The sequence below is a fragment of the Papaver somniferum genome, unplaced genomic scaffold (genome assembly GCF_003573695.1).
Source record: "Papaver somniferum cultivar HN1 unplaced genomic scaffold, ASM357369v1 unplaced-scaffold_118, whole genome shotgun sequence".
Taxonomy (NCBI): Eukaryota; Viridiplantae; Streptophyta; class Magnoliopsida; order Ranunculales; family Papaveraceae; genus Papaver; species Papaver somniferum.
Genome location: NW_020620825.1, coordinates 13317325 through 13461503, shown reverse-complemented (window position 1 = coordinate 13461503; position 144179 = coordinate 13317325). Strand labels below are relative to the sequence as shown.

The 144179-nt window shown below is 37.6% G+C and overlaps 4 protein-coding genes, 1 long non-coding RNA gene and 1 pseudogene across 13 annotated transcripts; 2 read left to right on the top strand and 4 right to left on the bottom strand.

Annotated features, from left to right (window-relative positions):
- Positions 1-54598: 54598 nt before the first annotated feature.
- LOC113330674 lies at positions 54599-57744 on the top strand. 9 transcript variants are annotated; one of them, XR_003350431.1, is made up of 9 exons: positions 54599-54810; positions 55008-55202; positions 55328-55385; positions 55784-55883; positions 55993-56800; positions 56990-57068; positions 57172-57229; positions 57333-57413; positions 57628-57744. It is a non-coding gene; the product is annotated as an uncharacterized LOC113330674 (long non-coding RNA). The 9 variants fall into 9 exon arrangements; XR_003350429.1 differs by having other exon boundaries at positions 55328-55883; XR_003350427.1 differs by having other exon boundaries at positions 55008-55385.
- A 3320-nt stretch (positions 57745-61064) lies between these two features.
- On the bottom strand, positions 61065-62694 carry LOC113330539 (peroxidase 12-like). Its single transcript, XM_026577341.1, has 3 exons — positions 62387-62694; positions 61963-62157; positions 61065-61876 (listed from the first exon to the last, which is right to left on the bottom strand). The coding sequence occupies exons 1-3, from the start codon at positions 62648-62650 to the stop codon at positions 61232-61234; spliced, it is 1104 nt and encodes a 367-aa protein (XP_026433126.1). The 5' UTR covers positions 62651-62694; the 3' UTR covers positions 61065-61231.
- A 1413-nt stretch (positions 62695-64107) lies between these two features.
- On the top strand, positions 64108-65725 carry LOC113330540 (annotated as a pseudogene).
- Positions 65726-69801: 4076 nt separating this feature from the next.
- LOC113330699 (peroxidase 12-like) lies at positions 69802-71234 on the bottom strand. The gene is made up of 3 exons (XM_026577529.1): positions 70968-71234; positions 70642-70836; positions 69802-70545 (listed from the first exon to the last, which is right to left on the bottom strand). Exons 1-3 carry the CDS (start codon positions 71220-71222, stop codon positions 69898-69900), a joined length of 1098 nt encoding a protein of 365 aa, XP_026433314.1. The 5' UTR covers positions 71223-71234; the 3' UTR covers positions 69802-69897.
- A 6948-nt stretch (positions 71235-78182) lies between these two features.
- On the bottom strand, positions 78183-79757 carry LOC113330431 (peroxidase 12-like). Its single transcript, XM_026577245.1, has 3 exons — positions 79388-79757; positions 79075-79273; positions 78183-78965 (listed from the first exon to the last, which is right to left on the bottom strand). Exons 1-3 carry the CDS (start codon positions 79655-79657, stop codon positions 78334-78336), a joined length of 1101 nt encoding a protein of 366 aa, XP_026433030.1. The 5' UTR covers positions 79658-79757; the 3' UTR covers positions 78183-78333.
- A 1316-nt stretch (positions 79758-81073) lies between these two features.
- Positions 81074-81901, bottom strand: LOC113330504. The gene has a single exon (XM_026577307.1). The coding sequence runs from the start codon at positions 81899-81901 to the stop codon at positions 81074-81076; it is 828 nt and encodes a 275-aa protein (XP_026433092.1).
- Positions 81902-144179: the final 62278 nt, after the last annotated feature.

The following is a 144179-nucleotide window of genomic DNA, read 5'->3' as shown; positions in this document are numbered from 1 at the left end:
TCAAGACATTTCAAGTCAGCAAAGTAAGGTATGATGAAAATATGGCTGACTTATTAACTAAGTCCACATGTGAAAAGTACATGACTAAGGAAATTTCCCGAACTCTGTTGATTGGGCATGACTAAAGAAATTATACGAGCCCCGTGAATGCATAAGACTAAAGAAATTATCTGGCATCAAGGGGAGCATCTAACGGTATGTTGAACTCTTTTTTCCTCACCAAGATTACTTTTTCCCATATGGTTTTGTTACTCGGAAAGATTTTTAATGAGACAACAATAAACACCTGGAATATGATTTTCCAAGGTTATTCTTTTTCCCAGGAGGTTTTTCTAAGTTGTGAAGCAACAAGAGAAATGAACTTCAACGAAGTAACTTTACGTGGACTTATCGCGTTGTACTCTTTTCCCTTTGTCAAGGTTTTGTCACACTGGGTTTTCCTTGTGAAGGTTTTAACGAGGAAACATATGCGAGTCCAATTCTGCTCCAAGTCTTTCAATAATGTACTCTTTTTTCTTAGCTCAGGTTCTGTCCCACTGTATTTTCCTGACAAGGTTTTAACGAGGCAATTAACTTAGACTTAGTGGTATTTGAAGATCGCACTACATGTGATGAACTATATGTAAAGCAAAAAACATGAAACACCACACGTGAATAACTACAACAAGGTTTTGTTCCTCTGGGTTTTACTAGCAAAGTTCTAATTGGAGCAATTGACTGAAACACAATAGTCATCAATGATAGAACTACATTTGAAGACCTACATTCGAAGCACTTCTGTTGGACTGCACAAGGGGGGGTGTTGTAGGGCCTACGTCCCATGGATGTGCGGCCCAACTAGATACCTAGGGTTTTCTCTTTACATGTATATAAAGGATATCCATGTAACCTGATCATTCCATTCAATAGAAATTCTCCTCCTTCTCCGCCTCTTTGTCTTCTTCTCTATATTATTGCAATAATTTCATTATTTATTTTTTATTTTTATTTTTTTTAAACAAATTAAACAGAGCTTTTGGTTGGTATCCTAGCAACAAGATGGGCTCCAACATCTTTTTGAATAGAAATGCCTAATCTATGAAAAATAAAACTACCAAAGCCACTACCAAGGTCGTTACTAACTAAACAGATCTTCAGACGCTTAAAAAAGCACAAAGTATCCTCACCAAGTTCTCCTAAAGTGGAATAAGATAAAACACCAAAGCCATGACCATGTGAAACACACTTCTCCAAATATTTAGTATGTTTACGTGAGACCGCATTAGATTTAGCATTTCCGGGGATGAAAGAGCGGACTCCATCACCAGTGAAGGGAGAGACACCTGTGACATCCATACAAACATCTTTGTTGTTTCCCCAGTTGAGCATAAGAATGTCAGCAGGTTTCAATTCTTTGTCATCATCCGTCAGGAAACCCTAAATAATTTTTAAATTAATTTTTCCCGTTTATATAATTTTTAAATTAATTTTCACTTTTAAATTCTTAAATCAAAATACTAGTAAATTAGTAAAAATAATATTAGAATTCAATTTAGGTACTTTGAATAAAAATAGTATTCTAAATTTAAAATTTATGAAATCTATAATCAAGTATGTGGTAAAGATATCTCTCCACTTTGCATTGACGACATTACCCCACTCTATGAGTTCTTTGGCGATTAAATACTTTGATGCAGTGAAGAAAGAGTTACTCAATCGGTTTAACATGTCTGAGCGTGATATTGCTATTTGGAAATGCATCAAAACCAAGCATGCACAGGATTATTTGCTGGCTATCCCTATTGAAGAGCTTCATCAGAAAATTGGGCCCATGCAGTTTTGTGCGGTGCTTCGATACAGGATTGGGATTTTACTTTTCGAAGAAGAGGGATATGATCCAGCTGTGATAGGGAAATGGATATTTATGGCGACTATGCTCGCATTGTGCCTGTTAGAGCACTGCTCGGTCGAACTCGCAAGCGTTGTTATCTCAAGCTTGTTTGTCAAGTTTAGTTTCCAAAACTATAAGTCTTGATTCTAGTCTACTTATAGCTAAGTATCCGAATAGGATCGAAAGTGTATTTGAGTTCTAGACTCCATGGCGTTCATCATGCAAAGACGAAGAACTACTCAAGGAACTGGTGGATCTTCATCGACTAAAAGGTATGTGGAGACTTGAACTTATCTAACACTCAAAAGTCTATCTACTCTATCTCCTATCTTGAGGAAAAAGTCGTATTACTATATAGACTTCGATTATACACATTTGTTATTTCGAGTCGAGTTCATCTCGCTTATCTATTTCTCGAAATATGTGTTAGTAAGCTTTCGCTTTGGCCAAGTTCATCTTTACAAGTTACGAAAGTCATGTTGATTATTTAAATATCTTGAAAATTTCTTTGATGAAAAATAGTGTGTGAATAACCTCTATTTAATATCCTCTAAGAATGGTTCAATGATTGAAATGAGAGTTTAGAATATATAAAATTGAATGGATATAAACATTGTATGTGAACTCATACTTGTGTAAGTCCAAAATCTTTGAACTAAAGTATGCGTACTTTACTGGTTCAGGATGTCCGGAAGCTAAGTCCGCGTACCCGTACGCGTACTGCCGAAAGTTCACATCCGGTGAATTTCTGCTGGAGTTTGTGAACTTAAAACAAACTCAATCCGGGTACTTAAGTATGTGTACCGTTATGCATACTTGAGTGGGTTATTTTCTAAAAACGGTTTATTCGTGAACTAAGACATATATAAACGAATAAATGCATATTTGCAAACCGTGGCTATGATGTTCATGAATCGATTCGAGTGAATCAAAATCATTTTTGCTTCGATTGTGTCTTATATACTTCTATGAGATCTAAGCAATTGAACAACTCTCTAACTAGTTCTTTTGAGTCATTTGAACTAGTTATGGTGAAGATAAATAAGGTTGATATGAAAGTGCTTATATGGCTAACCATTGGTTAACTACTGTTGAACCAACGACTTCTACACGTTTAGGTACGGTTACACAAACCTAAATGAACGTGCATTTCATTTGTGTATAACAAGCTAAGTTCGATCTAACGGTTGAAAGATATTAGCTTGAATATAACCAGGTTTTCATCTAACGATGAATTTTTTACCAAGGTAGCTTAGATTGCAAACCCTGATTTGGAGACTATATAAATGAGAACTATAGCAACTGGGAAACCTAATCCCCATACCTCCTGTGTGATACTAGTTGTATAAGCTAGAGTCGATTTTCCTTTAACCTTAGGTTTCTATCGAGACCCTGTAGGTTAACGAATTGAAGACTTCATTGGGATTATGAAGCTAGACCCAACTATTTTCTCTATAGTTGCGTGAACTGATCTTGTTGTTTCTATTGTATTTGAGTACAATCGTAAGATTAGCTTGAGATTAATTTCTCCAATAGGAAAGATAGAAAAATAGTCACAAAAACCTTCGTCTCATCGTTTGTGATTCCACAATATCTTGTTTCGCTAGTCGATTAAGATTATTGTGAGGTGATTGATATTTCTAGGCTGTTCTTCAAGAATATAAGTCCGATACATCAATTAGTTCATGTTCACCTTGATTTATCAAAAGACAAAACAAAACTCGTAGGTATTTATGTGGGAGACAGATTTATCTATTCTTGTAAACTTTTCTGTGTGAGACAGATTTGTTTATTAAAGTCTTCTACTTTGGGTCGTAGCAACTCTTAGTTGTGGATGAGATCAGCTAAGGGAATCAAGTGCGTAGTATCCTGCTGGGATCGGAGACGTAAGGAGCGCAAATGTACCTTGGATCTGTGTGATATTGATTGGGGTTCAACTACAGTCCAGAACGAAGTTAGTTTGGAAATGACGAAGATTTCGAGTAACATTGAAGATTAGGCACGTGGAATAGGGGCTACAAAAGTTTATTTATTTGTTTTTGTATTCCATGTGTATTGATAGTTTTGTCACTAAAATTAACAAAGGGGGAGATTATTAGAGCACTGCTCGGTCGAACTCGCATGCGTTTCTATCTCAAGCATGTTTGTCAATGTTAGTGATCACAACAATAAGTCTTGATTTCTAGTCTACTATAGCTAAGTCTCGAACTAGGATAGAAAGTGTAGTTGAGCTCAAGAACTCCATGGAGATCATCATACAAGATGAAGAACTACTCAAGGAACTGGTGGAACTTCATCGACTAAAAGGTATGTGGATACTTGAACTTATCTATCACTCAAAAGTCTATCTACTCTATCTCCTATCTTGAGACAAAAGTCGTTTTGCTAAATATAGACTTTGATTATACACATTTACTATTTCCAACCGAGTTTATCTCGCTTATCTATTTCTCGAAATATGTGTTGGTAAGCTTTAGCTTTGTCCAAGTTCATCTTTACCTAGTGAACAAAGTCATGTTATGTTTCAATCACTTTGAAAATGGCTTTAACGCAAAATGGTTTGTGAATAACTACTATATAACATCCTCTAAGAATGTTTCAATGATTGAAATGAGTGTTAGATTATATAACCATGTTTGATATAAGCATTTTGTGGCAAAACATATATGTATAAGTCCTTATTCCTTGAAACAAATTATGCGTACTTTGTTGATCACGAAAACCGGAACAAGAGCTGTGAACTCAGTCCGCAAACTGGCGGAGGTTCTCATCTCGAGAATATCTGCTAGAGTTTGTGAACTTCTTCTGGGAACTTAAGTTCGCGAACTAAGTCTGCGAACTTGAGTTGGTTATATCTAAACACGATTATTTGTGAACTTATATTTATATAAAATAAGGAATGCAAATTGCAAACCGTAGCTAGAAAGCTCATAAATCGATTCGAGTGAATCAAATCGTTTTTGCTTTGATTGTGTCTTGTGTAGTTATATAAGATTTATACAATTGAAAAACTCTCTAACTAGTTCATTTGAGTCATTTGAACTAATTATTGTGAAGAAGAATATGGTTGATATGAAAGTGCTCATATGGCTAACCATTTGGTTAACTACTGTTGAACCAAAAAATGTACATGTTTGGGTACGGTTACACAAACCTAAAAACGTGCATTTCATTTGTGTGTAACAAGCTAAGTTTTCGATCCAACGGTTGAAAGATATTAGCTTGAATCTAATCAGGTTTTCTTCTAAAGGTGAATATTGAATGATTTGTTACTAATCTAACATTGATTGAAAACCCTGATTTGAAAGACTATATAAGGGATAACTCTAGCAACTGGGAAACCTAATCCCCACACCTCTTGTGTGATACTAGTTGTATTCTCTAGAGTTGATTCTCCTTTAACATTAGGTTTCTTCTTGTAAACCAGGTTAATGACTTAACGACTTCATTGGGATTGTGAAGCCAGACCGATACTACTTTCTCGTAGTTGTGTGATCTGATCTTGTATATTCTATCGTGTTGAGTACAATCGTAATGATTGGATTGAGATTAATATCTCTGACAGGAAAGATATAAAAGTAGTCACAAACATCTTTGTCTCATCGTTTGTGATTCCACAATATCTTCTTTCGCCGCGTCGATTAAGATTATTGTGAGGTGATTGATCATACTAGGTTGTTCTTTGGGAATATAATTCCGGGTTATCAATTGGTTCCTGTTCACCTTGATTTATCAAAAGACAGAACAAAAACTTGTCGGTATTTCTCTGGGAGACATATTTATCTATTATCGTAGACTTTTCTGTGTGATACAGATTTGTTTATTAAAGTCTCCGACTTTGGGTCGTAGCAACTCTTAGTTGTGGGTGAGATCATCTAAGAGAATCAAGTTCGTAGTATCTTGTTGGGATCAGAGACGTAAGGAGCGCAACTGTAGGTTGGATCAGTGTGAGATTGATTGGGGTTCAACTAAATTCCAGACCGAAGTTAGTTTGTAGTAGGCAAGTGTTTTTAGCGTCTTAATACAATGTGTGTTCAATCTGGACTAGGTACCGGGGTTTTTCTGCATTTGCGGTTTCCTCGTTAACAAAATTCTGGTGTCTGTGTTATTTCTTTTCCGCATTATATTTTGTTATATAATTGAAATATCACAGGTTGTGCGTTTGAATCGATCAATTGGAAATCCGACATTTGGTTGTTGATTGAAATTGATTGATACTTAAACATTGGTCTTTGGTATCGTTCAAGTGATTTCTCTTGTATTCAGTTAGACTCACAGATTTTTATTTACTTGAGTAAGAATTGAATTGAGAAAGAGAGATATAACTCTTTGATATACTTTATTAAGATTGAGTCTAGTTGATTCTTTTGAAAGTATATTGGAGTTAGTCCATACAGATTGCTAATCGAAATATTGGGTGTGGTTGTTGTACCCCCGCTTTTTGAAGAATAAACTCTTGTTTTTATTCGTAATAGTAAAGTTTTTGTTGTGTGTTCATTTGAAAAAATGAACTATGTTTTCATATATATAGGTTTTATTAGGTGTTCATTTGAAAGAATGAACTCTTGCTTTTATTCATAATAGTGGAGTTTTTGTTGTGTGTTCATTTAAAAGAATGAACTCTGATTTTTTGTTCTTAATAACGAAATTTTTGTAGAATATAATGAAGTTGAATGAAGTTCATAGAATATAATGAAGTGTAGAGTTTTCATGAAACAAAATGAGCTCAAATCTAAAAAAAGCATGATAGTTCATCAAGCAGAATGAACTGCTACAAGAAAATTGTTAGAGATTAGCTTGGTTGAGTCACCAAGTGTGGTTATGTCAAGTTTGGTTGTCATATTTTAGGTTTTTTCATATTTTTGTAAAAACTATTTAAGTTTTTTCATATTTTTGTACTGTGTAAATTTCACAGCTTGTGTTGCTCAAGTAATTGACAAACTCCTTTTTTTATAAAGGTAGGGTGCAACTTCGGACACATAATCCAAGTAAACACGCAATCGAATACTAACGCGTTCAAACACAGTCGAATACTAACGCGTTCATTTTATTGCCCTTCCAAGTTTTTGGGCTGAACATCGATCTAAGTTCACGTGATTCTATTTTTTGATGTAATACCATGTAGGTAGAAGCACTTCTCAATTATCGTCCAAATTAAATTTTGTAATTTTATACCTTAGTATCATTTGTTAGAATCATTCCCGTGTATAATTAGCTATAATTACCATTGAGGAGGTTCAAAACCATATAGTCCGTCCACATAAGAGATCATAATATTTTGTCTAGAAAAATTATATTATTATTCAGTTTGACTAAATAGACTCGGTGGAAGTTGCACTTATTCAAATTTATATACAATCACTAAATGTATAGATGTATAAATTTTTTTTGTGGTGTCAAAGGGGACATGCATACATTTGATTAGAAAATTAATTCAAATACACTATGTATATTTACGGGTCTAAATTACATAAGATTTTAGAACTTACGCGATTAAATACACTTGGTATATAGGGAATTCACGGACGCATATAAAGTTACCCAATGTGCAGTTTGTTCTAGGGTGAGCAATCAGATTGGTATTAGGGATACCACACTAAAATGATTTTAGTGGTAATACAGATGAAGTTAGATGCCGTAGAACCAAACCGATAGACCCAAAACAAGCCGGAGCTAAAGCACTCTTGGAATCTGGAATATGAGCCAGAGATATAGTAGTACAAGCTCTAGATTTAGAGGGACACTGCCAAAATTTTATCAATGCTTTTAGCGGTAGATTAGATGTAACAACATGGACAACAAAATTTTAATTATTCATTATAGTAGTATTTTGAATTCCTTTGTAAATTGAAAATGCATTCATGTGCATAGAGATTTAATACATGTTGCTAAATATATGGTATTGTTAGTATCTCGAATGAGGAATTAATGGTCAAACAATTTCTCTATTTGGGTATCACAAAGTATCCAAAGGGATGATGCAGTGTAATTATTTCTAATTCAATAAATTTTTCTTTCATACCGGAAAAGAAAAAGTATTTTGTATAGCCAGATTGATGTTCGACCATACGTTACAAGTTACAATAACTAAAAATGCTATTATTAACATTATCTTGATATTTGAATCCTAAATTTTTTGTTGTGCCCAAATAAAACACGAGTTCCCCTCAATTCACAATATATTTATTGAATTTATAGGTACGCGTACACTGAGCATGCTATAATAATTCACACGCACACATTAGATACATAATTCGTAACCTTATTCATAATTCACGGGTTTAACATACTGTAGCATTCTGCCAGAAGAAAATAGAACCTGTTTATCAAGAAAAAAAACAACCATGCAAAAAGACAACACGAAAAAATCGGTCAAAAAATAAATGCATAGATATCTTGAACGGGGGTTAGTTTTTTTTTTCATGGTTGTAATTTTTGCACATATAATTGCACATTCTAAGACTTTTTAAACAATTTTATTTTTAGAAATTATTATGACATTATAGTTAAGTTATAAAATTACAGTTCATTTTTATTTTTAGGATAATTGAATTTATGAAAACAATTGCTATAGTATAAGCTATTTATTTTATAAATCATTAGTGGTTCTTTGACAATCTTTCGGTTTGTGATGGAACCGGAACCCATATAAAGTTATATAGATTACAAGTAGTGATATTCTGTGATAAAGATTATTAAATTTGATATCACATTTTATTGGAGAGACAATAATGACATGCGGAGATTCTAGAATCCATTTTTACTGACATCACAGACGGGGATGGTATAGTTTTTACAAAAGTTAGAATACGGACAGTGTGGGATATATATATATATATATATATAAGGCCATTGAACAAAGAAAAGTACATCCAGTGCAACATAATTTTACTTCACAAAACCATTTGAAGAAAACAAACTAATAATAAACAATTAGCAAAGAGAATTAAATTAATAAATACAGTATCTCAAAAAAGTCATTATAAAAATCACAATGAAAATTGAAGGGTAATAGTCATAACAAGCTTCGTGGTTCGATTATTAACGGTAAATATAGGCCTGTCCCAAGAAATTTAAGATTGCACTTTACTGCTCAAAGAAGGTTGGCAATAACATCGAAAATATCCCAATGCATAAATTAAATGTTATTAGGATATTTAAGTGCAATTTGCACGTAATCATAATTATCTCTGTATTTGTCTCTACTTTGTATCTGATTTGATTTTCTCTATGTTATATTAATTCAATTTATTTTGTGGTTGATAATTTTCATATAATTTTTTTTTTTAGGTTTATGTAAAGAGAAAGAAAACCATAAGAAAGTCGTTAAATTGAAGAAATCTCTACTCATATCTATTTTACCATAATAGTTAAAATGCATAATCGAGGAGGGAATCTATAGAAAATTAAACGGACGAATGAGATATTTTTTGAGATTATATGCATCGCGATGTTGATAACGCTGTTGCTGACGAAATACAGGCATTCAATGATTGGACAAGATTATATAAAAAAACAAAAATAACGATGTTCGAAAATTTATAGAATATCAAAATTTGTAGAGAACCGGATGAGGTAACATTTAATCAATTTATAAAGCTGGAACAAGTATCATATAGGCTTCGAAGACGTTGTGATGCTGTCCCATAACTTTTTAATTTCTTTTTTTATTAAATGGCGTTTTTATTAACTTATTATTAAATGTTTTATATTGGCTTTTAGAGTCATCAACATATTGATTTTTTATTAATTATATAATAATAGTTATTGCTTTTTTAATGAGATCAATCTTAACACATGGATCAAATATTTCATAAGAGAAACACTGACCGGGTGAAAAACTAGTCTTTCCAACATTGGGACTTGGAGTCCCACGACCACATTCCCTTTCCTTCGTGGATAAGACCTGGAGGGTGAACTCCAAAGGAAAATATTGTGTAAATATACAAGGGAATTGGGTTTATTCTAAGAGCGAGGGATATGGAGTGAGTGTTCTCATTCAATATGAATGATTATCACTGGATTTGCTCAAATTAGGTGTTACTATGGAGTAAGAACACCCACTCATTCATGAATAATCACTCATACACTCATTGGGGCGAATGAGTGGGCGAAAGGGGAGACTAAGCGGCTAAAAATCAGCCGTTTGGACAAAAAACACATTGAGATGCTGAAAATCTGCCTCTCAAACCTATTTTTAGAGTTTTATTAATTTAAAACTCTTAGATGTGGAACCCACAATTAGGGTTTTATTATCAAAAAAAGAAAAAGTACGAGAGGAGGCAAATGTTAAGCCGCTTGGAGAGAATTTTTCTCTCCAAACGTATAAAGATCAGCCGTTTAGTGTCCCTTTTTAGGCTCCCACGATCAAAAAACACTATTTCACTCAGTCTCTCACTCAATTTGGCAGCGAATGAGTGTTAAAAAACACTCATTCCTTAGAACCCTTGTTGAAGGTTCATTGACTGCTAGTTTTTTAGGGGATAGGTCTGGCTTCGTGCCACGTAGAACAAAGAAAGAAATTACATTTAAACATCATTTTTGTGTTGAGCATATTAAAAAGAAAATAATTTGGATCAACTAAAAAGGTAAAGTAGGTTTCTTTATTTCTTATTTTTATTTTCCAAAATTAAAAAAAAAAAATCTAAAAATAAACTGACTCGCTAAGATTTACTGTGGGGTTTGAGAGGATGTCCAAATGACCTGGACATTATGCTTCACTGCGTAGGAAACAAGATTGTATACTGCAGATTAATTTTCTTTTCACGAAGTTTAAAGTAACTGGATTGATAAGGTGAGAAGCACCCTTGAGTAATTTCGACCATTCTTAGAATTCTCCACGTAATTGACTATAGCTTTCACTGTGGGCAAGCAATCTACCTCGATAACCAAACTCTAAAACTGTAATTGGTAAGCTAATTTGTTGCAAGAAAAAATACGTAAAGCCTTCACCCCAGTGGCCTTGATTGATGGTGAGTTGTAGTTGTTGGAGAAAATGAGTTATTTAATAAATGATTTTTTGGTCTTGGTGTGGTTTGATCTCATGACCTAAGGGTCTAAGGATACTCACTCATTTTTGAGTGAATGAAATGGAACCTTTAATCCCACATTGTGGAAAACTAAAGAGGTGCTCATCTATATTACCATGTTCTCATGGATATGTTGTAAAACAATGTGGGTGGAGCGGGTGAGGCGAAAAATACATGTTTCGACCCATGCCCATGCGCGTGTACCAAGCACCAAGTCCGTTGGGAGGCTATCCTCCCAACGTAAGAACTGTACCCTTAAGGATATGATGAACGCCATGTTGATTAGTTCAGGATTACCTTCGAATTTGTGGGGGGAGGCTATCCTCTCAGCCAATTACATCCTGAACAGAGTACCCTTTAAAGGATCAGATAAAACTCCATATGAGTTATGGAAAGGTAAACAATCATCTTATGATTACTTCAAAGTGTGGGGGTGCTTGGCAAAGGTGGTCATCCCTCCTCCTAAGACAAATAAGATAGGACACAAAACCGTTGATTGTGTTTTTATAGGGTATCCTGAGCATTCTAGTGCTCATAGGTTTATGGTTGTGAGTTCTGAAATTTCTGACATAGGGTTGAATACTATCATGGAGTCTAGGGATGCTGAGTTCTTTGAGAATGTTTTTCCTATGAAACGTGATTCTCGAAAGAGATGTTTAGATGATCCCCTAGAATTTCCATCATCCAGTCAGTCATTACCTTTAGAGAAAAATGAACCAGAAATAGAACCTAGAAGAGGTAAAAGGGTTAAAACTAAGAAAACCTATCCTGGTTGCATTACATACCTAGCCGAGTCTGGTCCTCAGACTTATAAAGAAGCCATGACTTGTCCTGAAGCTCCGTGGTGGAAAAAAGCTTCAATTAGTGAAATGGATTCCGTTCGAGAAAACGGTACTTTTGAACTTGTAGATTTACCTCCAGGGTCTAAGGCCATAGGTTGTAAATGGATTTTCAAGAGAAAACGTAATATAAATGGAACTATTGAAAAAATACAAGGCTAGGTTGGTAGCGAAAGGCTATAAACAGATAGAAGGTATAGACTTCTTTGATACATATTCACCAGTAAGTAGAATTAGCTCCATTAGGATGTTAATTGCTATAGCTTCTGTCCATAACCTACAGATACATCAAATGGATGTAAAGACAGCGTTTTTGAATGGTGAATTAGATGAAGAAATTTATATGGAACAACCCGAAGGCTTTGTAGTTAAAGGTTGTGAGAAGAAGGTTTGTAAACTGAAGAAATCTTTGTATGGATTGAAACAAGCACCTAAACAGTGGCATGAGAAGTTTGATCATGTGATGATTTCTAGTGGTTTTAGAATTAATGAATCTGATAAGTGTGTTTATACTAAACTTGTCAAGGATGCATGTGTGGTTGTATGCTTGTATGTTGATGATATGCTTATACTAGGTACAAACATGGATGTTATTGATACCACTAAGAAAATGTTGAATGAGAACTTTGACATGAAAGACTTAGGCCCCGCTGATGTCATATTAGGGATGAAGATTAGAAAAACTTCTAATAGCTATAGTCTGAGTCTGTCTCATTATGTTGAATCCATACTTAAGAAATATGATCAGTTTGACTGTAAACCTGTTTGCACTCCATATGATTCTTCTTGCAAACTCATGAAGAATAAGGGTGTAGGTGTTAACCAACTTGAATACTCGAGAGTCATAGGAAGTCTGATGTATTTGATGAATTGTACGAGACCAGACATTGCTTATGCTGTGAGTAGGTTAAGCAGGTATACTTGTAATCCAGGGCAGAAACATTGGGATGCACTTAATAGAGTGCTAAAGTACTTGAAGTACACAATGACCTTTTGTTTGAATTACGAAGGGTATCCGGCCGTCCTTCAGGGATTTTGCGATGCGAACTGGATAGCAGACTCAGAGGAGTCTAAGTCTACGAGTGGATATGTATCCACTCTAGCAGGTGCGTCTGTATCTTGGAAGAGTTCCAAACAGACATGTATAGCTCGCTCAACTATGGAGTCAGAGTTTATTGCGTTAGATAAAGCAGGAAAGGAGGCCGAATGGCTAAGAAACTTTTTAGAAGATATTCCTCTCTGGCATAGGCCTGTGCCAGCTATATCTATACATTGTGACAACAATTCTGCAATAGGTAGAGCTAAGAATAGCTTATACAATGGAAAGTCTATACATATGCGTAGAAGACATGATTCTTTGAAATTACTAATCTCCACATGCGTTATTTCCATAGATTGGACAAGGTCCAAGGAGAATATCGTGGACCCTTTGACGAAAGGTTTGCCCAAGAAGATAGTTACTAAAGCATCGAAGGGGATGGGGCTTAGGCTCAAATAATTAAACTTGACATGAAGGATACTCAACCTTGCTGACTGGAGATTCCAATAACAAGGTTTCGAATGAGACAACTAATTTATGGTGGGTAAAGGTAAACACTATCAGAGAATTTCATTCTCTGTCCCTTCCCTATGGTGTTGATGTGATAGTGTGACTGCATGTGGAGGATTACTTTTAATTAAGTCATAATGAGTATTATAGTTTCAATTTAAGATTGAAGTGGGGTGTAGCATTAAACACTCTTGATGGAACTCACCTATCTGAATGAGGAAGTGGGTCTCTTCCAATGAGAATGGAGCCGATTCTCTAAAGCATTTTGAGAAACAGGATATGTCCAGGGCCAAAATGGACAAAACGACACAAACTTAACAACACTTGGAAGATATCATGCATGGATGTTATTAGAATTACACCAAACGCTAGTAGTTCAAGACATAGTTCACTGTCTATCTAGTAGTTCCGGTAACTTCTCTCTAAGCAAGGTTCAAGACCTCATGGACACCTTTGCCTAAATGGTATTTTCCGTACTCTGATTTTTCGTTTTTTACCGAGATTTCATTCATGTGGGGGATTGTTGGAGAAAATGAGTTATTTAATAAATGATTGTTTGGTCTTGGTGTGGTTTGATCTCATGACCTAAGGGTTTAAGGATATTCACTCATTTTTGAGTGAATGAAATGGAACCTTTAGTCCCACATTGTGGAAAACTAAAGAGGTGCTCCACTATATTACCATGTTCTCGTGGATATGTTGTAAAACAATGTGGGTGGAGCGGGTGGGGCAAAAAATACATGTTTCGACCCATGCCCATGCGCGTGTACCAAGTACCAAGTCCGTGTCTACTTGAAATTAGTTTTTGCAAGTTTTTAACTTGATAAATAATTTATTTAAGAGTTTTATTTATGGAAAAAAATATTTTTTGTGTTTAATTGTTTTACAAGAAACAAAACTCGTTTTATAAGAAAAAACCTAAACCTAACTTGATTTGCAAGTTAATTTTCCTATAAATACAACTCGAAAATCTCTTTTCAAAACACACAAGCAGCGACCATCTCTAGGTCTACTTTTCTTCATCTTCTTGCTTTTATTTTCGTGCGGCGTTTTACTTCCATCCCCGTTGCTGAGTTTAAGAGTGGGTAACTTGTATTGTGCTAATACAAGTTATATCGGGCAGTCTTATCCTGCACACATCTTCGCACGTTGAGGTTTAGCATTACTTTAGAGTATACCCGCGAACTAATGTGTTAAGGACAACTTGTTGAACCTGTGATTCTGCCCTCATCAATTTGTTCGTGGTAGAGTTGTTTGATACGGTTCTTTATATTTATTGTTTGATACATCTGACATTTCTTCTATTGTTGCAAGACTCCAACAATCTTAACACATTATTATTCCTTGTAACAATGGGAAAGAACGACGTTGAAATACCACAGAAGTTTAATGGAAAGGATTTCAAGAGATGGCAATCCAAGATGTTGTTTTATCTAAGCCATCATGAACTGGATTATGTACTTGTTCCACATGATGAAGCTTTAACATGAAAAATACATGTTTCGACCCATGCCCATGCGCGTGTACCAAGCACCAAGTCCGTGTCTACTTGAAATTAGTTTTTGCAAGTTTTTAACTTGATAAATAATTTATTTAAGAGTTTTATTTATGGAAAAAATTCCTTTTTTGTGTTTAATTGTCTTACAAGAAACAAAACTCGTTTTATAAGAAAAAACCAAAACCTAACTTGACTTGCAAGTTAATTTTCCTATAAATACAACTCGAAAATATCTTTTCAAAACACACAAGCAGCGACCATCTCTAGGTCTACTTTTCTTCATCTTCTTGCTTTTATTTTCGTGCGGCGTTTTACTTCCATCCCCGTTGCTGAGTTTAAGAGTGGGTAACTTGTATTGTGCTAATACAAGTTATATCGGGCAGTCTTATCCTGGACACATCTTCGCACGTTGAGGTTTAGCATTACTTTAGAGTATACCCGCGAACTAATGTGTTAAGGACAGCTTGTTGAACCTGTGATTCTTCCCTCATCAATTTGTTCGTGGTAGAGTTGTTTGATACGGTTCTTTATATTTAGGATTATATGCAGAAGTAGGCCTCGTCTGGACCCTCACTTTCATTTCTAGGCCACTTTTTTTATTTCTTGCAAAACTAGGCAAGTTAAATGGATTCCATCCACTTTAACCATCTCGGTCAATTTATCGCGTTGACTTGTCAATATCTCTCCAAAATATCATATAGGGAGATCTCATACATGTGGTAAGATTACTGAAATGTCCTTCACACGTGTGTGTCAGTCACACACGTTAAGATGTCCACGTGTTGCTAAAATGGGCTTTTTACAAATCTAAAAAGACCTAAAATGCATTCATTCAGTTCCTCCTTTCCTGTTCTTCTTTCTATCTCTGTTCTTTACCAGCCGCTTCCGAAAATAAGAGAGATTAATGTAGAAAATCTAGGGTTTGAGATGATTAGAGAAAGATAGTGGTAGCTGCAGAAAGGGTGGAGGATGTTGAAGGCGAGCTGAGAAAGGTGTTTCGATTGTGGTTGCGAGCTAAAAAAGCGATGCGTTGCAGTTGATTTTTTTTTTTGTCTTAAAAGTTGCAATTGCAGTTGATTTGAGATATGGTGATGAAATACAAGCAGTTGATGGTGGATTTGATTTGGGTTTGTGTCGAATTTACAATATGACTCTAGTTGGAGATGTTACAATTTTTTTTTTAGGGATTTGTGGTTATCTGCATTTGAGATGAAATTGATAAGGAATTGAAATGATTTTTGGTGATGTGTTTGTTGATTGAGACTTGGTAGAGGATATTTAACAATTTAATTATGATGACAAGATGGAGACAGGAGTGGTTGCTGTTGAATTAATGAAATGATAGATACAAGGTCGTGAAATGGTTGTTGTGGAGGTTGAGATCGATGGGATATGTGCTGCGGAGCTTGAGATTCAGAAGAGGTTGTGTAATTTAAGAACCAAAATTGAGACAGAGATGAAGAAGTGGAAGTTGGGTTTCAATTGAATTGAGAGATCAAAAAGGTGTTGGTTGTTTGACCTTGAAGTTAAGAGAAGGATGTGTTGTAAGAGAGCTGTAATGATGTTGATGTGAAATAGGTGATGGTAGAATTGATTTGAGTCCGTTGTTGTTGTTCCGAGCAGTATCTGAGAGAGGGTTATATTGCTCAGAAATGTGGAGAGCTGATGGTTTGAGAGAGAGAATGGTTGTTACAGAGGAGCTGGAGGCACTTGTGGAACTGCAGAGTGGTTGAGGTACTGTGTTAATTTAATGAGTGTAGTTTATAGTGAATTGGTGGGTAAGTTTGATGGCTGAAGGGATGAGAAGGTGGAGTTGTTGATGCAGTGCTGCAGGAGTTGCTGCTGTGTGCATCACTGATTTCAACTAAAATTGCAGGTATATTGCAGCTGCAGGAATTGATATTAAAAGGCTGGTTGATGTTGGAGTTGTGCTGCAGAGAAGTCACAACTAGTGGTAAATGGGTCTGTGTGTTGCGTCAGAGAATGTCAGATCTAAGAAAATTGAACAAGCAAGAATTGGCTTTTGTTGTTACAGGTAAGTCTGTGGAGAATAGTTGTCTTGTGTTATTGAATTGAGTAGGAAGACAGAGATTATCGTGCTGGGATGGTCGAAAGAACTGAAGCAGTTGAAGTGCTGCAATGTACAAGTAGTAGCAGGTGGTGTTGATAGGTGTAGCTGGGATAACAAATGGTGCTATGAGTCTGAGATGGAATTGCAGGGAGCAGGTGTTAGCAGTGATGTTGCTAGGTGTATCTGGGAGAACAAATGGTGAAGAGATTAATGTGTATTTTATAGGTTTGAATGATTGTAAATGGGAGGTATTGGTGGAATTGAATCATATTGCAGGGAAAGAGATTGAATATGGTCTTAGAAATCAAGAGGGAGTTTATCTCTAAAGCAGCAGCAAAAGGCACACGAGGTGCTTGTTAAAATGCATGAACCGCGCAACTCTTGTTTCAGCCTAAACTGAATTAGCTTTGCCGTCAATTAGATACTGCTTTTGATGGATTATATACACACATAGATGAGTTGAACTGAGAATGATGGGTTCTCTTTGCTTCTGAGAATGATGACAGGGAAATGGTCGTGATTACAGTACATACATTGGTTGAACTGAAACCGTTCCCCGATTTAAATCAGTGACACTGACTCAAATCATCGATTCAAAGGACTTCAAAGGAGGAACTGAGTTAAATCAATGATATAATATTAAATCAGTGATACATCATTAAATCGGTGATACAAAGGACTTTTAGGTCTTTTTAGTTACACCTAACGGTGCTAACTTTCCATCCATCACTTTTGGTCAAAACTTGCCTAGTCTAGCAATAAATAAAAAAGTGGCCTAGAAATGAAAATCACCAAAAAAACGGGCCTATTTTTGTGAAAAGCCCTTATATTTATTGTTTGATACATCTGACGTTTCTTCTATTGTTGCAAGACTCCAACAATCTTAACACATTATTATTCCTTGTAACAATGGGAAATAACGACGTTGAAAGACCACAGAAGTTTAATGGAAAGGATTTCAAGAGATGGCAATCCAAGATGTTGTTTTATCTAAGCCATCATGAACTGGATTATGTACTTGTTCCACATGAAGAATGATGAATCTTTAACATGAAAAATACATGTTTCGACCCATGCCCATGCGCGTGTACCAAGCACCAAGTCCGTGTCTACTTGAAATTAGTTTTTGCAAGTTTTTAACTTGATAAATAATTTATTTAAGAGTTTTATTTATGGAAAAAATTCCTTTTTTGTGTTTAATTGTTTTACAAGAAACAAAACTCGTTTTATAAGAAAAAACCTAAACCTAACTTGATTTGCAAGTTAATTTTCCTATAAATACAACTCGAAAATCTCTTTTCAAAACACACAAGCAGCGACCATCTCTAGGTCTACTTTTCTTCATCTTCTTGCTTTTATTTTCGTGCGGCGTTTTACTTCCATCCCCGTTGCTGAGTTTAATAGTGGGTAACTTGTATTGTGCTAATACAAGTTATATCGGCAGTATTATCCTGGACACATCTTCACACGTTGAGGTTTAGCATTACTTTAGAGTATACCCGCGAACTAATGTGTTAAGGATAGCATGTTGAACCTATGATTCTGCCCTCATCAATTTATTCGTGGTAGAGTTGTTTGATACGGTTCTTTATTTATATTGTTTGATACATCTGAGGTTTCTTCTATTGTTGCAAGACTCCAACAATCTTAACACATTATTATTCCTTGTAACAATGGGAAAGAACGACGTTGAAAGACGATAGAAGTTTAATGGAAAGTATTTCAAGAGATGGCAATCCAAGATGTTGTTTTATCTAAGCCATCATGAACTGGATTATGTACTTGTTCCACATGATGAATTGAAGAATGCTGAAGCTTTAACTGAGGAGGTGATCGAGTATAACAAGCGGTGTAATTTTCTGGCGAAAAATCATATCATGAATGGTTTGGAAGATACGAATTATGATTTTTACAATGCTAAAGAAAATTTCAGTGCTTATGATTTGTGGACTGCGTTAGAAGCAAAGTATCAAGCGGAGACTGCAGGGACCAAGAAATTTCTGGTGGCGAAGTTTATGGACTTCAAGATGACGAATGATAAGCTTGTTGTTGATCAATTCCTCGAATTTCAACAGATTATTAATGAGATTCTTGCTGAAGGTATGGTCATTGATGAGACGTTTCAAGTATCTGCGGTAATTGAGAAGTTACCAACTTCCTGGTCTGAGTACAAGAAAAATCTAAGACATGAAACTTGCGAGATCAACATGGTTGAATTAGGGAAGAAGATTCAAGTGGAAGAGTTGCTGTGCGCCAAAGATAAGAACGTGTCTTCTACAAGGAACAGAGACCTGTTCACCTCCTATCAGAGGGTAGGAGAAGGCGAGAAACTCTATATGGGTAACTCATCTGAATCAGAGGTTGCAGGAAAAGGAAAGGTCGGTCTGAAGATCACATCTGGCAAGACTCTCACATTGAATGAAGTTCTTCATGTTCCAGACATCTGCAAAAATCTTGTTTCTTGTTCTGTTTTAGATGATAAGGGTTTTAAAGTCTCAATTGAGTCTGGAAAACTAATAGTAACTAAGGGCAATGATTATGTGGGTAAGAGTTATAAGACTGGGGGTATTTACAAACTTAATGTAACCTGTCCTGAAGTGAAATTGAATGATTCTTCTGCTTACATGTGTGTGTCATCGAATGTTTGGCATGGTGGACTTGGTCATGTAAATTACAAATCAATGCATAAACTGGCTAGTGTAGGCTGCATACCCAAATTCACTTTAGATAAAAGTCATAAGTGTGAGATTTGCGTAGAATCTAAGCATGCTAAGAAATCTTTCAGGAAGAATGTCCAGAGAAACACTAAACCCTTAGAATTGATTCATTCAGACGTAGTTGACATGAAGTCAGTTCAAACTAGAGCTGGTAAGAAATGGTTTGTCACTTTTATAGATGATTGTACGAGGTACTGTCAGGTTTATTTGCTTAGAGGGAAGGACGATGCCTTAGAATCCTTTAAGATATATAAACGTGAAGTTTAAAACCAATTGAATGCTACCATTAAAACTTTTAGGTATGACCGTGGTGGTGAGTATCTAATTCCTATTGGAGATTTCTGTGAAGAACATGGCATAATACATGAAACTACAACCCCTTATTCACCTCAAGCCAATGGTGTAGCTGAACGTAAGAACCGTACCCTTAAGGATATGATGAATGCCATGTTGATTAGTTCAGGATTACCTTCGAATTTGTGGGGGGAGGCTATCCTCTCATCCAATTACATCCTGAACAGAGTACCCTTTAAAGGATCAGATAAAACTCCATATGAGTTATGGAAAGGTAAACAACCATCTTATGATTACTTCAAAGTGTGGGGGTGCTTGGCAAAGGTGGCCATCCCTCCTCCTAAGACATATAAGATAGGACCCAAAACCGTTGATTGTGTTTTTATAGGGTATCCTGAGCATTCTAGTGCTCATAGGTTTATGGTTGTGAGTTCTGACATAGGGTTGAATACTATCATGGAGTCTAGGGATGCTGAGTTCTTTGAGAATGTTTTTCCTATGAAACGTGATTCTCGAAAGAGATGTTTAGATGATCCCCTAGAATTTCCATCATCCAGTCAGTCATTACCTTTAGAGGAAAATGAACCAGAAATAGAACCTAGAAGAGGTAAAAGGGTTAAAACTAAGAAAACCTATCCTGGTTGCATTACATACCTAGCCGAGTCTGGTCCTCAGAATTATAAAGAAGCCATGACTTGTCCTGAAGCTCCGTGGTGGAAAGAAGCTTCAATTAGTGAAATGGATTCCGTTCGAGAAAACGGTACTTTTGAACTTGTAGATTTACCTCCAGGGTCTAAGGCCATAGGTTGTAAATGGATTTTCAAGAGAAAACGTAATATAAATGGAACTATTGAAAAATACAAGGCTAGGTTGGTAGCGAAAGGCTATAAACAGATAGAAGGTATAGACTTCTTTGATACATATTCACCAGTAAGTAGAATTAGCTCCATTAGGATGTTAATTGCTATAGCTTCTGTCCATAACCTACAGATACATCAAATGGATGTAAAGACAGCGTTTTTGAATGGTGAATTAGATGAAGAAATTTATATGGAACAACCCGAAGGATTTGTAGTTAAAGGTTGTGAGAAGAAGGTTTGTAAACTGAAGAAATCTTGTATGGATTGAAACAAGCACCTAAACAGTGGCATGAGAAATTTGATCATGTGATGATTTCTAGTGGTTTTAGAATTAATGAATCTGATAAGTGTGTTTATACTAAACTTGTCAAGGATGCCTGTGTGATTGTATGCTTGTATGTTGATGATATGCTTATACTAGGTACAAACATGGATGTTATTAATACCACTAAGAAAATGTTGAATGAGAACTTTGACATGAAAGACTTAGGCCCCGCTGATGTCATATTAGGGATGAAGATTAGAAAAACTTCTAATGGCTATAGTCTGAGTCAGTCTCATTATGTTGAATCCATACTTAAGAAATATAATCAGTTTGACTGTAAACCTGTTTGCACTCCATATGATTCTTCTTGCAAACTCATGAAGAATAAGGGTGTAGGTGTTAACCAACTTGAATACTCAGAGTCATAGGAAGTCTGATGTATTTGATGAATTGTACGAGACCAGACATTGCTTATGCTGTGAGTAGGTTAAGCAGGTATACTTGTAATCCAGGGCAGAAACATTGGGATGCACTTAATAGAGTGCTAAAGTACTTGAAGTACACAATGACCTTTTGTTTGAATTACGAAGGGTATCCGGCCGTCCTTGAGGGATTTTGCGATGCGAACTGGATAGCAGACTCAGAGGAGTCTAAGTCTACGAGTGGATATGTATTCACTCTAGCAGGTGCGTCTGTATCTTGGAAGAGTTCCAAACAGACATGTATAGCTCGCTCAACTATGGAGTCGGAGTTTATTGCGTTAGATAAAGCAGGAGAGGAGGCCGAATGGCTAAGAAACTTTTTAGAAGATATTCCTCTCTGGCATAGGCCTGTGCCAGCTATATCTATACATTGTGACAGCAAATCTGCAATAGGTAGAGCTAAAATAGCTTCTACAATGGAAAGTCTATACATATGCGTAGAAGACATGATTCTTTGAAATTACTAATCTCAACAGGCGTTATTTCCATAGATTGGACAAGGTCCAAGGAGAATATCGCGGACCCTTTGACGAAAGGTTTCCAAGGAGATAGTTAGTAAAGCATCGAAGGGGATGGGGCTTAGGCTCAAATAATTAAACTTGCCATGAAGGATACTCAACCTTGCTGACTGGAGATTCCAAGATCAAGGTTTCGAATGAGACAACTAATTTTGGTGGGTAAAGGTAAACACTATCAGATAATTTTATTCTCTGTCCCTTCCCTATGGTGTTGATGTGATAGTGTGACTGCATGTGGAGGATGACTTTTAATTAAGTCTTAATGAGTTCTATAGTTTCAATTTAAGATTGAAGTGGGGTGTAGCAGTAAGCACTCTTGATGGAACTCACCTATCTGAATGAGGAAGTGGGTCGCTTCCTATGAGAATGGAGCCATTCTAAGCATTTGAGAAACAGGATATGTCCAGGGCCAAAATGGACAAAACGGCACGAACTTAGCAACACTTGGAGGATATCATGCGTGGATGTTATTGAAACACCAAACGCTAGCAGTTCAAGACATCGTTCACTGTTAGCTAGTAGTTCCGGTAACTTCTCACTAAGCAAGGTTCAAGACCTCATGGACACCTTTGCCTAAATGGTATTTTCCGTACTCTGATTTTTCGTTTTCCGAGATTTCATTCATGTGGGGGATTGTTGGAGAAAATGAGTTTTAAAAAAGATTTTTGGTCTTGGTATGGTTTGATCTATGACCTAAGGGTCTAAGGATACTCACTCATTTTTGGTGAATGAAGTGGAACCTTTAGTCCCACATTGTGGAAAACTAAAGAGGTGCTCCACTATATTACCACTTCTCATGGATATGTTGTAAAACGTGGGTGGAGCGGGGGGAAAAATACATATTTCGACCCATGCGATGCGCGTGTACCATGCACCAAGTCCCTTCTATTGAAATTTTTTGGAAATTTTTTTTAAATTGATAAATAATTTTTTAAGAGTTTTATTTGGAAATTCCTTTTTTGTGTTTAATTGTTTACAAAAACAAAAAAAAAAACCTAAACCTAACTTGATTTGCAAGTTATTTCCTATAAATAACTCGAAATTCTTTTCAAAACACACAAGCAGCGACTATCTCTAGGTCTACTTTTCTTCTCTTCTTCTTTATTTTGTGCGGCGTTTTACTTCCATCCCTTGCTGAGTTTAAGAGTGGGTAACTTGTTGTGCTAACAAGTTATATCGGGCAGTCTTATCCTGGACACATCTTCGCACGTTGGGGTTTAGCATTACTTCAGAGTATACCCGCGAACTAATGTGTTAAGGACAGCTTGTTGAACCTGTGATTCTGCCCTCATCAATTTGTTCGTGGTAGAGTTGTTTGATACGTTCTTTATATTATTGTTTGATACATCTGACGTTTCTTCATTGTTGCAAGATCCAACAATCTTAACACATTATTATTCCTTGTAACAATGGGAAAGAACGACGTTGAAAGACCACAGAAGTTTAACGGAAAGGATTTCAAGAGATGGCAATCCAAGATGTTTTTATCTAAGCCATCATGAACTGGATTATGTACTTGTTCCACATGATGAATTGATGAATGCTGAAGGTTTAACTGAGGAGGTGATCGAGTATAACAAGCGGTGTAATTTTCTGGCGAAAAATCATATCATGAATGGTTTGGAAGATGCGATGTATGATTTTTACAATGCTAAAGAAAATTTCAGTGCTTATGATTTGTGGACTGCGTTAGAAGCAAAGTATCAAGCGGAGACTGCAGGGAGCAAGAAATTTCTGGTGGCGAAGTTTATGGACTTCAAGATGACGAATGATAAACCTGTTGTTGATCAATTCTCGAATTTCAACAGATCATTAATGAGATTCTTGCTGAAGGTATGGTCATTGATGAGACGTTTCAAGTATCTGCGGTAATTGAGAAGTTACCATCTTCTTGGTCTGAATACAAGAAAAAGCTAAGACATGAAACTGGCGAGATCAACATGGTTGAATTAGGAAAGATTCAAGTGGAAGAGTGTGTGCACCAAATAAGAACGTGTCTTCTGCAAGGGACATGAGTAAAAGCTCATATGACTGAACAGATCTTCCAAAGCTGGAAAAGGTGAGAGTAACAATCGTAACTCTAAGCGTGGTCCTCCCAAGAAAGGTATGTTTCGAAAACCAGAGTCTAGCATTACTAAAATTAAGGGTGCTTGTTATGCGTGTGGAGTTACTGGCATATGGCAGTTCACTGTAGACATCGTAAGGACAAAAGGATAGTGCTAACTTGGTTGAAAAGAACAAGGACGAGTTTTCTGCTGTAGTGTCTGAAGTTAATTTGGTGACCAATGTGATGGACTGGTGGGTAGACTCTGGAGCTACCAAGCATGTTTGTGGGAACAGAGACCTGTTCACCTCCTACCAGAGGGTAGGGGAAGGCGAGAAACTCTATATGGGTAACTCATCTGCATCAGAGGTTGCAGGAAAAGGAAAGGTCGGTCTGAAGCTCACATCTGGCAAGACTCTCACATTGAATGAAGTTCTTCATGTTCCAGACATCTGCAAAAATCTTGTTTCTTGTTCTGTTTTAGATGATAAGGGTTTTAAAGTTTCAATTGAGTCTGGAAAACTTATAGTAACTAAGGGCAATGATTATGTGGGTAAGGGTTATAAGACTGGGGTCTTTACAAACTTAATGTAACCTGTCCTGAAGTGAAATTGAATGATTCTTCTGCTTACATGTGTGTGTCATCGAATGTTTGGCATGGTAGACTTGGTCATGTAAATTACAAATCAATGCATAAACTGGCTAGCGTAGGCTGCATACCCAAATTCACTTTATAAAAGTTATAAGTGTGAGATTTGCGTAGAATCTAAGCATGCTAAGAAATCATTCAGGAAGAATGTCCAGAGAAACACTAAACCCTTAGAATTGATTCATTCAGACGTAGTTGACATGAAGTCAGTTCAAACTAGAGGTGGTAAGAAATGGTTTGTCACTTTTATAGATGATTGTACGAGGTACTGTCAGGTTTATTTGCTTAGAGGGAAGGACATGCCTTAGAAGCCTTTAAGATATATAAACGTGAAGTTGAAAACCAATTGAATGCTACCATTAAAACTTTTAGGTCTGACCGTGGTGGTGAGTATCTAATTCCTATTGGAGATTTCTGTGAAGAACATGGGATAATACATGAAACTACAGCCCCTTATTCACCTCAATCCAATGGTGTAGCTGAACGAAGAACCGTACCCTTAAGGATATGATGAATGCCATGTTGATTAGTTCAGGATTACCTTCGAATTTGTGGGGGGAGGCTATCCTCTCAGCCAATTACATCCTGAACAGAGTACCCTTTAAAGGATCAGATAAAAGTCCATATGAGTTATGGAAAGTAAACAACCATCTTATGATTACTTCAAAGTGTGGGGGTGCTTGGCAAAGGTGGCCATCCCTCCTCCTAAGACAAATAAGATAGGACCCAAAACCGTTGATTGTGTTTTTATAGGGTATCCTGAGCATTCTAGTGCTCATAGGTTTATGGTTGTGAGTTCTGACATAGGGTTGAATACTATCATGGAGTCTAGGGATGCTGAGTTCTTTGAGAATGTTTTTCCTATGAAACGTGATTCTCGAAAGAGATGTTTAGATGATCCCCTAGAATTTCATCATCCAGTCAGTCATTACCTTTAGAGGAAGATGAACCAGAAATAGAACCTAGAAGAGGTAAAAGGGTTAAAACTATGAAAACCTATCCTGGTTGCATTACATACCTAGCCGAGTCTGATCCTCAGACTTACAAAGAAGCCATGACTTGTCCTGAAGCTCCGTGGTGGAAAGAAGCTTCAATTAGTGAAATGGATTCCATTCGAGAAAACGGTACTTTTGAACTTGTAGATTTACCTCCAGGGTCTAAGGCCATAGGTTGTAAATGGATTTTCAAGAGAAAACGTAATATAAATGGAACTATTGAAAAATACAAGGCTAGGTTGGTAGCGAAAGGCTATAAACAGATAGAAGGTATAGACTTCTTTGATACATATTCACCAGTAAGTAGAATTAGCTCCATTAGGATGTTAATTGCTATAGCTTCTGTCCATAACCTACAGATACATCAAATGGATGTAAAGACAGCGTTTTTGAATGGTGAATTAGATGAAGAAATTTATATGGAACAACCCGAAGGATTTGTAGTTAAAGGTTGTGAGAAGAAGGTTTGTAAACTGAAGAAATCTTGTATGGATTGAAACAAGCACCTAAACAGTGGCATGAGAAATTTGATCATGTGATGATTTCTAGTGGTTTTAGAATTAATGAATCTGATAAGTGTGTTTATACTAAACTTGTCAAGGATGCCTGTGTGATTGTATGCTTGTATGTTGATGATATGCTTATACTAGGTACAAACATGGATGTTATTAATACCACTAAGAAAATGTTGAATGAGAACTTTGACATGAAAGACTTAGGCCCCGCTGATGTCATATTAGGGATGAAGATTAGAAAAACTTCTAATGGCTATAGTCTGAGTCAGTCTCATTATGTTGAATCCATACTTAAGAAATATAATCAGTTTGACTGTAAACCTGTTTGCACTCCATATGATTCTTCTTGCAAACTCATGAAGAATAAGGGTGTAGGTGTTAACCAACTTGAATACTCAAGTCATAGGAAGTCTGATGTATTTGATGAATTGTACGAGACCAGACATTGCTTATGCTGTGAGTAGGTTAAGCAGGTATACTTGTAATCCAGGGCAGAAACATTGGGATGCACTTAATAGAGTGCTAAAGTACTTGAAGTACACAATGACCTTTTGTTTGAATTACGAAGGGTATCCGGCCGTCCTTGAGGGATTTTGCGATGCGAACTGGATAGCAGACTCAGAGGAGTCTAAGTCTACGAGTGGATATGTATTCACTCTAGCAGGTGCGTCTGTATCTTGGAAGAGTTCCAAACAGACATGTATAGCTCGCTCAACTATGGAGTCGGAGTTTATTGCGTTAGATAAAGCAGGAGAGGAGGCCGAATGGCTAAGAAACTTTTTAGAAGATATTCCTCTCTGGCATAGGCCTGTGCCAGCTATATCTATACATTGTGACAGCAAATCTGCAATAGGTAGAGCTAAATAGCTTCTACAATGGAAAGTCTATACATATGCGTAGAAGACATGATTCTTTGAAATTACTAATCTCAACAGGCGTTATTTCCATAGATTGGACAAGGTCCAAGGAGAATATCGCGGACCCTTTGACGAAAGGTTTCCAAGGAGATAGTTAGTAAAGCATCGAAGGGGATGGGGCTTAGGCTCAAATAATTAAACTTGCCATGAAGGATACTCAACCTTGCTGACTGGAGATTCCAATAAGGTTTCGAATGAGACAACTAATTTATGGTGGTAAAGGTAAACACTATCAGATAATTTTTCTCTGTCCCTTCCCTATGGTGTTGATGTGATAGTGTGACTGCATGTGGAGGATGACTTTTAATTAAGTCTTAATGAGTTCTATAGTTTCAATTTAAGATTGAAGTGGGGTGTAGCAGTAAACTCTTGATGGAACTCACCTATCTGAATGAGGAAGTGGGTCGCTTCCAATGAGAATGGAGCCGATTCTCTAAAGCATTTTGAGAAACAGGATATGTCCAGGGCCAAAATGGACAAAACGGCACAACTTAGCAACACTTGGAGGATATCATGCATGGATGTTATTAGAATTACACCAAACGCTAGCAGTTCAAGACATAGTTCACTGTCTAGCTAGTAGTTCCGGTAACTTCTCTCTAAGCAAGGTTCAAGACCTCATGGACACCTTTGCCTAAATGGTATTTTCCGTACTCTGATTTTTTTTTCCGAGATTTCATTCATGTGGGGGATTGTTGGAGAAAATGAGTTATTTAATAAATGATTTTTGGTCTTGGTGTGGTTTGATCTCATGACCTAAGGGTCTAAGGATACTCACTCATTTTGAGTGAATGAAATGGAACCTTTAGTCCCACATTGTGGAAAACTAAAGAGGTGCTCCACTATATTACCATGTTCTCATGGATATGTTGTAAAACAATGTGGGTGGAGCGGGTGGGGCGAAAAATACATGTTTCGACCCATGCCCATGCGCGTGTACCAAGCACCAAGTCCGTGTCTACTTGAAATTATTTTTTGCAAGTTTTTAACTTGATAAATAATTTATTTAAGAGTTTTATTTATGGAAAAATTCCTTTTTGTGTTTAATTGTTTACAAGAAACAAAACTCGTTTTATAAGAAAAAACCTAAACCTAACTTGATTTGCAAGTTAATTTTCCTATAAATACAACTCGAAATCTCTTTTCAAAACACACAAGCAGCGACCATCTCTAGGTCTACTTTTCTTCATCTTCTTGCTTTTATTTTCGTGCGGCGTTTTACTTCCATCCCCATTGCTGAGTTTAAGAGTGGATAACTTGTATTGTGCTAATACAAGTTATATCGGGCAGTCTTATCCTAGACACATCTTCACACGTTGGGGTTTAGCATTACTTTAGAGTATACCCGCGAACTAATGTGTTAAGGACAGCTTGTTGAACCTGTGATTCTGCCCTCATCAATTTTTTCGTGTTAGCGTTGTTTGATACGGTTCTTTATATTTATTGTTTGATACATCTGACGTTTCTTCTATTGTTGCAGGACTCCAACAATAGTAGAAGATGCAACAAGCTGACGACACATTACAGTATCTCGTAACTACATCGGCTTCAAATTTTCTAAGATATACATCTACATACATCCATATTTTTCTTAGGATTGCTTCAGGAGGAACATGAAACCAAAAATTAAGCATTGCTTTAACTTACGGGTTCGGTGTATAAGAAATTCATTGCACCTAATAATAATTAAACATAAAACCAAAAAGAAACATTATTGCTGATGGAATGGATATGTGGTTTATGATCCTCAAAGTGGAGTTTGTTTCTAGCCTTCTATAAAGCTATAAAAAGCAATAATCTTGACTTCATGTGTCATGAGCCATTAAAAATTGCATGTTTCATTGTAATGGTTTGATCCCATGATATTATGAAAGTGAGATGAGGTCCAAATAATGTTCTTTTAGTTAATTGATATGGGAAGAAAAACTAAAATGGTGATCTGCATTTTTTTTCTTCTATCCCACATAATTGACGTTTCAACTTCGATTCTCTTTTATTTCTCAAAAAACATTATTTACCTCTCACTCCTTCTTCTTCAACAACAACACCATCAAGAATAACCCTTGTCTGCTCAGATCTAATCCATTTTAGGCTAGATCTGAGCAGATTTCTTCACTATTTCTTGTTTTCTAGGTTAGTTAGTAGTTATAGCTTAATTTTTATTAGATTTTCTACACCATTATGGTGGTTTTATATACTCTTTTGAAGTTTATCTTCGTTTTAATAGCGGTTCTTGGTTATTGGGTTAGGTTTCAAGATCGATAGTGATGCTCTCCAACGACGAAATCTTCATCTTCATCAGTGATTTCTTTGACGACGCAAGCTCCATCACTAGTTTCAAGAGATTTGAGCAAATCACTCCTATTTTGGGAGCATATCTTTTTAAAGAAGAAAAACAAACTAAATGGTTGGATTCTAATTCCGTGCAAAACCATTCTTCCTCCGATTTTATCGGATCTTATTCATACTTATATTTTTCTTACTCCGGACTCTTTCTCTTTCTCTTGTCGGATTTCTCGGTATTGTTCTTGTACGATATGTTCTTGTAACTTTGTATTCTCTTATTTTCGATCTTAAACTCATTGTAATAATGAAAAGGTTCCTTATTTATCAAACTTTTTTTTTTCTAAGAGTGCAAAGTAATATCCATATAATTATCGTGATTTTAAGTGCAAGAAGATTTGACCGACTAGAATTTATGGTAAGAATCAAAAGTCATTTAAGGAAGAAGATTCATCACCATGATCTATTATAGCGTCTGGAAGGAGAGATATATAAATATACCATGATTGGTTGAACTCCAAATGAGCTTTTCCTAAGTAATATAAAGAATTGAGATCGACTGGATTTGGTCTATTATATAATAAAACTAGTCATAAAAATCGAAGGTGACCAAACTTGTGATATAAAAACCCCACTCAAATGTTGAGATCCATTAAAACTCCATCGTAAACAAAATTGATACAAAAACCTCAAATTTTTAAAAATTGGTACAAAAACCCCAAATTTGAATATTGGTTTCATCATAAAATTTGATGAAACCAATATTAAATTTGGGGTTTTTGTGTTACTTTTTTTTTGGGTTTTTGTGTTACTTTTGTTTTTACGGGTTTTTTGTGGATGGATAGTGACATCTTTGGGATTATAACTCGCGGACCGATTATATAACACTCAAAAACTTATTATGCTAAGTTATTAATTATTTAAGTTACCTTGTTCATGAACTATAGGTTCGCCTCATATATTAGTTAACTGCTAGATTAGCATCTTGAGGAAATGAAGGGATATACTCTGTAAATAAGAAATCAAGGGATCATACCAGACTTTAATGTAATTTGATCCTTTTCCTACCGTCCATAAACAACCTCTTTTCATACACTTCTTGTTTTATAACATTGTATACCAAGTGGAAGAACATTTTAAAGTCTTGGTTGATGTATCTTATCTAAAGTGTTTCACCTCTAGTAATCTTCACCACAAAGAGTATAGGGAATGGCGAGGGTACCGACTACACCACAATCTTTTCAATATCAACATATATAAACACATCTTGTATAACCTTACAGAAACAATAACTACAAAAAGATTATTTCAACAAAGTGTAACTTGGCATATATTTCAAGTCTGAGACTGAATTAACTATGAGACCGTACCAAGTTGATTAACATATAAGTACAATTACTGAATTATAACTATACCAATAATTATAAAGTGGAAAGTACAGTAATGGAACGACACAAAAGATTTTGTTAACGAGATAAACTGCCTGGCAGAAAAATCCCAGGACTTGGCCCAGTTTTGAATATTCTCAGAATTAAGCCGCTATAAAAATCGACTACCGCAACTTCGTACAGTGAAAACACTCTTTTGTTACTCAGTTCCTACGGTATCCCTGCGCGTACAAACAATTCAGTCTATGCACTTGAATTCTAAGACAGAGTCCATTATCTTGATTTGTGTGAAGACTCCCGCTCTCAACTTCTTTAAATCGTAATCAAAACATTAAACGAGTAAATCTGTTTTAGTGACAAACTCACTTATCAATCTCAAAAATAAATATTTAAATCAAAGATAAAGTATAGTTTAGGATTTTCCGTCTAATCGAATATTTTAGTGAACAAGCTCTATCCAAGCAACTTAACAAGAATATGAAACTATAAAGTTTGTTCGATCTTTATACAAGTCTTATGTCTATTGTAATAAATTACTTGATAGATCCCAGAGAATTAAGTGTGTAAGAAGTAACACAAAGATCATAAACGAGGGAAGAAAACTCTTCAATATTCAAAGTAACCACTACACAAACAACTTGATTCCACGAGTCTATTAATATTGATTGATCAATAGTTCTATCAACAAATATTGAATTATGATATTATGTAACAGTCAAATCCTCAAACAAATTTGAATGACACTATATCAGAAGAGAAGAACCATTCTGTTAGAGCATTGCTCGGTCGAACTCGCATGCGTTGTTATCTCAAGCATGTTTGTCAATATTAATGCTCAAAACTATATGTCTTGATTTCTAGTTTACTTATGACTAAGTCTCGGTCTAGGATATTTAAGTGTAGTTGAACTTCAGACTCCATGGCGATCATCTTACGAAGACGAAGAACTACTCGAGGAAAAAGTGGAACTTCATCCGACTACAAGGTATGTGGAGACTTGAATTTATCTATCACTCAAAAGTCTATTCTATCTCCTACTCTTCAGACAAAGTCGTATAAGTATGATAGTTTTCATACATACACATTTGCTATTTCGAGCCGAGTTTACTCGCCTATCTTTTTTCTCGAAATACGTGTTGGTAAGATTTTGCTTTAACCATTTTCATCTTTACCCGTGACGGAAGTCATGATGACGTTTCAATCTTGAAAATAGCTTTGATGACGATAGTCGTGAATAACGATTGTTATAACATTATAGAAGAATGTTTCAATGATTGAAATGTAGAGTTGAGATTACCATCTATGGATATAAGCATATATAGTGTGTTCACACATTAATGTATAAATCCATGTGCTGGAAACCAAGTGCGTGCATATGTGTGCATGCGGTATTGGTGTAGGAGACAGGTTGAGTACGCGTACCAGCGGAAGTTTTCATACCTAAAATTTCTGTTGAGTTTGTAGTTTGAAAACTAGTAAACCAGTCACCTTAGGTAGGCATACCCGTACGCGTACCCACGAAGTTTTCATACCCGAAAATTTCTACTGAGTTTGGAAATCAAAGACAACTCAAATCCGGTAGATAAGGTACGCATACCCGTACGCGTACCCAAGCTGGTTATTTGTCAAATCGGTAGTTCATGAACTTAAAACAATAAATTATAAGGAATGCAATCTTTGCAAACCGTGGGTATATTGTTCATGAATTGATTCAAGTGGATCAATCCGATTTTGTTTCAATTGTGTCTATGAATAAAGACCTAAGCAATTGAACAACTCTTCAACTAGTTCTTATGACTCATTTGAACTAGTTATGAGAAAGATGAATACGGTAATATGAAAGTGCTCATATGGCTAACCATTGGTTAACTATTTGTGAACCAACTAAGTGTACACGTTTAGGTACGGTTACTCAAACCTAAATGAATAAATTTCATTTGTGTGTGACAAGCTAAGTTTCGATCTAACAGTAGAAAGATATTAGCTTGGTTGAATCAGGTTTTTCATCTAACGGTGAATATTGAATGCTTTGTCACCAAGGTAACTTATATTGCAAACCATGATTTGAAAACTATATGAAAGAGACATCTAGCAATTGGAAAAACTAATCCCCACACCTCATGTGTGATACTAGTTGGTTTGCTAGAGCCGGTTCTCCTTTAACCTTAGGTTTCTTCTCGAGACCCTGTAGGTTAACGACTGGAAGACTTCATTGGGATTGTGAAGCCATACGAAACTACTTCTCTTGTAGTTGAGTGATCTGATCTTTCCATTTTCTATCGTACGAGTTTAATTGAATAATTGACTTGAGATTTTATCTCCGATAGGGCAAGATAAAAAGAAATCACAGACACTTTCGTCTCATCGTTTGTGATTCCGCAATATGTAGTTTCCCTACCATACGATTTAGATTATTGTGAGGTGATTGATAATACTAGGCTGTTCTTCGGGAATATAAGTCCGGATTATCAATTAGTTCCTGTTCACCTTGATTTATCAAAAGACGGAACAAAAAATCATAGGTGTATCTGTGGGAGACATATTTATCTATTATCATAGACTTTTCTGTGTGATACAAATTCTTTTATTAAAGTCTTCGACTTTGGGTCGTAGCAACTCTTAGTTGTGGGTGAGATCAGCTAAGGGAATCAAGTGCGTAGTATCCTGATGGGATCAGAGACGTAAGGAACACAACTATACCTTGAATCAGTGTGAGATTGATTAGGGTTCAACTACAGTCCAGACCGAAGTTAGTTTGTAGTAGGATAGTGTCTGTAGCGGCTTAATACAATGTGGCGTTCAATCTGGACTAGGTCCCGGGGTTTTTATGCATTTGCGGTTTCCTCGTTAACAAAATTTCTGGTGCCAATGTTATTTCTATTCCGCATTATATTTTGTTATATAATTGAAATATCACAGGTTGTGCGTTAGGATCAATCAATTAGAATATCCAACCTTAGGTTGTTGATTTCAATTGATTGACACTTGGATATTGGTCTTTGGTACCATCCAAGTTATCTCCCTAGTATTTGATAAAGACTCGCAGATTTCTATTTGCTTGAGTATAGATCAAATCGAGAGAACGAGATATTAACTCTTTGATATACTTTTATCTAGATTGAGTCTGACTGTCTAGTTGATTCTCTTAAAAGTATATTAGAGTTAGTACATACAGATTGCTAATCGAAATATTGGGTGAGGTTGTTGTATCCCCGCATTTTCAATTGGTATCAGAGCAGGCAAACACGTTTAAAGACCTTACAAGTCTGTGTTTATAGCGATCTGACTCTATGGACATAGGTGCTATCTCTATTAACGTATCACCAGTCTTCGATGGCTCTAATTACTTATGGTGGAAAATTGCTATGCGGGCTTTTTTTCATGCCCGTGATTTTCAATCACGGGTATAAGTTGTTAATGGCTATGATGCTCCCGTTGTGGCAATAGGTAACGCTAATGTTCCAAACAATATTGGCGAATACGATGCTGTTGAGATACTTGCTGCAAAGCAAAACTCCGACGGTTTGAATGCCATCATACATACCATTACCCCAAATATTCAGCACCATGTGTCAAAATGCACTAGGTCTAAAGATGCGTGGGATATCTTAGAAACCGTATTCGAAGGTAATACCAGTGAAGACGAAGCTAGGCTTCAAAACCTTAATTCCGATTGAGAAAACCTTCATATGGCATATGAAGATTCATTTGATGAGTTTAATCACAAAGTGTCTGAAATTGTTAATGCATCGTTTGCATTGGGTAAGACTATTCCTGAAAAGGACATTGTGATGAAAATTTTCAAATCGATGCCATCTAGATACGACTCTAAGAATCATGCCATCGTTGAGGGAAATAAAATAACCTTGATACACTTTCCAGAAACACTCGGATAGGAAAGTTAAAAATTCTTGATCTTGACACAGACAGAACGTTCGCGCTCAATGCTGTGACCAAAACAGGTGTATCCTCTCACTTGTCTTGGGCCGATGAATGTTGCTCCAATCATGTTTATCTTGATAAATCAATGATAATCAGAAAGGTCAAGGATTTGATAAAGAGGAAAAATAGATGTGATGAATGTCCATGTTCAGTTAATGATTCTGATGATTCAATAGAAGACAAGACTACTCTAGATGTCTCAGATGAGTCTACTATATATTCTCTTTCCTCTTCAACTTTTGATTCAGAACTTGAGTATGACACAGAGTTTCTTGATCTCTTGAATAAATAGATTCTTCAAGAAAACCTTCACTTAAAGGACTCCTTGAAGAGAGTTGAATCATCACTCCAGGCGAAGAATATTGAGATAGAGCATCTTAATGATAAACTCGTCAGAACCATGTCTCTAAAGGAAGAAGAGATTAATACTCTCAAGTATGACCTGCAAAGGTTATCTGGAAGCTCTGAAAAAATTGCAGCAATGTTATTTGGTCAGGGATCCTTTGGAAACACTAATGGTATAGGGTTCAAAAGCAAAACTCAAAGCTCAAAGTTGTCCGATCCAACTAATCAAGGAACGCCAATTGTTGATTGTTGTGTTAAACAGGAAGAGTCACAGAAAGACAAAAAATCCTCATTGATTTGTTCCTTTTGTGGACATTCGAATCATGATCAGAACACTTGTTGGAGATTCAGAAGGAGCAATAAGAGAATCACCAAACTTCAAGAGAACATGCAGAAAATGATTCTAAAAAAAATCCAGATCTAGACGAGGTAAGAAATCTGTTTACACAACAAATAGTGATAAGCCACGGAAAAATAAGAAGTGTGAGCATATGGCTCACTAGGTCACCAACTAATGATGGTGACGTCCGCATCCTCATTTTTAGCTTGGGAAAAATAAGGTTTGCACTAAAAATGGCTCAAGTCTTTGTTTTTGCAAATCTTTTTCTTATATTTGTGATAGACACATTTTTATGTCTAAGTTGTCCTCAATTTTCTGTATTGTTGGTACTCAATTTCGTACTTATTGTGGTATTTTATGTGTTTGTAGGTATTTTTTGGAAATAAACATTTTTGGAAGAATCAGCTCGAAAAACTGCTAAAGGCACCCCCGAAGGATATTTGCTAAACAGACCCCAGATTTGGATAAGGGGCACCTCAGTTGAACACCTTCTATTCTCACCCCAGGACTCAGATAGGGGGGCAACCTTCTTCTTCACGAATTCAAATTTGAAATTGGCAGGAAAATGTGGCAGACTATTATCAAAATTAGGGTTCGTGATTTAGAGTTGTATTAGAGAGATTCAATGGCTGAGATTCTTTGGGATGAGTTGTTTGTGCGTAACAGGCGTGGTATGATTGTCTGTTTTGACTGAATTTGTCTAGATAATCCAAGGGATCAAACCAGGGAAGTTCGTGCACGAGAGAAATATGTTATCACCTGCGTAACTGATGAATCGAGTTTGGGAAGATTTTGTGGGGATTCTTTCATGGTTTTGGACTTGTATGGGCATGTTAAGACGAAACAGGACTAGTAACCCGGTTAGTTTGAAGAAAGAATGAAGTTTCCTCGGTGTTTCAGTCAAACAGGGAAAAAATATATTCTCGGCTTTATTTCTGGGAAGTGTTTGAGGATTGCGCGTGTCTGAAGTGTTGGGATCTTTCGGTTCTTGTTCTGAGCGAAATTGGAGTATATTTGAATGCAACAGAAGCGTGTAGGAGTTAAACAGGGAAAGAAATCTCGGTAATATGCAGAGTGAGTAAAGAGAAGATATTGGCATTAACTAGTGATATTTTGAGGTCCTGTTGAGTATAAAAGAAGTGTTTGGGGGTCGTACAAGGGGTACGGAGAGTTTGGGGAGAGTTTAGAACACCACAGTGCAAAGAAGAATCGAGTTGCAGAGCTACCATTTCTGCTGTTGCATAGCTGAAGAACAAGAAGAACAGACTAACCAAGACAGTCGTTTATCAACAGTGTTAACGACACAGAGGCGTGGGTCTTAGAAGCTACAGTAACAACGACAGTTTCCTTTTATCGTTCTCAGTAACAATATTTTTCAACAATTAAAAACGTTGCAAACACCCGATTTTCATCATTTTCTCTCCATTTCATCTTTGTAAACAATTTTTGAAGCAATGAACAAATATTTTGAGCGTGTTTACACAATGATGAGCTAAACCCATCCTCTGGGGCGAAGGAGGAAGCTATTTCACCAATAAAAAGTGGTAATCTCTAATTTATGCAATTATTATATGATTATTTGTCAAGATAAATAAATTGATAAAATGGTTTTTGTTAAACAATTGTCATTTCAATTGATGGAGCATGCTAGCCTAGGGTTTTGATGTCCCATATTTTCGATGTACAATTGTTATTTCTAAAAAATCAACTATTGCAATATTAAGAATCAATTTGAATGCATGATTTGCATGATTATAATTAGAGATATAAATCACTTTGATATTGGTAAATAGTGGATTCCATAGCCTCAGTCTTCTCCATATTTTTCATATCACTTTTATTTAAGTTTGCTATATTTTTAGTCTTAAAATTAAATATAGAATCTTTTGCTTTCACAAGTCTCAATGAAACTATTACTACTACAACATCATTGAAAAATACCATAAATTTTTGACGCCGCCGACGCGGACTTGTCTTTAGGCTAGAGTTTTTAGATTTTGTTTTTTTTAGGTTTTTATTTGTTCTTCTTTACGTTTTTGGGTTTTTGTCTTTTCCTTTCAGATTTTGGAATTTGGAGCGAAGGAAAAATTTGCCAAAGCTTTTGGTGAATACTTAAAGATTTGGAGTAAAAGCAAAGCGAAAGGAGCGAAAGAAAAGAAGAAGAAGAAAAATTAATTAAAAAAAAAGAGAGACATTTTATTTTGTTTTTATTCTTTAGAGTTTTTTTATTTTTTTAGACTTTCCTTTTCTTTTGCACTATATTTTTGGACTGTGGACTTTGGGACTTTTTTAAAAAAAAAAAAAACTCTACGGAAGGGTAGTTTAAATATAAACTGTTTGCAGAGAAGGACGGCGATTACGATATCGCCTCGGCCCCTCGGGTTCGTACATGACATAGGAGTCGTGGCCCGAGTCGACTTCAGCGGTTCATCCCCCGTCTGGAACGGGAGGTAAGTTTATCTAAACACCCGCGAATCCCCTGTTAGCGGGTTTACTGTATTTCTTCGTTTGCATATATGCTGAGGAATTGAAAACGACTGCTTTAATTTCCTAGTAAAGGGAAAGGACTGGCCATACAAGATAAGGGTTCGGATTTCATCACCGTTATCTTCTTACCCTCCTTAGGAAAACGAAACCAAACGCGAACCTAAGCCTAAATTTTTTGACTAGAACGAGACCTATAGGGTAACGAGCTTAATAGGAAAGTCGTTCGAAAAATATTGTTACTCTTTTGAGCATACTTTGAAGTTCATGATGGTTTCTGTGAGTTGAATACGCTGTCTTGTAATGCCGGTGAGGCCTTGGGTATCAAAGCTCCACTGAGCTTCCCTCGTCTCTATTCAACTTACTTTAACTCAGACTGATTCCAGAGGGGTTTGCTTAAATTGTAACGAATTCCCTTTCGAAGGATTAGAAGCTGGTCTAGAAACAGTCTAAGTGGAGCCATCATGCTTCTTGTTTGCTAGAAATTAGTAGGTTTGCTGTGGTGGAGTCAGCCTTGTTTGTGTTTGCATAAAAATTCCCTTCCTTTTAGGACTTTTCTTTTTTGTTTTTTCTAGTGTATGCCCGAGGTTTTTAAACGGGCTTGGAAAAGAAACACTCTAGGTCGTTTGATTAGTGACAAACCTAGTAGTTCTTCTTGTGAAGGCGGGGAGCTCGAAGACTCTTCTTTTGAGAGCCCGTTTTGGAAACTTCAGTTTTGAACTGACTTAGTGAGAAAGTACTCCTAGTCCTTTGGTAGTGCCAGAAATGGCAACTTTGAAAGCTTATTAAACCCAACTAGGACCTCTCGTCCGTCTTGTATCAAGTTAGCTGAAACCGAGGCAAATTATGAACTCAAACCTGGGACTTTACAGATGCTCCCAATCTTTTTAGGAAGAGAATGAGAACCCCTATTTTCATGTTAGGGAATTTGAGGAAGTTTGTAGTACTCTGAAAATTAAAAACCTAGTGATGATGCGTTGAAACTTAGGTTATTCCCCTTTTCCTTAAAAGATAAAGCCAAATCTTGGCTGTATAGTTTGGATTCTGAGTCAATTGAAACCTATGACCAACTTACATCTGCCTTTATACATAAGTTTTTCCCAAGGCAAAACATCGTCTATTAGGACACAAATCTGTACTTTTGCTCAACAAGAGGGAGAATTTTTATATAGGTATTTAGAAAGGTTCAATGACTTAATATCTCAATGTCCTCATCATGGTTTAGAGAAGGTTAGGTTAGTCCAGATCCTCTACGAGGGTTTAGATTATTCAACAACAACCATGGTTGAGTCCTTATGCACAGGTGGGTTTGAGAATAAAACTGTTGATGAGACGATGACATTTTTGAATGAAATCTACGATGAGACCCAACAATGGGAAAATATTAGGGAACCCCAGAAAACAATTCTTCTAAGTAGAGGAAATGTTAATAGGGTAGAAGGATCTTATGAGTCAGATGCTAAAATAGAATCCATAACCAAAAGGTTAGAAGCCTTAGAATTAGGTCATTCTAGTGGTAATAGTGGTAGAATAGAGCCTTTTTGGGAAGGCCATACTATTGAGGAGCAAGCCAATGCTCTTTATAACAACACTAGATTCGATAACCGTCAGAAGCTTGACCCATATTCAGAAACCTATAACCCTGGCTGGAGAAACCATCCCAAACTTTCTTGGTCTAAGGGACATCATCAAGGTCAGTCTAGTAACTCTCAGGTTCCCTCAGTTTCTGGTTATACTAAGAATCCTTCAGCTCCGGCACAGTTTCAGAACCCTTCGGATAAGAAGATTATGAGTTTAGAAGAGTCTCTTGCTTTGTTAACTCGTAACGCTCTGCAGTTTCAGCAATCTGTTGCTCAAGGTTTAGAAGAAAATAAGAGAATAGGTCAGTCTAACTCTCAGGCTATTTCCCAGTTGAAAACCCAGGTTAGTCAGATAAATGAGTCTTTAAGAGAAAGAGGTAAGTTTCTTAGTCAAACTCAACCCAACCCTAGAGGAATTAATAAATAGGTAAAAGACCATCCGATCATATAAATGCTATTAAAACCCTTAGGAGTAGTAGGGTGATAGACAACAAGGTTTCCATGCTTGATAGTGAACATGTTGTAGTTCACCCTTCTGAACCAGAAACTGAGGAGACTGATAGAGTCTCTAAAGAGACCAATGAGGGTCATATTGATCCCGGATTTGTTCCTAGATCCCCATTCCCACAGCTCCTAGTTCCAACTAAGAGGGAGTCCACCTTTAATGATATATTAGAGGTTTTTAAGCAGGTTACTATCAACCTCCCACTGTTAGATGCGATTAAGCAGATTCCCGCTTATGCCAAGTTTCTTAAGGATATGTATACTCGAAAGCGAAAACTTAGTGTCTAGAAGAAAGCCTTTCTAGCTAGTCATGTGAGTTCCATTATTCAGAATACCACTACTCCTAAGTATAAAGACACAGGATCCCTACCATTTCTTGCACAATAGGTAAATATCGTGTTGAGAAAGCTTTGCTTGACTTAGGAGCTAGTGTGAACTTACTTCCATACCATGTGTACATTAAGTTAGGACTTGGTGAGATGAAACCTACCCAGATAACACTTCAGTTAGCTGATAGGTCCGTTAAAATTCCTCGTGGTGTAATCGAGGATGTTCTTATAGAGGTCGACAAGTTTATATATATCCAGTGGATTTTGTTATCCTAGATACCCAACTTGTCCCCGACCCAGAGAACCAAATACCAGTGATTTTAGGTCGCCCATTTTTAGCTACATTCAATGCGATCATTAACTGTCGAAATGGTACTATGAATTTGTCTTTTGGTAATATGACTATTGAGCTAAACATTTTTAGTATTAGTAAGCTACCCTCTGAACTAGATGACTCGAACATAGAAGAGGTGAACATGATAGGAACATTAGTCGAGGAGTCATTATCAAACACTTTGTTAGAAGATCCATTAGAGAAATGCCTAGCTCACTTTGGGATTGATTTTGATGATGATAATGTGATTAATGAGGTGAATGCTTTGTTAGACTCAACCCATTTGTTAGATACTAATAATGGATGGAAACCTAAGTTCGAACTACTACCAGTTTCTAAGTCTACCCTAGTTCCTTCGTTATAAGAGCCTCCTAAGTTGGACCTAAAACCATTGCCAGATACCCTGAAATATGTGTTTTTAGGCCCGTCTGAGACTTTGCCTGTGATTGTAGCATCCGACTTGGATAGTGATCAGGAAATTAGGCTAGTAATCGCCATTCAAAACAACAAGGAAGCTTTAGGATGGACCATAACAGACATTAAGGGTATAAGTCCTACTGTTTGTATGCATCAGATCTATTTAGAGAGTGACACCAAACCTTCTAGGGAGATGCAACGTCGACTGAACCCTAATATGAAATAAGTAGTTCGAACCGAGGTTCTTAAGCTGTTAGATGCAGGCATTAGACAGTAAGTGGGTCAGCCCCGTTCAGGTTGTTCCCAAGAAATCCGGTATTACTGTAGTACAGAATGATAACAATGAGTTAATCCTAACCCGGGTGACCACGGGTTGGCGTGTCTGTATTGATTATAGGAAATTGAACAAGGTCACTAGGAAGGAACACTTTCCCCTTACCTTCATCGACCAAATGCTAGAGATATTAGCTGGACGTAGCCATTATTGCTTTTTAGATGGATACTGCGGTTATAATCAGGTTGTCATATCCCCAGAAGACCAAGAGAAAACCACTTTTACCTGTCCCTTTAGTGCCTTGCGTATAGACGCATTCCTTTCGGGCTATGTAATTCCCCCGCGACCTTTCAGCGTTGTATGTTAAGCATATTTTCTGACATGGTAAAACGGTTCTTAGAGGTCTTTATGGATGATTTTTCAGTGTTTGGTTCGTCTTTAGATGAGTTATTGCATCAATTGTCATTAGTTTTGACTAGGTGTAAGGAAAATAATTTAGTGCTTAATTGGGAGAAATGTCACTTCATGGTTCGTTCATGAATTGTTCTAGGGCATATCGTATCTTCGAAGGGTATAGAGGTAGATAGAGCCAAAGTTAACCTTATTAAAACTTTACATGTCTCAAAAACCGTAAGAGATATTAGGTCATTCTTAGGGCATGCAGGTTTTTATCGTCGATTCATAAGGATTTTATCTTGATTTCTAGACCTCTTTGCAATTTTCTTGCAAAAGACGTTAAGTTTGTCTTTGATGATGCTTGTTTAGAGGATTTTGAGAAGCTTAAGACTTTACTCACTACCGCCCCCATAGTCCAGGATCCCAACTGGAACCTACCCTTTGAGATCATGTGTGATGCTTCAGATTATGCTATTGGTGTTGTGCTAGGTCAGCGAGAAAACAAATTACTTCATGTGATTTACTGTGATAGCAAAACTCTGAATGATGCCCAGTTGAACTATACCACTACCGAGAAGGAACTGTTAGCCATTGTGTTTGCCTTAGACAAGTTTAGACCCTATCTCTTAGGTTCTAAGATCGTAATATATACTGATCATGCTGCTTTGAAATATCTTCTTTCTAAAAAGGATACGAAACCTAGATTTTGATTAGGTGGATCCTTTTGTTGCAAGAGTTTTCTCCAGACATTAGAGACAAAAAGGGTGCCGAAAATGTAGTAGGAGACCACTTGTCTAGGCTAGTTGTTTATTCCCTTGATGATTCCCTTCCTATAAGGGATGGCTTTCCTGATGAACACCTGTTCTTTGTTACCCAATAACCTTGGTATGCAAATATAGTGAACTATCTTGTTACTGGTCGAATGCCCTAACATTGGGGTAAACAAGATCGTTCTAGGTTTTTAGCCGAGGCGAAGCACTTCTTTTAGGATGATCCTTATCTGTTTAAGTATTGTCCAGACCAGATTATTAGGAGATGTATACCTGAGAGTGACCAGTCCAGTATTATTTCCTTTTATCATGATCATGCTTGTAGGGGTCACTTTAGTGCTAAGAAGACTGCTGCTAAGATATTGCAGTGTGGATTCTATTGGCCTTCGTTGTTTAAAGACTCCCATAGTCAATGTGTTACTTGTGAGCATTGCCAGAAATTAGGAACCATTTCTCGTAAAAACATGATGCTCTTGAACCCGATTCTAATTGTTGAGGTCTTTGATGTGTGGGGTATTGACTTTATAGGTCCGTTTCCTAATTATTTTGGTAACCTATACATCCTTGTCACTGTAGACTATGTCTCTAAGTGTATTGAGGCGGTTGCGTGTAAAACCAATGACCATAGGGTTGTGGTTGAGTTATTGAAAGATAATATACTTACACGTTTTGGTACACCGCGTGCTATAATTAGTGATGGAGGGTCGCACTTTTGTAATGGACCTTTTAGGCTTTTGATGAATAAATATGGCATTACACATAAGGTAGCTACCTCGTATCATCCACAAACTAGTGGTCAAGTAGAGGTTTCCAATAGGGAGATAAAACGTATATTAGAGAAAGTAGTTAATCATAATCGGAAAGACTGGTCGTCTAGGCTTACTGATGCCTTATGGGCTTACCGTACTGTGTTTAAGACCCCCATTGGCATGTCACCTTATCGACTTGTGTATGGAAAGGAATGTCACTTACCTGTTGAGTTAGAACATAGAGCATATTGGGCTGTTAAGCAGCTAAATTTTTCACTCGACAAGGCAGGAGCCCAAAGGAAACTCCAGCTCAATGAGTTGGAGGAGATTCGTAGAGATGCATACGATAGTGCTAAGGAGTATAAGAACAAAATGAAACTTGTGCATGATAAGAATATTTTAAGAAAGTCATTTTCTCCAGGTCAAAAAGTTCTTCTGTATGATACCTGCTTGCATCTTTTCCATGGGAAGTTACGTTCTCGGTGGACGGGTCCTTTTATTGTTCACACTGTCTTTCCTCATGGAGCTGTTGAGATCGAGACACCGGATGGTAGTAGTTATTCGAAGGTTAGCGGTCAGAGATTGAAACCTTTTTTAGAGCCATTTCCTACAGGTGATGTTGAGGAGGTCCCTCTGGAGGACCCTGTTTACCCTTGATTGACCATCGAGGCGATTGTATGTTGTATATTAGTTTTTGATTTCTATCTTCACCCAAGTGCTATCTTTCCGACTTCTCTCTTTACTGATTCCTCATGTTACTTTACTTTTTGGTATTTCTCTTTCATTAGAAACATTGAGGACAATGTTAGATTTAAGTTTGGGGGTGGGGAAGAAACTTTTTATTAGCTTTTAGTTGCAATAAATAAACTCCAGAGCCTAGAAATTTATGCTTATTAAGGTTGGCACTAACCAATCTAAGTGGATGGGAACATCTTGGTTGTAGGAGTTGAGGAACCAATCTGATTAGATGGAAACATCTAAAGAGTCTATTCATAAAAGCACAGAGCTCAGGTGTTAGAATTAAAAAAAAAAACATGGTAGTTTCGCCATATCTCGTTGAATCCTAATCCCTTATATTTTTATTTCTTACATGATTTGGTGGGGCACACGATTCAAGTTGTTACCATTGCTAGGTGAAATAGAGTGATTGAGATACAAAAAAAAAAGAAGAAGAAAGAAATTGAGACCAGACCATCAGACCAACCAGAATAAATTCAATAAAGTCGACCACTGGTGCCCTTGTATATGCCAGTTGTGTTGACCTAGAGTTAGGTTTATCGACCACTGGTGCCCTTGTATATGCCCGTTGTGTTGATATTAGTCAGACCGGTATCTCAGTCCATTAGGATAGGTTCATCTTGGCAGAGGCCTTCAGACAGATATGGGAAACACCGTTCACTTTAAACCATCGATTTTTTCTCTTTATCCATCTTCTTAATCTTTCCATGTGATTGGTTGACTCCGGTTATGATGTCCAGAAGAGTAGAGCTCTGTCACTTATATATGAGTTTTAGTATGCTGAGTGCAAACTCGTGTACAACAATTGGAATTTCGCATCAGAGTACTTCCTCCTGTAGTCAATGAGAGTATGCAAACCAAGGAGATTCTTTAGTGCCTTCCAAGGTTCTGCGTAGATAGCTAGGGTCTGGAGTAAAGGTTTTGTGTATACACCACTGGTAAACCCTCTGGAGACAACACTCCGCCGCTAGGGCCACCTAGCGGTTTAACTGCTTGTTGCACGTGCTAAGTGTAGTCATTTTATTTTCTAGATTAGTTTTGCTCGAGGACTTGCAAATAATAAGTTTGGGGGTATTTGATAGACACATTTTTGTGTCTAAGTTGTCCTCAATTTTCTGTATTGTTGGTACTCAGTTTCGTACTTATTGTGGTGTTTTATGTGTTTGTAGGTATTCTTTGGAAACAAACATTTTTGGAAGAATCAGCTCGAAAAACTGCTAAAGGCACCCCCGAAGGACATTTGCTAAACGGACCCCAGATTTGGATAAGGGGCACCTAAGTTGAACACCTGTTATTCTCACCCCATGACTCAGATAGGGGGCAACCTTCTTCTTCACGAATTCAAATTTGAAATTGGCGGGAAAATGTGGCAGACTATTATCAGAATTAGGGTTCGTGATTTAGAGTTGTTTTAGAGAGACTCAATGGCTGAGATTCTTTGGGATGAGTTATTTGTCCGTAACATGCGCGGTATGATTGTCTGTTTTGACTGAATTTGGCTAGATAATCCAAGGGATCAAACCAGGGCAGTTCGTGCACGAGAGAAATATGTTATCACCTGCGTAACTGCTGAATCGAGTTTGGGAAGATTTTGTGGGGATTCTTTCATAGTTTTGGACTTGTATGGGCCTGTTAAGACGAAACAGGACTAGTAACCCGGTTAGTTTGAAGAAAGAATGAAGTTTCCTCGGTGTTTCAGTCAAACAGGGAATAAATATATTCTCGACTTTATTTCTGGGAAGTGTTTGAGGATTGCGCGTGTATGAAGTGTTGGGATCTTTCTGTTCTTGTTCTGAGCGAAATTGGAGTATGTTTGGATGCAACAGAAGCGTGTAGGAGTTAAACAGGGAAAGAAATCTCGGTAATATGCAGAGTGAGTAAAGAGAAGATATTGGCATTAACTAGTGATATTTTGAGGTCCTGTTGAGTATAAAAGAAGTGTTTGGGGGTCGTGCAAGGGGTACAGAGAGTTTGGGGAGAGTTTAGAACACCACAAAGCAAATAAAAATCGAGTTGCAGAGCTACCATTTCTGCCGCTGCATAGCTGAAGAACAGACTAACCAAGACATTCGTTTATCAACAGTGTTAACGACACAGAGGCGTGGGTCTTAGAAGTTACAGTAACAACGACAGTTTCCTTTTATCGTTCTCAGTAACAGTATTTTGCAACAATTAAAAACGTTGCAAACACCCGATTTTCATCCTTTTCTCTCCATTTCATCTTTGTAAACAATTTTTGAAGCAATGAACAAATATTTTGAGCGTGTTTACACAGTGATGAGCTAAACCCATCCTCTAGGGCGACGGAGGAAGCTATTTCACCAATGAAAAGTGGTAATCTTTAATTTATGCAATTATTATATGATTATTTGCCTAGATAAATAAATTGATAAAATGGTTTTTGTTAAAAAAATGTCATTTCAATTGATGGAGCATGCTAGCCTAGGATTTTGATGTCCCATACTTTCGATGTACAATTTTTATTTCTAAAAAATCAACTATTTCAATATTAAGAATCAATTTGAATGCATGATTTACATGATTATAATTAGAAAATATAAATCACTTTGATATTGGTAAATAGTGGATTCCATAGCCCCAGTCTTCTCCATATTTTTAATATCACTTTTTTTTTTTAAGTTTGCTATATTTTTAGTCTTAAAACTTAAATCTAGAATCTTTTGCTTTCAAAAGTCTCAACGAACCTATTACTACTACAACATCATTGAAAAATACCATAAATTTGTTAAGCAAATATTCGCCTAAGATAATGGAAGGCGGATAACAAATCCTGAAAGACTCATTCAATGTCTTCTAGGGTTTTGGGTTCATAAATCCGTTTATATTTTTGTGTCCTCCCTTTCTCTTTTCTTATCAAAGGATACAGTCTCATAGTTTCTGTAACTAGAGGGATCACAAAAAAGAGATGAAATTGAAGCAGTTAATGTGTATCTTGGTGAAGGAATCTCTTCCTCAAGAGTAAATAAAGTGATCGACAATCAATGGGGAAGGTCCTTCCGCTAACTGTCTCTTATCTGTTTGTCATTTTGATAATGATTTTAGAGGCATGGTGAAAGATTTCATCAAAAAGATAAATGATTTAAAATCTCAAATCGTCTCCTCTTTGGAAAAGATAACTTACTATGAACAAATGTTGTCTCTAACCAATAAGACCTTGTGTGAACTAAAAAGAAAACTTAGTGAGTTAATTGACATTTCTGAAGACCTAGAGGAATTAAATGATCCCATAATCAATAGTCTTTTTAATAATGAGAAGGAATTCTCAGTAGATGCTCTGAGAAAGCTATATAATGTCAAGTAAATCTTCGGATAAGAATTTTTATTCTTGTTTAAGAAGGACAACTAGGGTTTAGAATAACCTTTATTGTGAGTACACATAGCTATATCCAACGTTTTCATCTTCTTGTTTTTATATTTATTTGTTTAAATTCTAAAGTTGGTTTGGAAGATTATTTTTGCAGTATTAATCTTTATGATTTTATATATTGCAATATGTTATGGGATATGTGTGTTTGCGTCAATGAACTATTATTGTCCCATATGATGTCAAAAGGTATCTCGTTTATATGTCGATATGCATGTATCGATACAAGATCGATGAACTTTTGACAAACAAAAGTTAAGTTAAGCCTATTACGTCAATTCATTGATGGAAGATAGGTTAAAGTCTTTTGTTTACAAGGATTATGTCTATTGTATGTTATTGTTCAAATAGTGATGAAAAATAGAAAAAATCCTTGTATATTCTGTAGTATTGATCTTTCCTGATCCATATTTTATGTATATACTGTGCGGCTCCATAAGTCTTCTTATGTGAGCATTTCTAACTAAACTAATCATAGATTCGTTTGTGGTTATTTTGGTTGTGTATTCCGATTAAATTAATCATGGGTTCTCTTGTGGTTAGTTTAATTGAGAATTTTTGGATAACAAAATCATTTTGTGGTTTTTTGGTGTCCAAAGAAATCCTTCTTTTCTCGTAAAAGTAAGGTCGCTCTTGTTGTTCTTTCAGGAATGACATCAAATGGGGGAGAGTTTTTTTGAACTTTCACTTAATTTCCATATCTTTGTGGGGAGTTATCTTGTATCTTTATAAACTCCATGATGAATGCATTTCGCTTCGGCTTTATGATTGCATCTAAACAAAGTTGATATGTACTTTTCTTTGGTCTTGAAGTGTCTCCATGAAAATTTCATTAGGATCCCGTTTTCGTACCTTTGCCAATTTTATTGACAAAAAGGGGGAGAATTAATATGTAGTTCACACTACAAATACATATGGTTCTTGGATTATTATGTAAGGGGGAGTGGTTTTCGTGTTGAGACGAAGTATTGACTAAGGGGGAGTGATACATATCACCATAGTATTGTTGTCGAAGTTGTGATATGAGAACTTTGATGTTGTGTAAAAATACTATGACACTGTATAACAATGAATGAGAGCTTTTGTTTTCTCATTGTTATGGCTACGGATCGTCAACAACTATGATGCTGAATTGGATATCTACGGAACCATGGGAGTACTTGGAAAAGACGAAGTTTTCGAGTAATGTTGAAGCACCAAGGAGATCAAGCATGTGGACGAGAAGCTACAAAGTTTATCTATTTTGTAATCCATATATATTGATATTTTTGTCACTAAAAATTGACAAAGGGGGAGATTGTTAGAGCATTGCTCCGTCGAACTCGCATGCGTTGCTATATCAAGCATGTTTGTCAATATTAGTGATCAAAATTGTATGTCTTGATTTCTAGTTTACTTATGACTAAGTCTCGGTCTAGGATAGTTAAGTGTAGTTGAACTTCAGACTCCATGGCGATCATGTGGAACTTCATCCGACTAAAAGGTATGTGGAGACTTGAACTTATATATCACTCAAAAGTATATTATATCTCCTACTCTTGAGACAAAGTCGTATAAGTATGATAGTTTTCATACATACACATTTGCTATTTCGAGCCGAGTTTACACGCCTATCTTTTTCTCAAAATACGTGTTGGTAAGATTTTGCTTTAACCATTTTCATCTTTACCCGTGAAGAAATTCATGATGACATTTCAATATTGAAAATAGCTTTGATGACGATAGTCATGAATAACGATTGTTATAACATTATAGAAGAATGTTCCAATGATTGAAACGTAGAGTTGAGATTACCATCTATGGATATAAGCATATATATTGTGTTCGCACATTAGTGTATAAATCCATGTGCTGGAAACCAAGTGCGTGCATATGTGTGCATGTGGTATTGGTGAAGGAGACATGTTGAGTACGCGTACCAACGGAAGTTTTCATACCGAAAATTTCCGCTGAGTTTGTAGTTTGCAAACTAGTAAACCAGTCACCTTAGGTACGCATACCCGTACGCATACCCATGGAAGTTTTCATACCCAAAAATTTCTGCTGAGTTTGGAAACCAAAGCCAACTCAAATCCGGTAGCTAAGGTACGCATACCCGTACGTGTACCCAAGCTGGTTATTTCTAAAATCGATAGTTCATGAACTTAAAACAATAAATTATAAGGAATGCAATATTTGCAAACCATGGGTATATTTTTCATGAATTGATTCAAGTGGATCAATCCGATTTTGTTTCAATTGTGTCTATGAATAAATACCTAAGCAATTGAACAACTCTTCAACTATTTCTTATGAGTCATATGAACTAGTTATGAGAAAGATGAATACGGTTAATATGAAAGAGCTCATATGGATAACCACTGGTTAACTATTTGTGAACTAACTAAGTGTACATGTTTAGGTACGGTTACTCAAACCTAAATGAATACATTTGATTTGTGTGTGACAAGCTAAGTTTCGATCTAACAGTTGAAAGATATTAGCTTGGTTGAATCAGGTTTTTCATCTAACGGTGAATATTGAATGCTTTGTTACCAAGGTAAATTAGATTGCAAACCCTAATTTGAAAACTATATAAAGAAGACATCTAGAAAATTGGAAAAACTAATGCCCATACCTCCTGTGTGATACTAGTTGGTTTGCGAGAGTTGGTTCTCTTTTAACCTTAGGTTTCTTCTCGAGACCCTATAGGTTAACGACTGAAAGATTTCATTGGTATTGTGAAGCCAGACGAAACTAATTCTCTTGTAGTTGAGCGATCTGATCTTGCCATTTTCTATCGTAAGAGTTCAATTGAATAATTGACTTGAGATTATATCTCCGATAGGGAAAGATAAAAAGAAATCATAAACATCTTCGTCTCATCGTTTGTGATTCCACAATATCTAGTTTCGCTACCATACGATTTAGATTATTGTGAGGTGATTGATAATACTAGGTTGTTCTTCGGGAATATAAGTATGGTTTATCAATTAGTTCCTATTCACCTTGATTTATCAAAAGACGGAACAAAAGCTCATAGGTTTATTTGTGGGAGACAGATTTATCTATTATCATAGACTTTTATGTGTGATACAGATTTGTTTATTAAAGTCTTCGAGTTTGGATCGTAGCAACTCTTAGTTGTGGGTGAGATCCGCTAAGGGAATCAAGTGCATCGTATCCTGTTGGGATCAGAGACATAAGGAGCGCAACTGTACCTTGAATCAGTGTGAGATTGATTAGGGTTCAACTACATTCCAGACCGAAGTTAGTTTGTAGTAGGCTAGTGTCTGTAGCGTCTTAATACAGTGTGGTGTTCAATCTGTCCCAGGTTTTTTTCTACATTTACGGTTTCCTCGTTAGCAAAATTTTCGGTGTCTGTGTTATTTCTATTCCGCATTATATTTTGTTATATAATTGAAATATCACAGGTTGTGCATTAGGATCAATCAATTATAATATCCAACCTTAGGTTGTTGATTTAAATTGATTGATACTTGGATATTGGTCTTTGGTACCATCCAAGTTATCTCTCTAGTATGTGATAAAGACTCGCATATTTCTATTTGCTTGAGTATAGATCAAATCGAGAGAACAAGATATTAACTCTTTGATATACTTTTATCTAGACTGAGTCTGACTGTCTAGTTGATTCTCTTAAAAGTATATTAGAGTTAATCCATACATATTGCTAATCGAAATATTGGGTGAGGTTGTTGTACCCCCGCATTTTCACATTCAATAAAAAAGTTTGATATATAAAGGTTAATTGTACCGTTAGCTCTTAATCAAATCAATTAATCGAAAAACTAAATTAACAATACTAGTTTTCCACTAACAATACTACTAAAAACTTCTTAATCCTAAAGTAGAATTTAAACGAAGGCAACACAAGAAGTTTCACCTAATTAGATTAATCATATGTCTTAACAAGTTTTCTTTCCACATAATCACTCAAGTTGTATGTCGAGGGATGATTTTGTAAAAATACAAGCTCCATGATTATAGCGTTATGACCAAAGATTGATAGGAAGACATGGTGTTACTAATTTCAAAAATCCTTAAAATATGCAATGAATGTTATTTCCAAGTTTGAAAAATACCAATTATATAGCAATTAATAAACTAATGTCGCCCCTAGTTGACAACTAATATTAGCTAGCACACAACTACACTTCACTAATATAGTAAGTAGAGATATATAAACCTCTGAGATACGGTAAAAATATATTTTCAATACCTAAATAAATATTGAGAAATCTCTTTCAGGATCTTTCCTTGAGTACCAAAGGTATATATGAACAAAACCTAATACAACTGCAAGTAGACCAAGTTAATTAATGATCCTTGAAAATATGTATATAGAGTTTGTATCCTATTGCTTATCAATCAGAAAGTCTAGAAAATGGAGTCTGTGAACCTGATTGTTAAGAAGAGTACTTGGACGATCTCAAAAATCAGTATAGTCTTATGCAAATATTCAGATCCGAATTTTGCCAAGTATTAAACTTGTTATCTATCTTTAAAGATACAAATTCTACAAGAAACAAGTCTCGTAATTGATCGTAATTTAATTGAACGTAATTATACAAACGCATCTACTAGAGTTTAATACGTACTACTTGTGTAAATACCATTATAAACATTAACAACATAATGTGTAAAAATAAAAACACAAGACGCAAGAAGTTTTGTTAACGAGGAAACCACAATAGCAGAAAAACCCACATACCTTGGCCATATTTGAACACCAAACTGTATTAAGCTGCTACAGATACTAGCCTACTATCAGACTTCAGACTGGAATGTAGTTGAGACTGAATCCACCCTCCAAGCAATTCACCTACAGTCATGTTCCTTACGTCTCTTGAACATCGCAAGGATCTATGCAATTGATTCCCTTAGCTGACGTCCTTTACAGCCTAAAAGTTGCTTCATCCTAAGTAAATACTTTTAATACTGATCCGCCTCTAACAGATTAGCCTATTTGATTTCCCTTTAGATCAAAGATCAAGGCTTGGAAATCTATTTTCAATAGACAAATCTAGCAAACCTCATAAATCGGGAACACTTACACTCAGTTACCTGAGAATCCTGGATTCTTAACCACCTCTCAAGAACAATCGTGGACGAATCAATTAAAAATAGTTTTCGGTTATCTATCTTGAGGAATCACAAAATCTGAGACGACGAGAATTTTGATCTAGCGGGAAACATGGAATCTCATACGGTTGATGAAAATAATCTAGATAAGAAGTAATTCTCACTATAAATAAATAAATTATCTACCGTTAATCATCCACCCGTTTATGGATAAACAATACTAAGAAAAAATTGATATAAGAAAAAGTAAAGTCAAACACTTTACTGACATAATAATTCCTCTATAATATAATTTCAAGGACCATTATAAAAATAATTCTCAACAAGAATGGCTAGTTCATGTGAGCAAAAAAATGTCACAGTGATAATAGAGAAACTTAAGCAAAGTACTTGTAAACTAAAAACACTAACAACTCTAGAGTTACGACATTGAAAAACACCATAGAATACAAATCATTTGAATCTTCTTATCGTGAAGGTTAAATGACGTTGTTTCTTCCAAACCAATTAACAAACCTGCAGAAAAACGGAGGAATTACGATAAAAAGTTAATTCATCCATCTCTCAGAGGTGTCGTATGACAAAGAACTAATTTCTTCCACAAACAACAAACCTTTCATTGTCAAGGAGTTGGAAGATACATATTTGAAAGAACTGACTGCTCATAAACTTATTAATACACCTGCAAAACATACGAAAGACAGAACCATATAATAATCTATTTCCAAGTAACAAAGTAACCGACAAGAATCCAAACCAAGAGTACTCATTAGTGATATAGTCTTGCATCTTTTTCTCTTTGAATCAGATGTTTTGTCGGTTGATCTTGGAGTTGAATCTGTAATTATTATTGTTGTTTCTGTGATTTTTTTTGTTGCTACTTCTTTAATAGTTGTTGTTGTTTCTACAGTAGTGATTGTTATTGTAGAAGTTGCCTCTGCTAATTTCAAGACCAGAGAAATTGTTGTTGCTGCCACTATTCTTGTGATTGATGAAGAGGAATACAAAATTAACGATTTTTTTTTTTGTAGATGAATTGTGGATGAATCTTAGAGACATGAGAAACTTTCCATGCAAGCATACCTAACATTTCCATGAATCAAAACCTGCAAACAAAAAAGGGAACAAACAACGCCAAATTTTAAAAGCTTAAACCTAAAAGAAAAGAAAGGAAAAAAAAACATTAACGATGATATATCGACAAAGAGGAAGGAGGGAGAGAAGGGTTTGGGGAGGTTTGCATAGATCTCCTCCCCACGAGGGTCAACCTGAGCAGACGATAATAAGGTTGTTTTAGGTTCTCTTATAGCGGGATAGAGAGGAAGAGAAAACGCTAACTATAATATATGTAGATGGTTGTTTTTCTGATCAATAATTGTATAATTGTCCCACCCTTCTGCTTAATAATAGAGGCGGATTTATTCAAATTTTATCCTTACCCTATCTTACATTTTGGAAGTTATTTTTTGAATAAAATCTAAACGGTCGCGGATTTGAAGCCAATATTTTGGGGAATATGTTCCTCTTACAAAGCTATTTGTACCAATGGAAAATGTGCATTTTCCGAGACGTATAACACACCATCTATTACTTTGAAATCAGTCGTTAAAAATCAACTAATTTTCAATCCTTAAAATTATGATTTGTAATTTAGGATATTTTACCTTTTACAATTTGGTGGACTATATGGAATGAATGCAATTGCGAGTTATACGGTTGGAAAGAAGAGAAACCTTTCCTAACTTATTCTCTCTATCAAATGTACTATGTTTGACTGGTCGATTCATTCTAAGCTTTTTGGGATGCCATTCTGGGTATCTTAATTAATTTGTAATTGTGAAGCTGTTATTGATCACACCTAGGTTTGGTTTTTTCTTTTGTGTACTCATCATTTATCATTCTGATGAGTGTTATTTCGTAATTAAATTTGCCTCCATTTTTTTTTTTTTAATGATCATTCTTACAAAAACAAATGGTATTGGTTTAATCCAATGGTTTTGAATTGCCTTTTCCCAGCAATCCACGGTTCTTATTACTTTCAAAATGTAGGAAAGTGGAGAAGACAAATCGTGGCTGAAAATGCACTCTTCTCCCACGCCCTTATCCAACGTTCCAGATTCAATTTTGAAATTTATTCTCCATTTTCCATCTGTTACGCCTAGGGTTTTAATTTTTCAGACGTTACACCACCATGATCCCCTTTGATTCAATTGTTCAGACGTTACCAAAATAAAAGATACCCATTAATTTCTGCATTCAATCCCTTGAACTGTTCGACTATATAAACCTCTACAAGTTATCTTGTGAGGGTTCCCGGGATTTCAATCTCCTTCTTCTCTATCAAAATTTATTCATGTAAGTTGCTGTAATTTTGTTATTTTTCCAGGGTTTAAAATTACCAGTTGATTTTGTTCTTAATTTTTGGTTTAGTACATAATCGCTAACAAATTGATTTGAAAGTTATAATATCTTGGATGAGTTTTGATTCATGGATTTCGTACTGATAAATAAAGAAAAAGGTCTTAACTAAGTTACAACGTTTTTTTTCTCAGGATCTGTTGAACAAAAAGAAATAATTAAAAAGCGAAGAGTTCGTGCCAATTGAAAGTTGGTTGATTAAACTATTTTAGTTGAACTGGAAATGCTACAATTCCAAAATGGGACCTCATTGAGATTATTAATCTTGGTTCAATTATCTGAAAGGAACTCAATAAGTACACTTTTACTACTTACTGCATTCGTTTTTGGTATCCCATCTTATGACTCAATTTTTTTCCTAATGGTTTTCTTAAAACATATAATGGGCCATATATAAATCAGTTTCATCCATGTCTTTTGGGTACTCATTGACGATTTCTCTCGCTCTCTTAAGATAGAGAAGACGAACTCCATCGTGTTCCAAAGGTATCATTAGGAGGCATATATTGCAGGTATGCTGCATTCTTCGCGTACTTATATTAGGTAAAAGTAGTTCTCATAGTTGTATCACACTATGTTACGCCCGGTACATCAAGTTTTGATAGTATGCGATAGTCATTTCAGTTAGCTTGATAACTATGGTTTCTGTTGTTGGAGTTAGGTCAGTTTGGATATCTAGCGCATTCCTTTTATAGTCCACTATTATATAGTGTTCTTCTTGCACGAGCCACTCATGCTAAAGCATTAATATGGTTGCCATTAATAATTTGTGAACTCCATCAAAAACACTTCATAATCAGTCTCTATTAGGTAAATGATTGTGATTTCTGGGATTTTACCTTCAGAAAGAAAAAACATCTCCTTATATATACCTCATAGCTGGAAAGTGATTGGTTGGTTCTCTATCTAGGCTTATAAGTTCCATGACTCTGCTGATAAGAAGTTATGGAGTTGACACTATTTTTTTTCACTAGAAGAAGGCGATGGATGACTCTACTTTGCGTGCTTGAGTATGTATGCACTTCATTCACTCTCATTCTTGCAAAATTTGATTCCTTTTATTTTTGCCTTCAATATTTTCCGTGGTTTAGTCTAACATTTATGGTTTTGACATTTCAGGTTTAGCACTGTGTGGTTACAATTTTCGCCAAGTATGTTATTGGCTATGTGTTCATATGAACTCTGAGAATCCTAACCTTGCAAGTGAATTTTCAGGGAGTTCAGTTCTTATCTGCGGTTGTGGGTTGACTTTCATTTTTCCGTTGTTAACTTAATGCATTTTATAATTTGCATGACAATATGAAATATGTCCGAGTCTTATAGTTATATATATGTAGAAGTGTTGATTTTTATGTTCAAGATTGTGTAGTTTTAGGATAGACTAGCTATAGACGTACAGGCGACAACCGCTACCTCTGTATGTAACACAATCTAATGAAGAACTGATATGGGATCTGGAAGCGGGAAACCGCCAGTGTAGTTGATTACTCTTGGAATCGAAATTTTAATCTTAGACCGAGATGGACATCATAGTTTGGATCAAATTGATTTTTTTTGTAATGCATACTTCAGATCTATATTATGTTCTCAAAATTATCAATTTTGAAATCATAAAGAACATCACAGTAGCATATAGCATATAACCTTATACTCTGCCATAAAGGTAGCAAAAATGATATTTAGTTACTTTTTTCTTTGTAACTTTTTTTATATAATTTTGTTAGTGTTGCAGTGATTTTTAATGGCATGTCAACACTGATACAAGTCTCCCAAGAGAAACCCAATTAGCAGGTATATGATTACGGCTACCAGAAATTGGCAAAGGATCCAAGTTAGGCTCGCCCATAACTTGTATATAGGATACCAAGTTGACTTCTAGGATACCAAAGCGATTAGCAGTTTGAATTTATTGCTGCTCGATCAGAACGTAAGCTGCCTAAAAAGTGTTTAGGTTTTTTTTCTTTTCTCCCTATTTTTATTTTGTACTACATCTACTCTATATTTGAGCGAAGTGCAGATTAATGAATCACAGTGGTCTTTCCTAAGAACCTAATTTTCAAATCACCCTTTGTCTGTGATGATTTTTTCTTATGCCTTGAGCATTTCACACTGGCAGCCAAAAACCCGGTTTGCATTCTGCGGAAAATGTGCTTTCCAAATGGAACACTGAGATCCAGCATCTTGCTATCTAACCGGTCAGTTGTGTGACTACTTAGGGTACATGTTTGTTTTTCATTTTAAGAGTATATTAGTTTGAGACTAAATATTTCTTGTAAATATTCCGTATGCTTTGAACAGAAAACTCAAAAGCTCCCCAGGCACGTCAGATCCACGAGCTTACTTTGCAGCACATTAGGTGGGTTTGACATTTGATGTATTACATTTAAAGATAATATTTTTTGTTGGGTCATAATTATTCCGAATTTCCGATAATATAAAGCCTCTCTTTGCTGGTGCAGTGGTTGGTGATCTACAGAAGTAGTGGAACAAATTCCAACGGTCATCACAGATGTGGTGATCGTTATGTGAAGGAAAGCTTGGTATGCCACATGGTCAACTTGCTATCATTTTTTCTTGATTTTTGGTGGCAGTCTCAGCTCATTAAACTTGAATATTTTCTTGAATTGTACACAAGTTTTGCATTTCTTTTTTTCAAATTAGCCTCACCAGTTCTGTGTTATACACCAGTTCCTTTTTTGTTAAATTTAGTTACTAATTTGCGAGCTGATATTTTTCTGTGCTTTTATAATGTAGGTGTCACTGATTTACGATGTTGTTGCAGAGTACTAATTCAACATATATTATTCGGTCATTGCCTGTATGAATTTAGAGTGCTCGGAATTATGTAGAATACATTAGCTGAGATACTAGAGTTTTGTTGTTTAGAAAACTTCTTTAATGTTATTATGATATTTCTTTGTTTTTAGTTTTTCTACGACTAATCTTTCCTTACAATGCATAAATTGTCAATATTTCACTTTGAGTCGTACCTTTTCACATGTTATATATGTTTAGCTCTTCTGTTAGTCGTACCATTTCACTTTGAGTCGTACCACCACAAAGTGTACAAGGAAGAGAAACTTTTGGGTTTTGACCAGCGACGGAGCCAAGACGTCTATGTGGAGGGGTCAAATCAAAAGCCTCTTTCAAAAGTCTACCTATTTAACCTTATCTCAGTGGAAAATGCCAACTATGCCATCTCATTAGCCCCCACAAGTTACCAAAATTTCCAAAAAACCGAGGTATTTAGCACTGAGTTGGAAAAACAAGTGCGGTCCCATTTGTCCGTGTGTGCCTCCGTCACTGGTTTTGACCAATATAGTTAATATCGGATATCGGTTCATCTCGGCCGGGACCGATACACTGGTACGATTTTATATCGGGGATATTATCGTTGAAATATCGGTTCTAGATTTAGAGACTATAATTTTATATTAAACATTTCTCCACACATTTTTGGATAAGATATAATAGATAACATCAATTTTATCAAAAAAACAAAAGAGTAACTTTAGTAGACTTGCTTCGAGAGCTACATGCACCTCTACTACCACCTGGAAGACTTTCTTCGCCAAAATTACCTTTAAACTTTATAGAAAACGACCAATACCGTCTCATATCAGGAAATATAGGAAAATTTCGTATCGACCGATACGGCCGATATTTGACCGAAACGGCCGATATTCGACCGATACGGCCGATATTATCGGGCGAATATCGTATCCCCGATATCCTTCTTATCGTATCGTTCTGGGCCGATATCCGAAATATCCCCGATATATCGGCCGATATTGACTACATTGGTTTTGACCGCTGTTTACATCCTTTCAATTATTTAAAAGTTTAGGATGCGATGAAACGCGTTTGGGTAATTTCGATTATTGAGTAGGTGATCCTGTACTAAGGATTAAAAGGAAGTAAAATTAACAGACTACCATTAGATCGTTTGGAGTTTGAAGCGGGCACAATGCCAGCACTGCGGATTGAAAGGCATTAAACTGAATCGAATGCCAGATATAGGTTTGGTGTTTGCAGTGGGCACGATGTCATTCTATGTTAACTGTTTTTATGTACTGTTGTCAAAATCAATACCCACTAACAAATACTAATGATCCATCTAAACTAGCAGTCGCTACAAATAAAAATCTGGGCCGTTACGGCATGAGTCATACACTAGTTTGTAAATAGTGAGGATTGATATTTTGGAAAGTATATATTTTTTTGGTAGGTATATAAGTCTTCGCGAGAATAACATATTCTCAAAATATTATCTTCAAATCTACCACCGTTTAGGTTTTATTCAAAAGAATAACATATTCTCAAAATATTATCTTCAAATCTACCACCGTTTAGGTTTCAAAATATTATCTTCAAATCTACCACCGTTTAGGTTTTATTCAAAAGAATAACATATTCTCAAAATATTATCTTCAAATCTACCACCGTTTAGGTTTTATTTAAAAAATAATAATGCCTAAAATGTGAAATAATACGAGTGAATCCACACTAGTAATAATATACTCCCTTCGTCCCAAATTAATTGAGCTAATTGATTTTAAATTTTGTCCCACAAATAATTGAGCTATCTCACTAATCAATGGAATATTTCTAACTACCCTTTTAATTGATTATTGTTACTACAAGAAATATGTATAATTTGATAGCTATGTTTATATTTGTTAAGTAGGTGTTTAAAATGCGGAAATGCTATTCACCTCCCTATTCTCCACCTCCCTACTCTGCTCCCTCCAATCTACACCACACATATAGGATTTGAATCACATTCAGGTACAAGTGGGGTTCACCATTTCCCAGATGTGGGGTTTAGATTGGAGGGAGCAAAGTAGGGAGGTGGAAAATAGGGAGTTGAATAGCACCACCCTTTAAAATTCTTTTCAACGGTATAAATAGGGAAATAAAATTAAGATTTTACACTTTTAGTTAGTAACCGAGCTACAAGCTGGGCACCAACCTGTTTCTGAATAGCAATACCCAACCTATGAAAAATAAATCTACCTGGACCACTACCAGCATCATTACTAACTAAACAATTCTTCAAACGCTTGAAAAAACAAATCATATCTTCACCAAGCTCCCCTAGAGTAGTGAAAGCTAAAACACCCAACCCAAAACCATGTGAGGTATATTCGTCCCAGTACTTAGTACGTTTACGCGAAACTGCCCTTGAAATGACTTGACCTGGAATAAAGGCACGAACACCCTCACCAGTGAAGGGAGAGACACCTGTAACATCCATACACACGTCTTGGCCATTTTCCCAGTTAAGAACAAGAATGTCCGCCGGTCGTAAATCCTTGTTATCATCAGACAGAAAACCCGGAGCAACTTCTTTGCGCGCATGAACACCAGTCTTGTAGCATATATCAACAATTACATCACGAACCAAATCATGTCGAAACTTAATTCCAACATCTTTAGTACAGTGAAGCGCATGATCCCCAAAAATATCCATAGATTTATTGCAGCACGAGCATAAACCATCCTCAGCAAACAATGGGATACCAAGGCGATAACAAACTACAGCGCTGAACTGTCTGGGCCCAAGGCATTGATCCAACCCGCTGATTGAAACAACTAGTAGGTAATCTTGTGCGTGTTTGACAAAGTTCCATTGCCACAGAATAGAGTCTCTTACAGATAGTAAAAATTGGGTAGGTATTTGCTTCTTAACTGCATCAAAATAAGTGACTACCAGGGTATGCATAGAAGGGGGGCAGTGTTATCGACACAGTAAGTTGAAGGCAAACCACATACCTGAATAAAGTTCTGAAGAGCTGTCTGGTAAGCAGAATCATGGTCTGGCGGAAATAAGTTACCAAGAATAACCTTCCGCATTGGAGCAGTTTGACTCTGGGAAGCAAGATAACAAAGTTTACAAAAAACCAAGATATGATCTATAAGGATATAATTGTAGAAAATACTTAAACATACTTCTCTTTTTTCTGTCTTAATAATTGTGCAAACTACAAATAATTCAATTAATTTGGGACGAAGGGATTAGTAACTTATCTTACATATGATTTCATGTCAATTCTATGGAATTTAAGTACTGTGTATTTTTTTTAATAATGCTCTGCTTATAACATTTTTTCACCTTGTCCCGAATCTTGACGTTTTCTTCTTTGTTTTTGTTTTGAACAATAGATGCAAGTTAAATTTCATGTCAAGACTCAAGAGAATTTGGTTCCTTTATTTCATTGATTATATATGGATAGCAACATAAGCACCAGCTAGGCAGCTAGCTATAGCCACTAGCTGGAGTCTTTTAAGTCTTGATAGAACTAATTCGATTTCTCGTACATCTTGTAATATTAAGAAAATAGCCTAGCAAATAAAATTAGAATGCAGCACTTTCTCCCTCTACTACTTCTTGTTGTTCTTCATCAATGTGAACCACAGATGATAAGTACGATGAGCTGCTGGCAGGGTTTCGGGCGGAGCAGTTGGACCGAATTTCTCCCTGACTACCAGTTAATACGCTTAATTGTCCCATCTTAATCATCGAAAACACAAATCTCTCAAAAAACAAAGACTGGTTAACAGCGTAGCTAGTCACAATGGGTCGGGTTCTGCTATCTGTATACAGATCTTGATCCGAGGTGAACAGACCTTGTCGGTTCATGAGATCCACATAATACCTGTTATCGAACACGTTTGGAGTACGTATGTCTAGTACCGTAGTATTGGTGGTGTTGAGTGCAGGACATGTTCGTTTGAGGTTTCGGGCAAAGGTTTGGTCCATAGTAGTATCTTGGGTCGGGTATAATCGATCTTCGAAAGAGCCGCAACTACCGATACCTATGGTGTGACCCCCAGAGAGTGCAACCAGATCGGTGGCTGTGAGGTTCAAAGTTGCAAGAGCAGAGATGAGTACACTGGCATTTGCTGAAGGAGGAGGCAGATTCTGAAGCGTATCATTCAGAGTTGCAAAGGTCAGTCCATCTCGCCTACCTAGGGGGACTCTGTAATATGGACCTCCGGACTGCAACATTAAAAAAAATTAATCTGTTAATTATCCATAAAATATTCCACTCTTTTTTTTTTGTACATGTAAGAGTGTATACATACCAGGAAGACGGAATCACGGGCCGCGATGGCAACAATGTCTGAGCAGGAGACAATACGGCCACAAGCACTATGAACCCGGGCACGAAGGTCCTCAATGATCCGGAACGCTTCTGCTTTGAGTGAGAGGTTTGGTGGCGCATTCTTCTCACTCGGACCACTAGCAGACCCATCCAACAATACTGATCCATCACAGCCCTACATGTTCACATTTATGATACCATTAATAGTCACTTTTATCACTGAATGTGCACAACACCCGCAATAAACAGATCCAGAATTAATCAGTCTGTGTAGGCATTTATGACACCACAATGCAGCTAGCTAGAAGCATTAAAAGGAGGAAAAAAAAATCGTTCTTACTATTAATCGATATTAAGTATGTATGAATGACAGTAAATATAGTATTATAGTAGTGATTGGTTACCTGAACAAAGCAGTCATGGAAGTGAAGACGGAGCAAGCCAGCAGCTTGTGCAATATCACTGTTGAAGATAGTCCAGAGCCTGTTTCTTATTATAGTTTCCAAGTTGGGACAGTTTGTTTCATGGAAAATCAATGACAGTCCCGGTGCTATTGGTGGTGAAGTTTGTGCGTCGACTACCACTACTCCTGATCTAGTACTAGTTCCAAAAGCAATGATAAACACTAGCAGCATCATCATCATTTGGAGAAATGAAGAAGAAGCCATATCGAATGAATAACTTTTGTAGATAATAACTGGATTTGCTTGTGGTTTCCTTTCTCAGTACAAAAACAGAAACGAAATAAATCTTCTATTTATAGACAAGTTAATAAAAGATGACATCAGATGATTTGTGATTGATTACCTGTTTATGCAAAACCCAAATGGATACACCAAAGTGGGTGGGTATAAAATGAGTTATGTCGACATCAATGGCCTCAATAAGTCATGGTGGCGGATTGCGATTTAGTGAAGAAAAACGTACGTGCTCTAAGGAGATAATACCTCCATTAATTAGGCGATTATAAGACTATTCCCTCCCGACACCTACTAATAAGCATCAAATTTCAAAATGTTTTGACAAAACGAGTTGATTTATCTTCTGAAATGTTTATTTCTTGGGTGACTTATTAGTTTCAATGAAATTTGGCCTTCTCTTTGTCAAGAAAAACAAAAACAAAGAACCAAACCCTTCAATTATTTGACTTCTGTGCGTATTTATGTGCTGTCTTTTGAATGGATCTGATTCTTACCACATGGTCTTATTCAATCAATGCCTCTTTTTCATTAGGAATGGAAATGTCCGCAAAAGATCCCATGGCGTTTTCTTGCAAGTATAACTACTCCCGCAGTGCCTTGGAAAGCAAAAAGTAAGATGTATCAGAAACAATTTTCAAACATAAATGAACGTTACAAAGATGCAGTAAGATATTAGCCAAAAGATAATCCGAAAAGTATCGTTTTTTTTTTGGCGTCAACGATATTTGCTTAGAAGAACATCTTAATTAGTTGTTGTGCTGTCGTTATAATAGTTATTACTTATTAGCATTTTATTTCTGTGGAGTGTGGAGCATATCAATGTTGATTGTACATGAAAAGGAATAGCTCGCAATCTAATATCTTTTGGGAAAAACGTTGATGTAAACATTTTTACCAAAATTAGTCTATTTTCTTGATCGAGAGAAGATGTAATTAGAGTAGAAGAATCTACAATGGGTCTACCAGTGGTAGAAAGAAAGAAAAGAAAATACAATTACAGAAAGATCGCTTCCCATGAATTGAGTACTGAACTTGCGAAGTTCAAGTGCACTTAGCTGCTGCCCGTGACAAAACCCAAGTTCTTGTTTGTAGACAAAGCACTATCTGAGGGGTCAGTCCCTCAATGGTCTACTCATTCTATTATGTGTCAGTTATTTACTGGTCCATGTATGTGTTACATACAACTGTAATGCCAGCCTGTAATGCCAGCTTGTACAAGTCTCTCTCTGTATATAACCAGACTGTCTCCTCTTCTTATGTAAGATTCTTTTGATGAATAACATTTTCTGTGTCTCCCGTTTTTCATCTTTTATCTGAATACAATTATGGTATCAGATACAGAAATCAAAATATTCTTCCGCAAAGCTTATTGATCTTCAATCACCGTAATCATCATCTTTTTCATTTCTTTTCTTTGAATCTGTGTTGTTTACCCTTTCTTATGATTCAAGAATTTCTAGATATAGATTCAAATCTTCCAACAATGTCAGATCAAAACATTACTGATATTCCTATTCATCAACTTACTTCTATGGTTCAATTGAAACTTAAAAATGATAATTTCATTACTTGGAAAGCTTTACTTCAACCAATTATTCGTAAACTGAAGCTCTTAGGCTTTCTTGATGGTACAAATCGTTGTCCTGCTCAATTTACTGTTAGAAACAATCGCAACAATCAAAAAACAGATGTTGAAAATCCAGCTTACACTAAGTGGATTGATGAAGATCAAACAATCATTATGTGGCTCCAATCCACTCTATCTGAGTCTGTTGTTGCGTATTTTGTTGGTGCTCCAACTTCACATATTCTATGGACAAATCTTGAAGAGAAATTCTCCAGAGTATCTGCTACTCACACAATTCAATTACGGACAAAGATCCAATCTACTAAACAAGTTAACCTGTCCATGACTAATTATCTAAACTCATTGGACAAGATCTCTGATTAGCAGCTGCCGGCTCGAAAATTTCTGATGATGAAATGTTAGTGACCACTCTTTCTGGTCTTAACAGTGATTATATTGCCTTTTCTACTTCGATTCGACTCAAATATCCTCCTGTTATTATTCGTGAATTGCATAATTTACTTCTCAGTGAGGAAGTTGTAGTAACTAATAGATCTAAGTCCTTGCTTGTTGATTCTACTGCAAAAGCCTTTGCCGCTCATTCCTCCAATTATAGACCTAATTTCAATGCTTTCGGTGGTGGTCATAGTCCTAATTACAGAGGCAAACGTCCTTTTAATCCTAATTACAGAGGAGGCTTTCAACAACCTGGTTTTTCACGTGGTAGTTCTTCAGGTTCTAGTTTACAAGCTAATGTTCTGGTAAGCGCCTCCTTTGATTATTTTCTTCAGTCTTTCGTTGCATAAGACCTCCATCACTTTCTCAAGGGAGTTTTAGCAGCAGCAAAAACAAACATGGGGCGTGTTTATACCAAAACCGTGAAGAAATCCCTCGTCAGCTTATCGAGAGGTACTATTCAAGGATGACTTTGGATTTTCACACTAACAAGAAGATCTTAGAAGAAGTTGCAATCATTCCTTCAAAACGTCTTCGTAATAAGATTGCTGGTTTCTCTGCTCATCTCATGAAGAGAATCCAAAGAGGACCAGTTCGTGGGATTTCATTGAAGCTTCAGGAAGAGGAACGTGAGAGGCGTATGGATTTCGTACCTGAAGAATCAGCTATCAAGACCGATCATATTGAAGTTGATAAGGATGCTATGGATATGCTTGCTGCTTTAGGTACGACTGATCTTCCTGGTGTTGTTAAGGTTGATCCTGTTGCACAAGATGGTCCTAAGTTTGGTGGTGGTTATGCTAGTCGTGGAGCTGGTGGACCTGGTGGTGCACCAAGGAGATACTAGAGAGCTTGGTTTGATGGGTTAATAGTCTTTTTTATTCAGGGTTTTGTTTTTACATTTTCATCAAGTTTTGGCATAAGATGTTGATTACGGTCATATTTTGGAAGTTTAAGAACTAAAATTGTAGTTGGTTTAATGGGAATCCTTGAAGTTTTTTACTGGATCTAAAAAAAAAGAAACTTTTGCTTCTGGTGATTAACCTCCTTGTCAGATTTGTGACAAATATGGTCATCTTGATGATGAATGTTATAATAAACTGAACTTTACTTATCAAGGCCAAACTCCACCAACAAATCCCACTGCTATGCTTGCTTCTGCAAATATCATTGGGGGGAGGGGGAATTCATGATTGACGCTGGATCTACACATCACAACACTGTTGAGCCTGATAATCTTCAACAACCTACACCATACAGTGGATCAGATGTTATTGCTACTGCCAGTGGGAAAGGTATGTCCATATCTCATATTAGTTCTAATATCAAATCTTCATGTTCAAATTCCTTTCATCTAAACAACATTTTCTTAGTACCTAAAGTATCTCATAACATTTTATCTGTGCACAAGTTTACCACAGACAACAATTGCTCCTTAACCTTTTCTTCCTCTGATTTTGTTGTCAAGGATCAAGCCTCAGGGAGGACTCTTTTACAAGGGCCTCATGAGCATGGTCTTTATCCAATCAACTTTCACTCATCTCCCAAAGCTTTCTCAAGTATCAAAGTGTCAGCTGATATATGGCACAAAAGACTTGGACACCCTACTTTCACCACTCTTCAAAAAGTATGTTCTAGTTTGTCTTTGAGTCATGTAATAAAACAACCTATCTTTTGTACCTGTTGTTAATTAGGAAGAAGTCACAGACTTCCTTTTTCTATTTCACATTCTGTTGCTACTAAACCTCCGAACTTTTACATATGGACTTATGGGGACCATATCCTGTAATGTATAATAACGGTTTTACGTATTATGTCAATGTAATTGATGAATATTCAAAATTTTGTTGGATTTATCCACTCTCTATTAAATCTGATTTTGCTTCCCTTTTCTTTCAGTTTAAAGCATACATTAAAATTTACTAAACACCTCTATTATCACCATTAGAACTGATAGTGGTGGTAAATTTCTCAACACCACTCTAACCTGTTTTCTTACTTCTCATGGTATTTTTCTTGAAGTCACTTGTTCTCACACAAACCTGAACAAAATGGTGTTGCTGAGGCCAAGCACGGACATTTGCTTGATTTAGGTAGAACATTCCTTATCCAATCTGGTTTACCTGACTCTTATTGGGTGAATGTCTTTCACACTGCCAATTTTCAGATTAATAGACCGCCTGTTAGATCTCTCAATTACATTTCCCCTTATCAAAAGCTTTTCTCCAAAGTGCCAGATTATATTTTCCTTAAAGATTTTGGTTGTGCTTGTTTATCTCAAACCTTACACTGACCATAAACTTGAACCTAGGAGCAAGTTAAGCATTTTCATTGGCTATGCTAGCAATCAAAAAGTATATAGGTCCCTAGGTCCTACTTCTGGTAAAATCTATGTGTCAAGACATGTCATCTTTGAAGCATTATCTTATCCTTACTCTACTCTTTGTTCTTCCACTCCCACCACCCCTATTGTATCAAATCCTTCTACATATGACATTTCTTTACATTCTAATTCTCCTTCTACCTCTACTACTGATTGATTCAGTATTCCTTCTGCTACTACTAGCCATGCTCATCCATCTTCTTATACTTCTCTCATTCCTCTCAACAATCACTCCATGACTACCAGAGGTAAGCGAGGTATTTACAAACAAAAAATGTTTGCTGCTACCAAACATCCTTTACCCTATGCCCTTTCATCTATTGCTACTGCTCAAGTTCCCACTTGCTATTCTCAGGCCGCAAAAATACTCTAATGGCTAACTGCAGTTCATAATAAACATTTTGCTTTGAAAAATGCTGGTACCTGGTCTATGGTACCTCCACCTCCTGGTCAAAATATTGTTGGCTGCAAATGGGTCTTCAAAATAAAACAACATGCTGATGGCTCTTTGGATAAATTCAAAGCCATACTTGTAGCCAAAGGTTTTCATCAACAAGAAGGTGTTGATTTTACTGAAACATTCAGCCCAGTGGTCAAGCTAACAACTATCAGGTTGGTTTTACCTGTAGCAATTCAGTATGACTGGTGTTTATCTCAAATTGACATAAGAAATGCATTTCTACATGGTGACTTAGAGGAGGATGTTTATATGGCTCAACCTCCTGTATTTATTGATCCCGAGAGACCACACTATGTATGTAAACTTCACAAATCAATATATGGTCTTAAACAAGCTCCCAGATCCTGGCGTGCTAAGCTAACTGATGCTCTCACTTCCATGAATTTTCTGGTTTCCAAGGCTAATCCTTCTCTATTTGTTCAGAAAGTTGGATCTAGGATCACTATTCTTTTGGTATATGTTGATGATATTATAGTCACTGGCTCAGATTCTGCTTATTGTGCTTCTGTGATTCAAACTTTAGGCAGCAAATTCCCAGTCAAAGATTTGGGTCAGTTATCTTTCTTTCTTGGCCTAGAAGTAAAAAGAAATGTCAGTGGTTCTTTCTTTGTCAGATTAAGTATTGTCTTGACTTGCTTACTAGAATGCATATAATTAGTGTGAAACCATGCTCCACTCCTTTGCCTGCAAACTTCAAGTTAAGCTCCACAGATGGTGAGCTTCTTACAGATCCTACAACATACAAGTCTCTTGTTGGTGCTCTTAAGTATTTAACCCGGACAAGACCTGAAATATCCTTTGCAGTTAATCAAGTCTGTCAGCACATGAATGCCCCAACAACAACTCACTTTACTGCAACTAAGTGAATTCTGAGATATCTCAAAGGTACTATCAGTAATGGATTATTATTTCAAAAAGTATTCCAGTTGCTTCATGGATTTAGTGATGCATATTGGATTGGTTCTCCTGATGACAGAAGATCCACATGTGGTTTATGTGTATTTCTTGGACCTAACCCAATCTCTTGGTCTGCAAAGAAGCAACCCAAAGTTGCAAGAATCTCTACAGAGGCAGAATATAGGTCCCTTGCTCATTCTGCAGCTGAGATACTTTGGGTATGTTCTCTACCCCTCAACTTACTTGTGACAATCAGAGTACCATCAGCCTTTCATCCAATCCGGTTTTTCACAGTAGGATGAAACACTTAGCTGTTAATTTTCACTTCATAAGAGAGCTTGTTCAGAATAGAGCATTGAGAGTCTATTTCGCGCCTTCAGTAGATCAGGTAGCAGATGTCTTCACCAAAGGACTTGCTATTCCAAGATTTGAGTTCTTAAAAGACAAGCTAAGAGTGTTCTCTCTGTCACACTTCAGTCTGAGGGAGGATGTTTGTAGACAAAGCATTACCTGAGGTGTCAGTCCCTCACTGGTCTACTCACTCTATTATGTGTCAGTTATCTACTGGTCCATGTATGTGTTACATACAGCTGTAATGCCTGCCTGTAATGCCAGCCTGTATATATATGTCTCTTTCTGTATATAACCAGGCTGTCTCATCCTCTTCTGTAAGATTCTTTTGATGAATAACATTTTGCATTTCTCCTGTTTTTCATCTTTAATCTGAATACAATTAGTTCTAGCTTCGTTTCCCAAATCATCATCCTTTTTGAAGTTGTACTTATTTTCGAAGATACGGTTGCCTCCATAAAATCCACACCACTGCCGCCAGAATTAACCTCCAAATAAACTTGCTTGAACTAGGTTGATGCACGTTGTTCCAATAGTGTGCTAAGGAACACATCGACTAGTAGACACTGATAAACTTGCCTCCACAAAATCAATGTATTTTACCGATATGGAAGTTTTAGCGGTATGGTAGATATGGCGTGTACGAAATATTTTACAGGTATAATCGTCAATATTACACCCAATGATCGAGTTATATAAAATCACATATTCAGTGGTTAAGTGACAGGATTTAGTGATGGTTATCAACGTACATATGGAGAGAGCAAAAATAAAAGTCTTGCTTCAATTAAATTTTGTTGCTTTCTCTTCCTTCAATTATATGAAGCTTTTTGATTAAATACTGAAGTTGTCATCTTCATGCGCGTACTAAGGACCAGCATACTATTAGAGCTTCTAAACTTTGTATATGTTTTTTTATTAGGCCCTATACATACAAATTAACTTGGTCTGGTATAACAAGAAGAAAATTGTAACTTTTATTTCATTACATTTATAGATGGATAGCAACATACATAGACCAACAGCTAGGTATAGCAAGCTGGCTAGCTAGCTAGCTTGAAGGTTCAAAATCATGTAATAGTTAAACTAGCTATATGTACTCAAAATGCAGCACTTTCACCTTCTACAACTTCCTGTTGTTCATTATCGTCAACCACAGATGATAAATATGAAGAGCTCCTGGTAGGGTTTCGGACGGAGCAGTTTGCTCGAATCTCTCCTTGACTTCCAGTCGACACATTGAGCTGACCCATCTTAATCATCGAGAAGACGAACCTCTCAAAAAACAAAGTCTGGTTGATAGCATAGCTAGTCACAATGGGTCGTGTTCTACTATCCGTGTACAGATCTTGATCGGAAGTGAATAGACCTTGTCTGTTCATGAGATCCACGTAGTATTTGTTATCGAACACGTTCGGAGAGCGTATGTCTAGTACGGTGGTATTAATAGTGTTGTTTGCCGGGCACGTTAATCTGAGATTTTGGAAAAAGGTTTGGTCCATATTAAGATCTCGGGTTGGGTATAACCGACCCCCAAAATTGCCGCAACTAGTACTGATACCTATGGTGTGACCACCAGAGAGTGCAACCAGATCGGTGGCTGTGAGATTCAGATTATTTGCAAGAGTAGAGATGAGAAAACTAGCGTTTGATGAAGGAGGAGGGAGATTTCGAAGTGTTTCATCTCTGGTTGCAAAGGTCAGTCCATCACGCCTACCCAGTGGGATTCTGTAATCCGGACCTCCAGACTGCAAAATTTATTGAATTCCTTTAATTACCACGCACTCCCGTTCAGTATCTACTTAGCATAAGTTCAAATATCATTGAGAGTGTATAGCATATACCAAGAAAACGGCATCACGGGCAGCAAGAGCAGTAATATCTGAGCAAGAGACAATACGGCCACAAGCTCTCTGGACACGGGCACGAAGGTCGTTGATGATTCGAAATGCTTCAGCTTTGAGTGATAGATTTGGCGGAGCATCCTTCTCACTTGGACCGGTAGCAGATCCATCCAGCAACACTGATCCATCACAACCCTACATACATATACGCAGTGCGTGCAGAAAATCAACATAATTATGCTGTCAACTCCACCGAACACAAAACGGGGATTTATTTAATTTCAACCTCGAGTATGAGGTAAATGAGGCAAAGTAGTATTAGTTACCTGAACAAAGCAGTCATGGAAGTGAAGACGAAGCAAGCCAGCAGCTTGGGCGATATCATTGTTGAAGACAGTCCTGAGCCTGTTTCTTATTATAGTTTCCAAGTTTGGGCAGTTTGAATTGTAGAAAGTCAATGACAATCCCGGTGCTATTGGTGGTGAAGTTTGTGCGTCTACCACTACTCCTGATTTAGTAGTTCCAGAAGCAGTAATAAACATAATCAGCATCATCATTTGGAGAAATGAAAAAGAATTCATTTTGAATGATCTTTTGTGGCTAGTTTCTCTCTACTTGAAAACAAAATGCTTCTGAACATATCTATTTATAGGCAAGTCTAGAAGAGACAAGGGAATAAAATATGACATCATATGATGAAATCACCTCTAGATAATTCGCAATTGATCGACGATGCATATGCAAAAGCCAAAAGTAGATCATACGGAGCGTGTGCATCTGAAAATGACTAGTTCATGTTTCATATACAATACACAGCTGCAGCATCTGAAAATGATAATTCTACCTACGGCTTCTGTAAAGTCCAATAACGTATTAGCTTAATAACTTGAAGTAAACAGATTAGCAGGCCAAAAGACCCTCTAAAATATAGTCACATTATTGTTAATCATCTTGCTGTTTAGGATACCAACCAAATCTCATTATGTTGGCAACTAATTTTATTAGTTTCGTACACGCTATGACTAAAATCAACTACTATAGGAGGAAAACAGGGGAGGGGAACATTAGCTAGAACTAGTTACCCCTGAAGAAGAGCGTAAAAAGCCTATAACATTCAAAGCTTAAATTCTTATCCGAATTAAAAGTGCAGTTAATAGCCAATAGGCATTGGGCAGTTCCAGACTGACAGAGCTTTGCACTTCGATTGGTCCCGAAGCAGTAATACAGATGGTGGGCCCGCACCCCTGGAGTTTAGCAGGGCCCCCTGCTATTAGAGCACGGTACAGTTTGAAGTGCACAACTTCGGTACACATATCAATTCTGATAGGCATTCTGAATCAGCAGGCAAAAATCAACCCCACATGATTCGTTCATATCTATTTTACTATTATAGAGTTGAGAAATAAGACAGGAAATTTAAGGCACACCGTCACGTCTGTCAGTGTCTCAGTTGAGAAATGTGACCATTGCGGTAATTACTTGGTACTAATTAGCAAGATTCATACCATCTGGTAGGGCTGCACAAAACCGAACCATAATCGAAAACCGAAACCGAAACCGAATTTTTTTAACCGAATCGAACCATAACCATATTCCTATGGTTCATTAATGGTTGTCAGTTTCAGATAACCGACAGTATCGGTTTCGGTTTAGGTTTTGAAATAAAACCGAACCAATAACCAATTGGTTAACCGATTAATAGTGACCGTAGGATTAAATGATTTTAGACCGTGGATGGGGATATTTAACCCTAATAAGTAATAACTTACATCACTCTTCAGTCTTCTCTTCTTTCATAGATATTATCAGAAATCTTTCCTACAGACAGTTCCACTTCCAACTTCACTCGACTCGACTGATTTTAGGCAGCTGTGCTTATGATTTGTAGAGGAAATTGGTTCAGGAAGCTCTTTCTCGTGATTCTTCTGGTGCTGTTCAATCCAACTTCTCTTTGATTACTCCTACTTCTGGTGTCTTTCAGGTTTGATTTCTTTTTGAAACTTTGTAGATCTGGGTTTTATTTCAGATTCCTTTAAATTTTTTTTACTAGAAATGGAGATTTGGGGGTTTTGAATCTGCTATTGAAATTACTGATTAAATTTTTTTTTTAATTTTTCGTTTTGTTTGATTTTTGTACCTTTATTCTTGATTTACATGGATCTCTGCAAGTAGTTTGGTTGTGATTGTTGTCATGTTCATATTTATGTGATTGTTGTCATGTTTATGATTTTAATTATGATATTAGGGTTTGTAAAATTGAAAAAAATTGGGGATTTCAAATGTAAAATTGGTCATTTAGGTTGATTTACACAGTGGGTTTTGCTTAAATGTATGGTTTAAATTAAATGTATGGTTTATCACATTGCAGACTTGCCTTTTGACAATGCGAGGAGGATCCAGTTCAACACCTACTGCCTCTGTTTCTTCTAATAAGCGGCCACCTCGACCTCCACCTAATGCAAGTTCAGATGGAGGTGCAAATTCAGCTGGAGGTGCAAGTGCTGCTAAAGATGCTAGTGTTGCTGGAGATGCTAGTGCAGATGGAGATGCAACTGAAGTTGTCATAAAAGTGACAGAAACACATAGCAATAAGCGTAAAACCCCTGAAGATGCAACTGAAGATGACACAGAAGTGAGTCAAGTGACAGAACCAAAGGGAAAGAAACGTTCTGATGTGTGGAACCACTTTGATATGGACCCCAAGCCTTCGAAATATGCAAAATGTCGCCACTATAAGACAAAGATTGCAGCTCAAGGTACCAAGTATGGGACAGGTGGTATGAATAATCATTTGAAATTTTAGGTTGGTGGAGGACTAATAGTACAAGGTATCCTGTATTATCACACATGCGAGAGATATACTAGCCATACCAGTCTCTTCTGTTGCCTCAGAATCTGCCTTTAGTACTGGAAGGCGAGTTATTGATTCATATCGAAGTTCACTGCTGCCTAAGACTGTTGAGGCGTTGATTTGCACGCAAAGCTGGTTACGGACACCGGTTGATCTTGATCCAAACACCTTAGGAACTGATGATGCTGAAGATGTTTCAGGTATTTTCTCTACTCACTTTTGTAAAATTCTGATTTGTTATTTTCTGTACTCACTGTTTGTCACTTATTGATGTAATTTCTTGCAGAATTTTTAGGTTCTCTTGCAACTTCTAAGTTCATCCGCATTGACATAGATGATGATGAAGAAGAAGATTCAACTTTGTTATCGTGAAGTTGATTATAAATGATTTAACGGGTTAGTGGTAAGTTTCTCTAGTTTGCAGTTTTAGCAGTTGATATTTTTTTAGAATAAAACTTAGATTTGTTTAAGCATATGAATAGCCAAGTTGAAACAATGAACTGTCAATAATGTGAGTACTCTCCTTTACGCCAAAATAGCTTAAACTCATGCCATTGCCTTTGAAGGTAGATCATCTTAGTCAACTGTTATGAATGTTCAGGGCTTACTTTACTTGTAACTTCTTCATATCAGTACAATTTTATTGTAGTTTCATTGGTTGAGGTGATAATGCAACATTAAAATTAGAAATGCATATTCCAGTAAAAGGATCATCCTCAATTCCAGCTAAACGAATGCTTATTGTTTAGTGCTTCTCTACCATATCGGTTGCTAATCTTGATGTTCTTAGTTATATTATGTACCATTGCACTGATCATGATTGAGAAATTCATATTTAACTCGAGTTTGTGTATGTGCAGGTTACCATTACAACCTCCTGTGGAATACCCAATTTCTACACATGCAAAGTGTATTCATTGTAACAAACTATTTCCTGTCGACCTTTTTAGGAATGAGATCTCTATGTTGATTTTCCATCTAAAGATGTGGTCAGTTATGAACTTATGATTATGATTTTTTGATGTTTTTTCGTTTTTGTTATTAAGGAGAAACTAGACTCTTTAAAATTTAATGTTTCTATCAATATGTATTGGAAGTTGGAACATTTGATGTATTTGAAACTTGAGTGACAGGTTCAGAAAAATTTGCCCGTCATTTTTGTGAGACTGACAGGTATAAAAAATTTCAGTGGTTAACCAAAAATCGAATGGTTTTATACAAAACCGAGTTGGAACTGAACCGAGAAAAACCGAACTACCCAAATGGTTTCATTGGTTTTCATTATTGGAAACCGAGTAGTTCGGTTTCGGTTTAATTTTTTCCAAAAACCGATGAAAACCGAACCATGTGCAGCCCTACCATCTGGTACTGGTGGTCCTGTCTTAATTCATTCAACCGAACATATTAATTTCATTGACTGTGGTTACACCGCCGGCCCTAAAGTTACTTTTGATAGATTATGCGAATATATGGTACCTATATTCTGTACACCAACTCTGGTACCAAATTCAAAGCAAAAATCAGTGGTACTGTATTCGCCGAGCTAATTAAATCCTTTTGTCAGATCTAGTTCATTTTTGGACTAGATTTGAGCAGATTTCTTCATTATTCCTTACTTTCTATTATGTTTTTTTGCTTATCTACACCGGTTTGGTGGTTTTATCTATTTTTTTGAGATTTATTTTCGCTTTAATGGCGATTTTGAGTTATTTGGTTGAGATCTAAGATCAATAGTGATGCTCTCCAACGACGAAATCTCCATCTTTGTTGTCTCCGACGACGAACTCTTCATCGGAATCTTCATAATCAACTTATCCGGCGACGAAATTTTCATCGGTGGTCTTTTTGGCGATGGAAGCTTCATCACTATTTACATGAGATTTGAGCAAATCACTCTTACTTTTGTAGCATTTCTTTCTAAAGAAGAAAAACAAACTAAATCGTTGGAATTTAATTCCGAGAAAAATCATCCTTCTTCCGATTTAATCGGATCTTATTCATAGTTGAATTTGTCTTACTCCGGTAATCCTTCTCTTTCTCTTGTCGGATTTCTCGGTATTGTAATCTTACGGTATGTTTTTATTACTTTGTATTCTCTTATTTTCGATCTTAAACTAATTGTAACCTTTAAATCCCATTAATGAAAAGGTTCCTTGTTTATAAAAAAAAAAAAAAAAGAAAAAAGAATAAATCCTTTTATCTGCTTGTATACGACCAAAGGAACGACGGGGTTGGCAATTCAATATGGAGACTCATATCACATGCATATAGGTTATATCTAGTTGTCCTATGTACTATGAAAATGGATACTTTTATGTAGGTATCACAATGTTTAAACATCTTCTAAAGGATCGCAGTCGAGTTATATCAAGGCTGCTAATGGGGTGCCTGGTTAGGTGGGGGTGTACCAAGTCAAGACAAAAACTGTTTTGTTCTATATGAAAAATGTGTTTTTTCTTATTATTGTTTTGGTACACCCCACTTAATCTATACCCCTGTTAGCAATCTTAGAATTATATGGTGTGCTAGTTTGGACTTTGTAATTGAAAACGCAAAAAAAAAGATATATATGGACAATTGTTATGTAACTAATTGACTATCCTTTTGTTAGTGCTTTAGTCACTCTGCCGGGATTGTAAGCTCCTCATAGCTGTTTCTTGCTTACCTCCAATAACCTATTAGTCAATATATTTCTCACCTTTGCTGTTGATATCTAAAAGTTTAAAGGCCTAGATAAATAAAGCTTCCACGTTGAACGGTGAGGAAATTCTCGTTTCCTATTGGTCGAAATAGGCCTTTTTTAAATTTTGTGAAACGAGCGTTTTGGTGAGGACACTTGGCAACGTATGATTGGTTTAAAAAGAATTGGAAAAAGATTAAAAAAAGGAAACCATATTCAATTTGGATTTATAAAGTGACAATATTTAGTTGAGGACCCTTGGAAACGTATGATTGATTTAAAAATTACGAACTTAAAAGGAAAACCTAACTTACCATATTTGGAATTTTGTGGAAGTTCAAATTCAATTTGGAAATTGAGTAATTGCTATATTAGGACTATTTTTCCAAATTAATATATAAAGGGGAAAAAATCCTCATATTTTCTGCAAAAATAAAGGAAAATATAAGTAAAATTTCCACATATCCTCCACCTATTTAATGTATTTGCCCCGCCACACCATATCAAAACTACATCTCCACGAGGTGGGGCGAAGCCCGCGCACACCAAATCAAAAATGCATTTCCTTGAGGTGGGGCGAAGACCCACGCACACCAAGTTAAAAGGAAAAAATAAATAAAATATGCACATATTTTCAACCTATTTAATGTATTTTCCCAACCATACTAAATAAAAAATACATCTCCACGGTGCGGGGAGAAGCCCTACGCACACCAAATTATGCATTGCCACGGGAGAGGGGTGGCGAAGTCCCGCACACACCAAATCAAGAATACATCGGCACAGGGCGGAGCGATGCCCTACGCACACCAAATCAAAAATACAGCGCCACGGTGTGGGGCAAAGTCTCGCGCACGCCAAATTAAAAGAAAAAAATATACCTGGTGTATCACGGGCACAAATCTAGTCAAAATAAAAGAAAATCCCTCTAATCAAAACTTTCTTGCAGGAGGAAGAAAAAGTTGAAAACAGAGGTTCGCATGAAGTAAATGAACTATGAAGCAATAACTCAACTTTTCCTGCGGTCCTTAAATGCATTTTTATCCGAAAATGATTTACATCCCGCGGGCCCAATCCCACGGGTTGTACCGCTATCTCACAAGGAGATGGGACCCACACAAAATCCACCCCCACAAATCCGTCAGGTCATTAGGATTCTGTTTTTTTGTCTCTTGCGGGACAATCCGCGGGATTGGGCCTGCGGGATGTCTATCACTTCCCATTTTTATCTCAGTACTCTGTATATAGTTAAAGTCTTCCGAATCAGTCGTAATTTGAAATACCTCTCAATCTTTTGGATGTATATGGACTATGATGATAATCAATATACGGAAGAAAAGATCACATGATTCTTTTAATCTGTGTGTAGAATCCTAAAAGTATATCACTATTGATATAAATGGAGTGGCTAAATTTTGAGTAGTACAAGACTTGCATTCATGTGAACAAGTCAAGGTCCGAAGGAAAACTCAAGTCAAGACATTGTCCAGGATTGGAACAAAACAACCTGTGGCTGGCACAATTACGCTTATGTTGAACAGTTTTTTGGTTAAACGTACTTGATAATCGAAACATTTAACTACTAGACTGGCCTAGTTGATGGATCACGACATCCCAAGATCATGAGTGAGCGTCAAACTACAAAAATATATAGGCCACCTTGTTTGTTTGCAGCTGACTCGTGTCTGGATCTGAGTCAATCCCTGACTCAGACCAAGTCAGAAGTCAGACCGTTTGTTTTGTATTTTGAGTCAGAGCTAATTCGACCTCTGATTCAGATATAATTCCTGATCGGGATCCATTTGAGTCAGGTAACAAAATACTTCTGATTCACGGGACCAAACCATTGATTCACGTTTTTTGAATCAGGTGAGTCAGATCTGACTCAAAACAAACATATCGAGTCAGATCTAGATGAATCAAGTGATTTCACTCAGATCCAGATGACTTAGATCCAAACGATTCGGATGAGTCAGGAGTAAACAAACATGGCGCTCGACAAATTGCAAATAGATCAAACAGCACGATAATCTTATATATTAATGTCCGACCAAACTATTTTTATGATCTCCAACAACGTAAAAACAAAATGGAACAAAGAAACAAACTGCTTACTACATAAGTAAAATTTCGCATACATCAATTCAAACTTGATTAGTCGTTACCCACTAAAAAAAGCTTCAGTTTCACCATTAATTTCTTCGTCAACCACAGATGACAAGTAGGATGATGAGAGTTTTGACGGGTTTCGGGCAGAGCAGTTAGCCCTGATCTCTCCTTGAGCACCAGTCAGCACGCTTAACTGGCCCATCTTAATCATCGAAAACACAAACTTCTCGAAAAACAAAGTCTGGTTAGCAGCAAAGCTATTCACAATCGGGCGGGTCTTAGTATTTACGAACAGATCTTGATCGGAAGTAAATAGGCCTTGTCTGTTCACCAGATCAGTGTAGTACTTGTTGTCAAACACATTTGGAGTTATAATGTCGAGTACAGTGGTGTTGGTAGTGTCAGTTTTAGGGCACGTTCCTTTCAGATTTGCTGCGAATTTTGGGTCCATGGTTTTGTCTTGGGTCGGATATAAACGTTCCGTGAAGGACGTGCAACCTGCTCTACCAATGGTGTGACCACCGGATAGAGCGACGAGATCCGTGATGTCGAGGTTCTTGGCTTTTAGATCAGAGATGAGAACACTTGCATTTGAGAAGAAAGCAGGGAGGTTATTCTCGGTTGCTTCTGTTGTTGCAAAGTTGAGTCCATCTTTCCTACCCAGTGGGATTTTGTAGTCCGGACCTCAAAGAAAAGTTAAAAATGAAATATAATTGTGTTAAAATGAACATTAAAGTCCGAATGAAGAAATTGTCGTTGAATTAATCCTCTTTAAGGCAAAGAAATTATGTACTTACCAGGTAAACAGCGTCACGAGCTGCAAGAGCAGTGATATCAGAGCAGGAGACTACACGGCCACAGGCTTTGTGAACACGGGCACGGAGGTCGTTGATGATTCTAAATGCTTCAGCTCGGAGTGACAGATTTGGTGCTGCCGATTTCTCACCTGGACCACTAGCATACCCGTCCAACAACACTGAGCCATCACAACCCTACCACACACACATGCAAGATTAATTATAAGAACATGTAAAAACAAAATAGACAGTTTTTGTCTACAAGTTTGAGTTTTTGGAGAATATATTATATGATATATATATATATACCTGGACAAAGCAGTCATGGAAATGCAGACGAAGTAATCCTGCAGCTTGAACAATATCCTTCTTGAAAACTATCTTGAGTTGGTCTCTTACAATTTTTTCAAGATTTGCACAGTTTGATTTGTAGAAACTCCATGAGAGTCCCTTTACTAATGGAGGTGTGGTTTGAGCTTCTATTACCGACGAAGACAAGTAAGAAGAAGCAGTGAGTAATAAAACACAAGAGATTATGAAGGAAGATGAGGAAAATGTAGAGGAAGATGATGCAGCCATATTTCCAACGATATATGGATTTGTTATCAGGTGTTAAATTTGAAATCTAATTATGTTTAAAATTTTGAGTAGTGAACAATAGTGTGATGATGCTACTTTCCTCAACTAGCAATGTTGAAAGAAAAGGACGAATGAATTCGCTATTTAAAGATGCTTAGATGATGATAGATTAGAATACTAATTAAGCATAATGGTGGGCATAGCGGTGGTGGGCGTGGTGGGTACAAAAGAACAAGGCTGCTAATACGTCCACAATTATAACCTAATTAAGATTACTATCTATAAAAAATGAGCAATTTTTCAAAGAAAGGTAGAAAGCAGAAACTTCTGGGTTTTCTTTCTTCATTTTAAGCCAGACATTTGTTGCTTTCGAAAAATTGTACTATGTTTTACTCATTCCGTTCTTTTTTAATAAGCTGGTTTTGTTTTTAGCGAAATTTAAGGAAATTAAGAGAACTAATCATTGAAAGTGGTCCTCACGACACTTGTCAATAAAAGAAGTGAAGTGACATGGTCCTTGTGACACTTGTTAGCAAAAGAAGTAAAGTGAAGTGGTCCACATGACACTTGTCATCAAAAGAAGTTAAGAGAAAAGTGGTCCCAAAAAATTAAAGTAATATTTGACTTTCCCAATTAGGAAATTGACATATTTTTTTGAAACTTTTATTTATAGAAACTGGCCTATTGAAAAGAACAGAGAGAGTACTATTTTATTTTTTTTACTAACTTGATTTAGTGTCTGTTAACGTTTTTTCCTACGTAAGTTTAACCCGGATATTATATTTCTACTGACCGGCGAACTTTATTTTATTTTTGTTAAGGAGAAATCAAGGGATATAGAGTTTTGAATTCTTATCGTGGCCCAAACATTCCGACAAATATATAACGTTGCCAAAGAGGCATGGGCATGTTTTGAACTTCTGATAATTATCTAGTGAATTTTTGGAGAAAAACATAAATTGCGTACTGGCTGTTGTTGGTAGAGGTAGAATGCATGTGCTTAATCTGAACCCAAGTTTAATACCTCAATGAGGAAGTAGATATTTTGACTCTTCTGATGAGAGTTGATCACTATAACACAGTAACTTATTAACTAGGCGACTAGCTTTATCATTTACCATGATGATTATCTTTGAAAAATGTTTATAAAGGTAATTAAAAGGATATTCTTTCATTATTTCTGCTGTATAGGACACTTCATTTGAAAACACCCCATGGAAAGGAAGATTAAATGCAAAAGCTAAAGTAACACTAGCCTATATAGTCAGGCCGCCTGGTAATACAACATGTGTGCTCTACTGCTCTTAATAGTTTGAAGTAGTGGATGGAATATTATTTCTTGGTTGAAATGGAAACCTTTTACATTTAGCTACTTGATTATTTTTTTTTTTTTTTCTGATATGAAGAAAAAATTTATTAATTGATAGCAAGGGTGTATTCCCTTGCCAGAAGAGTACATATATCTTCAGGGAAATTATTTGTGAGTTCTAAATTGATGGTTGTTTCCCTCACAGATCTAGAAACTGCGTCAGCCACCTGATTGCCATCTCTTCTTACATAAGAAAAACTACATATTGAAAAACTTGAACTTAAATGTTTTATCTCCTTAAGTAAATTTCTATTCTCCCATTGTATGAGGAGAACATTATTTGTTATTGACTGAATAACCAGTTTCGCATCAGCTTCTATGTGAATCTTTGTGAACTGCTTCTCTTTAGCCCACGCAAGAGCTTCACGTATTTCCATGCATTCTCCCATCTCCGGACTTAGAATTCCATCTGCGAAGCGTCCTTTAATTCCTTCGCATGTACTTGTGTGTGAACGTAAGACAATAACAGTACCAAGCTGATTAGTATCATGATTAAAGGAGGCGTCTACATTAAATTTTAATGTATCGTGCATGGAAGGTTGCCAATGAGAAACTCTATATGTGGTATTAAGATGCATATATGCAGGCAAGTCAGGAAGATGAGATTGCAGGTGATAATGAATCTTATGCATTGAATCAAAAGGGTTTAGAGAAACTCCCTGGAATACCACATCGCACCTATCTTTCCATATTATCCAAGCACTTATCATCATAGTGTGTAGTAATTTTTCATCATCCATACCATTATTTTTTATAAACCAACTTTCTACCCACTGAGATACACTTATTCCTCTACTGTGAACTTCATCCACATTAATATTCATCAATTTCCAGACTTTGCGAGCATGACTGCAGCTGAATAATAAATGCTCCATTGATTTCACATTATGACCATATATTGCACACTGTGGTTCAATACTTTCATTATGCAGACTCAGTTTAAACCTTGTAGGATGTGCTTCATGAATACATTTCCAAGCAAAAAGTTTTATTCTGTGAGCAGATCTGGATTTCCAGAGATTTTTCCAGACCTTATCTTGAATCAATCTTCCACCAGCATACTTCAGTATTACTCATAGTGAGTTTTTCGTAGGCGCTCTTAACTGAAAATTTCCCATCTGTAACTGAAAATATTTGCTTCTCATGATTTCAGTCCATAAAGCATTTGATTCAGTGCACAGTCTCCATGCTAACTTAGTAAGGAGAGCTAAGTTTAACATTTCAAGATCTCTGAAAGCCAAGACACCTAAATCCTTAGGTTTACAAATTTTATGCCAACCAATTGGATTGTTACCCCTATTATAAGTATGCCCCCAAAAGAATTTCCCCTGCACAGTAGTAAGCTTCTTGATGGTTTGATTGGGTATTTTGAAAGTGCCCATTTGGTAAATAGGAATCGAGTTAGTACATGCTTAATCATTGTTGACCTGCCAGCTTGTGTCAGAGATATAGAAGACCAAGTTGAGTATCTATTCATGAAATTCTCTTCAATAGCTTTAAAAGCTTCTTGTTTAGAATGACCCAATAACAAAGGAGATCAAAGATATCTCTCTTTAGAGTTCATTGTTTTGACACCCAACTTTTGAATTATTTCAGCTGCCACATCTGGATTAGTCTTCTTGCTGAAGTGCACAAATGACTTATAAAGTTTATAACTTGACCAGATTGATTACAAAAATTTTAAAGTAGTTCTAACAAGTTGATAACTGTTGAAACATTTGCTTGAGTGAAAATCAAGCAATCATCTACAAAAAGCAAATGATTAATGGCTGGAGAGTGATCAGCCACTTTATACCTTTGATAGTGTTGTTATGTTGAGCTGAAACAATATTTCTTGATAAAAATTCCACAGCTAGAATGAAAATATAAGGTGAAAGGGGATCACCTTGTCTAATACCTCTTTTTGGATGAAAATCTTCACAAGGAGTTCCATTGAGCATGACTGATAGTGTTGTTGTGTTAATGCATTGACAGATAAGATCACAAAAATCATCAATGAAACCAAAGTATTTGAGAACTTGAATTAAAAAATTCCATTCAAGTCTGTCAAAAGATTTTGACATGTCTAACTTTAAGTCCATCCATCCAATTTGTCCCCTTTTCTTCTTCATTGAGTGAATTATTTCTTGTGCTATAACTGTGTTATCACTGATTAATCTTCCAGAAACGTAAGCTGCCTGATATGGTGAAATTATTTTCTCCATTAATGGCTTCATTCTGTTGACTAGGATTTTATAAATTATCTTGTATGAGGTGTTATATAGACCAATTGGTCTAAAATCAGCTTCATAAGTAGATTTTGTTCTTTTTAGGAATGAGGGAAATGTATGTTTTATTAATCTGTTTCAGTATATGTTAGGTTTCAAAGAATCTGGTAACCATCTGACTGACATCTTTACCAATAATGCTCCACTGACTTTTGTAGAAACCAGCTTGAAAACCTTCAGGGCCTGGAGCACTCCAATTCTCCATGGTCTTTAAGGTGCTAAAAATTTCTTGATGAGTAGGAACACTAGTGAGAAGTAAATTATCTGCCTCAGAAATTATGGAAGGAATAAGCATAAATAAATTATCATCCAAAATGGTATTAGTAGTAGTACTTATGTCTTGAAAATGAGTAGTAAAAAGCTGAGATATTTCCTCCCTAATGTGGAGCCAATTGCCACTGTGATCCTGCAATGAATCAATATTATTCCTTGCCCTTCTTCTGTTTGCTTTGTTATGGAAGTACTTACTATTATTATCCATATCCTGAATAAAATGATCTCTAGATTTTTGTTGATACAACTCAGCCTTTCTTTTATGCCACATAGCTAAGTCCTCATTGATTTGAAGTATGCTGTTGTGATTGGCATCTGAAGGAGGTTGAGCTTGTATAATATCCAGATCCTTTTGAAGTTCATCGACTCTTGTATTAACATCTCCAAAATGATTTCTTTTCCAAAGTGATAATTCTTTTCTTGTTGATTGAAATCTCTTGATGAGTTGAAAACCAGGAGAACCTGTTACATTAATCTTCCATGCATTCTCAATAACAGCAGCACAACTATCATCATTCAACCAAGTTAGAAAAAACTTGAAAGGTTTCCAACTCTTCTGAACAGTAATATTGGTAGAGAACATAATGGGACTATGTTCACTTCCAATCTGAGTAAGATGTCTCAGTTGAGAGTGAAGAAAGTTATAACACCAGTCACTATTCACTAAGGCCATATCTATTCTAGATCGTCTAACACCTGAGCCTGGTCCAAGTGTAGTCTTTTCCAACAAATCCTAAGTATCCTAAGACACAGGAATTAACAATACCATTAACATATCCATCAGAAGAAGAAGATGCCCTATGATTATCCCCATTGAGATGAAAGTTAAGGTCCCCTATTAAAATCCAAGGACCTCTATGTTCATTGCTTATACCAAGTAAATAATCCCAGTGTTCCTTTTTCCTAGTATAATCAGGATAATCGTACATACAAGTAAGATGAAACTCAGGCTTACTAGGATCATATTGGATGGTAAGATTAAACATGTTATGACTGGAATCTAAAAGATTACAGATGAAACCATCCTTCCATAGAAGAACTAAACCTCCTGATAGACCAACTGGCTCAATATAAGCTTGATTAGGAAATTGAAGGTTCTTTAAGAGTAGCTTACTTTTCTCCTTGCATATTTTAGTCTCACAAAGAAACACAATGTCAGGATTATGGGATCTAAGCAGATCATTGAGATGATCTCTGGTAATTGAGGTTTTTAAACCTTGAACATTCCAGGATATTATCTTCATAATGCTATAGGTGTCAAGACAAATGATGTATGTCAAGGAAAAAAGACTGAGCACGAAAAACCAATTTGTAAAAAAACGTGAAAAAAGTAAGACGTAAGACTTACTACAAGAAATTATGCATGCATGAAAGGGCTTTAAATGATGAAGGAGGAAATTCCTAATCTTCTTATTAATGACCCCTAGAATGCAATTTATAATTCCAATGAAAATTAAAAGAATATTAGGGCAAAGAGTAATTGATAAGTTTTTTACCTGATTCCTCTTATGTGTCTGCACTGCATGATTAACTCCAGTTGTGATCAGTTGAGTATCCATGGAGGTTTGAATTGGATTCAGCACAGTACTTTGAGAAGTTGTTTCAGAGGCTGGAGTGCTTTGAACTGCTGCTTCACCTACCCTATGCCTTTTGCCTAATCTGCTTTCCTCTTCTGTGATAATTCCTTCAGCATTAAGAAGAGAGGTAAAATTGAAAACTTCAACATCCTTAGGGGGAACAAAGCTGGATGACTTGGCAAAATTTTTAGGATTTTTCTTAACTGCTGGAGCTTTTGATGAAGATATTTCAGTATTAGGCGTAACTGCATTAATGATTTTGCGAATGCTATTCATCTTTCCAACAAAATAGGGTTCATGAGCCTTTTTCAGAAAATTAGCAGTAGCCTTACAAGCATCTTTAGAGTGATTTATGATATAACACTCTGTGCAGATTCCTTTGGGTTGACGCTCGAAGAAATATTGCTGCTATTTGGTAACTCCAACATTTGTAGAGCATTTTAGACCTCTTCTCATAGGCATATACAGATCAACATTAACACAGACTTTTACAGGATCACTTCCTATAGGGATTGCGTCCTTGGGTTCAATAGCAATCACTTTTCCCATAACCTGAGCAATTTTTGTCATTGAAGTAACATTCATGTGTTCTGGCAGTAAATACTTGAGTTGAATCCAAAAAAATTGAAAACCCCAATGCTTCTCAGTATAAATCTTTTCTGGGATGTAATCATGCACCATAAGAAGATGTTTGTTTATAACCCATGGTCTTTCTTAAATTACTTTGTTGAGAAGCTCCCATTGGTTTAACTTGAAGATAAAAATATTTGGCTCAACTTCAATGATCCTTAAATTTTCCAAAGTTAAGAAATGCCAAGTGAAAGTAATCCCCTTTTCCACAACATCATAACTCATTCTGCCTTCGATGATGACTTTTCCGATAGCACTATCTTCCCATTTGTCCTCTGTTTCATCTTCTTTGTTGTTATTTGTAATAACTTCATTCATTGACATCTCTCAAATCTAGTGTAGCCATCTCGAATTTACTGACTAAATCAGAAACTTGACTAGAACTACCTTTCTCCATCTCAGAGTAGAACTGGTTGTTTAAACTCAAGATAGTATAGGAAAATTGGGTTCTGGGTTTATGATTCTTGCAGATGAGATGAGACATAGTTAAGGTTGTGATATGACCAGTATTAGGGTTTAAGGATTGGTGATAAGCGATTTTTGTGTTAGGAAATAACTGCGAATAATCTATAGTCCTATGAAAAAGGAAACATAATTGGTTGATACTCTCTCTATATTGAGAAAGTGTGTAGCTGGCAGTATTAAGTGAATGGGGTGAAATTAGGAAGACAAGTAACTGCAAACCATTGACTGGGATTTTTTTGAATTTACTTGATGTGCTTGATTGGCGGGATGACTTGTTGTTGAGTTTAGGTGAGTTGAGTCTGATTTGAGACATCTTCATCAAAGTACTATGAGCAAAAGCTCTGAATCCAATACTTTGTAAACCTGTAAGCAAAATCTTGTATGTATACTCAGTAAAACCTATGATCACAATAACAAAAGTAGCAAAAGCCATTAGAGAATAATCAAATAGCAGACACAAAAATAGGAATCATTAGGCAAGTTAAGTTTCCATGAAAATGAAAAATATCAAAGCAAAAATTCAAAGATTAACAAGAAAGACAACGAAACATCAAACAAAGGAATGAGAGTATGACTAGATCATCTAGAAAAGAAAACCAAAGCGTAGAAACAGAGGTTAATGGTGAGACATTCACAAGAAAAAATTACTGAGTTGATAGACTGAGTTAAAACCGGTTGTCGCCCGATCCTCAGAGCTCCCCAAGTTTGGTTAATGCGATTAGTTTCTGATTTAGTTACTTGATTTATGACGAATATTTTACACCTAAACATTTTGCGTTTGCAAAGAATAGACAAGTTCATCTCCCACCTCCTATCCAGTAAAGTGCTATCAGTGTTTAAAATTGTTGTGGTAGTTCCTGCAAGTTATTGTATTAGTATTCTGCCTATTTTTGTATCCATATGCTAATATAATCAATATAAGAGGTTTCATAAAAATATCAACTTCATTGTTTATTTGTATTAGTTGGTGTAAGCTAACCCGATAGTTTTTGGTTTTGTTCTCATGTTCATTAATATTTCCTTTCACTAGTTATAGTTTTTTCTATGTGCCTAGATATCATGTGTTCTTTTAGAAGAACCAACCCATAAAAATGTTGGAATCTTGCAACAATGAACAACACGTTAGATGTATCAAGATGATATGTAATAATTGAATCAAAACAACTCTACCGAATCTACTTGACGAGGGAAGAATCACAGGTTCAACAAGTTGTCCTTAACACATTAGTTCGCGTATACACGAGATGAGTAATGCTAAACGCCTCATAGCAAATATGTGCCCCGGATAAGACTGCTCGATATGGTTGAGTTAGCACAATGCAAGTTACCCACTCTTGAGCTTAGCAACAGGAATTGGAAGTGAACACACCGCGCAAAACAAAGAAAGAAGATGATGAAAAGAGGACTAGAAAATAGTCGCTTCTGGTGTGCATACTAAAGAGATTTTCGAGTTGTATTTATAAGAGAAAACTACTTGTAAATCAAGTTAGGTTTAAGTTTTCTTATAAAAGAAGTATTGTTTCTTGTAAAACAATTCGTGAAATGAAAGGTTTAAGTTTTCTTTTAAAACTTGGTGCATGGTATACGCGTATATGCATGTTTTTTTTTATATATATAATCAAAGGCCTTCAAAAAGGCTAATGGTCCTCCTCAATTGTTGGTAGAAGCCAAACAGGAGGGATAGACCAGTACATAGTAGAATTGTTTTTCTTTTCCCACAAAGCAAGTTCATGAGCTACTGAGTTACAATAACGAGGTCGAAAACTAAAAACACAGGAAGCTAACTTAGAAGAGAAAAGTTGGATATCCGTAAGTGAATCCCCTTCGAAATTCCCAGCTGAAATTGGTCGATGAGATATTTCGCATCACTTTCAATGATGATGTGAGTTAACTGCTGCTCCAAGGCTTTCTTCAGTACTGCCCAGATGACTCTTGCTTCAGCTTCTTCAGCAGAATGTACTTCAAATACTAAGGATGAACAAAAGGTTTCTTTTCTTGAGAAATATCGCATCACATACCCTGTACCGTTTTCTCCATAAGTATCATCAAAGGCACCATCAGTATTACATTTAATCCAACCAAAAGAGGGGGGGCATCCATTTATCACAAATACTGACGAAGTAATAGTAGAAACAATCAAAGTAGTTTTCTTAGTGAGAAGCATAGCTCTGGCTATAGTTAGGACAGTGGTATGATTTTCTGAAATATTTGGGAAGATGAAAATTTTTCTACTAGTCCAAAGAGACCATAAGATAGAAACAAAAAGGCTTTGAGCTCCATCAGAGATTTTATACTGAGGATCAATTAACCAAAAAAGAAGCCAATCAATGAAGGACTTGATTTGAAAAAATTGGGTGTTTATGTTGAAATCAGAGATAAACCAGACTCTGCTAGCAAAGGGACAAAGGACGAAAGCATGCATAATAGTTTCATAAGGATCAGTACACCTAGGACAAACCACATTATGCATAGGCATTCTAGTGTGAAGTATTGTTCTGGAAGGAAAAGCATTTCTAGATGCTCTCCAGACAAAAACTTGAATTATGTAAGGAACTCTGACTTTCCAGATACGCTTCCAAAGATTTTTACAAGGGGAGGGTCTAAGACCTCTGAGTCCCATGTAGGCCGATTTAGAAGAAAACTTGTCATTCTTTGAAAGATCCCAAGCCCTCCTATCAGGAGTGCGAAGCTGGATTAAGGGAATAGTGAGAATCTTCTGAACATAAGCATTATCAAAGTGGGTGTTGTTAGAGCACTGCTCGGTCGAACTCGCATGCTTTTCTATCTTAAGCATGTTTGTCAATGTTAGTGATCAAAACTATAAGTCTTGATTTATAGTCTACTATAACTAAGTCTCGGACTAGGATAAAAAGTGTAGTTAAGCTCAAGAACTCCATGGCGATCATCATACAAGACGAATAACTATTCAAAGAACTGGTGGAACTTCATCGACTAAAAGGTATGTGGAGACTTGAACTTATCTGCCACTCAAAATTCTATCTACTCTATCTCATATCTTGAGACAAAAGTCATTTTTCTATATAGACTTTGATTATACACATTTGCTATTTCGAGCCGAGTTTATCTCACTTATCTATTTCTCGAAATATGTGTTGGTAAGCTTTCGCTTTGGCCAAGTTCATCTTTACCTAGTGACGAAAGTCATGCTAAGTTTCAATTACTTGAAAATGGCTTTGTCGAAAAATAAGCTGTGAACAACACCTATATAACGTCCTCTAAGAATGTTTCAATGTTTGAAATTAGAGTTTAGATTATATAACCATTGTTGGATATAAGCATTGTGTGGAAACACATACATGTATAAATCCTTATTCCTTGAACCAAAGTATGCGTACTTTGCTGCTCAGGAAAAAACCGAAACAGAGTCTGTGAATCCAGTCCGCATACTGTCGAAGGTTCTCTTCCCGAGAAAATCTGCTGGAGTTTGTGAACTGTTTACAAACTTATTTTGGGTACTTAAGTCCGCGTACTTAGGTTGGTTATTTTCTAAAAACGATTATTCGTGAACTTATACTTATATTAACTAAGGAATGCAAGTTTGCAAACCATGGCTATAAAGTTCATGAATCGATTCGAGTGAACAAATCGTTTTTGCTTCGATTGTGTCTTGTATACTTCTATAAGATCTAAGCAATTGAACAACTCTCTAGCTAGTTCATTTGAGTCATTTGAACTAGTTATGGTAAAGAAGAATAAGGTTGATATAAAAGTACTCATATGGCTAACCATTTGGTTAACTACTGTTGAACCAACAAATGTACATGTTTGGGTACGGTTACACAAACCTAAAACGTGCATTTCATTTGTGTGTAACAAGCTAAGTTTTCGATCTAACGGTTGAAAGATATTAGCTTGAATCTAATCAGGTTTTCATCTAACGGTGAATATTGAATGCTTTGTTACTAAGCTAACATTGATTCCAAACCCTGATTTGAAAGACTATATAAAGGAGAACTCTAGCAACTGGGAAACCTCATCCCCACACCTCCTGTGTGATACTAGTTGTATTAGCTAGATTCGATTCTCCTTTAACCTTAGGTTTCTATCGCGACCCTGTAGGTTAAGAAATTGTAGACTTCATTGGGATATGAAGCCAGACCAATACTACTTTCTTGTAGTTGTGTGAAATGATCTTGATGTTTCTATCATATTGAGTACAATCATAACGATTGGATTGAGATTGATTTCTCTGATAGGAAAGATATAAAAGTAATCACAAACATCTTCGTCTCATCGTTTGTGATTCCACAATATCTTCTTTCGCTGCGTCGATTAAGATTATTATGAGGTGATTGATAATACTAAGCTGTTCTCCGGGAATATAAGTCCGGTTTATCAATTGGTTCATGTTCACCTTGATTTATCAAAAGACGGAACAAAAATCGTAGGTATTTTTGTGGGAGACAAATTTATCTATTACCGTGGACTTTTCCGTGTGATACAGATTTGTTTATTAAAGTCTTCGACTTTGGGTCGTAGCAACTCTTCGTTGTGGGTGAGATCAGCTAAGGGAATCAAGTGTGTAGTATCCTGCTGGGATCAGAGACGTAGGAGCGCAACTGTACCTTGGATCAGTGTGAGATTGATTGGGGTTCAACTATAGTCCAGGCCGAAGTTAGTTTGTAGTAGGCTAGTGTCTGTAGCGTCTTAATATAATGTGTGTTCAATCTGGACTAAGTTCCAGGGTTTTTCTGCATTTGCGGTTTCCTCGTTAACAAAACTTCTGGTGTCTATGTTATTTCTTTTCCGTATTATATTTTGTTGTATTATTGAAATATCACATGTTGTGCATTAAATCAATCAATTGGGAAATCCAACTTTTGGTTGTTGATTGAAATCGATTGATACTTGAACATTGGTCTTTGGTACCATTCAAGTGATTTTTCTTGTGTACAATTAGACTCGCAGATTTCTATTTGCTTGAGTAAGTATTGAATCGAGAAAGAGAGATGTAACTCTTTGATATACTTTTATTAAGATTGAGTCTGATTGTCTAGTTGATTCTCTTAAAAGTATATTGGAGTTAGTCCATACAGATTGATAACCGAAATATTGGGTGTGGTTGTTAGACCCACGCTTTTTCAGGTGTTAAGTCTAGACACATCCCAACTTCTGGTTTGTGAATCAATAAAATAAGACACTTTAATACTAGGATCAGGGGGAATTAGAGGGTTGGGTATAGGAGAACCCAAAGTAGGTATCCATTTGTCACACAATGGGTCAATAAATTGACCATCCCCAACTATCCAAGAAATGAAAGGCTTGATTAGTTCTTTGATGGCATGTAGACACTTCCAAGTCCAAGGACACTTGCCAGATGGAGATTCTGACATCAAAAAAAATGGAGAATACCCATATGTATCTGGATTTTTGAGGCTTGGAACACAGTAGGAGTGCCAAGATATTTTTTTCTCCTAAGTCCTTGCTCTGGATTTCTAAAATATTGGCCAAGAGAGCTTTTCTATGCTCATGAATCTCCCTACTAAATAAAATACCATATTTTTCAAAATTTATTTCTTTCCCAGAAGCCAGGTAGTACTTTTGAAGATAGTCTTTAATGACTTGAAAATTTTGAGAAGTGGCTTTTGAAAAAAGGAGAGAATCATCAGCAAACAAAAGATGTGTCATTTCAGGAGCATCTTTACAAACTTTTATACCTACTAAAGTACCCTTATTTTGAAGACTATCAATGTAAGAAGATAAAGCTTCAGAGCAAACGATGTAAAGATAAGGAGAGAGAGGATCTCCCTATCTCAGCCCTCTTTCAGGTTGGAAAAACCCAGTTGGGATACCATTAAGAAGGACAGAGTAGGAGACGTTAGAAACACACTGATTTTATGAGTTTAACCCAGTGCTTAGAGAGACCCATTTTAGTTAAAACCTTTTCTAGAAAATCCCATTCAAGCTTGTCATAAGCCTTGGACATATCAAGTTTGATAGTAGCTATGCCTTCAACTTTGTCATTGTGATTGACATCATATATGGCCTCATTGGCTAGCAAAATATTATCAGAAATACTCCTCTTAGGAATAAAGGAACTTTGATTTTGGGAAATTAAATTGTTCATAAAAGGTTTAAGTCTATTATCCAGAGTTTCAGAAAGAATTTTGTAAATAAATTTACAGAGCCCTATTGGTCTGTACTGAGAAACAAGTTCAGCAAGAGGAACTTTGGGAATAAGAGAAGTATTAGTAAGGTTAAAAACCTTAGAAATATGCCCAGTTCTGAAGCAGGTTTGTATCATATCAATGACAACATCTCCCTCAATACCCCAGTGTTTTTGATAAAAAAAGACTTGTGAAGTCATCAGATCCAGGAGCTTTTTTTCCCCATTTGGAAACATCATTTTTAATTTCCTCTGGAGAAAGAGGCATATTTAAGAACGTGTTATCCTTAGCAGAGAACTTAATAGGGAGATCAGCAAGAATTTCAACCTGGAACTTCTGAGGATGGGAAGAATAAAGGTTTTTGAAATAGTCTATGAAAGAAGTTTCAATACTATCTTTATCAGTTAAAATACTATCCAAGGAATTATTAATCCAGCTGTTGATGGTGGTTTTTAGCTTAGGGTTAAAATCGTAAAACCTTACATCTGACATGGCGTCAATAGGACCACTAGCGCATTTATTGAATCATTCAACATGCCTACGTAAGAATTACCAGGGTACCTTTTTTTTTACATATATATGTGTCATGTTCCATGGTAGAACCCTTAGTATTGACCGACATCACCTTCGTACACCAAACCCTAAATTATTACACCACCGTGCCAATGGAAAACCATGACAGCCACGTCTCCGCGCCAAGGCATGCCAACCATGCCAGCTTCATGTGCCAATGGCATGTCGTGCCAGCCACATCTCCGCACCAAGGCATGCCAACCATGCCAGCCGCACCACCGTGCCAATGGCAAACCTTGCCAGCCACGTCTCCGCGCCAAGGCATGCCAACCATGCCAGCCGCACCACCATGCCAATGGCAAACCATGCCAGCCACGTCTCAGCGCCAAGGCATGCCAACCATGCCATCCGCATGTGCAATGGCATGCCGTGCCAGCCACATCTCCGCGCCAAGGCATGCCAACCATGCCAGCCGCACCATCATGCCAAAGGAAAACCATGTCAGCAACGTCCGCGCCAAAGCATGCCAACCATGCCATCCGCGCCACCATGCCAATGGAAATCCGTCCCAGCCACATCTCCGCGCCAAGGCATGTCAACCATGCCATCCGCACCACCGTGCCAGTGGCAAACCACGCCAGCCACGTCTCCGCGCCAAGGCATGCCAAACATGCCATCCGCACCACCGTGCCAATGGCAAACCATTTCATCCACGTCTCCGCACCAAAGCATGCCAGCCTCGCCACCGTGCCAATGGCAAAGCATGTCGGCCACGTCTCCGCGCCAAGGCATGCCAACCATGCCAGCCGCACCACATGTGCCAATGGCATGCCGTGCCAGCCACACCTCAGCGCCAAGGCATGCAACCTATGCCAGCCGCGCCACCGTGCCAATGGCAAACCATGCCAGCCACGATTCCATGCCAAAGCCATGTCGGCCCCGCTACATGTCGCTGGCTGCCAAAACGAAGGGTTGAAACAATCAACAACCACTCTTCCATATGAGATGCAAATCTTAGCCGTCCAAGGTCGCCAGCCAACGCATGGTAACCTTTGGCCCAACGCCAAAACCCTAGTTTTGGCCACGCCTAAACCGCGCCAAGGCATGCCGACCATGCCACATGTGCCAATGGCATGCCGTGCCAGCCACCTTGCCGCGCCTAAACCAGACCATGCGGGCCTTCCCCTCACAGATGCCAAAACGAAGGCGTGCGACAATCAACGACCACCCTTCCATCTTAGATGCAAATCTTAGCCGTCCAAGGTCACCAACCAACGCATGGTAACCTTTGGCCAATGCCAAAACCCTAGTTTTGGCCACGCCTAAACTGCGCCAAGGCATGCCGACCATGCCACATGTGCCAATGGCATGTCGTTCCGACCATCTTGTCACGCCTAAACCATACCATGCGGGCCTTCCCCTCACGGCTGCCAAAACAAAGGCGTGCGACAATCAATTGCCACCCTACCATCTTAAATGCAACTCTTAACCGTCCAAGGTCACCAACCAACGCATGGTAACCTTTGGCCCAACGCCAAAACCCTAGTTTTGGCCACGCCTAAACCGTGCCAAGGCATGCCGACCATGCCACATATACCAATGGAATGCCGTGCCAGCCACCTTGCTGCGCCTAAACCATACCATGCCGGCCTTCCCCTCACGGCTGCCAAAACGAAGGCGTGCGACAACCAATGGTCACCCTTCCATATTAGATGCAAATCTTAGCTGTCCAAGGTCACCAACCAACGCATGGTAACCTTTGTCCCAACGCCAAAACCCTAGTTTTTGCCATGCCTAAACCGCGCCAAGGCATGCCGACCATGCCACATGTTCCAATGGCATGCCGTGCCAGCCACCTTACTGCGCCTAAACCATACCATGCCGGCCTTCCCTTCACGGCTTCCAAAACGAAGGCTTGCAACAATCGACGGCCACATTTCCATCTAAGACGCAGGTCTTAGCCGTCCAAGGTTACCAGCTAACGCATGGCAACCTTTTGGCTCGACGCCAAGCCCTAGTTTTGGTCGCGCCCAAACAATGCCAAAACCCTAGATTTTGGCCACGCCTAAACTAGGCCATATTAAAACCATGACGGCCATGCTTTCATGCCACTGACTACCAAACGAAGGGTTGCAATAATCAACGGATACCCTTCCTCTCAAGATGCAAAATCTCGACCGTCAAAGGTCACCACCGAGCCGGAAAGTCTCCCAAGATCAACTTTCCAAAAAACAACAACATGCTACATGTTTTCCACGAAAACACTCGAGACATCAACACATGTCACAAACTGGGGGATGCTCATTGGATATTGGTTTGGCGGTTTACAGCGTGCGGCGTACACTACGCCCGTTACAAGACAGTGTCATCGGTTAGTAAATACAGGGAGTAATGGTAAAACTCTTTCTTTTATGTAACATGAATTCCAGGCGTTACCGGTTACCACCACCTCCCATTTACTCATCCGTTTTCTATTTCTTACGAGACCAGAGTACGTTTCACTTCGACTTGTATAAATAGGTCAACTACTCTTCCAGGATCAACTATCCTGGTATCAACACTCTCTTCGCTTCCCTCCCCAAAAACAACCCTTCTCCTCCTCTTTGTGACCGAAGCAAGTCTGAAATGGCCATTTCTTGGTTTAGGACGGATTTATACAGATTGATCTCTTGAATCTAAAATACTCCCTTGCAGTACGTTGTTTAGGGTTTAGACTTGTTTCTCACCCACACACCCGAAATCAGCAGAAACCGTTTTCACCCTCAAACAATTGGCGACAACAATGGGAGATTGATCTTTCGGTTACAATGTCAACTTTCAATCCTCGATCTCATATTTCGACCCAGACGTCAGGAAGGTAGAATCCAAACGACCCGCCCAGGGATCGATGGATCAGTTACCAGACGGCCCGGTTACCAGTCATGACACGACAAGGGATGACTAGGAACTTTCCACAGTCACAGCAGTGCTTCCCACAAAACTCGGTCTTACACCCGGGAGATTCCTTTTCATCAGGAGATCTGAAAAACCGAGTAAGTCTTGCTAGACAAAATTCATGGTCTACTTCTTCAAATCTTCACAGGGGAGATAAAAATATGATAGCCATATTTTTCCCGTGTTTCATGCTTTATACTATCGCACGACATTCACAATTCCATGACTTCCTTAGGGTACTCATGCAACTTATATTCATAACCAAAAACATCAATATTCTAAAACAGTTCATTCCAAATAATAATCCAAAACCCTTAGCGGTAATACTTGTCTATCAACCCAAATATCCAGAAAATCAAAACCATAAACCAAGCGCTTTGTTTGCCTTTCAAAAAAAAAAAAAGTCACCCACCTGTACGTGCCTACTTTGCATAATAATGATTACCCGTCACTATTCATGAGGTAGCCGACGTTACTACGGTGATATTCGAAGAGGAATTGTTTATGACGAAGTGTTTCTACAAGTTTATGAAAGGAATACCCACGTCAAGGGTTTACACCAGTTCAGAAGAAAAATATTTCTACAGATTTATGGAAGGCATACCTATGGTTAGGGTTTGCACCAACGCAAGAAAACAAATTGAAAGAGAAACGCTGGAGTACATAGCTGGAATATGCTTGCCCACTTTATTGCTACCGTGCTACCGCTAACACCAGGACGTGAGAACAAAGATACGAGATAAAAAGGAGTGCTAACCCCTTTCATACGCATAACACTTTTGGAAATTGAATAAGGAAATGATTTCCTATTTGAGATACGTACGGAAAGAGGCAACTGGGCCCGCAAGAACAAGTCTGCGCCGCGCCAAGCCAGCGCCGTGCCAAGCCAACAGTCCACGCCATACCAAATCCAAGACAGCGTCCACGCCAAGCCAGCGCCCATCCAAGCCGATCCAGCGCTAACAACTTGCATCTTTCCAGCGCCAGCAGCTTGCATCCTTCCAGCGCTAACAACTTGCATCTTTCCAGCGCCAGCAGCTTGCATCCTTTCCAGCGCTAACAACTTGCATCTTCCCTGCGCCAGCAACTTGCATCCTTTCAGCGTTGCTCTTGAACGCCCAGTAGAAGGGAATCAGCAATCTAATTTCATTACACGAAAAGATCAGGAACGACTTCTCCAAAATCGAAGCAAAGAAAAATCAGAAACCCCCCTGAGTTCACAAAGACTCTTTTCCCTGTCAGGAGATGCATGATTTCTGGGGACTTCGCCCGCAAAATTGTGCAGTCTATGATGAAACATTTATGTGAGATTCTATATTTCCCCAAGGCGCAACGCCAAGGCATATTTGCAGCCCTCAACCACACTGCATCAGGGAAGCAGTTTTTTCCAAACAGAGAAGTCGTTCCCAAACCCCCAATCTCTCATGAAAAGCACGATTGATAGATGAAACTGGGGACTCCTAACCATTGTTCGCTTGAAGGGTGTCCAGTTTGACAGCACACTGATTAACGCATCTGCTCCGCTTCAACATCCTCCAGCAGCGACTCCGCTTTAACGATCACTCTGATAGCCGCTCCGCTTCAACGCTCGCTCCAGCAGCCTCTCCGTTTCAGCGTTCTCTCCATAAGCTTATCCAAGATCCGAAGACGAGGCTTCAGCGTTCGGCTTCTTAAGTTTCAACATCTTCTCCAAGAGCCGAAGCTGCTTCAACGACGCTTCTTCCTGCAAAGGGTCGTACCACCATGCTCCCCATGTCAAGGATCATGATCACGGCCAACCAATCTTCGTAGTCATGGAAAGTTTGCTCGCTTACGCATCCAACCAATCCTTTTACTTCCACGGATGCCCGCACAACTCCAGCCAATCCTTTTACATCCACGGATGCCCATACAATTCCAGCCAACCTACTTTGTTACCATGACAATGTAGTCTCTTCTGATTACATTTGCTACCAAGAATTGTTGTCGCTCATTTGTTGATACCAGCCATAGCTTCACCACATCAACAATCACTACAAAGATGGAAACATGTAAACTATACTTGAGGACTGAGGATATACACGGAATCCCTTCACTGTCAAAGCTCAGAAGACACGGTCAACCAAAAGGACATAACCGCAACAAGGTCATCTACTCTTCAAGGGTGCATCGCAAGAATATCATCACCTCTCTGTCTAGAAGACGCCTTCAACACTTTACGAGGCCGCGGAGGATCCCAAGCCTGCTCAGAGGAAAACAACTTCAGAAACTGAAGAAATATGCGACTAAGGACTTCTCTTCGTAGTCCATCGACGACCATCAAAGACTCATGAGATAACTCCAGAGACGCAGCTGAAACATTTTCTTGAAGAAGCAGAGGGAGACATGATAAACAACATAACTCTCTCATTCCTACATCTTCGCTATCCAGAATATTTCGTCCATGCGATATCCTGAGCATCCCAGCGTCACATCCAGAAGTGTACGATAAGCTTGTATCATATCACGTGGACGTGGATTCAAGTTGATGTAATGAAAATATGATACACATGGTGACTACCAGCATGAGACGCTTTCACTCCCCTCAACCAGGTTATTTCTGATTTCAACATCATCACTGTCGAAGTTTCACGAGCCGCAAGAATTTCTCAACACGAAGCCGTACATGTACACCGAAGACTTCAAGAGCACGCCACAAAGATACATTCACATATTCATCCATGCCATCGGATCAAACCGAAGTATAACTGGGGACTTCTTACCACATCTCATTCCATACGATAGTCCAAGATTCAAAAGATGGTTCGAAGGATGTATCTTAGAACAAAGTCCTGGAAGACTTGAGAGAAGCACACCGACAAAGGAACGTCTCCCTATTTCATCCGGGGGCGCCAGAAGTTTTCGACCATACAAGCATTCACAACACATCATCATCATGATCATAAGGTCCAGGCAAAGAACAACCTAAAGCCGAGGATGGACCGACACCGCAACCGCAATCTCCAAGATTAACCCTGACATGATCATTGTCGAGCATATATTTCATCCATCCGTCCCAGGAATGCAATGGAGTTTGGTATATTTTGGAATCCACTGAAGAGACACTGCAGACGAAAACGCGGATACAAACGAAAAACAAAAAACAGAAGAAGGTCAATACCTCTTTTCATACGGACGGAGTTTCTAGAGTTTTGCATAGAATAAAGTTCCCTTCTTGCTCCATGAATGGGAACAGATGACTCGGCGCGACTATGCTACCTCGGGACCGCAACATCCCTCCTGAATTCTTCCTTAGTTTCACTGTCGTGCCGTTTTCACCTCCTAAATGATCTCAAGACCTAAATATTCCCTCTTAAGGTGACATGAAATTCTTTTCCAGTCAGATGGAGGGGCGGACCGTCAAAATCCGAGTTCTTACGAGAATTCTACAACGATTTTAGTAAGGAGCGCTGATTAGGGTTTCGACATCCCAAACCCTGATTTCGACAAAGTTGCTAGGCGCAGTCACTACCGTTTGATAACCGAAGTTCCAGCGTCATCACCATTGTTTGGTAGCCGAAGTTCTGAAACCAGTTTACACCATTCTGCGGACTGAAGACAGTTTCCACTATTCCGCACCCGAAGCCAGTTTCCTCCATTCCAAGCCGACCAATGACTGCGGCTCCCATTCCAAGCCGAAAATCTACATCTCACCACTTCACGGTCTATCCAGCAACACCACAAGAAGAATCTATGCAAGTCTTCCAACACGAGAATCACGAACTCTCCTTACCTCTCGAAAAATGTTAGTCGGGTCTTCTTGACCATCTTTTCACGACTTGTCATTTCGTTTTTGTCCTCGCCTGTCACCATCTTATGCTTACCTCGCAACAATGCTCCTGTTCCGAGCTAAGCAGGGGACTTAATGTTGATGGTGGTTTTTAGCTTAGGGTTAAAATCGTAAAACCTTACATCTGACATGACGTCACTAGGACCACTAGCGCATTTATTGAATCATTCAACACGCCCACGTAAGAATTACCAGGGTACCTTTTTTTTTACACATATATGTGTCATGTTCCACGGTAGAACCCTTAGTATTGACCGACATCACCTTCGTACACCAAACCCTAAATTATTACACCGTGCCAATGGAAAACCATGTCAGCCACGTCTCCGCGCCAAGGCATCCCAACCATGCCAGCCGCATGTGCCAATGGCATGCCGTGCCAGCCACATCTCTGCACCAAGGCATGCCAACCATGACAGTCGCACCACCGTGCCAACGGCAAACCATGCCAGCTACGTCTCCGCGCCAAGGCATGCCAACCATGCCAGCTGCATGTGCCAATGGCATGTCATGCCAGCCAAATCTCCGCGCCAAGGCATGCTAACCATGCCAGCTGCACCACCGTACCAATGGAAAACCATGCCAGCCACGTATCCGCGCCAAGGCATGCCAACCATGTCATCCGCATGTGCCAATAGCATGCCGTGCCAGCCACATCTCCGCGCCAAGGCATGCCAACCATGCCAGCCGCACCACCGTGCCAATGGAAAACCATGCCAGCCACGACTCTGCACCAAAGCATGCCAACCATGCCAGACGCGCCACCGTTCCAATGGAAAGCCGTGCCAGCCACATCTCCGCGCCAAGGCATGTCAACCATGCCAGCCACGTCTCCGCGACAAGGCATTCCAACCATGCCAGCCGCACCACCGTGCCAATGACAAACCATGCCAGCCACGTCTCCGTGCCAAAGCATGCCAACCATGCCAGCCGCGCCACCGTGCCGATGGAAAACCATGTCGGCCACGTCTTCGCGCCAAGGAATGCCGACCATGCCAGCCGCACCACATATGCCAATGGCATGTCGTTCCATCCACATCTTCGCGCCAAGGCATGCAAACCATGCCAGCCGCGCCACCATGCCAATTTAAAACCATGCCAGGCATGATTCCATGCCAAAGCCATGACGGCCCCGCTACATGCCGTTGGCTGCCAAAACGAAGGGTTGCAACAATCAACAGACACCCTTCCATCTGAGATGCAAATCTTAGTCGTCCAAGGTCGCCAGCCAACGCATGGTAACCTTTGGCCCAACGCTAAAACCCTAGTTTTGGCCACGCCTAAACCACGCCAAGGCATGCCGACCATGCCACATGTGCCAATGGCATACCGTGCCAGCCACCTTGACGCGCCTAAACCAGACCATGCGGGCCTTCCCCTCACGGCTGCCAAAATGAAGGCGTGCGATAATCAACGACCACCCTTATATCTTAGATGCAAATCTTAGCCGTCCAAGGTCACCAACCAACGCTTGGTAACCTCTGGCCCAACGCCAAAACCCTAGTTTTAGCTATGCCTAAACCGCGCCAAGGCATGCGGACCATGCCACATGTGCCAATCGCATGCCGTGCCATCCACCTTGCCGCGCCTAAACTATACCATGTGGGCCTTCCCCTCACGGCTTCCAAAACAAAGGCGTGCGACAATCAATGGCCACCCTTCCACCTTAGATGCAAATCTTAACCGTCCAAGGTCACCAACCAACGCATGGTAACCTTTGGCCCAACGCCAAAACCCTAGTTTTGGCCATGCCTAAACCGCGCCAAGGCATGCCGACCATGCCACATGTGCCAATGGCATGCCGTGCCAGCCACCTTGCCGCGCCTAAACCATACCATGCCGTCCTTCCCCTCACGGCTGGCAAAACGAAGGCGTGCTACAATCAACGACCACCCTTCCATCTTAGATGCAAATATTATCCGTCCAAGATCACCAACCAACGCATGGTAACCTTTGGCCCAATGCAAAAACCCTAGTTTTGGCCACGCCTAAACCGCGCCAAGGCATGTCGACCATGACACATGTGCCAATGGCATGCCGTGCCAGCCACCTTGCTGCGCCTAAACCATACCATGCCGGCCTTCCCTTCACGGCTTGCAACAATCGACGACCACATTTCCATCTAAGACGCAGATCTTAGCCGTCCAAGGTTACCATCTAACGCATGGAAACCTTTTGACTCAGCGCCAAGCCCTAGTTTTGGTCGCGCCTAAACAATTCCAAAACCCTAGCTTTTGGCCACGCCTAAACTAGACCATATTAAATCCATGTCGGCCATGCTTTCATGCCGCTGGCTACCAAACAAAGGGTTGCAATAATTAACGACTACCCTTCCTCTCAAGATGCAAAATCTCGACCGTCAAAGGTCACCACCGAGCCGGCAAGTCTCCCAAGCTCAACGTTCCAAACAACAGAAACATGCTACATGTTTTCACGAAAACACTCGATACATAAACACATGTCACAAACTGGGGGATACTCATTGGGTATTGGTTTGGCGGTTTACAGCGTGCGGCGTACACTACGCCCGTCACAATACAATGTCATAAGGATGAGACGGTTAGTAAATACAGGGAGTAATGGTAAAATGCTTTCTTTTATGGAACATCAATTACAGGCGTTACCGGTTATCACCTCCTCCAATTTACTCATCCGTTTTCCATTTCTTACGAGACCAGAGTACGTTTCACTTCGACTTGTATAAATAGGTCTTACCTATTTCCACCGAACAACAAGTTCTGGTCAGGAGCATACAACACTCAGAAAACGTTTGCTAGCTTTCCCATCTGTTAGCTTCTCACTTTCAGATGCAAGTCACAAAACAAATACTCTTCCAGGATCAACTATTCTGGTCTCAACACTCTCTTCGCTTCCCTCCCCAAAACCAACCCTTCTCCTCCTCTTTGTGACCGAAGCAAGTCTGGAACGACCATTTCTTGGTTTAGGCCGGATTTGTACAGATTGATCTCTTGAATCTAAAGTACTCCCTTGCAGTACATTGTTTAGGGTTTAGACTCATTTCTCACCCACACACCCGAAATTACCGAAATCAGCAGAAACCGTTTTCACCCTCAAACACCAGATAATGGCATTTCTTTTCCTCCTAAAGAGAGTTATTCTATGGAAATATGGTGAGTTTCTATAAACTTCCATGAGCCAAAACTCCCTAGATTTATCTTTCCAATATAACTCTTCTAAGTTATAAAGGTACTCAAGTCTATATTTGAGTCTAGAAGTATTACTGGTATCAGTAGGGTTAGAGAGTTGGAGCTCAGCTAAATATTTCCTAATGGTAGATATATTAGTTTGAATATTACCAAAAGAAGACTTATTACAATCTCTTAGACCTTTCTTAGTACTTAACAGTTTAGCTTTAAGCTTGTAAGCAGGGGATCCTACCACATTGACAGACCAAGAGTTAGCAATAATGTCTCTGCAGGTAGCATCCTCAATCCACATAGACATAAAATGAAAAGGTCTAGGCATACAAATATCCTCATAATTAAAACCTATATGCATTGGGCAATGATCATAGGAGTCCCTGGGGAGATTGTTAACACAAATTTAGGACAAAGATCTTTAGTAGTTTGGTTTATAAGATATCTATCTAATCTTTCAAGAATTAAATCAGGACCTTGTTGCATATTGGACCAAGTGAACCTAGGTCCAGAAAAACCAGGATCATGCAAGTTAAATACAGAACAGGAGTTTCTAAGTTTTTCAAAATCAGGATCATCAACTTCTAGGCCACAATTTTTATCTTCAGTTCCTAAAAGAGCATTAACGTCATCTAAGGGAGCATTAGATTGCTGGCATTTTTTTTCCCTGAAAGCTTGTCTCAAATTACTATTAGGTTCACCATACATAAAATGAATATGAAAAGTTTTAGAGTGAATGATGACAGTAGATGTAACATGGATACCCCTCATACTGGATGAAACAATGTTGAGATGAAGTTCCTTATTCCAAGCAAGGGCAAGACCACCACTTCTACCAACACTATGGACATTAAAGGTACAAGGGAATCCCATTTTTTTTTACTTTCTAGCAGCCATATCTTTGTTCATTTTTGTTTCAGAGAGAAAAATGATTTTAGGGTTGACATTCCTACATTGTCCTTATTAGCAGATTTTTTTCTTTTCCAAATCCTCTAATGTTCCAAGCAATCAGATTGATGTTATCGACATGGAATTGGTTTATAGTATTATCAGCAATATTAATTAAAGGGGTTGGGTGCGGTTGATTTACCTGAGTGGTAGAGTTATACCCACCACCAAGAGAATCACTGGTATCATCACCACTTTGAGAAGCATTTTGGGAGGAATCGAGACTACAAGTAGCAACATTGAGATGAGAATTATTGCGAACACCGTTGTTGTTTGGGGAATTGCAAGCAGGTACATTGTAGCTCCCATAAGAATTAATCACTGGTTGGGTATTGAGAGAACACGTAGAAAGATTGATAGCAGGTAAATCCCCCAATTTGGTAATTGGAGGACAAAATTGAGCATAATCAGGTTCAGTGGTATCATGTTCTTCAGGAATAACCACTATACTTGCCAAAGTAGAATTAGCTCTTGTAGGTTTCCTCAAATCATCCCTGGGATTAATCTTCCTTTTGAGATTTTCTAAAGCATCATGCTCAGTTGAGTTAAGAGCTCCTCTAGTGATAATGGGGTTGGTATTTGGAACAACAACAGTCTTGAATCTTCTTGAAGAGTTGGTAGCACGAATCGGTCCACTAGGAGTTGGCTCAGAACCAGAAATAGAAGATTCAACGGTAACATTTTGAGTAGTAACCTGTTTAAAAATGATTGGTAAACCATTATCCAACTGAGTTGATTGTTGTTGAACAGGCCAACATCAAAGATCTTCAGAGTAGTGGATCTGTTTACAAAGGGACCCATCTGAAAGGTGTTTGATAAACCTTTATGAGTAGTATTTTCCATTATTTGATCAATATCCTTTGTTTTTCCTTTGTTGGACATTGTGATAGCAGGTGATTCAATTTGATTTTCTGACACGGTCTCAGTTTGCTGCATGATGGCATATGTCATAGCAGTAGAGTAAGAGATTACTTGCTTATTTACCGTTGGAGGTGGCATCATTAACCTTGAGACAGCGGGGAGAACATACTTGCTGCTAGAAGCTGCAATTTCTTTAATTTTTTTCTGCTTTAATTTCCAGGATGGACAGTTTTGATCTTTATGATCAAGAACACGGCATGAAGTGCAGAAGTACCTTAGAACTTTGATATATCTACATTCAATTAGAAATGGTTGAGTTCTACCACTGGTAAAGAGGGGAATGCCTGCTAGTAATGCTTTCTGCACTGAAATTCTAAGACACACCTTGACATTCTTCTTTAGAGGATGTTTACCAAAAGGATCTAGAGCTTCAATGAGTTCACCCATTTTGAAAGTAAGTTTCTGAAGATCTTTAAATTTTGTACATTCATTTGGGATGTTGCACAATAAAAACCACATTATTTCTTCATCAAAGTGGAGTTGGTGATTTGATGGCCATCCTTCTGTTGGAATCACTTTTAACACCATTAGATAGACACAAACAAACCAAGGTCTCTGAGACTTGATTCTGTTGGAATCATCTTCATCTAAGAAACGAATAAGAACTTTGTTTCACAATCCACTAAATGTGGCGACGGTATGAGGTTGGCCAAAGGCCAATTATTGCATATGTAGAAACGGATTAAGGATGTAGGAACCAATGTTTCACAGCATAAATATCCCACCATACACCATTTCCAACTACTATCAGACTCAGCTAGAACAACTTTTTTGTGGATGAACACTGGTTCAGCAAGTGTGGATGGTAAAGTTAATTTCTCAGCCATTTGAGCAGACAGGGTTTGAATATCTTGGTCTAATTTTTGAGGGTTTTCTGTGGAATTTGAGAACTCCATCAAGTAAGAGAATTGGATATATATGAATATAGTTTGATTGAGATCAGTGCTACAGATAACTAATATAAAATGCAATTGTAGAGAAAGGAATCTCTTGTTGGTATTGTACTGGTATTGATCACAGACAATTTGGATGGAGAAAAGGCAAGAGGGTTTTGTTTGTTTATATGTTTGAACCTTAAAAAGGGAATGAGAAGGCTGTTGACTAAAATTTGAACAATTTTCAGGAGAAAATTGGTGTAAGGTAGTTGTTATGATACTATAATGACTGTGTTGGGGAGGGGGTTTATCATACGAGATGTCACTTTCGTATCCATGCTTTATGGACACCTTCAGATTGGATATATATATATATATATATATATATATATATATATATATATATATATATATATATATATATATGCACGTGAGTTTGATGATAAAAAATCCATATAAGTACAAAACCAATAATACATTGTAGTTTTTCCTGGGATATAAGAGAATGGTATATAAACTTATCGTAGTTTGGTGTTGGTGGATTCTTAATGGGTTTATATTTATTTAGACTGACGTAGGTATGATGGTACAAACTGTCAAAAGTAATAATGGTAGTAAAAATGTAGACTGGGAAATAAAGGTGAGAATGGAGGGAAAGATTATGTTGTAGTTGATGGTTTTGAAAGGGTGGTGGTAATTCGATGGAAGGCATAGGTTTGGTAGTAGAGCTAGTAACCCATTTGGCAGACATGTCCCAGACCGCAATAGTACCTCTCAACTGATGTTGCATTCTTCTAATCTGCATAAAACATAAAATTTTAATTAGACCCCAAAATGCTTTGTGTGAGTTAGATGACTTACCAATAGACCACTTGAAGGCAGTTCCATGGGGAGTTATGTCTAATGAAGGGGTTAGGTGTTGAAAATAAGGGTTTATAGGGTAATTATGATGGAGAAGTTGAATGGAGTACGCATGGCTTTGAAGAGGCGTGAGTAACCAAGCGACGGGACTGATTACCAATAGGCACAAATGTCAATTCATAAGCAAATATGTGCCTTTAAAAGGGAGGTTTTGGAGGAAATTATCATAGTCACTAGCAACATTTCCAGAAAAGGGAAAATTTAGATATAGAATCTCTAGATATGACAAGTTCCAGTAACCCCATTCCGGCCATTGCTGCAACTTCCGATCAATACCATTTAGCCAAGACTCAAGCTTTTTCACTCCTAATGGATGAATTAATGAGGTTGAGAGATGAAGTTCAGGGTGAGATAAACAGGCGTGCAAGTGAAGATGCTCAGCGATTGAGGGAAGAGGAGGAGAGAAAGAAGAGGGAAGAAGAGGAAATTGATTCACTTTTTGCTGCATGGGTACCAAAGCATTATGCAAGAACTGATCGGAAGGATGAAGAGAGGGCTGAGAGGCATCAGAAAGGTCCAAAATATGGCAGTGCCACAGAGAGTGATTCTGAAGCAGGTTCTGATGCAGGTTTTGAGTATCCAGTTGAAGAGGTGAACACCAGTGATGAAGGTTCATATGCTACTGAAGAGAAAAGAAAGATGGAAAGGTATCTTGATTGGAAACTGCGCAGGAGGGTTGAGTTTGAGAGAGCAAACCCTAAAATATTTGCCAGAACCATGCAGGAGGGAGAACCCAAAGTAGAGAATAAGCCCCTTGTGAGGATATATCCCAGAGTTGCTCTTGTGGAAGAAACCAGTGCCTCTGATAAAGATCTGCCTGATGTTTCTAATGATAAAGATGATGAAGAAAACAGTGATGAAGAGAGTTTATCATCTGGAGATAGTGATACTTCCCCCGCATCATCAGGTAGCAGCTGTAGTGAGCGATATGAAGAGGACGAGGATTGGAGTTACGATAAAGGGGACTATTAGAGTCCTCTTTTGGGGCGTCGAAAACAGCCAATTTTTCGGATTTTGAAAAAAGTCTGAAGATGATCAACAACGTTTTAACAAAATGGATTTCTCGATGCTTACTTCCAATCCTCTTAAACTTCTTATGGGTGACGGTGGATCTGATTTTGTGGTGTCTCTCGCTTTGGTTTGTTGTTTCGATATTGTTTCTAGGATTTTTTGTTGATATTGAAATGATGTCGGTGATGGTGATGACAAACAACTATTGTTTTAGGGCTTCGGTAGTTTTTGTAAGTTGGATTTCTTGGTGTTTAAGTTGTTGATGGGTCTACTCTTCTTGGTTTTTAATTATGGTAGACAAGATGGTAGTATATTTAGTGTTATCGTTGTTGATTTGAATGCAATTGTACTTGTTTTCTCTTCTATGAATGGTTCTGGTACTAAAGCTAGTAAGATAGTTACATAGATTGATAAGCAATGCAGCAACTTGGGTTATAGATTTCAAGAATAAGGAACTGTAGTTGTTGATTTTGGTAGGATGAACACCAAACTGCATCTATAAAAAAAATCTGGCTGACGTCACAATGACAAAGCAAAGATCTTAAGTTATTTCTTTGAGCTAGCTGATATTGAGGAACCAACGCTATATTTTTATCAACCTCCAAAGTACTTGGTGGTATGTATATACATGGGTTGAGACACGCTTAAAAGAAAATGATTTTGGAAATAATTTCCTAATGAAAAAAATTACAAAAATAAATTCTCATAGGACTTGGTGCATGGTATACGCGCATATGCGTGGGTTGAGACATGTACCTCTTCCACCCTCATTTTACAGTATATCCATAAGAGAATGGTTATATAGTGGTCATCCTTCTCTAGTATGCCCAATGTGGGACTAAAGAGATTCATTCACTAAAAGAAATAAGTGAGCATCCATATAACTCTTAAGTCCTATCAAACTACACAAAGACCAAAAATATTTTATTAAAAACTCATTTTTATCCAACAATATAAGTAATATATAAAATCGTAATCAGATCTTGAAGTCATCCACTTTTTTTTTTGAGTATTGTAATTGATGATCTTGAAAATTTATTCGCTCATATACATAATTGCACCCATTGTTTCGCTTGAACCAAATCATCCTTAACTCCAACATCTTCGTGTACATAACAGTACCCACTGTCTTCCTCTCCCACATTCTTATCTGACTCAACTCAGCAATTTCCTTCCTTGGTTTTCTCTAAGCCCACTTTCCCCTGTCTTAAGCAGCAAGGCCCATGTAAAGTTTTTTTCTAACAACTTTACTGGACACTACTCCCTCTCTTCATCTATGTTAATATAACCTATTATAACTAATCCATGACAAACTAATAATGACTATCCTAACTTGGAATTGTCAAGGTATAAACCACCCAATATATATTCAAAATTTAAGAGGGCCAATTTCCCTAAGATAATGATCATCATATGAGAAGCCTAGCACAATCCTTTCAGTTCTATAATCACTTTTTTGTCCCTAAAAGTGGAAGGCGATGAGGTTTCTGTCTAATGTGGGACGATAAATTTAACATCCAAACATTACTTCACTCACAGAATTACATTTATACAAGGTTTATTCCACCACTGCATCAACAACCATGGCTCAGCACAGGTATTTATGGCCAACTGCACCCGGATATAAGGAAAAATCTCTGGCAAGACTTCCCATCAATCTTCAACAACACCATCCTGTTTATGTCTTTGCTTTTGCTAGGAGGCTTCAATGACATTCTGGATCAATCGAAAACAAAAAAGAGGAAGGCAAGTAATTTATGCTCAATCTCAACCTCTCCTCACAATGATGGATCAGAAGGGGTTTATGGATTTGGGATTTCGAGGTGACCCCTACATATGGACAAACAACCGACCGGGACAGGATAACATTTTAGAGAAACTGGATAGAGCCATGGAAACCCAACACTGGCGTACTACAAATCCACATGCAGTAGTTAATCATCTTCTTAGAATAACATCTGATCACGCACCAATCCTATTACAAGGAAAAGCCAATATATTGGCAGGGAACAAAAAAATTACAAATTTGAACACATATGGCCCACTCATCGCAACTCAAGGAAGTGGTTGAATCATTGATATACGCATTTATGTCTATTTTGATCTCAATTATGTGTATTGTTAATGCTCGATTTTATACTTATTTTGGTGTTTTATGTCTTGTAGGTATTTTTGGGCAATAATTTTTTTTTGGAAAAATCGGCTCGAAAAGTTGATAAAGGCACCCGGAGAACACCTACTATTCGAACTCTTAGTTTGGATAAAGGGTACTTCAATTACTAAGGGGCACCTCACTGCTATTTGTACCCAAGATGCGTTATTTACACCCCCACTGCTATTCACGCACCAACAGTTGTTAGGGGGAGGTCATCTTTTTCATTTCAAAAGAATTAAAATTTGGCGGGAAAAACTTGGTTTGAGAAATCAGTTTCTGCGATATTCCCGGGATTGAGTTAAACGAGATTTTCTTGCAAGATTTGATTGGATTTCGATTGCTTTCGATTGGTTTGAGTTTGTTGCGAAAATTCAGGGATTGTATGTGGTTCAGAATCATAAAAAAGGAAAGATATTGTCGATATGGAGAAAACAGGGAGAGGAAACATTCTCGGCTTTTTGGTGCAATTATTTTTGGACATTCGTGGTGAATTAAGAAGAGAATATATTCTCAAAGGATTTGTTTATAAAATAGAGAAGAGTTTCAGTTGAAAAGGGGACGCGTGAGGTGAATCAGGGGAAAGAAAATCCCGGTGACTTCCGGTGAAAGAAAACCGAGATATTCTCAGATTTATTCGAGATAATTAGGGCATATAGTGTATAAATAGAGGTGGTACGAGTCCCAGAGAGGAAAATCGAGACTCTGGTGGGAGTGGCGTGAAGAAAAACCAGTTGCAGAGACGATTCATCATCAACAGGGAAGAAGGAAGAAAAAGACGCAGACGACACTTGGTGTGTGTTGTTAATTCACTATTATTCTGCAGCTGTTTTCTTGTACGTTTATGTAACAACATTGTAACAGCTGGTTGTAACGCCTACAGAGCGTTGCAAACTGCCTGAGTTATTAGTTTTCTCTTGTTTTTCACCTATTTGAGCTATGAACACCTATTTTGAGCACGTGAATAACATGAGGAGTTAAACCCCAACACTGAGACAGCGGAGGAAGCAATTTTTCATGATTGTGGTAAATGAATTAATTCTTTTTAGGACTTTTTGCATAGATCCTTAATTGATTTATGATTTCTATTAATTACTTGTTATTTTGTCTGATGTCACATGCTTAGTTTTAATTACTTTTGAAGCATCATGCTTACAACTTACAACTAATGTTTTGTGAAATCTATTTTCGGCAAAGAATTAGAGTCACAACTTCTTTTGTTTGAGCTATATTGTTTAGAGTTAGTGACTGAACCACAAAAATATGAGAAGTAGTGAAATCCTGAGTCCCAGTAAATTCTTCATCTCGACAAACCTTTGTATATATTTATTTATTCTTTAGTGTTTTCAATTTTTAATCCTTAAATCAAACTTTTACAACCCGAGTTGAACGAATATCTTTTTGCCACTATCTACATCACATCAATTTTTGGCATCGTTGCCGGGTACTTGTTTTTAGGTTAGGTTTTCGATTTTTCTTTTTTTAGGTTTATTTTTTTGTTAGATTTTACTTTGGGTATTTTTTTTGGTGTGCAGGTTTTGCTTGAAGCTAAAAGTGGAAAGTTGGACTTGCCTAAAATAGTACAGAAAATCCAAAATATTTTTTTTTTGTTAGTTTTTATTTTATTTATTTTTGAACTTGTATATATTGTTGTTTATTTATTTATTTTAGTATTTTATTTACAAAAAAAAAAACAAAAAAAAAACACACAAAACACGAAAGCACACGTGCACATCATATTGCATCGTCTGGCACCGATTAGTAGGAAAACACGTGGTTTAGTAAGGTCAACCCTCTGGGCGTTATCATCCGAAACACCACAAGCCTTAGCATCGTACCTTTGACCAGTCTCTGACTGTAGGTATATTATGCTAAAGTTAACCAAGGCCTACCAAAAATAGTCAACCCAACATTTGTATTTGCACGTGCACATAAAAATGTCGAATTGGTATTATAATAGCCAGTACAGTGAATACCCGACTGATTTTCAAAACGAACATTATCCTTATTATGACCATAGTGTGAATAGTGGTTGGGAACGCCCTTTTGAAGGATACGGGTCATACCATGGTGATCCCAATTACTATCCACATGCATACCGGTCATACGATCAAGATTCCTATACTTCTCCTCATCTAGAGTCGGCACGTATGATACTTGAGTCTACACGTAAGTTACATGAGTCGACATATAAGTCAGCTGAGACAAATGACTTAGTTATGAGTGAACCTTCTTTAGAAGGCACCCTCAAGAGGTTAAAAGAAAACTTAGATCCAGCATTAAGGGAACTTTCTTTAGAAGAGACCCTTGAGAGGATATTTGAGTCGACACATAAACTTGAGTTAGAGGCACAAGAAATAATTGCTCGAAATAATCTTAATTTCCAATATAATGTTTCCAATAATACCCTTGAAAATGAGGATAGTTATTTACATAATCAAGATGATGAGGCTATAATTGGAGACACTACTTTAGATGAGGTTCAACCATTTTCATGTTATTATAATGATTATTATGATGAGGATAGTCCTGATGAGGAATTTGATATATGTAGGCAAAGTGATCAGGAATTTGTTACTCCGATTGAGCTTTATAAAAATAATGTTATTTCTGGCTCAAATCCAAATAATTATTCACCTATTCAAAAAGACGAGGATTTGACTAGAGATAATATTTTAGACGATGTAGTATTTCCTTTTGATTACAAAGCCGATAATGGTTTAGAGAAACGAGTTTATTCTGAGAATATTGTTTTAGAGTCTAGCGGTTTAGAAACATTAGTCTTAAACAAAGAAGATATACTCGTAGAGAGTTCAAATATGAGTAAGGATGCACCTCCCGATTATAAATTAGAAGACTCAATTGACCACTTTCAATAATCTGATGACCTAGAAATTAGGGAGATTGTGACTACTCTATCTGGAAACATTGAAAACTCTAAGTTTGGTAGTGATTATCATTATCCATGTTCATTACCGTTGACTCTTAGAAAGATCCCTAACTTGGGAATTGACCTATGTGCCTTAACCATTTTACAAGATTATCTCCATAAACGTTTTCCTGAACCTAGTGATGTCCATAAAGAAGTTCAGTTGTTAGAAACCCGTCCTCTGGTTGATGTGGTTTGTCCAGGATATGATACCCAAATTGATTTTGTTTTCCCACCAATTATTTTTCCACCAATTGTGGGAACGTATGAGTTTCAAATGTGTCAGTTGTTAAGTTTTGAGACTAATCCTAAGTACTCTAGGAGAATAGAAACGACACATTTGCTTAAGAATGACCACCACTTTCATTGTGGTCAATTATGTGAGTCATATATGATTGACTATGGGGATCCTCAATTATTCAGGTTATAATTATGTGCTTCTAAGTTCTTATTTGAGTTTTTCCAGACTTTATAACCTGATAAATCAGATCTTACTTATGAGGAGGTGCATCCCATGAAAATATTTTATTTAGACTCCTTCATAGAACCTGAACCACAACTAGATGTAGTTGTCTTAAACAAGAAACTAGGAAAGGGTGTGCTATGTTTATTCATATTCTTATTTTACTGCAGTTTCCTTTTATATGTGATAACACATTTTGATGCAGATGATCCACAGTTGTTTCGATTATTATTATATGATTTGAGGTGATTAATTCTTACTTATGTCTGGCTGACGATGTTAAACTTAGCACTTCTTGGGAGGTAACCCATGCTTATGCAACACGGTAATATCTTTCCTTAACTCTTTTGCTTCAAATGGTAAAAATTTCTCCTTGTTCATGCCTTTAATTTCATCTTTAGAACATTGAGGACAATGTTAGATTTAAGTTCGGGGGTACGGGAGAAACTTTTTAGTTGCATAATTAAACTCCAGAGCCTAGGAATTTATGCCTATTATCGATGACACTAACCAATCTAAGTGGATGGAAGCATCTTGGTTGTAGGAGTTGAGGAACCAATCCGAGTGGATGGAAACATCTAAATAGAGTCTATTATAAAAGCACAGAGTTCAGGTGTTAGAAATAACATGGTAGTTTCGCCATATCTCGTTGAGTCCTTTCACCTTCTGTTTTTTCTTGAATTTATTTTAAATATGTTTGTCTAAGTGATTTGGTGGGGTACACGCATCGAGTTGTTACCACTGCTAGAGTGAAATAGAGTGACTGAGTTATTAATTTTTTTTTGAGACCGGACCAATCATACCAACCGGAATAAATATTAACAGTTGGATAGCAATATGTGTGTGTTCTCCCTGTCTCCGTCGCCTAAACAAGCATGGAACGCAGGATCCACGGGAATTACCATGTAATCTGCTGACAAGAAGCATGCGCTTGGATCCGCAAGATCTAATCATGTTGTTAGGAAAAAAAATAAAAAAATAAAAAAAATAATATATTGTTAATGTTTAATAAATCGACCACTAATTCCCTTGTATATGCCAGCTGAGTTGATCCAGAATTAGGATTATCGATCACTGGTTCTGTTAGAGCACTGCTCAGTCGAACTCGCATGCGTTGCTGTCTCAAGCATGTTTGTCAATGTTAGTGATCAAAACTATAAGTCTTGATTTCTAATCTACCATAGCTAAGTCTCGGACTAGGATAGAAAGTTTAGTTGAGCTCAAGAACTCCATGTCGATCATCATACAAGATGAAGAACTACTCAAGGAACTGGTGGAACTTCATCGACTAAAATGTATGTGGAGACTTGAACTTATCTATCACTCAAAAGTCTATCTACTCTATATCCTATCTTGAGACAAAAGTCGTTTTGCTATATAGACTTTGATTATACACATTTGCTATTTCGAGCCGAGTTTATATCGCTTATCTATTTCTCGAAATATGTGTTGGTAAGATTTCGCTTTGGCCAAGTTCATCTTTACCTAGTGACGAAAGTCATGTTATGTTTCAATCACTTGAAAATGACTTTGACGAAAAATGGTTTGTGAATAACAACTATATAACATCCTCTAAGAATGTTTCAATGATTGACATGAGAGTTTAGATTATATAACCATTGTTGGATATAAGCATTTTGTGGTAACACGTACATGTATAAGTCCTTGTTCCTTGAACCAAAGTCTGTGTACTCTGCTGCTCAGGAAACCGAAACAGAGTCTGCGAACCCAGTCCGCGTACCCAGTCAGTGTACTGTCGGAGGTTCTCTTCCCGAGAAAATCTGCTGTAGTTTGTGAACTATTTACAAACTTATTCTGGGTATTTAAGTCTGCGTACCTGGTCCGCGTACTTAGTTTGGTTATATCTAAAAACGATTATTCGTGAACTTATACTTATATTAACTAAGGAATGCAAGTTTACAAACCGTGGCTATAAAGTTCATGAATCGATTCGAGTGAATCAAATCGTTTTTGCTTCAATTGTGTCTTGTATACTTCTATAAGATCTAAGAATTGAAAAACTCTCTAACTAGTTCATTTGAGTCATTTGAACTAGTTATGGTGAAGAAGAACATGGTTGATATGAAAGTGCTCATATGGCTAACCATTTGGTTAACTACTGATGAACCAACAAATGTACATGTTTGGGTACGGTTACACAAACCTAAAATGTGCATTTCATTTGTGTGTAACAAGCTAAGTTTTTGATCTAATGGTTGAAAGATATTAGCTTGAATCTAATCAGGTTTTCATCTAACGGTGAATATTGAATGCTTTGTTACTAAGCTAACATTGATTACAAACCCTGATTTGAAAGACTATATAAAGGAGTACTCTAACAACTGGGAAACCTAATCCCCACACCCCTTTTGTGATACTAGTTGTATAAGCTAGAGTCGATTCTTCTTTAACCTTAGGTTTCTACCGAGACCCTGTAGGTTAACGACTTGAAGACTTCATTGGGATTGTGAATCTAGACCAATACTACTTTCTTGTAGTTGTGTGATATGGTCTTGTTTTTTTTATCGTATTGAGTATAATCATAACGATTGGATTGAGATTGATATCTCCGATAGGCAAGATATAAAAGTAATCACAAACATCTTCGTCTCATCGTTTGTGATTCCACAATATCTTCTTTCGCCGCGTCGATTAAGATTATTGTGAGGTGATTGATAATACTAGGCTGTTCTTTGGGAATATAAGTCCGGGTTATCAATTGGTTCATGTTCACCTTGATTTATCAAAATACGGAACAAAACTCGTAGGTATTTCTGTGGGAGACAGATTTATCTATTACCGTAGACTTTTTTGTGTGATACATATTTGTTTATTAAAGTCTTCAACTTTGGGTCGTAGCAACTCTTAGTTGTGGGTGAGATCAGCTAAGGGAATCAAGTACGTAGTATCCAGCTGGGATCAGAGACGTAGGAGCATAACTGTACATTGGATCAGTGTGAGATTGATTGGGGTTCAACTACAGTCCAGACCGAAGTTAGTTTGTAGTAGGCTAGTGTCTGTAGCGGCTTAATATAGTGTGTGTTCAATATGGACTAGGTCCCGGGGGTTTTCTGCATTTGCGGTTCCTAGTTAACAAAACTTCTGGTATCTGTGTTATTTATTTTTTGTATTATATTTTTTTATGTACTTGAACTATCACAGGTTATGAGTTTGAATCAATCAATTGGGAAATCCAACCTTTGGTTGTTGATTGAAATTGATTGATATTTGAACATTGGTCTTTGGTAATGCTCAAGTGATTTCTCTTGTATTCAATTAGACTCGCAGATTTATATTTGCTTGAGTAAGTATTGAATCGAGAAAGAGAGATATAACTCTTTGATATACTTTATTAAGATTGTGTCTAGTTGATTCTCTGAAAGTATATTGGAGTTAGTCCATACAGATTCCTAATCGAAATATTGGGTGTGGTTGTTGTACCCCCGCTTTTTCAATTGGTATCAGAGCAGGCAAACACGTTTAAAGACCTTACAAGTCTGTGTTTGTAGCAATCTGACTTTGTGGACGATAAGAATATCTCCGGTAACGTAACATCAGCTCAAAGTCACCCTTGTGAGTTTCAAAGTCCCGAAGCTTTTAAGAAAGACTTTGTTTCTGGTTCGTTGTCTGAATCTGCATTTAACTGGGAAAATCTCTTGATGAACATTTGGATGATCTTTCAGATGACAGTGATTCAGAAGGAGGACAAAGTCTTGATGAGGAAGTCTCTCAATATATCAAGCTTTTTGACTTTCCTTTGAAAGAAAAGAAGTCAACAACTTGCTTGAGTAAATACATGGCTCCTCTTTGTCAAGAAAACAGAAAACTGAGAAAACTCTTTAAAGGATATGATTATGGATATAAACTTTTACAATCTATCGTTAAAGATCGAGAAGAAGATGTACGCTCAAAAGTTTCTAAATGTGATAATCTTCTTCGAAATCTCTTTGTGTTGAAAGAAAGACTTGCAGAATCTGAAGCAAGATATGACTCCCAACAAAAATGTTTTAATGACAAAGAACTCAGTCTTCTCGCTAAAGAAAAATCCTTGGAGACTGACCTTGTTGTTGCTCTTGATAAAGTGAAATCACTGGAAGAGAGTCTGAGTAGATTCAATTCTAGCTCTACAAAATTATCTTCTATGCTTGGAGCGTGTAAAGAACATCGTGATACACGTGGTCTGGGCTATAAAGGAATAGACGCTCCAAAAACTAGTAAGATCAATTTCGTTAAAGCTAATGATAACTCTTCATGTGAGAAACCTTTTGCAGCTTGTAATATTCCTAGAAACAAGGATATTGCTCCTTCTAAACCTACTCACACGAGAACGGTCAAGAAAAATCCTTTTAACTGCTATTATTGCGGAAATAAAGGACATCCTGAACGAAGATGTCGTTTTCGTTTGAGGAATGAAAAACTTCACAACATTCTTGCATGGATGTCTAAGAAGTTATTAAACCTGTCTCTCATGTTGTTGGAGTAAAAGGTATTTTCAACAGTCAAGAAAAAATAATGTGCTAAGTCTTTTCTTAATTGTGCTTTTGAAACAAAAAATACCGACAATGGTATAAGGAAGAACGACAGAAGGGCGACTGGCTTCTTAAATAACTTTGAAAAGATAAAAAAGCATAAGAGAAAGAAAGAAAGGTTGAGTTACCTTTCTCTCTATGAAGAAGGCTATGGATGCAAGACTCCTGCTCCAGATTTCATTCATATCAATAATCGAGTCTCAGAGCTTAAAATCAGCATAAACAGACTCAAACGGAGCATCAAAAAGACAAGGAAAACGGCTGAATCAGGTACTCCTTGTTCCTCTCTTGATAAAACTCCTTCAACTAAGTCGAGTGACTTTTCTGTAAATCCTCTTGAAGGAGAGAAAAAAGAAGTCAATATTGATGAGAAAAATGCTCATATAAATACAACATGACCGCTCAATGTAGCATCCTTCTTGTAGTCAAAGAAGGATGCTCATAATTCTCAAGAAGTGTGTCTTGAGAATGCTGTCAAGGTTGTATGTTATTCTTATTTTGTATTTGATGATCTTAAAATATGTTGAGCCTCGCTCCATTTCTTATCTTGAAGATAATTATGATCATCCTATTTTGAGAAAAATTCCCTGTTTATTTGTCCTTTCTCCAAGTAGTTGTTTCTCAACTATTATTCTTGACATAAGAATTTCATCCTTTTTTAGAATTTCTTTTGAGTTCTCGAGAAGCAGTCTAAATTTGGCTCCTTTATTTCCTTGGTCACATATCAGGGTAGTGACCACAAGTGCACATACATCTGACCCACACAGACGTATAAAAGTTTTCCTAGGGTTTACCATGTAACTCCTTTATATACACATATGTGTCATCTATTGATACATTGTTCTGTAAGGTCAAAAGGTTCTTCTGAATTTTGGTGTGCACAAATGAATGGAAGAAACAGAGATGATGAAGTCAAGAAGGGCAAGACCATCGAGTTTCACAAGAATCATGTTTTCATAACATGCTATCATGTCGTTGATCATGAAAACAAACTACCAGTTCAGATGTCATCACAACTAGTAGGAAATCTTCTTCGAGATTTTGAGGTCGTACTTGAACAACTCAGAATTGCAACAAGGAATCTTAGTTTTCTGAAAAACGAACTGAAGAAAGCAACTGATGAGCTCGTCCATGTTCAATCTCTAGTTGCTGACCGGGTTTAGCATTTTTCGGATCATGTTCTCTAAATAGTTATTTGCCTAGTAAATCTTCTATTAAGAATTTTATTTCTTGTTTTGTTTAGAAGAATAACTAGAGTTTCGAATAGCCATTATTGTGACTACACATAGATAGGTCCAATGTTTTCATCTTCATGTTTTTAGGTTTATTTGGTTAAATTCTAAAATTGTTTGGAAGATGATTTTTGCAGTATTAATATTTATGGTTTTATGTATTGCAATTTTTTATGGGATATGTGTGTTTGCGTCCGTGAACTATGATTGTCCCATACCTTGTTAAAAGTTAAGTCTTTCGTATGTAGATATGTATGTATTGATAAAAGAATAAATGAGTTTTTGACATCACAAAAGTTTGAAGCCTATTATGCCATTATGCAAATATTGATGGAAGATAAGATGAACTTTTGTTTACGAGGATTATGTCTATTATATGTCATTGTGAAAATAGTGATGGAAAATAGAATGAATCCTTGGTTATTCCGCAGTATTGATCTTCCCTGATCCATATTTTATGTATATACTGTGAGGCTCCGTAAGTTCTCTTTTGATTAGATTAATTATGGGTTCTCTTGTGGTTAATCTAGTTAAGTATTTTTGGATTCAACTCGTATGTGATTTGTTATGTCCAAAGAAATCCTTCTTTTCTTATGAATTTAAGGTCGTTTTTGTTGTTCTTTCGGGAATGACATATTATGGGGGAGAGTTCTTAATTGAATTTGTGCTTAATTTCCAAATCTTTATTGGGAGTGCGGCTGTGGAATATTATAGGAGTTCTCGTGTATCTTTATAAACTCCTTGATGAAAGCATTTAGCTTCGGCTATATGGTTGCATCTAAACAAGTTGATATGTGTTTTATTTTGGTCATGAAATGTCTCTATGGAAATTTTCATTAGGATCCCATTTTCGTACCTTTTCCAATTTTATTGACAAAAAGGGGGATAATAAATGTGTAGTTCACACTACAAATACATATCGTTTTCGGATCATTATGTAAGGGGCAGTGGTTTCCATGTGAGATGGAGTATTGACTAAGGGGGAGTGATACATATCACCATAGTATTATTGTCGAAGTTGTGATGCAATTGAACTTTGATGTTGTATAATAATACTATGACACTGTATAACAATGATTGAGAATTCTTGTTTTCTCATTGTTATAGCTACAGATTTTCAACAACGATAATGCTAAACTTACAACCTTTGGAATCATTGGAGTACTTGGAAGTGACGAGGATTTCGAGTAATGTTGAAGATTAGGCATGTGGAAGAAGAGCTACAAAATTTTATTTTTTTATTTTTTTATTCCATATGTATTGATAGTTTTGTCATTAAAATTGACAAAGGGGGAGATTGTTAGAGCACTGCTTGGTCGAACTCGCAGCGTTGTTATCTCAAGCATGTTTGTCAATGTTAGTGATCAAAACTATAAGTCTTTATTTCTATTCTACAATAGCTAAGACTCGGACTAGGATAGAAAGTGTAGTTGATCTCAAGAACTCCATGGTTATCATCATACAAGCCGAAGAACTACTCAAGAAACTGGTGGAACTTCATCGACTAAAAGGTATGTGGAGACTTGAACTTATCTATCACTCAAAATTCTATCTACTCTATCTCATATCTTGAGACAAAAGTCTTTTTGCTATATAGACTTTGATTATACACATTTGCTATTTCGAGCCGAGTTTATATCGCTTATCTATTTCTCGAAATATGTGTTGGTAAGCTTTCGCTTTGACCAAGTTCATCTTTACCTAGTGACGAAAGTCATGTTATGTTTCAATGACTTGAAAATGGCTTTCACGAAAAATGGTTTGTGAATAACAACTATATAACTTCCTCTAAGAATGTTTCAATGATTGAAATGAGAGTTTAGATTATATAACCATTGTTGGATATAAGCATTGTGTGGTAACACATATATGTATAAGTCCTTATTCCTTGAACCAAAGTCTGTGTACTTTCCTGATCAAGAAACCGGAACAGAGTCCGCAAACCCAGTCTCCGTACTGTCGGAGGTTCTTTTCCTGAGAAAATTTGCTGGAGTTTGTGAACTATTTACAAACTTATTCCGGGTACTTAAGTCCGCGTACCTGGTCCGCGTATTTAGGTTGTTTATATTCTAAAAACGATTATTCGTGAACTTATACTTATATTAACTAAGGAATGCAAGTTTAAAAATCGTGGCTATAAAGTTCATGAATCGATTCGAGTGAATCAAATCGTTTTTGCTTCGACTGTGTCTTGTATACTTCTATAAGATATAAGCAATTGAACAACTCTCTAACTAGTTCATTTGAGTCATTTGAACTAGTTATGGTGAAGAAGAACATGGTTGATATGAAAGTGCTGATATGGCTAACCATTTGGTTAACTCCTGTTGAACCAACAAATGTACATGTTTGGGTACGGTTACACAAACCTAAAACGTGCATTTCATTTGTGTGTAACAAGCTAAGTTTTGTATCTAAAGGTTGAAAGATATTAGCTTGAATCTAATCAGGTTTTTATCTGACGGTGAATATTGAATACTTTGTTACTAATCTAACATTAATTGCAAAGCCTGATTTGAAAGACTATATAAAGGAGAACTCTAACAACTGGGAAGCCTAATCCCCACACCTCCTGTGTGATACTAGTTGTATAATATATAGTCTATTCTCCTTTAACCTTAGGTTTATACCGAGACCCTGTAGGTTAACGACTTGAAGACTTCGTTGGGATTGTGAAGCCATACCGATACTACTTTCTTGTAGTTGTGTGATCTAATATTGTTGTTTCTATCGTATTGAGTACAATCGTAATGATTGGCTTGAGATTGATATCTCCGATAGGCAAGATATAAAAGTAATCACAAACATCTTCGTCTCATCGTTTGTGATTCCACGATATCTTCTTTCGCCGCGACGATTAAATTTATTGTGATGTGATTGATAATATTAGCCTGTTCTTCGGAAATATAAGTCCGGGTTATCAATTGGTTCCTTTTCACCTTGATTTATCAAAAGATGGAACAAAAATCGTAGGTATTTCTTTGGGAGAAAGATTTATCTATTACCCTAGACTTTTCTGTGTGATACGGATTTTTTTATTAAAGTCTTCGACTTTGGTTCGTAGCAACTCTTAGTTGTGGGTGAGATCAGCTAAGGGAATCAAGTACGTAGTATCCTGCTGGGATCAAAGACGTAGGATCATAACTGTACCTTGGATCAGTGTGAGATTGATTGGGGTTCAACTACAGTCCAGACCGAAGTTAGTTTGTAGTAGTCTAGTGTCTGTAGCGGCTTAATACAGTGTGTGTTCAATCTGGACTAGGTCCCGAGGTTTTTCTGCATTTGCGGTTTCCTCGTTAACAAAACTTCTGGTTTTTGTGTTATTTCTTTTCCGCATTATATTTTGTTATATAATTGAAATATCACACGTTGTACGTTTGAATCAATCAATTGGGAAATCCAACCTTTGGTTGTTGATTGAAATTGATTGATATTTGAACATTGGTCTTTAGTACCGTTCAAGTGATTTCTCTTGTATTCAATTAGACTCGAAGATTTCTATTTTCTTGAGTGAGTATTGAATCGAGAAAGAGAAATATAACTCTTTCGTATAATTTATTAAGATTGAGTCTAGTTGATTCTCTTGAAAGTATATTGGATTTAGTCCATACAGATTGCTAATCAAAATATTAGGTGTGGTTGTTGTACCCCCGCTTTTTCAGGTTTCCTTGTATATGCCAGTTGTATTGTTATTATTTCAGACCGGTATCCCAGTCCATTATGATAAGTTTATTTGGCAGTGGCCTTCAGACAGATATGGGAAACACCGTTCACCTTAGTCAACATCGAAAACCATCTACGTTTTTTTCTATATCCATCTTGTTAATCTATCCATGTGATTTGTTGACTCCGGATATTGATGTCCATAATGCGACTATCTGAGTAGAGCTCTGTCACTTATATATGAATTTTAGTATGCTTGAGTGTAAACTCGTGTACATAAATTGGAATTTAACATTAGGGTACTTCCTCCTATAGTCAATGAGAGTATGTCAACCAAGGAGATTCTTTAGTGCCTTTCAAGGTTCTGCGTAGATAGCTAGGGTCTGGAGTAAAGGTTTTGTGGGTATATCTCTAGTAAGCCCTCTCGAGACTACAACTCGGCCACTATGGCTAACTAGGGGTTTAAAGGCTTGTTGCATACGCTAATTTCAATCGCGATGCATGCGGCAATGAGTTAGGATTTTATTTTCTGAATTAGATTTGCTCGAGGACTAGAAAATAGTTTTGGGGTATTTGATAGACACATTTATGTGTCTATTTTGATCTCAATTATGTGTATTGTTAGTGCTCGATTTTGTACTTATTTTGGTGTTTTATGTCTTTGTAGGTATTTTTTGGCAATAAATGTTTTTGGAGAAATCGGCTCGAAAAGTTGATAAAGGCACCCGGAGAACACCTACTATTCAGACTCTCAGTTTGGATAAAGGGTACTTCAATTACTAAGGGGTACCTCACTGTTATTTGTACCCAATATCTGTTATTTACAACCCACTGCTATTAACACACCAATAACTGTGGTTCAGAATCATAAAAAAGGAAAGATATTGTGGATTTGGAGAAAACAGGGAGGAGATCATTCTCGGCTTTTTGGTGGAGTTATTTTTGGACATTCGTGGTGAATTAAGGAGAGAATATATTCTCAAAGGATTTGTTACTAAAATAGAGAAGAGTTTCAGTTGAAAAAGGGACGCGTGAGGTGATTCAGGGGAAAGAAAATCCCGGTGACTTCCGGTGAAAGAAAACCGAGATATTCTCGGATTTATTCGAGAGAATTAGGGTCGTTTGTGTATAAATAGAGGTGGTACGAGTCCCAGAGAGGAAAATCGAGACTTTGAGGGGGAGTGGCAGTGAAGAAAAACCAGTTGCAGAGACGATTCATCATAAGCAGGGAATAAGGAAGAAGAAGACGCAGACTACACTTACTGTGTGTCGTTAATTCACTATTATTCGGCAGCAGTTTTCTTGTATCGTTTCTGTAACAGCATTGTAACATCTGGTTGTAACGCCTACACAGCGTTGCAAACTGCCCGAGTTATTAGTTTTCTCTTGTTTTTCACCTATTTGAGCTATGAAAACCTATTTTGAGTACGTGAATAATATGAGGAGCTAAACCCCAACACTGGAACAACGGAGGAAGCAATTTTTCATGATTATGGTAAATGAATTAATTCTTTTTATGACTGTTTGCATAGATCCTTAATTGATTTATGATTTCTATTAATTACTTGTTGTTTATGGGTGAAAACGGTTTCTTCTTATTTTGGTAAATTCGTGTGTGTGGATGAGAAACGAGTCTAAACCCCTAAAAAATGTACTGCACGGGAGTACTTTTGATTCGAGAGATCAATTTGTACAAATCTGGCCTAAACCAAGAAATGGTCGTTCCAGACTTGCTTCGGTCACAAATTGAAGGAGAAGGGTTAGACTTAGGGAGGGAAGCGAAGAAAGTGTTGATACCAAAATCGTCGTTCTGGAAGTGTGGGTTTTTTGTGACTTGTATCAGAAAATTGGACTGCCTAGCTGAATGAAAAAGCTATCAGGTGATTTTTGAATGTTGTATTGTTCTCCTGACCAAAACTTGTCTTTTGGTAGAAAATAGGTGAGACCTATTTATACAAGTCGCAACAAAACGTACCCTGGTCTCGTAGGAAGTGGAAACGGTTGAGTGGTGGAAGAAAAGAGTAACGGGTAACGCCTTGAATTGACATTTCCATAATGAAGGATTGTAGATGGTGGATTTTCGACAATGGCTAAAATCGTAAAACCAAAATCTTACATATTCCTGATCCAGCAATCAGATGAGTATTGAGACTCATGTCTCTTATAGAAGCATGAAAGCTCATGCCACAAGAGTCTCTGACTGAGTATACTTATCTCAGAGCATACATGAATGTGCAGTCTCTCAACTGAGGCAACGGCATATCTCATGAATACTGAGAAATTTCAGTAATTACTTTTATATAGAATCGAACGATTGGACGGATCCTAGACAGCTTGCCTGCTAGTATAGAGCGATAACGTCTTCAGGATGTAACAATGTTTTCCCTCACTATATAAAAGACATATGTATAGAATCATTATGATTGGACGACTCCTAGACAGCTTGCCTTCTAGTATAAAGCAATAACGTCTTCAGGATGCAACAAGGTTTTTCCTGACTATATAAAAGAGATATGACGTTTCAACAAGCTCATATTTCTCAATTCTCAGATAGTTAATGCTCCTAGACAGCATTCCTGCTAGTATAGAGCCATCAATTAATTATCTCTAATCGTTCACTGAATATTCAGCAATATTCTACGATTCTTCGTAATATTTCGTCACTTCAATTTGTGGTTCTGCTCAGCAGAATTCCACGGGTTAGTGATAAATGTTCAACGTACGACCATCTGAGCATCTCTCGAGTAAGACCCGACCAAAATGGTGCAAGTGTACTCAGCAATAATGCACAAACGAGCACCTGAATGCACAAACGAGCATTCCAAAACACGAAGGAACGATGAACCTATGCAAAATGGGAAGAAAATAATAAATAATAAAATATTAATCGAGGCGCTAGGGGACTGGGCCCACCGTCCGGCCGGTCGTGCCGTGGCCAGTCCCACGCCCAATTTTATATTTTATTATTTTTCCTGATCTCATGAAAATCCTTTCATTTCAGCAAATCTCCTTCGTCTCAAGGAAACTCCCCAGTCTCATGGTGTTTCCTCGTATCAAAGAAATAATAATAAATTAGGAAAGATGTCGTGGAACCGGGCTCACTAGACCACCGGCCATGCCCTAGCCGTGGTCGGTCCCACACCTCATGACTCCTTATTATTTTATTATTATTTCCCTCATCCCATGAAAATTCCTTGAATTCATGAAATTTCCCTCAAGTCATGAAAATCATGTAAAATTATGGAAACTCGTGGGATCGGGCCCTAGCCGGTTCCACACGCCCCTTATTTTATTAGTTTTTATGTTTCCCTCATCTCATGGAAACTCCCTGATTTCAACAAATTCCTTGGTTTCAACAAACCTCTTGATTTTATGATATTTCCCTAAAATCATGAAAAATATTATAAAATTGGGAAAAGTGCCTTGGGACGGGATCTTTGGTCGGCCGTCCATGCCTTGTCCATGGACGGTCCCACACTTCATGACTCCCTATTTTATTATTATTATTTTCATAATCTCATGGAAATTCATTAAGTTCATGAAATTCCTCAGTTTCATGATATTTCCCTCACATCGGGGAAAATACATTAAATTAGGAAAGGTGATGCGGGACCGAGCTTGCTAGCTGGCCGGTCATGCCCTAGCCGCTGCCGGTCCCACACCTTGCAATTCCCTATTTTATTAATTATTTTTTCATCATCTCATGAAGATTCCCTAGTTTCAGCAAAACCCTGAATCCTTCATATTTTCTCAAAATGTTGCTCAAACGAGCATCAAAAAATATCGAAACTCTCAGGACTGAGACACGGACATTATGGTGACACGGGAATGTCTGTTTGACCGACCAAGGCTGGCTCTGAGGCTTGCAAAGAGCCGGTCCCACGTGTTTTAACAATTTTGACCTAATTTTCTCAATTGCTCATATTGGGTCCAAACTCTTCCCAAACAACTTGGAGTCTGCTCAAACGACCATCAGCTGGTCCCATGAGCACCAAGGGCCGGTCTCATGCCCCCTTGGTCGGTCCCTCATCTCTCCGTTATCAGGTTTTACTACCTGACGCTCACACGAGCACTATTTTAATAAATGATTAAACCATCATGTAATCATCTTTTCACCAACTGGTCTTAAGGAGACTTTGGTATTTTGCTCACCTGAGCATCTGGGAGCTACACTGTCGATTCATCATCCCATGTAGCCGGTCTCTCCTTCACATCATGAGTGGTTTTCAATAAATCATCAATTCAGCAATTGATCAAAATTAGGGTTTCGAATCCAAAGCTCTGCAAAAAACATAATTCTGAGCAGATTCAAACATTAACAATTTTACGTTGATCCCGTGTTGTCAACATTTTAATAATTATGCTCGGCTCTGATGCCAGCATCTTAAATCAACATTTGCTCAGACGAGCAACATTTGTTCAAATGAGCAACATCTGCTCACACCAAAGAATATTGGTTCAATTATTAATATTCAACAATTCATCAAATGAGCAGCCTTCGCTCAAATGGACAATATTTGTTCACGCTGAAGAATGTTTTTCAACTATCAATATTCAATAATTCATCAGATGAGCAACATTTGCTCAGATGAGCAATATTTGCTCAGACTAGCAATATTTTCTCAGACTAAGGAATATTGGTTCAACTATCAATATTCAACGATTCAGAAACACAGTTTGCTCAGGTTATCAACATTTATTCGACAATGATATTTTCTGTCTCAACAGACATGTTCAATTCATGAATCTCAGAACATTTGCAAATTATGTTCAACTCAGCAATACAAGGACTCATAGTCCCATAAAGTCAGCAACTGACTAACTAAATACACGTCTGTCTTGCAGACTCCACATTCATGAGATATCAATTGTGTCACACGGGGGGATATTAACTAGGGTTTTGGCTGGCGGTCTATGGAACGTGTGTTCATACACACGATGAGAATGTGAGAAAGTCGTGCAATCAGTTGGAGGAGTTAGCAAAGTAGTGGGTGAAAAGTTAACCAAGTCTCCGCACGATGAGCAACTGGTTTCAACACTATTTTCCACTTCCCCACTCTTTAACTCCAGTAAATGTCACACTTCATGGGATCATGGTGTTTTCAATTCAGCAATATAAAAGGCCTCTGAATCATGATTGAAACGGACAAGAATTTCTCGACAAGTTCACACAGACAATCTTTCGTCTACACGAACTCATCGTCTGAGCAATCACTCTCAACTGAGTAAATTCAATCATTCAGAACTTTCTTACGCAGAATACACAATACACCTACAATTTCGATCACCATTGATCTCACACATTTCTCAGCTTCCCTTCTACAGATCAACCCATCCTATCTTCTGACTGAATTGACTCTGGAACGACCATTGTCTTGGTTTAGGCCGGAGTCTTACAGATTGATCTCTCGAACTTAAAACACTCCCTTCTTACAGTGCATCTATGTGAGGTTAAGCATTTGCTCGGTTCAAGGAGTCTCCTCTGCACGGCCATCTCCTCAATCCCGTAAAAACCAACAAATCGTTATTCCCCATCTACAGATTGGCGACCACGGTGGGAGATTATTCTCTCGGTTGCAATCTCAGTTCTCACAAAGGTGGTCGATATTAGGTATAATTCAGTTACCAACTCGGGTTCAACACCCAACCCTAAAATTACAAGCTCTAGTGGTACCGCTAATACCACTCCTCCAGCGCAACTTGCCAATACTACTCCTCTGAATACTGGTGCTCCAGGGATCACCCCTGCAAACGACGGTATTGGCGCCATCAAAAATCCTCTCTTCGGCCGGTCCCCTGAAGAAGTCAGAGAAAATCTGCCTACCATGGTGATCTCATGAAGGTGCAAGAAACTCTTCCCAAGAATCAGGTTGACATGGCTGCCACTCAGAAGGAATTATGCAATTATCTCAAGAATCTTACAGACAAGATGTCAGAGAAAACTCAAGAGAAAGAAAAATCCGAAGAAACATCTTCGGCTGCTGATCCTGAAGTCACTCCAATCCATGTTGTAGATGATGAAGAAATCCGCAGGGCTGCAGATGACTCGCCATCAAAAGAACCTGCAAGTTTCATCACTCGTGAAGACCTGGAGCGCTTTTAAGAGGATCGAGGAAAAGACAAGACATCATCTGTCCAACGTCACCAACCTCCATATATCTTGCTGCCACACAGAGAACTCCTCTCCCGAAAGGCTGCACTTCTCCAACGTTCACGCTTTATGATAAGCACGTAAGTGCTACATTTTATACCCATATTTATATTAGGTAGGACTCAGTATTTTGGCTAATAACACTATTTTTGTGCTTTTGTAGAAAGTACTCGCAAACCCGGTCTCTACTGCAATTTATGGCTGAAGAGAAGCTAAATGGCGTTTGTGTCGTTGCTGCATATATATTTCTGCACCAAAGTCAGAGTTCAGCTGATGGGCTGTTAAGTCATCTAATGTTGCCGCACAACTCAACCATTTTACCGACAGAGATACATGTTGGCTGAGACGATATGGTGTTCGAGTGATGTTAGCAACAGATGGAGTTCATGCTATTTCTCGAAGTCAGAAGCATATGGTGCAAAGAGGAAGAAGCCGAGAAGATGGATTTCATCTGCCGTTACCAAAAAAAGAGCTAGGTGGTGATGACTAGCTTGGGGTTTGCTGTGGTTGTATGGAGACTGAAGTTCAGGGAATAGATTGGTGTTGTATCTGGTGAATTATCTAGGGACTGAACGGTGAGAAGATGGGTTAGCTGAGATGGCTGCAATTAGGGATGGTCAGATGGATCGACGAGTCTGGTAAGCTTTTGTCCTGAGTTATTGCCGTGAGAACAGCCAAGTTGACTGTCTCGATGCCATGGATTGTTGGTGTAGTTTAAATGGGATGTGTTCTTCCATGGTCGTCGTAGTTGAGCGAGATACTAAGATGAAGAATTTCTCAAGAGAACAAAGACTGGCAGTACATGGTTTAGTTTGGCAGCGACGAGACAAGGATTCTGGTGGGGATTATCAGAAGTTTAGACATGAAACGAAAAGAATGGAGATAATTGAAGTCTTGTGCTGTTTACGGTGCTGGATGGAGTGAAGTTTCAGTTCAGCTAAGTGATGAGGGGTTTGTCTGGATTTGTTGCTTCCGGTGTCTAAATGCAAATAAAGATGGAAGTCGAGTTTTCCAGGGGATGAATTGTCTCAACATATCAAGGAGATGTTGTTCATGGCAGACGTACACTTATGGGAAGAAACTAAGAGGCTGGTGCGACGAAGACGAGAAAAGCATGGAAGTTTTAGACCAGAATGAAGATGGCAGTGATGGTGAAAATGTACCTTGATTGGGAAGTATTTTGTAGCGGCAAAGAAACGCAGTGGTCGTTGATTATGCAGCTGAATGAGAAATGGAATTGATTTATTATCTCGTGTCAGCTCAAGTATGCTGCACAGGGAGAAGAAACCTAAATGGGGATCCGGGAGAACATGAAGCTGCTGGTTATAGGACTGTGGCCGGACTTGGTAATGGCCTGAATTTGGAAAACGGAGCGTGTTGTACGTGTTTGAATGGGACAGTCCGGGAATAGAATTTGGTGAGGTTTGATTTTGCTGCGAAGTTGAACTGGGTGCAATTGGTAATGGACCGGTGCAAGGAGAGTCCAGGTGGTTGTCTTGGTCAGGCAATAGAAATTCTAGCTAGTGTCTCACGACTTTTGGAAACAGAAGCTGTGTTGGATTGGACCTTTTGGCTTGCACGGTCCGGTTAGAACCCTGAGCAGCACATATATAGTTCTCTCGAGACATAAATGAGGGGAGGCCGGTTTTGGGAGGTGACAGCCACTGCAGACTGCAGAAGCAGTTTGAGCAGCAGTGAAGGCGAGAACGGAAGAACAAGAGATTGAAGGGAAAGGAGACGATTCGTTGACTAGGGTTTACTCTTTCCTCTATTTTTTCTTGTAATTGTTTTTGTGGATTTTGAGAAATCCATATTTATGTGTTGCTAAACTTTGTAGCTAGGATTTTATGTTGAAACCATTTGGGGTAGTAGGTTATTTTGACTTGAAATTGAATAAAATTGAGCAAGAGACCAACATGATTTGAATAGATTGACCTTTGAATATTGTTTATTGATTTATCGAAAGATGAGTTGTTGCTTCACCGGTTTTTAAAAAACCCTATGTGCTCGTAAATGATAGTTTTATAAATATATTTGTCTTATTATTTGATGATCCATGCTTCATTAATAACTTTGATGGGTTATGCTTAGAAAAGCCATATAGAATTTGTGAACCTATATTTAGTTTCGTATAACTTTCTCGCTGATGCAATTTGTTGGTTCATGCTTAGATTTAGTCTTTTGATGTGCCATGCTTAGGGTATACCAGTGATATTTGCGAATCTAATATATATATTAGGTGATGTCAATAGAACAAACAATAAAAACATATTCATAATTATGTTTCATTTCAGTAACTGATTAGAAATAGTGGTGGATACCAATAAAACCCTGGTTACCGATTCTCCAATTGGATTCATTTTGTTCCTTTAGTTTATTTTTCTGTTATTATTCTTTCAAAAATCCAAAAACATTTTTGCTGGTTAATTGATTGAGAATATTGATTATCGGTATTTCCACCGCTCCTTGTGGGAACGACCCGTACTTGTCGTTGTCTACATTGTAGACGCCCTGCGATTGCGGTAATATTATTATATAGGGTATTCCTATATCCTGTCACTTTACAACGGAACAGGAAATGCTCGAGAACATGTATCTCGATTCTTAGAATCATTAGGCATGAACACAATCATGTCGTTCGTCTGAAGGAATTCTCAAAGTCTCAGACAGATCATACATCTGGTACAACAACATTACACCAGGAAGTATAACCAGTTAGGGAGAAATGATTAATTCTTTCTACAGAAAATATTTGTTCGTTTCAGAGCAAACCACCCTTTCTAATCTTGGAAGGATATTTCAAAGGAGAGAATAACATCCTAATGATTATGTGAAAAGGTTCAGAGTTAAGGCCCTGGACTGTCATGATCCAAATGTCACAGAACAGCAACTTGTAGACTTGTGCATCAATGGAATGGCCCCGGTCTACAGAGCTTTACTGGAAAATCGCTGGTTCTAGACCTTTTCATAATTTCATGAAGAAGCTAAGAGATCAGCAACTACCGCACCTGCTTTACTGGAGTGATCTAAAGCTACAAAAGCTTAAGAACCACGAGAAACTCGAGGTAGCAAATGTTTGATCAACAAACAGTACAGCCTCCAACCTTCCACAAACGTTGTTGCAGAAGGGAGCAGACGAAAAACCGAGCCACAACCCAAGCATACTTCCTCAGATCCTTCAAAAGAACAAAGGAACGATAATCAAACTCGGAATGCACAAGCTTCAACCCAGCACGGAAGCTGATCAAGCAGAAGCTGATTTCCCTTTTCCCATTGAAATCACATTGTTAGAAGTCTAGATCCAGGATGGTGCAATCAAGTTGCCATATGTCAGGAAAAAACCAACTGAAGAAAAATGGAGAAACCTAGGTACTGTCACCTTCATAGATTCATCAATCATCCAACAAGTAACTGCAATATTTGGAAGAACATCTTCAAAGAGAAGGTTGATCCAAAATAGTTTTAATTGGGGAATGAAGGAGTAGAATCCTCTCCAAATCAGAACCTTTACACTCTCCGAACAACCAGTCAAAGAAGCAGTTCAATCATTGATCGAGCATATCTGGGAATTGCTCTATCTGTCTAAGGTACAAAGGAAAGACATGTTCAACACTGAATTACATTGTGTCATACACCTGTCCCTCCCGGAAATACTCCTTGAACCTTCATCCACAAGGAGATGCACGACTGGGGACTTCTTACCACAGTCCATTTCGAAGGAAATGAATTCAGAAGAATGTCGATCGATGCTGACGCCACCATAAACATCATTCCACTGAAAACCCTCAGAGCCGCAGGCATCACTCGACAAGAAGTTACTCGTGATCCCATCTATATCAGAGACCTTGAAGGAACGCTCAGAAACACTTACGGCTACATCACTCTCAAAGTGAACATAAGTTCAACCTGGGTAGAAACCAAGTTTCACATAATCAGGAAGATCCAGGATATGACATGTTCTTCAGACGAGCGTGGATCCATGTAGAGAATATGGCTACTGAAAAAGCGCATTTGGTTGCATATCTCTCCAACGAAGAAAGTTATGATCCAGAAGATTTGATGGACATTCCATCATCAGAGTACTTGGAGGAATTTCAAACTTTGAAGAGGTTGAAGCAAGAACCTGCAAAAGATGCATAGACATTCATCAAGAAGTTCCTCACTCATGCAAGTCTCATTCCATGTATATGTCATTTATTTCCTTACATGTTATCCTACATGGGGACTCAATTCTGCTAGCAACTCTGCAAGACGTTATGAATAGTAGCTTAACCGCATTAGTATTTTACCAAGTGGTTGAATCTGATGTTTCTCTGAATCGAAAATTGAAACATTCATTACTGAGATGATGTCCAAACATGGCAACGAATACTTTGGGCGTTTCTCCTGAAGGTCCATATGTTCCACAAAATCAGAAAGCTATGATGTCTGCACAAGTGTCGAATCCCACTACCGCAACGAAAGGGATGTTGAATCAACAGAAGATACTCCAAGGCCTAGATGATCAAACCCCTAAGACATTCGATGCTTAAGGAATGTACGCTTCAACACTCCATGCTCAATAAGTCTTCAAATTTTACTCCCAATTAAAGAGTACACCTCCTATAACGCGTATCTAGCTTCAACACAAATATCTCGACGATGACACATTGATTCAACACCAGCGTAATCAAAGTGTAACTAAATTACAATTACTAATTCTTCATTATCCCATGATAAGACTTCTGAAGCAGATGCAAAATCATTCATCCATGGATGGCACAAACTCCTTCAACAAACACTGGGGAGTTGATCTTATTGGAATTTACAATATGATGTGATTCCATGAAACTTCTCAATGGAACCTCTCTGCATCACAAGCCTTGCAAGACCAATGAACTTTTTCTCCTCACATCCAGAATGGAGACTGTCGATGTTATCTATTTCCTGAAAAGGCACTTCACAGTAAAGATTCGGGAGAATTTGGGTTAAACCCTACACCCTCATCTTAGGGACACTCAACTCATCAATTAGTTCGTGAATGTAAAGGCTTACTAGATAAAGCAGTAAAGACTATGTCAATAATCATGGTTCTAGCCTTTTTTTCGGTCTGTGGAGCAACTCCAAACATAGTATCGGCATCAACAAGGATATGTGGAGGAACTCCGTTCATGGTCGCAGCTTCAACAAGAATTTATGGAGAAATTTCAATCGTGATCTAGCATCAACAACGGTCTCAAGAGCAACATCCTCATGACAGGGCTTCATCAATTAACCATTCTCTGAAGTATTGCTCGATGAAGCGGACTTCTCCAAGCACTAATGATTCATATCAAGGTGTGTAGACATGAAGTATGTTCACATGAAAGTCTTTCCGAAGCTTGCACGATGGGCGGGAACAATCCCAAGTCTTCTACAAGATGTTCTCATCACCTCTACAAATGAGAAACAACACACTTCAGGCCATGGGTTTAGAAAAACGTACCAATGGGTGAGGAATGTGACAATTCTTCCTAAACTAAAGATGTTTGTCTATGTATCTTCTACAACATACCAAAAGGGCGCATCAATCGGATATACGAGCTGAAAGATATGGCCTTTACCGTCAGGTCTACGAAATCTGAAAAATTTATACGGGATTACAAATTACAAATGCGCACGCTTCGTTGGCTGACCTCTACAACTCCAAATTGATTGATTCTTATCTCATGAGATAACTCAGTCTCTTAACTTCAAAAGTTAGGGTTAAGCATCAAATTCCGACGTCGTATGAGGTTCCTGCAGCTTCCAGAGCATACAATATGCAAGCAGCAATTCTTAGATGAGATTCATAATTTCCACAGTCGATCGGTGTCCACCAGGTATTTCCACAAAGTCCTTCATCAAGGTACCTTCAACTTCGACCACCTAGGTCTTTACATCAATTTTTCTACCTGGGTCATCTATCCAAGTCTTGCCAAAAGAATAGAAAACGAAAAGGAGAGATTTAACAATATACTGGGGACTGACAGTCCACTGATCATGATGATCAGTTTTACAGTCCGAGACCCGTGATACCAGACTCTCATGTGCTAATCATTCATAATAAAAGGAATGCTACCACCAGGACATGCAACCTTGGTCATTACATCACCCCCTCTTGAGAGCAAGCTCAGCTATGGTCTCGTGACCAGGGTTTCAGAAGTGATGTTTCTACGACTGACAGAAACAAGATGGCACTGCAAGCACCATGCTCATGTATCAATCAAGGGATCATGATCTCAAATTAATTAATGACATTAAAACCCTTCACCAACCGTTCCATACACAAGCGAATGGTCTAAAGACACAACATGAGTGTTTTACAACAAGCTCGCCTGAGATGATTTTACACTGTCACGCACAAAGCAGCGAGCTGGGAGAAATTGGTGAATAATCTAAGTATGGTTCATATACCATTCTCTTCGTATGTATGTCCTCTACAACATATCCAAAATTCATCGCAATTGGAGAAACGAGAAAAACGATGTGGCCAAAACATTGGACTACATACCAGCTGAAAAATTTCTGGAAGCCTCCTGGAAGTTTACTGTTTCGTCAATTTCGGCCCTTAAACCTGCTCAAAAGCCGAAAATATTCTTTTAGAAAGCTTGTAAATTTTATTAGTATGAAGAAACATGGGTAGATCACGAAAATCCGACATCGGACGAAGATTCTACAGCATTTTCAATGAAGACCTGACTTCTGAATTTTCTGATGACGAATTATGACGAAATTCTTCATTCATCTACATCTGAATCAGAAGCTACGGCTTCCACGCGAGATCAGACATCATTTTCAGCCACTAGTCTCATTTTCTGAAGCCGGCGGCGTTTTTCTTATAAGCTTCAAGCCTTTCATCTTCAGCTTTCCTTTTCAATAATAACTCATCTCGTCCTTGCTTCTCTTTTGCATCCGCTAAGGCTAAGAAAGTGTTGATTCCTCCACGGACGACTCCCACATGATCGAGAGACATAAAATGTATCATCTTTCCAGCGTCTCTGAAAGGTTGATTCACCTCGGCATGAACATCTGATCCTTGACTTGGTATTTCTGGAGCGTTCGCCGGAATAGCCAGAAGGGTGGTTGTAACCAGAAGTCACCACTATCTGAGGCGAAAGACATGGAGTCATGGATATACCGATAACAAACACGCAACAAAAATGGTAACAATCAAACTCTTACCTATTTACAATTTCACTAGCTGTAGTGATTATAACGTTAGAATTTCGAAAACTTGCTCGTTCCTTCAAACCTGCAAAGACGAGAAAAATTCATTATTCAAAAATCATGACTTGATTTTCATAAAACCGTGAACAACCCACGTGAATTTTAACATCCACTGGTTTTTCAAAAATTTGACAGACGTCCATCCTATAATTGTGAAAACTTACATACATACATTATTTCACCATGTATAATGGTCTACTTTCAACAGTTGTTCAAAATCAAAACATGATTTTACAAAATATATAAATATTTAAAGTGAAACTCACGTAAATTTGCAAAATATATCTATATATTTTTTTGCTCCCTCGCACGAGCATCTATCTTTGAAGCGAGAGTATATTTTTACAGATTTCTGAAAGCTCGAAGATAAAAAATTTCATGAAAGCTCATAAACAAAATTTTTATCACTAACAGACGTACGTCTATTACAAAAAGAGAAAAACTTTTCTCTTGTACGAGCATCCACCTTTGAAACGAGAGTTTATTCCGCTTTTTGAAATCTCACATATTAAAAAAAAAAAAATTGGTTTTCGTGAAAGCTCATAGACAAAATTTTATATCATCAGACTGATGTCTATTTTGTTTGTTCCTCAAACTAACAAACGAACGAGCGTTTGTTCCTAAAACAAGTATTTATTTTCTTGGGCCCTGACCCATGAATCCTAAATCAACCAAGGTTCGATCACCAAATCAGCAGTGATACACCAATTTTCGCTTGATGCTCTATCATGCTACTGGTATCTTCGTTCAAGCCATGGTTCGTTCGTGCAATCGAAAATCCGGTAACATTCTATCTTACGACTAAGTTCAATTACTTATTTCTTCTGTAACTAGAAAATCACCATCCAGTGCTGACTAAGGAACATGATTGTCCCTCACTAAGCATGGGACTTAATATAGATGGTGGATTTTCGACAAAGGCTAAAATCATAAAACCATAATCTTACATATTCCTGATCCAGCAATCAGATGAGTATTGAGGCTCATGTCTCTTATCGAAGCATGAAAGCTCATGCCACAAGAATCTTTGACTGAGTATACTTCCCTCAGAGCATACATGAATGTGCAGTCTCTCAACTGATACAACGGCATATCTCATGAATACTGAGCAATTTCAGTAATTACTTTTATATAGAATCGAACGATTGGACGGCTCCTAGACAGCTTGCCTGCTATTATAGAGTGATAACGTCTTCAGGGTGTAACAATGTTTTCCCTGACCATATAAAAGATATGTGTATAGAATCATTATGATTGGACGGCTCCTAGACAGCTTACCTCCTAGTATAAATCAATAACGTCTTCAGGATGCAACAAGGACTATATAAAAGAGATATGACGTTTCAACAAGCTCATATTTCTCAATTCTCAGATCTTTAATCCTCCTAGACAGCATTCCTGCTAGTATAGAGCCATCAATTAATTATCTCTAATCGTTAAATGAATATTCAGCAATATTTTACGATTCTTCGTAATATTTCGTCACTTCAATTTGTGGTGCTGCCCAAAAGAATTCCACGGGTTAGTGATAAATGTTCAATGTATGGGCATCTAAGCAGCTCTCGAGTAAGCCCCGACCAAAATGGTGCAAGTGTACTCAGCAATAATGCACAAACGAGCACCTGAATGCACAAACGATCATTCGAAAACACGAAGGAACGATGAACCTATGCAAAAGAGGAAGAAAAAAATAAATAATAAAATATTAATCGAGGCGTTGGGGGACTGGGCCCACCGACCAGCCGGTCGTGCCGTGTCCAAGCCCACGCCCAATTTTATATTTTATCATATTTTTATTATTTTCCCTGATCTCATGAAAATCCTTTCATTTCAGCAAATCTCCTTCGTCTCAAGGAAACTCCCCAGTCTCATGGTGTTTCCTCGTATCAAAGAAATAATAATAAATTAGGAAAGATATCGTGGGACCGGGCTCACTAGCCGGACGGCCATGCCCTAGCCGTGGCCGGTCCCACACCTCATGGCTCCTTATTATTTTATTATTATTTCCCTCATCCCATGAAAATTCCTTGAATTCATGAAATTTCCCTCAAGTCATGAAAATCATGTAAAATTAGGGAAACTCGTGGGACCGGGCCCTAGCCGGCCGGTCCCACACCCCCCCTTATGTTATTATTATTATTTTTATGTTTCCCTCATCTCATGGAAACTCCCTGATTTCAACAAATTCCTTGGTTTCAACAAACCTCTTGATTTTATGATATTTCCCTAAAATCATGAAAAATATTATAAAATTGGGAAAAGTGCCTTGGGACGGGCTCTTTGGCCTGCCGGCCATGCCTTGGCCATGGCTTGTCCCACACTTCATGACTCCCTATTTTATTATTATTATTTCCATAGTCTCATGGAAATTCCTTAACTTCATGAAATTCCTCAGTTTCATGATATTTCCCTCACATCAGGGAAAATACATAAAATTGGGAAAGGTGCTACGGGACCGAGCTTGCTAGCTGGCCGGTTATGCCATAGCCGTGGCCGGTCCCACACCTTGTAATTCCCTATTTTATTAATTATTTTTTCATCATCGCATGAAGATTCCCCAGTTTCAGCAAAACCCTAAATCTTCATATTTTCTCAAAATGTTGCTCAAACGCGAATCAGAAAATATCGAAACTCTCAGGACTGGGACACGGACATTATGGTGACACGTGCATGTCTCCTTGACCGACCAAGGCTGGCCCTGAGGCTTGCAAAGATCCGGTCCCACGTGTTTTAACAATTTTGACCTAATTTGCTCAATTGCTCATATTGGGTCCAAACTCTTCTCAAACAACTTGGAGTTTGCTCAAACGACCATCAGCTGGTCCCATGATCACCAAGGGTCGGTCTCATGCCCCCTTGGTCGGTCCCTCATCTCTCCATAATCAGGTTTTACTACCTGACGCTCACACGAGCACTATTTTAATAAATGATTAAACCAACATTTAATCATCTTTTCACCAACTGGTCTTCAGGAGACTTTGGTATTTTTCTCACTTAAGTATCTGGGAGATACACGGTCGATTCATCATCCCATGTAGCCGGTCCCTCCTTCATATCATGAATGGTTTTCAATAAATCATCAATTCGGCAATTGATTAAAATTAAGGTTTCGAATCCATAGCTCTACAAAAAACATATTTCCGAGAAGATTCAAACATTAACAATTTTACGTTGATCCCGGTCAACATTTTAATAATTATGCTCGGCTCAGATGCCATTATCTTAAATCAACATTTGCTCAGACGAGCAACATCTTCCCACACCAAAGAATATTGGTTCAATTATTAATATTCAACAATTCATAAAATGAGCAACATTCGCTCAAATGGACAATATTTTTTCATGCTGAAGAATGTTGGTTCAACTATCAATATTCAATAATTCATCAGATGAGCAACATTTGCTCAGACTAGCAATATTTGCTAGAACTAAGAAATATTAGTTCAACTATCAATATTCAACGATTCAGCAGCACAGTTTGCTCAGGTTATCAACATTTATTCGACAATGATATTTTCTGTCTCAGCAGACATGTTCGATTCATGAGTCTCAGAACATTTGCAAATTATGTTCAACTCAGCAATACAAGGACTCATAGTCCCATAAAGTCAGCAACTGACTAACTAAATACACATCTGTCTTGCAAAATCTACATTCATGAGATATCAATCGTGTCACATGGGGGGATATTAACTAGGTTTTTGGTCTGGCGGTCTACGGCACGTATGTTCATACACACGATGAGAATGTGAGCAAGTCCTGCAATCAGTTGGAGGAGTTAGCAAAGTAGTGGGTGGAAATTTAACCAATTCTTCGCACGATGAGCAACTGGTTTCAACACGATTATCCACTTCCCCACTCTTTGACTCCAGCAACTGTCACACTGATAGACACATTTTTGTGTCTAAGTTGTCCTCAATTTTCTGTATTGTTGGTACTCGATTTCGTACTTATTATGGTGTTTTATGTGTTTTTAGGTATTTTTAAGAAACAAACTTTGTCGGAAAATTCGGCTCAAAAAGCTGATCTTGGCACCCGAAGGACACGTGTTATTTGGACTCCTTAGGTTGGAAAAGGGGCAACTCATTTGCTAAGGGGCACCCAAGGACACCCTCTAAGTCAGCAGCTAAAGGCACCCCTACTCTGGATAGGGGGAGCCTCTTCTTTTTCACCATTCAAACGAATTTGTTTGGCGGGAAAATTGTGCCAGTCTCTTCGTAACTGCATGGACCGGATTTGAAGAGTTTTTGTCGGAGATTTTGTCCGTATCACAACATGGTTGCTAACGGCATTGAATGTGTCAAACACAGGGAAGATATTCGAAAGTAAAGGAGTGTGACGCGTTGTTTTTATTATACAGCGAAAAAAAATATTCTCAGTTGTATTTTTAGTAGTTGGACGTGTGGATAACAGAGTTTTACTCTGACCGAAAATCAAAAATCAACGTGTTGAGAGAGCTTCGAGTGTGATTGAGATAAAGAAGGCTCGTGATTTACAACTGCAGATACGGCAAATAAAGAAAACAATATTATCGAGTTATGTGAGAAGGTACGTGAATTAAACTCGAGATTTATTGGTTTATTGAGTATATAAAGGCTACTGGGAGCATAGAAATGGGGATGGAGAGTTAGGAGATAAAAATAGAGCGAGAAACCAAGTGCAATGACCTTGTTCTTCATCAGCGTAGAAGAGAGGAAGAAGAAGCACATACTACACTTTTAGTCTGTCGTTGTTTTAATTGTCATCTATTCATCTCTCTGCGGCTGTTGTTCTGCAACAGATGTGACGTATCGTTTTCCTTGTGACAACACTGTATTTGTAATAAGAGGTTCTGTAACGCCCTTTCACCGATACAAATCTTTGTGTTATTATTTATCATCCTTGTAAGCACCCTTTTGAGCAATGAAATCATACTTTGAGCGTGTTTCCAATATGATGAGCTAAACCCCGACAGTGGGACAACGGAGGAAGCTGGATTTCACCATTGGGATAACTTAATTAATTGTTTATTTACTATTTGCATTGATTTTTAATGAATTATGATTTCTATTAACTACTCGTGACTTTGTTTGATGGAGCATGCTTAGTTCTAGGTAATTTTGATGCACCATGCTTATGACCTACGGGTAATATTTTATGAAATCTACTTTGGCAAAGAATAGAGTTGATGTTTCCTTTGTTTTGAGATATAAATGCCTACAATTAATTTATGAACCCCGCGAACATGAAAAACAGTGGAATCCTGAGTCCCATCCTCTCTTCATCTTGTGACATAAGTTTTATATTTTCTTTATTTTTAGTCTTTTCTTTATTTAAGCCTAGAATCAATCTCAACAAAGTCCGAGTGAACGACAACCTTCTCTCACCACTATCTAAAATTCGATCATTTTTTGGCGCCGCCGACGCGGACTTGTATATAGATTTTTTTTAGGTTTTATTTTTATCTTTATTATTTTTGTTCTTTTTTACACCTTTTGGTATTTCTTGTTTGTTTTCAGATTTTGAGCTGAGCTAAAGAAAAAGGGAGAAAGTGTTGAAAACAAAAACGAAGCCAAAGAAGGAAAGAAAAGAAGAATCCAAAATGAGTGAAGAAGAAGATTTTTGTATATAGATATTTTATTTTTAGAAACTGTAATTAGGATTTTATTGCTGTATTTTTTTTTCTTTTTTTTTGGACATTTTTTTGGACTTTATTTTTGGACATTGGACATTATTATTTTTAAAAACCCTAAGGAAGGGTTCATTTAAATAAAACTGTTGCAGGGAAGGACGACGGTTACGATACCGTCTCGGCCCCTCGGGTTCGTACACTGACATTGGAGTCGGTGGCCTGAGTCGACTTCAACGGCTCATCGCCCGTATGGTATGGGAGGTAAGGCTCTATCCACCCACAAATCACCTGTCAGTAGGTTTATTTTGTGTTGAGAATGTCGAACTGGTATTACAATAGCCAATACAATGAATATCCGACTGATTTTCAAAATGGACATTACTTGGACCATAGTGTGAATAGTGGTTGGGAATGCCAACCTTTTGAAGATTATGGCTCATACCATGGTGAGCCCGATTACTATTCACATGAATACCGGTCATACGAGCGAAATTCGTATAATTCCTCTTCTATAGATGAGGCACGTAAGATACTTAAGTCAACGCGTAAGTTACATGAGTCGACACATAAGTCAGCGGACACAGATGACTTAGTTATAGACGAAAGAACTGTAACAATGAGTGAAACTTCTTTAGAAGATAACCTCAGGAACTTAGTTGAGTCAACATGTAAGTTAACTGAGTCAACACGTGAGTTTGCTGAGTCAACACGTAGGCTTGAGTTAGAGACGGAAGAAAGAATTGTTCGAGTTACACTGAATTGCCAATACATTGCTTCAAAAATCAACCTTGAAAGTGAGGAAAATTTTTATTTACATAATCAAGATGACAAGGATAGAATTGGAAGCAATACTTTAGATGAGGTTCAACCATTTTCATGTTATTATGATTATGATAAGGATAGTGTTGATGAAGAATCTGAAATATTTAGGCATAGCGATCAGGAATTTGTTACTCCAACTGAGCTTTATAATGATAATATTATTTCTAGTTCAAATCCAAATAATTTTAATAATTATTCACCTATTCAAAAGGACGAGGATTTGACTAAAGATAAGACTTCCTTAGATGATGTAGTATTTCCTTTTGATTACTAAGGTGATGATAGTTTATAGGAGCGGGTTTATCCTGAGAATATTGTTTTCGAGTCTAGCGATTTAGAAACATTAGTCTTAGAAAAACAAAATGAAATCGTAGAGATGAGTGAGGATGTATCTGACTTAGAAGAATCAATTGACTATTTTTCAGGAATCTGATGACATTGAAACTAAGGAAGTTGTGACTAGTCTTTATAGAGACACTGAAAACTCTAAGTTTGGGGGTGATTTTTATTCTCCATGTGCTTTAACTCTTACAAAGGTCCCTCACTTGGAACTTAACATATATGCCTCAACCATTTTATAAGATTATCTTCATACACGTTTTTCTGAACCTAATGATGTCCAGAAAGAAGTTCAGTTGTTAGAAACCCATCCTCTGGTTGATGTGGTTAACTGATGTGGTTTTATAGTGGTAAATAAAGTTCGTTCAACTCGGACTTGTGTAGACTCGATTTCAGACTTAATAATAAAGAAAATAATAAAAGTAAAGAAAACATATACACAAGGTTGTCACAAATATCGAGAGGTACTGAGACTCAAGATTCCACCAATTCTCATATTCATGTGGTTCAACTATCAATTCCAGACAATTATAGCTCGAACAATAATAAAATATTGACTCTATGTCCTTGCCAAGGTAGATTTTTAAAAGATTAATTGTAAATAACAAGCATGACGCATCAAAAGTACTAAAACTAAGCATACGTCATCAAACGAAATCACAAATAATTAGTGAAAATCATAAAACAATTAAATCAAGTGCAAGAAGTCATACAAGAAATAAATAGAATTACCACATGCATGAAATATGGCTTCCTCTATCGTCCCAGTGTTGGGGTTTAGCTCCTCATATCAAAAAAAGGTTCAAAATAATAAATCATGACTCAAAAGGTGTTTTTATTGGAGAAATTATATAACTCAGCGGATCTGCAACGATGTATTGGCGCTACAGAATCCACTGTTACAAGAGGTGTTGCTAACTGAAGATATGCACGGCTAATGGACTATTACAGAACTGTTGATTATAAGACCCTGATTGCGGCTGTTCTGTGCAGCTTAATTTTTTTCAGATTAGGGTTCTTGAGAACGACACTTCTGCAGTGTCGTCTGCAACTCCTTTCCTTCTTCTACACCTACTGTTTCCTTAACTCCACCTGCAGCGTGGTTCTCTTCCTCTATTCTACCCCTCACTCCCGACTACCCTGTTATGACTCCTTCTCAACCTATATATAGGAAATAGGACCAAAAATACTCGATAAAATCTCCCCTGCCTTTCACCAAAAGTTACGAAGTTATCTTTATTTTATTTTCTGCCAAGTAACGATTATTTTTTCTCCCAATCCTGTTCACACGTTTTTTTGTAGAGTCCGAGATGGTCAAAACTCTTTCCAAAGATAGGATTAGATCAATAGGGAATATATCTTCGCTCACTCCTCAAGTTACTGCCGGAAATAGATCGCCTCCTCTGTTGTACCAAACTCGGTTTTCTTCACTTACACGGCTGCTGAGTTGTACAAAATCCTTCCAGATATGAAATAAAATATAACAGAGGAAATATCTCGTCTAAATCCTCATGGAACTTCTAAATTTAACAACAAAAATATCCGAGAACACTTCTCTGCCCTATTTACCGAGTACACGATGAAATCTGGCTTTTTAAACGTAACC

Coding starts and splice junctions, on each gene's coding strand:
- LOC113330539 (XM_026577341.1), bottom strand. CDS start 62,650: ATGGCTTCTTCTTCATTTCTCCAAATGATGATGATGCTGCTAGTGTTT. Junction 62,158..62,386: donor TCCATGACTGCTTTGTTCAG/GTAACCAATCAC, acceptor GTGAACATGTAG/GGCTGTGATGGATCAGTATT. Junction 61,877..61,962: donor CCCGTGATTCCGTCTTCCTG/GTATGTATACAC, acceptor TTAATGTTGCAG/TCCGGAGGTCCATATTACAG.
- LOC113330699 (XM_026577529.1), bottom strand. CDS start 71,222: ATGAATTCTTTTTCATTTCTCCAAATGATGATGCTGATTATGTTTATT. Junction 70,837..70,967: donor TCCATGACTGCTTTGTTCAG/GTAACTAATACT, acceptor ATATGTATGTAG/GGTTGTGATGGATCAGTGTT. Junction 70,546..70,641: donor CCCGTGATGCCGTTTTCTTG/GTATATGCTATA, acceptor TAAATTTTGCAG/TCTGGAGGTCCGGATTACAG.
- LOC113330431 (XM_026577245.1), bottom strand. CDS start 79,657: ATGGCTGCATCATCTTCCTCTACATTTTCCTCATCTTCCTTCATAATC. Junction 79,274..79,387: donor TCCATGACTGCTTTGTCCAG/GTATATATATAT, acceptor TGTGTGTGGTAG/GGTTGTGATGGCTCAGTGTT. Junction 78,966..79,074: donor TGACGCTGTTTACCTGGTAA/GTACATAATTTC, acceptor CTTTTCTTTGAG/GTCCGGACTACAAAATCCCA.
- LOC113330504 (XM_026577307.1), bottom strand. CDS start 81,901: ATGGAGCATTTATTATTCAGCTGCAGTCATGCTCGCAAAGTCTGGAAA.